The sequence below is a fragment of the Podarcis erhardii genome, assembly GCF_964252035.2.
Source record: "Podarcis erhardii genome assembly, chromosome: 7".
NCBI lineage: Eukaryota > Metazoa > Chordata > Lepidosauria > Squamata > Lacertidae > Podarcis > Podarcis erhardii.
The window spans coordinates 90,994,578-91,135,354 of NC_138511.1; the positions used below are offsets into that span (position 1 = coordinate 90,994,578).

The 140,777-nt window shown below is 49.1% G+C and overlaps 5 protein-coding genes across 13 annotated transcripts; 2 read left to right on the plus strand and 3 right to left on the minus strand.

Moving 5' to 3' along the window:
* Positions 1-12,609: 12,609 nt before the first annotated feature.
* Positions 12,610-47,107, minus strand: GMFG (glia maturation factor gamma). Of its 7 annotated transcripts, none has more exons than XM_081869828.1 (8): positions 46,963-47,106; positions 45,355-45,449; positions 35,709-35,805; positions 33,322-33,371; positions 24,621-24,672; positions 22,217-22,297; positions 14,751-14,824; positions 12,610-12,903 (listed from the first exon to the last, which is right to left on the minus strand). In XM_081869828.1, the coding sequence occupies exons 2-8, from the start codon at positions 45,412-45,414 to the stop codon at positions 12,832-12,834; spliced, it is 486 nt and encodes a 161-aa protein (XP_081725954.1). In that variant the 5' UTR covers positions 45,415-45,449; positions 46,963-47,106; the 3' UTR covers positions 12,610-12,831. The 7 variants fall into 7 exon arrangements, with proteins under 7 accessions (XP_081725954.1, XP_081725955.1, XP_081725958.1 ...); XM_081869829.1 differs by lacking the exon at positions 46,963-47,106 and adding an exon at positions 46,479-46,606; XM_081869832.1 differs by lacking the exon at positions 46,963-47,106 and adding an exon at positions 39,969-40,146.
* Positions 47,108-47,491: 384 nt separating this feature from the next.
* SAMD4B (sterile alpha motif domain containing 4B) lies at positions 47,492-81,433 on the plus strand. 2 transcript variants are annotated; one of them, XM_081868962.1, is made up of 13 exons: positions 47,492-47,652; positions 57,923-58,382; positions 62,878-63,360; positions 65,213-65,455; positions 67,347-67,468; positions 68,346-68,432; positions 69,514-69,829; positions 71,628-71,713; positions 71,808-71,926; positions 77,250-77,448; positions 79,336-79,459; positions 80,248-80,331; positions 81,121-81,433. In XM_081868962.1, exons 2-13 carry the CDS (start codon positions 58,187-58,189, stop codon positions 81,147-81,149), a joined length of 2,088 nt encoding a protein of 695 aa, XP_081725088.1. In that variant the 5' UTR covers positions 47,492-47,652; positions 57,923-58,186; the 3' UTR covers positions 81,150-81,433. The 2 variants fall into 2 exon arrangements, with proteins under 2 accessions (XP_081725088.1, XP_081725089.1); XM_081868963.1 differs by having other exon boundaries at positions 47,494-47,652; positions 67,347-67,456.
* Positions 81,434-89,547: 8,114 nt separating this feature from the next.
* LOC309345821 (suppressor of cytokine signaling 5-like) lies at positions 89,548-95,075 on the minus strand. Of its 2 annotated transcripts, none has more exons than XM_081869235.1 (3): positions 94,792-95,075; positions 93,916-94,010; positions 89,548-91,346 (listed from the first exon to the last, which is right to left on the minus strand). In XM_081869235.1, the coding sequence occupies exons 2-3, from the start codon at positions 93,949-93,951 to the stop codon at positions 90,015-90,017; spliced, it is 1,368 nt and encodes a 455-aa protein (XP_081725361.1). In that variant the 5' UTR covers positions 93,952-94,010; positions 94,792-95,075; the 3' UTR covers positions 89,548-90,014. The 2 variants fall into 2 exon arrangements, with proteins under 2 accessions (XP_081725361.1, XP_081725362.1); XM_081869236.1 differs by lacking the exon at positions 94,792-95,075 and adding an exon at positions 94,483-94,761.
* A 2,275-nt stretch (positions 95,076-97,350) lies between these two features.
* On the minus strand, positions 97,351-116,528 carry PAF1 (PAF1 homolog, Paf1/RNA polymerase II complex component). The gene is made up of 14 exons (XM_081869139.1): positions 116,196-116,528; positions 114,416-114,445; positions 114,235-114,327; positions 113,112-113,233; positions 111,991-112,057; positions 110,784-110,885; positions 110,457-110,562; positions 109,680-109,748; positions 107,258-107,361; positions 106,364-106,480; positions 104,247-104,375; positions 102,783-102,888; positions 99,496-99,583; positions 97,351-98,196 (listed from the first exon to the last, which is right to left on the minus strand). The coding sequence occupies exons 1-14, from the start codon at positions 116,243-116,245 to the stop codon at positions 97,748-97,750; spliced, it is 1,632 nt and encodes a 543-aa protein (XP_081725265.1). The 5' UTR covers positions 116,246-116,528; the 3' UTR covers positions 97,351-97,747.
* A 152-nt stretch (positions 116,529-116,680) lies between these two features.
* On the plus strand, positions 116,681-126,192 carry MED29 (mediator complex subunit 29). Its single transcript, XM_081869751.1, has 4 exons — positions 116,681-116,953; positions 122,577-122,635; positions 122,730-122,814; positions 124,415-126,192. Exons 1-4 carry the CDS (start codon positions 116,696-116,698, stop codon positions 124,640-124,642), a joined length of 630 nt encoding a protein of 209 aa, XP_081725877.1. The 5' UTR covers positions 116,681-116,695; the 3' UTR covers positions 124,643-126,192.
* Positions 126,193-140,777: the final 14,585 nt, after the last annotated feature.

Here is a 140,777-nt window from a genome sequence, read left to right on the forward strand (position 1 = left end):
TGATGTTGGGAAAGATGGAGGGCACAAGGAGAAAGGGACGACAGAGGACAAGATGGTGGGACAGTGTTCTCGAAGCTACCAGCATGAGTTTGACCAAACTGCGGGAGGCAGTGGAAGACAGGAGTGCCTGGCATGCTCTGGTCCAGGGGGTCACGAAGAGGCAGACACGACTAAACGACTAAACAACAACAGGAACATGAGAGTATCACTAAACATTTTTTTAGAAAAAAAGCACTGTGTGTGTGTGCGCGCGCGCAATGCTTTTGGGGAATAAAGGTAAAAAGGTAAAGGACCCCTGGACGGTTAAGTCCCGTCAAAGGCGACTCTGGAGTTGCAGCGCTCATCTCTCTTTCAGGCCGAGGGAGCCGGCGTTTGTCCGCAGACAGCTTTCCAGGTCATGTGGCCAGCAGGACTAAGCTGCTACCGGTGCAACAGGACACCGTGACGGAAACCAGAGCGCACGGAAACACTGTTTACCTTCCCGCCGCAGCGGTACCTATTTATCTACTTGCACTGGTGTGCTTTCGAACTGCTAGGTTGGCAGGAGCTGACACAGAGCAACGGGAGCTCACTCCGTCGCGGGGATTCGAACCGCCGACCTTCCGATCAGAAGCCCAAGAGGCTCAGTGGTTTAGACCACATTGCCACCCACGTCCCTGGGGGGTGGGGAATACTGCTACGGGGAGCAGGAGAAAGCTGATTTATACAGATTTCATCTGGCAGGAGTCTTTTGCCTTAGCCCTGCTTGGATTGGAAATTGGGGCTGCAGTTTGTTCAGGGTGTTGGGGAACTGCAGCCCTGCGAGGGGTAAACTACATGTCCCAGGATTCCCCAGGGTGGAACCATGTGCTTTAAATGTATGGGAAAATGCATTCAGAAGTGTGGGGCAGAGCTGCAGTGGTTTAATACCCCCCCCCCAGGGTCCCTGTCTGCCCAACCAGCATGAAAAGAGGAGTGGTTTAGTCCCTGGCAAGAAGTCTTCTCCACTTTGGAGACAGACAGAATGCAAGTAGGTGACTCAGCCGCTGAGAATGGGCTCCTAAGGTCACTCTGGAGAAGGGGTGCAGGAAGAACACAGAGGTGGCCTTGTTCAGCACCCTCCAAAGCTAAGCAGTCAGGAATGCTTGGAAACACAAGGCATGCTTCAATTTCAAGAGAACGGTCATAAATTCACGGAAGGGGCCCCAAGGGTCATCCAGACCAGTGCAGGAATTACAGTTAAGGAACTCAGTGTGCAAGTTCTGTTCCGTGTGTGATGGCCTGGGACTCGGAACCAGAGGAGACTCAGTTTGTTGTTGTTGTTTTTTATAATAATATTTATTAAAATTTAAAAAAAAAAAAAGTTACAAAGATGAAAAAAGAAAAAGAAAACAAAAAATACAAAATACAGAAAAAGTAAAAAGAAGCAATTAAAAACATTTCAATCTTTCCATATCTTATCTTTCTTTTACTTATTTCCCTGACCTCCTCACACCTCCCTCTTTTGTATTCTAGTTCAATTGTTGTTTCAGCAGGTCCTTACCCTTTTTGCATTTATCTTGATACTTTATCGTAATATATTATAGCTTTGCATTTTTACATGTTAACAATCCATTTTTACATACCCCTTAACCACCTTATTGCTAAAACCGCTTAGCTTCGTTCCAACCTCCCTCTAACATTCCTTAATTTTAGTGTTTCTGTAAGTAGACTTTAAATTTCTTCCAATCTTCTTCTACCGACTCTCAGAGGAGACTCAGTTTGCACCAGATCCTTTGCCTCAGGCATCTTCTGAACCAAGTCTGGGGCCTGATCCTGAAGAGTCCCAGTCTGCACAGGTCCCCCTACAACAAGCACCAGCTGGGCCGAGTCAGGGGCCTGATTCTGCCCTGGCTCCAGATGCGGGGATGACCTCGTTGCCTCCAGCTGGGCCATCACTTACAGCTGCTCCACTACAGGTTGGGTCAGTTTCGGTAGCACATGGTTCAATTACGGCGCTTACTCCCACAGGAGGCTGTGATGGCCCCCATCCTAAATGGCTTTAAAAATCATCATCTGCCTGATCCAGCAACTCTTCGTCTGTTCTTATAGGACAGGGGTCAGCAAACCTTTTCAGCAGGGGGCCGGTCCACTGTCCCTCAGACCTTGTGGGGAGCCAGACTATATTTTGAAAAAGAAAATGAATGAATTCCTATGCCCCAAAAATAACCCAGAGATGCATTTTAAATAAAAGCACACATTCTACTCATGTCAAAACACCAGGCAGGCCCCACAAATAACCCAGAGATGCATTTTAAATAAAAGGACACATTCTACTCATGTAAAAACACGCTGATTCCCAGACCGTCCGTGGGCTGGATTGAGAAGGCGATTGGGCTGGATCCGGCCCCCAGGGCTTAGTTTGCCTACCCATGGCTTAACCCAGTGCCTGAGCCAAAGCCACTTACATCTGCAATCAATAAAGTTGTGGCCTAATCTGAACCCAAACAATCGTGGTCATGAGTGACCATTTAACGCTGGTGGGTGGGTCACGGCGCCCGGACATGCAATTTCACCCCCGCGCAAGTGAATCGGGGATGAATGCGCAATAAAGAGGCTGCCTGGAGGAGACACTGGACGTTAACCAATTCTTCTCTTCGATTCATAGAGTTGTAAGATTCCCCCTACGGTCATGTAGTCCGACCCCCTGTAATGCAGGAATAGCACCAAATTCCTTTTATCTGCGGCCTGGTGTGGTCGTCTCCTCCTGCCGCAATCGTTGTGCAGATGACTGTCTTGTTTGTAACGATGACGCTTGTGTTCCTATCAGCATCCGCCGCCACCCCCCATAAAAAACGTTTAGTTGTACGCCAGCTACCTTCACAGATGGAGAGGTGGGACCAGCTATCTTAATTGAATCACTCTCTCAGCCAGGCTTTGTTTTCACTGGGGATGAGGAACGAAGGGTTAAGCCCAACCGATTCACGGGAGAAGTGGATTCTGAACAAGGCAGGATTCCGGCTTGCTTGCCTTATTTGCATCCGTACATTCAGATCTCTTAATCTTCTGATTTGCAAAAGCAAGATTGCTTGCCTTCCCTCTCTCTCACACACACGCACTCACTCGCAGACAAATACATATATATCTAGCATTAATTCCACACCTCCACATCTTCAAGTGCGTGTGCATTCCCAGGCTTTGCAAAATCTCATTTTTCATGAATGCTTGTAAAATGCACAGGCCGGCGCTCTTCTCGAAGTGTGGGGTGCGTTGCAGGTGCTTAGGAATCTACCTGCACACACCTGAGTCCCTAGATTGGAAAAAATAAAAGCTGCAGTGCAGGTGCAACAGAAAACAAGCTTCCTTGGGACAGCCCTTTGGATATCTGACAAGGGCTATCCTGTCAGTCATGATGGGGCTCTGATATTAAAATGCAGAACTGCACATGCAGAACAGAGTCTTTCTTTCTTTTTTTCTTTCTTTCTTTCTTTCCAGCTGCAGTGCTAAGAACATAAGAGCCTACCGGATCAGGCCCACGGCCCATCTAGTCCAGTTGCAGATGACTCTGGGGTTGTGGCGCTCATTTCGCTTTATTGGCCAAGGGAGCCGGCGTACAGCTTCCGGGTCATGTGGCCAGCATGACTAAGCCGCTTCTGGCAAACCAGAGCAGCGCATGGAAATGCCATTTACTTTCCCGCCAGAGCGGTACCTATTTATCTACTTGCACTTGACATGCTTTTGAACTGCTAGGTGGTCAGGAGCAGGGACCGAGCTCACCCCGTCACGGGGATTCGAACCACCGACCTTCTGATTGGCAAGCCCTATGCTCAGTGGTTTAGACCACAGTGCCACCCGCATCCCAATAGAAGTGTAATCATAATATAAATTGATGATGATAATAATAATAATAATAATAATAATAATAATAATAATAATAATAGCAGCATTCCTTGTTCCATATCCTTCCAACAGGCCTGAGCAACGCTGACAGCTTTTCTTTTTCGAAAGGGATCTCTGGCACCCCTCCTCCTCCTCTAGGCATTAGCTCCTGCAGCTAGCAAAATAAATAAATAAATCACCCTTAATTCCCTTTTTTCCCTCCTCCACGTTGACAAACAGTACTCCTAATCAACAGAAAACCCAGCCCCTCTTCCCTGCAAAGCCATGGGCTGGGTAACCATGCCCCCTGCTGCCCGCAGGCCAGAACTGCAAGTCCCCGGTTCCCTTCTGCGGAGAGAGGCAGCTCTGTTTTCTGCCTGCCTTTGCTGGGAGGGAAGCTGAGGCCTGCTCTTTGAGATCTCTCCAAGGAGTCTTTGGCTCGGCTGGCTCCACACCGGCCAGCCTGAACTCTGCATTTGAAAGCTGCGGCGTATAACTCCTGGGCTCAAAGATCTGCGCCGCCTGCCGGTTTGCTACATAACCAAGTTCAAGGTATTACCATTAGTATATGAAACGCATAACCTGCGAAAATCCCTGACCCCAAAAATCTTCTTCTTCTTTGGCAATCCCTCGTAGCCAAGTAAGACCGTCTTCCATAAACATGCTTTTAACAGTGGGTCTGTAAGTGACTGTGGAGGCCAATTCTGGACCCACATGTCCTTCCACATTGGGGACATTGGTTTCTGGGCGGGAGTTGATCCTGGTGTGGATTTGCCAAGCGTGCCTTCCTCCTATAATAATAATAATAATAATAATTTATTATTTATACCCCGCCCATCTGGCTGGGCCTCCCCAGCCACTCTGGGCGGCTTCCAAAAGAATATTAAAATACTATGATACATCAAACATTAAAAGCATCCCTAAACAGGGCTGCCTTCAGATGTCTTCTAAAAGTCTGGTAGTTGTTGTTCTCTTTGACATCTGGTGGGAGGGCATTCCACAGGGAGGGCGCCACTACCGAGAAGGCCCTCTGCCTGGTTCCCTGTAACTTGACTTCTCGCAGTGAGGGAACCGCCAGAAGGCCCTCGGTGCTGGACCTCAGTGTCCGGGTAGAACGATGGGGGTGGAGACGCTCCTTCAGGTATACTGGACCGAGGCCGTTTAGGGCTTTAAAGGTCAGCACCAACACTTTGAATTGTGCTCGGAAACGTACTGGGAGCCAATGTAGGTCTTTCAAGACCGGTGTTATATGGTCTCGGCGGCCGCTCCCTGTCACCAGTCTGGCTGCTGCGTTCTGGATTAGTTGTAGTTTCCGGGTCACCTTCAAAGGTAGCCCCACGTAGAGTGCATTGCAGTAGTCCAAGCGGGAGATAACCAGAGCATGCACCACTCTGGCGAGGCAGTCCACAGGCAGATAGGGTCTCAGCCTGCGTACCAGATGGAGCTGGTACACAGCTGCCCTGGACACGGATTTAACTTGTGCCTCCATGGACAGCTGTGAGTCCAAAATGACTCCCAGGCTGCACACCTGGTCCTTCAGGGGCACAGGTACCGCATTCAGGACCAGGGAGTCCTCCACACCTGCCCGCCTCCTGTCCCCCAGAAACAGTACTTCTGTCTTGTCAGGATTCAATCTCAATCTGTTAGCCGCCATCCATCCTCCAACCGCCTCCAGACACTCACACAGGACTGTCACCGCCTTCACTGGTTCTGATTTGAAAGAGAGGTAGAGCTGGGTATCATCCGCATACTGATGAACACCCAGCCCAAACCCCCTGATGATCTCTCCCAGCGGCTGCATGTAGATGTTGAAAAGCATGGGGGAGAGGACAGAACCCTGAGGCACCCCACAAGTGAGAGCCCAGGGGTCTGAACACTCATCCCCCACCACCACTTTCTGAACACGGCCCAGGAGGAAGGAGCGGAACCACTGTATGACAGTGCCCCCAGCTCCCAGCCCCTCAAGACGGTCCAGAAGGATGTTATGGTCGATGGTATCAAACGCCGCTGAGAGATCCAGCAGAACCAGGAAACAGCTCTCACCTTTGTCCCTGGCCCGCCGGAGATCATCAACCAGTGCGACCAAGGCAGTTTCAGTCCCATGATGAGGCCTGAATCCCGACTGGAAGGGATCCAAATGGTCCGCTTCTTCCAGGCGTGCCTGGAGTTGTTCAGCAACCACTCGCTCAATCACCTTGCCCAAGAATGGAAGATTTGAGACTGGGCGATAGTTGGCCATCGTGGCCGCATCTAAAGATGGTTTTTTAAGAAGTGGTTTGATAACCGCCTCTTTCAGTGGGTCTGGGAAGGCTCCCTCACGGAGGGAAGCATTCACCACCCCACGAAGCCCATCACCCAGTCCTTCCCGGCTAGCTTTTATAAGCCAGGATGGGCAAGGATCAAGGAGACAGGTGGTTGGTTTCACTCGTCCAAGCAGCCTGTCCACATCCTCGGTGGTAACAGATTGGAATTGATCCCATGCAATTTGACTAGACAGGACTCTAGCACTCTCCCGCCCCGGCCCTGCTCCCACGGTGGCGTCTACCTCTTCCCGAATCTGAGCGACTTTATCTGCAAAAAACTTTGCAAAATCATTGCAGGAGATCATGTGGCCCGTACTGGGCCCCGATGTAGCAGGTGGTTCCGCTAAATTGCGGACCACCTGAAAAAGTCTCCTGCTGCTGTTTTCTGCAGATGCAATAGAGGCGGCGAAGAAAGTTTTCTTCGCCGTCGCTACCGCCACTTGGTAGGCTCGACATTGAGCTCTAACCTGTGTCCGGTCAGCTTCAGAATGAGTTATCCGCCACCGGCGCTCTAGCCGTCTCAACGATTGTTTCATTGCCCTCAGATCCGTGGAAAACCACGGGGCTCTCCGGGCTCCATGCAATCGGAGAGGGCGCTTCGGAGCCAAACAGTCAATAGCCCTGGTTAACTCCACATTCCAGCGGGCCACCAGGGAATCAACTGAAAGGCCATCAACATGGGATAAAGCATCCTAGCACGTTTCTCCCTTGTGTCCTGAGTTCGAGTGTCTTCAAAGCCCCTGACACCTTTGGGAATGGCACTCGCAGGCAAGTGTTTCCCAATTGTTGGTGTTTATGCTACATTTTTTTTAGATTTGCCTAGAGTGTCTTTAAACCTCTTTTGTTGACCACCAGCATTACGCTTTCCATTTTTAAGTCTGGAATAGAGTAGTTGCTTTGGAAGACAATCATCAGGCATCCGCACAACATGACCAGTCCAATGAAGTTGATGTTGAAGAATCATTGCTTCGGCACTGGTGAACTTTGCTTCTTCCAGTACACTGGCATTAGTTTGCCTGTCTTCCCTCTTTTCCAGGGAGTCTTCTCTTCTCATGAGGTGGCCAAAGTCTTGGAGCCTCAGCTTCACAATCTGTTCTTCCAGTGAGCACTCAGGGCTGATTTCCTTCAGAATGGGGAGGTTGGATCTTCTTGCAGTCCATGGGACTCTCAAGAGTCTCCTCCAGCACCAGAATTCAAAAGCATCCATTCTTTGGCGATCAGCCTTCTTGATGGTCCAGCTCTCACTTCCATACACCACTACTGGGAAAACCATGGCTTTAAATATACGGACCTTCGTTGTCAAGGTGATGTCTCTGTTTTAATATAAAAGTATGTTTAATTATTGTTGAAAATGATATGTTAAAAAAATGAATAAAAATTTATGTATATAAAGAAAAGAGAACAGGATGCTGGACCAGGTGGGCCTGATCCAGCGAGCTCTTCTGATGTTCCTAAGCAGGACCTGAGTGCAATAACACTCTCCCAACTTGTGATTCCCAGGAACTGGCGTTTCAGAAGCTTAAATGTTTCTGAGCATGGTCACCTTTGGTCATTCCCTCAGGCACTTGGGTTGCTGAGACTGATATACGCAGTCACCCCAGATTGCTGTCTCTATTGATGGATTGTATCTGCTCTCCCCATCATAGGTGCCAACTCCCTGGGGTCCTGGGTGCCTGAGCACCCACAAAATTCCCCATGAAGGGGCCGGGCACCCACAAATTTTGGTGCCAGTGCCATGCACGCTGCATGGCACCCACAGACCCGGGCACCCACAGTCGCGGTACCAAACTGGCACTCCTTCTCCCCGTTACTGCCTACTCAAAGAGTTTCAGAGGAAATTTCTACTGTATCCCACCCTGAAGGACAAATAACAATTAGAAAATATGTATTCCGAAGAGGTTAAAAATGTTCAGAAGCGTCATGTTGCCTGATGGTTGCCCCGTAAATCAAACATGCCCCCTCCTTTTGGCCCCACGGAGCAGCCATCCAATAACCCGACTGTCATCTTCGCGAGGGTATGAGGCTCATCAGATCTGCCGCTCTCCATGGTTCACATGGTTTGACATAAAGACTTCACAGGATATGACAGTGACTTGATCCAAGCTGACATTGCCAGGGATAAATTAATGGAAGAGTTCCTCGCAGGGTGGAGAGAAAAAAATGAGAAAGAAGGATTTTGGTGGACTTCCAAGGAATCTGGGTGTTGGAAGATGCAGGGCAGATAAAAGGAAGGACGTCCGCAAAGTTAAAGTCGCTCCCCCAGGAGGCAGTGATGGCCCCACAACTAGGATGAATTTAAAAGAGGGTTATTGGACAAATTCGTGGAGGAGAGAGCTATTGATGGCTTGTTGTTGTTTAGTCATTTAGTCGTGTCCGACTCTTCATGACCCCCTGGACCAGAGCACGCCAGGCACTCCTGTCTTCCACTGCCTCCCGCAGTTTGGTCAAACTCATGTTTGTAGCTTTGAGAACACTGTCCCACCATCTTGTCTTCTGTTGTCCCCTTCTCCTTGTGCCCTCCATCTTTCCCAACATCAGGGTCTTTTCCAGGGAGTCTTCTCTTCTCATGAGGTGGCCAAAGTCTTGGAGCCTCAGCTTCAGGATCTGTCCTTCCAGTGAGCACTCAGGGCTGATTTCCTTCAGAATGGAGAGGTCTGATCTTCTTGCAGTCCATGGGACTCTCAAGAGTCTCCTCCAGCACCATAATTCAAAAGCATCCATGGCTTGAACTATATGGACCTTTGTTGGCAAGGTGATGTCTCTGCTTTTTAAGATGCTGTCTAGGTTTGCCATCGCCTTTCTCCCAAGGAGCAGGCGTCTTTTAATTTCGTGACTGCTGTCACCATCTGCAGTGATCATGTAGCCCAAGAAAGTAAAGTTGATGGCTACTTGCTGCAATAGCTGTGCTCTGGCAGTAATGCTTCTGAATACCTGTTGCTGGAGACCACAAGAGGGGAGAGTTGCCCTTGCGCTCGGATCCTGTTTGCAGGTTTTCCACAGGCATCTGGTTGGCCACTGTGAGAACAGGATTCTGGACTAGACGGGCTAGTGCCCTGACCCCAGCAAGCTATTCGTACAACCTTCTTTTCATTTTCGTTCTCACTAAATTGGCAGCTGAGGTGCCAGGATTAGGGTCCAAATTGTCCCCAGGCCCTACAGCTCGTATACAGAATTGTGCGCAACATCGCCGACACTTCGTTTGATCAAACTTATCCTCGTTGATATTTAACCCTTGAGGGTAACATCACCGACACTCTGTTTGATCCAGCTTACCTTTCTTGATATCTACAGGAGCCTGGCTAAAGGAACATTTAAAGACCATATCTTCCTTTTGGACACAATTTGAATGAGTCTTCTGTTTGTGGCTTCTGTAGTAGATCTTGTACATAGCTCTCTCAATTTTTGGATTATTAATATAAGATTTAGAACGTAGAATGGTTTTTTTAGTGTTTTGTGTGCCGCTTATGTGCTGCTTACTTTATTCTGGTCCATAGCTGTCAACCTTCCCTTTTTTTGGAGGGAAATTCCCTTATTCCAGCGCCGTTTCCCGCTGCTATCCCGGATTGTTAGATATCCCGTAGACTGTCCCCAGGACAGGTGAGTCTGCTGATCCCTTATTTTCAAGGCTGCTGATCCCTTATTTTCAAATCTGAAAGTTGACAGCTATGTACTGGTCGTATACAGAATCCGGCATTGTCGTGGGCAGTTGCACAGGTCCTTCTGGCACTCCCAGCTTTTAGCAACCCAAATGGCTTTCAGAAGCTGTGCTCCACACCTCCCAGGTCCAGAAACTTGCTTCTTTCCCTTGGGCGAAGGCGATGCCGCTTGTGAACAGTGTGCAAACATCCAGACCCGGTTTCCTGGAGCGAGTCGTCGTCGGCTCAGGTCCTCACCCAACGGCTGATCAGCCAGACCGCAGATCAATGTTAAGTAATGTTACTTACACACGATCATACCCCCCTTTCTCCTCTTCCATCCTTTTGTCCTTCGAAGAGCAAACCGCTCAGCAGAAACCACTACCCATGGCAGGCTGCTTAATCGCCTTCCAGATTAATTTGGCTGGTAGACGGAGGGAAGCTCATTCCATCTATATAAACGAAGCAATAATTACCCCCGATCTCTGGAGGATATGAATCCCTCGGGGAGGCTATCGCTCTCCAGGGGGTGATATATCTCTGAAATGCAGTATTTTCCTGCCGGGGACAATCCGTCTCCCATCTTTTGGGGGTAGTAATAGCACTACAGTGGTTTAATATCTCTCACCAGTCTAATATTTCTCCTTAAAACCTTTCTCCTTCGACTCATTTTCTTTGCTGTTTTCCCTTCTCCCTCCGCCCAGCTCCTCTCCTCATTTCCAGGAGAAGCTGACCTGGTCCCCGCGTGCATCCTCAGTGCAGTGGTCAATGAGATGTCCCTCAGAAGCTTTTGAGCAGTGCACGGTTCCTTATTGAAGGGGAATGTGTGTCTAAACTTAGCCATCAAGGTTAATAGGCATTGGGAGACCTCGGCACCTCTATGAATAGGCCTAATCTAGGCTTGTTGCCACAGCCACATCTTGCAGCGATGAATTCCCTGAATTAATGGCGCATGAAATAAAAGAAGTGTTTTCCTTTTTATTTGCCGTATCAGCTATCAGCTTCACGGCACGGCTGGAAGGTGTCGCCAAGATGCTGAGCAGGCGGAAGGTGCGGGGAGCAGGATGAGACCCGGGACTGGAGGCGATGGGGAAGTCCTGCGAGACTAAGAAAGAGGGAAGGAGGCAAGAAGAGAGAGCCAGAAGGAGCAGGCTCAGGCAGAATGGATGGCTGCCCAGCCAAGTCTAACCAAGAAGAAGTTATTGGAAATAGCACCTTTAGGGGCCCAGAACAGCTGGGGAGGTGACTTTGGAGAGGGCAGGATCATGCAGGGCAGAAAGGCTTTCACACACCCCTCCACACAGCCCTGATCCAGATCAGATGGTCCAAGCAGCTGCTTTTTCCGGTGGTGGGGAGGAATTGGACAGCTCCAAGCATGCTTTTTAAAAAGGTATTTTTAAAATGTAGTTCTTCTTTCAGTTGCCTTTTTCTGGACCTACTTTGGGTTATCAGATCTTGCAGTTTGGGTGAATTAGATTGGAATGATTGCTTACAGTTTCTGGAGTTCAAAGGCTTTATTCATGCAGGAACTATTTACCAGAATGAGTGGAGATGATAAAAAGAAAATAGCAGACGTCTTCTCCGGAGAGAACAGCAAACATAATGGCTCCTGTTTTAGGGTTGGAGCTAGCTTAGATAGAGAGGTTACAAGCAAGAGCTGGCTAGATTACTAGACAAAATCATGCCCTCTGGTGGTTTAAAGTAGCACATGAATTCACTACAAAGTCAAGAGAAGGAAATGTATTTGCTTCTTTCCAGCACTTTGGCCATGCACTCACCTAATTTAGCCGCTGTGAGAACAATCACACAACACAAACTGATATGTGTAGGATCATTTCATTACACAGCTTCTAAAAAGCACCTTCTATCTTACCTCTGCACTGGGCAGAAAATACGTCAAGTAAGACAGAGATTTGGGTGGGTGGCGATAAGGTGGTGCTTTAGTGCTATAGGAACTGCTTTGATGCTTCTGTGACAATGTGGCAAGCCTGTGGTGAAATCCCCTCAGCAGGTGTGCAGTTTCTGCCGCCACAGCCTTTCTGCAATTTGAAAAGCTGCACTTGTGAAAGCCATCCATCTCCCCAGCTATTTGAGATGTGAGACCTCATATTGAAAGCCTGGCGACCCCTGATATAATAGAACTTGACAGGAAACATCTGACTGTCCCACCTGGCACCCATCTGATGGACAGAAGGCGCCACCAGGTGGCGAAAGGTTGCACTGTGCTGGGGGAGAAACGCAAGCAATGCATTTAAAGTGCATTTGAGGCACATGGCTCTGCCCCAAAGGATCCTGGGAAGCATAGTTTATTAAGAGTGCTGTCAACTTCAGTTCTAAGGGGTGAGCTGGGATTCTTTAGGGGAAGCCATGACTGTTATAAATGTGCTTTAATGTGTGGTGTGCACATGACCAAAACGAGATAAACCTGTCAGTATTTTGTGGGAGGCATTCAGCTGCATACCAAAAATTTAGGTATGTGCAATAGATTAAAGTGCTCTGTTGCTTGAGCCAGTGTTTTTTGTTTTTTTTTAAATGCACTAAAAGTGTAAGCTGAATCACTGGTTAACAGGAAAACATATAACTTCCACACATGCAAGTACGGATGCAACCAAGACAAATGCTCATTGTTGTATAACCTCCCTGCGAGCAAATCAGAACAAATGCTCAACCGAAAACCAGGCATTGGGTAAGCTTTGTGCAAGCAAATCAGCATCAATGCTCAATGATCCTGGAGGAGGCCCAAGGGTAGCTAGCGGCCAGATGTCCCTCCCTAGAAGATCACAAGTCAAGCATAAAGAACACAGGCTCAGCGCAATGCAAAAAGAAAAGAAGAATTAGGTCCAATCGCTTTATTTCATTTTAATTCCTCTGCAGGGGGAAGCCAGTGGCTCTGGTCATGGAGACAATAGGTCAGCTACATTTCCCTATATTCCACATACACCCACGGTGCAGTGGTATCTCTAGGGTGAAATGGGGGGGGGCGCGAGTGAGATTACAGGGCTTGCTATGAGTGGGGAGTTTACTGAAGGTCCAGCCCTCCAGGAATACCCTACCAATCAGCGGAAAAAGGCCAGGCGCTCTTTCAGCCATTGCTCCGTCAGGTCGTCTGTGGACCGAATCTCAAAGACCTGGGGGGAAACAGAGCAGCAGTCAGGTGGAGAAGGCGGTCTGCCTAGGCTGAGAATGTGGCCAAGCATCCCTCCCTGCCTTTCCCAGGTAGCCAAGGAGCTGGCTGGGGCAGAGTAGGGACATAATTCTACCTTACACCCAGTCCGACCATTGGTCTCAGTAATGTCAATGCTGAGTAACAGCGGCTTCCAGGCTTCAGGCAGAGGTCTCCTCCCAGTCCTACTCAGATAAGCTGGGAACTGAACCTGGGGCTGGGATTTCTGCATTGGGGGGTTGGACTAGATGACCCCTTCTAGCTCTACAATTCTATGTTTCTATGACTTCTGCATGCAAAGCAGGTGCCCTACTACTGAGCTAAGGTGAGGATTTTATTATTTAATATATTGCACATTTTGAAAGACGTGGCGGTCTATCTTTCCTTGGCTTCAAGGGTTGGTCTAGATCAGGGATCAGCAACCTTTTTCAGCCGTGGACCAGCCCACCGTCCCTCAGACCATGTGGGGGGCCAGACTATATTTTGGGGAAAAAATAATGAATGAATTCCTATGCCCCACAAATAACCCAGAGATGCACAGGGAGTGGCCACCAAGACCACATAACACTGGGTTTGAAAGACCTACATTGGCTCCCAGGACTTTTCTGAGCACAATTCAAAGCCTTGGTGCTGACCTTTAAAGCCCTGAACAACTTTGGTCCAGTAGACCTGAAGGAGCGTCTCCACCCCCATCGTTCTGCCCGGACACTGAGGTCCAGCTCCGATGGCCTTCTGGCGGTTCCCTCATTGTGAGAAGCCAAGTTACAGGGAACGAGGCAGAGGGCCTTCTCGGTAGTGGCACCCACCCTGTGGAACACCCTCCCATCAGATGTCAAGGAAATAAGCAGCTATCTTATTTTTAAAAGACATCTGAAGGCAGCCCTGCTTAGGGAAGTTTTTAATATTTAATGCTGCATTGTTTTTAACACTCGATTGGGAGCCGCCCAGAGTGGCTGGGGAAACTCAGCCAGATGGGCGGGGTATTTATTATTATTATTATTATTATTATTATTATTATTATGCATTTTAAATAAAAGCACACATTCTACTCAGGTAAAATACGCTCATTCCCGGACCGTCCGTGGGCCGGATGGAGAAGACGATTGGGCTGCATCCGACCCCCGGGCCCTAGGTTGCCTACCCCTGGTCTAGAAACTGAACCCCGGTTCGGGCACCCAAAACAAGAATCCCCCGCTGCCCAAGACCAAAAAGCCACATATAGGGATGGGGAAAGGGGGAGAGGAAGATGTAAGCGAGAAAGCACAGTTGCCTCATCCTCTTCCACTTCTCCAGGGGGTTTAAGGTTACATGCACGTTCTCCGGGTTGCTCCAGGCAACCAGGCTGCTCTCTAGAATCCCAAGAGGCTGGGGAGGGGGTTGTTTCTGGCAGGAAGAGAAGCCAAAAACAATGCCAAGACGATCAGGGCCAAAACCATAGCTGTCAACTTACAGATTTGAAAATAAGGGACCAGCAGCCTCGAAAATAAGGGATCAGCAGCCAAAATAAGGGATCAACAATTACTTTTATAAAATACATATTTTGTTGTGTGCAAATGGCTTTAGATACCTATTAGGTCCATAAATTACCATATAGCATATTCAACACAAAAAAGCAGCAACAATTTGTTGTTGACAAAGGTCAGCTGGATATAGAAAGGGCCCCATTACCTTCAGTAGCTTATTTAAGGGACATCATCAATAAGGGACAGCAGCGGGACATGGCGCTGGGATAAGGGACTGTCCCACCAAATAAGGGACGTTTGACAGCTATGGACAAAACCCGAGGTAAGGAGTGCGCCTGGAATACAGTACCTTGGTGAGCTCAGCTGCCTGCACCAGTCTGTTTTTGCTCCCGGCATACATCATCTGCTGCTCCGGCTTGCACCCTGCGAGGGGAAAGGAGAAGGCAGCTCTTTTAGTTGCAATGACTGTTCATTATCTCGTTCACAATGGGCGCTGTGATCCACAGCGGGTCAGGGAGTTAAGGACTGGCTGAGGTGGAGAGAGGCGGACTTCCCCAAGGCCACAAAACAAGTTCCTGCTACGGCGACGTTGGGATTTGAACCCAAGGCATGCAGGTGCTGAAGGGCACTGCCTTATCTCTTTGCGACAGAAGTGGGATTTGTTGGGTTTTTCCACCGGTAGGGTGGGGGGAAACCTAGCAAATGACTGGCGTTCAATCATTCAAATGACTTGTTTTTATAGCACTTTGGAATGTTCAAAGACATTGGCCGCGATCACACTGTACATTTGAAGCATCATTATACAACTTTAAACAGAGATGACTTCCCCCAGAGAATTTCTGAGAGCTGTAGGTTTTTTTTGAGGGTGCTGAGAGGAGCCCCCTGTTGCCCTCCCAGGACTGCAGTTCTGTTCCCTGCGAAAGGGGTTAAGTATTAAACCGCTCTGGGAAGGGAATCAGGATCTCCTCACAACTCTCTGTGCCAATGGTTTTGCAATATGGCATGATTTTATTTCAAAATGAAGAAGCCCATGGCCATATGGTCCATCCTGTTTGTTCCAAGGTGTGGACTTGCGAAAGTACCATATTTTTCGCTCTATAAGACGCATCAGACCACAAGACACACCTAGTTTTTGGAGGAGGAAAACAAGAAAAAAAATATTCTGAATCTCAGAAGCCAGAACAGCAAGAGGGATCGTTGCGCAGCGAAAGCAGCAATCCCTCTTGCTGTTCTGGCTTCTGGGATAGCTGCACAGCCTGCATTCGCTCCATAAGATGCACACACATTTCCCCTTACTTTTTAGGAGGGAAAAAGTGAGTCTTATAGAGCAAAAAATACGGTATGTTTAGATAGATGGATTCTCTTTATCTTTGTGTTCCTCCTGGACTACAACAAACTAGGAAGCAAGGGAATCTATGATCATAGAACCAGAGTTGGAAAGGACCATGAGCGTGATGTAGTCCGACCCCCCGCAACGCAGGAATCTTTTGCCCAATATGGACTCGAGCCCACGACTGAGCTATCCCTTCGTTCTTTCATTCCTTTAATTTTTCATTTTGCAAACCTGTATGCAAATTCCCACTCACATGGGAAATATAGCCATTGCTTCATCTCCTCCTGCTGAACCTCATGTTACAGAGCTGTTCTGCCTGGCCTTTGGTTTGGACTCAGTCTGACCCTTATGTTTCCCTCCCCTTATGGTTTTGATCTATGGGCTACTTTTAAAATGAGGCTGCCTTTTAAATTGCATTTTAACCTGTATTTTAAATTGGTTTCCCCACCCCCTGTTATGTTTTTACTCAGATGGTGACAGCAGTCACAAAATTAAAAGATGCCTGCTTCTTGGGAGAAAAGCAATGACAAACCTAAACAGCATCTTAAAAAGCAGAGACATCACCTTGCCGACAAAGGTCCGTATAGTTAAAGCTATGGTTTTCCCAGTAGGGATGTATGGAAGTGAGAGCTGGACCATAAAGAAGGCTGATGGCCGAAGAATGGATGCTTTTGAATTATGGTGCTGGAGGAGACTCTTGAGAGTCCCATGGACTGCAAGAAGACCAAACCTCTCCATTTTGAAGGAAATCAGCCCTGAGTGCTCACTGGAAGGACAGATCCTGAAGCTGAGGCTCCAAGACTTTGGCCGCCTCATGAGAAGAGAAGACTCCCTGGAAAAGACCCTGATGTTGGGAAAGATGGAGGGCACAAGGAGAAGGGGGCGGCAGAGGACAAGATGGTGGGACAGTGTTCGCGAAGCTACCAGCATGAGTTTGACCAAACTGCGGGAGGCAGTGGAAGACAGGAGTGCCTGGAGTGCTCTGGTCCAGGGGGTCACGAAGAGTCGGACACGACTAAACAACAACAGCTTGTTTTTACTGTAATTTTACTGGTGTTAGCTGCCCTGAGCCCAGCTCTAGCTGTGGAGGGCGGGGTATAAATAAAATTATTATTATTATTATTATTATTATTATGCTTTCCCCCCAAGGTTTCCTATTGTTTCTGTGCAAAAGTTTCCCCTTTTTGTCCTTACAAATTTTAATAACAACTTTTATTAAAAATGCTTGGTGTGAACATGGCCATTATCACAGTAATGCCAGTTATAATTGCTTCCCCCAACCTGGCCCCATTCAGAACCTTTTGGGTTACAACGCCCATAAGCTTGGCTGTTGTTACGGGGAGGCCCAGGGCCCTGAAACCTGGCCCTTTGGTGCTGCACCAACTCAGAATCGAACCTGAAATATACTCAGAGTCGCAAAGTGATTTCATGCTCTTTATTCAGCTCATAGTGGTGAGGAGGAATGAATGAATGTCCCCTCAAAGTATCTGCTTTATATACATTATTTACACAATGGGCTGCACATGATTGGCTAATTCCAGGATTCTACTGTAGGCCAATCAGGTTGTGGATTCACTTCTATCTGGAGCATGATTGGGTGGTTCCTGCTAACCAATCATACTGCTGCATTGTTCTAGGACCAATCAGACTGCTGCATTCTGAATCCTATTGTTCTAGGACCAATCAGACTGCTGCCTTTTGGAGCCTATTGTTCTAGGACCAATCAGACTGCTGCAGTTTGGATCCTATTCAACTCAGTACATAACACCCCTCCCCTCTAAGTTCCAGTCCTGCCCGGAAGGTCGCATTCATAGTCCTCAAGGTACGCCGGTGGCCTACGTGTGCGTTGCGGCCTGGGGTGTTCCCTGGTCCGGGGTTCAGGTTCTGGCTTGTGTTCCAAGGATGGGGCTGTTTGGTCTGGCGCAACCGGCTCGCTCAGTCGTGGTTCTGGTTCCGGTGTCCTTTCGGCCTCGCGGGTCCTCTCTGTATTTACTGATTCTGCCTCTCCTGCTTGCCCCTGCTGCTCTATGGGCCTCACTGCCCCACTGTTCCCTTGGGACTCCTCTGACCTGTCCTCCTCCTCCTGGTTTTCTCCCGGGAATCGTCGCCGTATCTGGTCGCAGTGGCGGCGCCAGCATTGCCCCCCATCTGTTAGCACCTCGTACGACACGGGGCCCGTGACCCTGGTGACTGTGGCAGGTACCCATGCAGGGCCTGCCCCAAAATTCTTTGCGTACACTGGGTCCTGGGCCTCGAAGGTCCGGGGGTTCCTGCCTTCCCCCACCACTACCTCATCCTGAGCTCTATCGGGGTGAAGGCGGTCCAATCTGATTGCAAGGCGCCGACCCATTAGTAGTTCAGCGGGGCTCCGGCCAGTCGTTGAGCTGGGGGTGCTGTGCTGTGCTAGAAGGAATGTGGCAAGGCGGTACTCCCAATCCCCTTGCGTCATGCGGCGAAGGGTGTCCTTGGTGGTCCGCACCATGCGTTCTGCTTGGCCATTGGTGGCAGGGTGGAATGGTGCCGAACGGATGTGGCGGATGGCGTTCTGCACTGTGAAGGTTTGAAATTCTCCTGATGTAAATGCAGTCCCGTTGTCTGAGACGAGAGTGTCAGGGAGCCCGTGGGTTGCAAACAGCCTGCGTAGTACCCGGATGGCTGCGGACGTAGAAGTGGACGGTACCAGTGCGACTTCCAGCCATTTGGTGTAGGAGTCCACCACTATGAAGAATGTTTTCCCCTGAAAGGGGCCAGCGAAGTCCACATGCAGGCGTGACCATGGTGCTCGGGCGGACTCCCAGGACTGGACTGGGGCCCTTGGGGGATCTGGGCGGGATTCCTGGCAGGCCTGGCAGTGTTTGACCCAGGCCTCTATCTCTCCGTCGATCCCCGGCCACCACACATAACTCCTGGCAAGGGCCTTCATTCTTACTACCCCTGGGTGTGTCTCGTGTAGGGCTGTGAGGACCCTTTTGCGGAGGGGCTGGGGAACAACGACCCTGCTTCCCCATAACAGGCACCCCTTGTGGGCTGACAGTTCATGTTTGCGGGTTGTGTAGCCGGCGAATTCTGGCCCGGGGCTGCGGCTGGGCCATCCCCTCCACACCCAGTCCAGGACCCGGGAGATGACCCTATCTTTCTTGGAATGGTGTGCAACTTCTTGTGCCTGAATGGGGCGGTCAGGAAGCAGCTCCAGGCTCATAACCTCTTGTGCAGGTGCTGGGTCGGGGCCTGTTTCCGGTAGTGGTAGCCTGCTGAGGGCGTCTGCATGGCCCATCGCCTTTCCAGGGCGGTGAATCAGTGCATACTGGTAGCTGGCAAGGAAAATTGACCACCTGAGGACGCGAGGAGACAGCACTTGGGGGGTCTGCTTTTCGGGGGCAAACAAGCCAAGCAACGGCTTGTGGTCAGTCACCACGGTGAAGGGCCGCCCGTACAAGAAATCATGGAATTTTTTTACTCCCTTCACGATTGCCAGACCCTCCTTGTCGATTTGCGAGTAGTTCCGCTCGGTTTCGTTGAGTGTCTGGGAAAAGTATGCTACCGGTACCTCTCTTCCATCCGGGAGTTGGTGTCCCAGGACAGCGCCGATGCCATAGGGCGAGGCGTCGCATGCTAGCACCACCGGCAGCCTCTCGTCGAAGTGTGCCAAGACCGAGTTTGAGACAAGCAAGTCCTTGACTGCCTGGAATGCGGCCTCCTGGCGCTGGCCCCACACCCAAGGGGCCCGCTTGTCCAGGAGTCTGTGTAGGGGCTCCGCTACCGCCGCCTTGTGGGGAAGGAAGGAATGGTAAAAGTTCAATAATCCCAAGAAGGCCTGAAGTTCAGTCTTGTTCTTGGGCGCTGGGGCATCACAAATGGCCCGTACCTTGTCCCCAGTCGGGTGAACCCCTTCTGCATCCACCATAAATCCCAGAAAGTCCACTTGAGGCACTCCTAGTAGACATTTTTCCCGCTTCACCTTGAGGCCCGCCATCTGGAAACGGTGCAGAACAGTGCGGAGGCGGTCCTCAAACTCCTCTGGTGTGGGCCCGGCAATCAACACATCATCAAAGAAGGGGGTGACACCAGGAATCCCTTTAAGGAGAGAGTCCATTAGATTCTGGAATATGCCTGGTGCCACGCTGACCCCGAATTGCAGCCGCTTTACCCTGAACGCTCCTCTGTGCGTCACAATCGTCTGTGCCTCTGCTGTGGCCTCATCTACTGGCAGCTGTTGATATGCTTGGGCCAAGTCCAGCTTGCCAAAAATTTTCGACCCAGCCAGGGTGGCAAGGACATGGCTGACCACTGGCACTGGGTATGCATGGGCCATGAGGGCCTTGTTTATGGTACATTTGTAGTCTGCGCAGATGCGGACCGAACCATTAGGCTTGACGGGTGTGACGATTGGGGTTTCCCAGGGGGCATTAGGCACCGGCTCCAGCACTCCTTGCTCCACGAGTCGGTCCAATTCCTCGTCTATACGGGGTTTCAGGGCGAATGGGACCCGGCGGGCCTTGAGCCTGACTGGTCGTACTGCGGGGTCAAGCTGTAGAGCAATGGGGGGGCCCGTATACTGTCCCAATTTCCCATCGAAAACCCCCGGAAACTCCTTGCATATGGCGTCCACGTCCACTTGTAAGCTCATGTGGTTCACCCCGGTGATGGCTAGTCCCAGTGGTCCAAACCATGCCAACCCCAGTAAGCTAATGTAGGGGCCCTTGACCACAAGCAAGTCCAGTTGCCGCGTCCGCCCTCGGTATTGCACCCTGAAGGTCCCCACCCCCATTGTGGGGACCTTACGTTTCTGGAAGTCCCGGAGGGTGAATGGGGCCGGCCTGAGTTTGGGACCCCCAGTAGGACACAGTTTCCTTAAGGTCCTTGCCGAGATTATGGATAGAGTTGAACCTGTGTCAAGCTCCATGCGGCATGGGGCCCCCTCTATCTGTACCTCTACATAAATTTTCTCTACGTTGGGGTGGGGCAACTGGTATACCTGGAAGTCTGTGAGCTCCGTCGAGTTGCCTTGGTGCGTTGGGCCCCGGGACCTGGGGCTCTTGGATTGGTCATCTGATGCCTGGCTTCGGGTGGGCCGAGCCCGACACACCCGGGCGATGTGTCCCAATTTTCTGCACTGCCTGCACTCTGCGTTGCGGAAACGGCAGGTCCTCCTCTCGTGACTTTCTCCACAGCTTGCGCAGTTCCCTCCTTCTCGTCGAGGCAGCTGTGGTATGTGGGCTGCTTGAGTGCGCTGCTGTACTCGGTGCACCTCCTCCCTGTCGGATCCCGAGTCGTTGGTGAGGTCTTCGTGGTGGACCCTCGGTTGGGACGGCTGGCTCAGCCGTGCCTCTTGCGTCGACCTCTCAGCAGCTTCCGTTGCCAGGGCCTCCTCCAGAGCGACCTGGAACGTTAGGTTCTTCTTAGCGTAGAGGCGTCGTTGCAGCTTCTCATCCTTCAGGCCACCGACGAGGCGGTCACGAAGCATGTTCTCCAGCTCTGAGAAGTTGCAGAACCGGGCAGCTTGGCGGAGAGAGGTCACAAACCCAGTTATGGTTTCCCCAGGGGCTTGCCGCTTTGCGTAGAAGGCATTTCGACGAGCCACCACTGAGGGCTGTGGCGAAAAGTGCCCCTTCAGCTGTTCCATTATTGTTTTGTATGGAACAGTAGCGACGTCTTCAGGCGCAAGGAGAGCCCGGGCGATTTCAAATGTCTCCTCTCCGCAGACGCTGAAGAATATTGCCCTCTTCTTGGCGTCTTCTTCATCGGTGACCCCTTTGGCTTCTAGGAGGAAGGTGAAACGGGAGGCGTACGCTTCCCAGTCTCCAGATGCTGGGTTGAATGGCGAGAAGCTGCTGTCAGTTGCCATTCTGAGTTCCTTGTGTCCCGGAGCTGAAGCCTGGATACACGGTGCGAGGCAGCGGTGCGGCAGGTGGCGGTGCTGCGGTGCTGTGTGTGGCCGTCAGCTCAGCGGGATCCCATCCTCGTCGCCAGTGAAATATACTCAGAGTCGCAAAGTGATTTCATGCTCTTTATTCAGCTCATAGTGGTGAGGAGGAATGAATGAATGTCCCCTCAAAGTATCTGCTTTATATACATTATTTACACAATGGGCTGCACATGATTGGCTAATTCCAGGATTCTACTGTAGGCCAATCAGGTTGTGGATTCACTTCTATCTGGAGCATGATTGGGTGGTTCCTGCTAACCAATCATACTGCTGCATTGTTCTAGGACCAATCAGACTGCTGCATTCTGAATCCTATTGTTCTAGGACCAATCAGACTGCTGCCTTTTGGAGCCTATTGTTCTAGGACCAATCAGACTGCTGCAGTTTGGATCCTATTCAACTCAGTACATAACAGAACCCTACAGGCCTCTCCCCACCCCACCGCCCTCAGCGCTTCACATTTGTTCTCGACATACACCAAGCTCAACTCTTTGGACAGGAAGCCGAGAATCCCACCCCTTGGTCACCCTCAGTTGAGGAAGTCACTGGTTCTCACCAACTGGACTGGAGAAGATGAAGCAGAGAGGGTATGAGACCCGGCCATCATCGTGGACGTATTTATAGCTGTAAACTACAAATGTAAACACACACAGGCACAGTCAAGGAAGCAACTGGGCATCTCGTGGCAAGGTAGACATTGGGGGGGGGGGGAAGGAACTGGACCAGCTTGTCTCCAACTGGCAAAGGGGTGGAAAAGAGCTTCTTCTGTGAGGACACCTTAGGCTCTGGAACTCCCTGGATGCGGAAATCCACAAATCTCATTCCCCAGTGTCCCTCCCTTCTTTTCTCTCTCTCTCCTTTTCATCCAGTGCTTTATCAACTGCACTGGCTCCCGGTGGAGTACAGGGTCAGGTTGAAGGTGCTGGTTTTGACCTTTAAAGCCCTATGCAGCCTAGGACCCATGTACCTACAGGAACGCCTCTCCTGGTCTGCCCCGCGGAAGACCTTAAGGTCCACAAATGACAACATTTTGGAGGTCCCAAGTCGCAAGGCGGTTAGATTGGTCTCAACTAGGGCCAGGGCCTTTTCAGTACTGGCCCCGACTTGGTGGAACGCTCTGTCACAAGAGACCAGGGCCCTGCGGGACTTGACATCTTTCCGCAGGGCCTGCAAGACAGAGCTGTTCCGTCTGGCCTTTGGTTTGGACTTGGTCTGACCCTTATGTTTCCCTCCCCTTATGATCTTGATTTATCAGCTACTTTTAAAATGAGGCTGCATTTTAAATTGCATTTTAACCTGCATTTTAAATTGTCCCCCCCCCCATCATGTTTTTTACTGTGATTTTACTGGTGTTAGCTGCCCTGAGCCCGGCTCTGGCCGGGGAGGGCAGGGTATAAATAAAATTTATTGCTATTATTATTATTATTATTATTATTATTATTATTATTATTATTACAGTGGTGCCCCGCAAGACGAACGCCTCGCAAGACGGAAAACCCACTAGACGAAAGGGTTTTCCGTTTTGGAGGCGCTTCGCAAAACCAATTTCCCTATGGGCTTGCTTCGCAAGACGAAAAAATCCGCTGATAAGCCGCCTCTCAGCTGATCGCTAAAAGCCGCTAGACCGCTAATAGCACTAATCCGCTAAGCTGTTAATGGGCTTGCTTCGCAAGACGAAAAAATCTTGCGAGTTCCCGCGGGTTTTTTCGCTCCCCCCCCTTTCCTAAGCCGCTAAGCTGCTTATCAGCTGTTCCGCTGATAAGCCGCCTCTCAGCTGATCGCTAAAAGCCGCTAGACCGCTAATAGCACTAATCCGCTAAGCTGTCAATGGGCTTGCTTTGCAAGACGAAAAAACCGCTAGACGAAGAGAATCGCGGAACGGATTAATTTCGTCTTGCGAGGCAACACTGTATTATTATTATTATTATTATTATTATTATTATTATTTTCCCAGTAGGCACTGGGCTACTTCCTGTCCTAAGAATGCAGCATAAGGACATAAGAAGAGCCCGCAGGATCAGGCCAATGACCCATCTAACCCAGCACCCTGTTCTCAATGTGGTCACCCGTGGGAATCCAGGGAGCAGAACTCTCCCCTCCTGTGGATCCCAGCATTGCTGCCTCTGACTCTGGTGGCAGAGTAGAGCCAGAGTAGAGTCACAGTTAGTAACTGTTGACAGCCCAGTCATAAAAGGTTTGTGTCCACACCATGTGTGAAAAGGGGCCCAGGTCACCCAGGACTGGCCTTATTAGTCCAAAAGCATCTTTGGTTCCTGCTCCAGTTGCATGTGAATTATATCACGCAACCGCATTGGGAATTCCGTGTTCTGGTCACCTCGTCTCAAAATGGGTATTATGCCTTTGAATGCGAAAGGAATTGCAGTTGTCCCCCATCCCATCCAGGGGATGCGGGTGGCGCTGTGGGTGAAACCACAGAGCCTAGGACGAGCTGATCAGAAAGTCGGTGGTTCGAATCCCCGCGACAGGGTGAGCTCCCGTTGCTCGGTCCCTGCTCCTGCCAACCTAACAGTTCGAAAGCATGTCAAAGTGCAAGTAGATAAATAGGTACCACTCCGGCGGGAAGGTAAGCGGTGTTTCCGTGCGCTGCTCTGGTTCGCCAGAAGCGGCTTAGTCATGCTGGTCACATGACCCGGAAGCTGTACGCCGGCTCCCTCAGCCAATAAAGCAAGATGAGCGCCGCAACCCCAGAGTCGGTCACGACTGGACCTAATGGTCAGGGGTCCCTTTACCTTTACCTTTTACCCATCCCATCCATCACAGAATCTTCTGGCAGAAAATTCTATAAACTAACTAGGCTTCCGCTTCCCTGGTCCCGAAATCCATTGGAAACCCTTTCTCTGGCCACCTCCTCAAAACTATAGCTGAGCATGGAAGTGTGTATGGGCCGAATCAGGTTGTCCCCTCCCCTCTCACAAACACACTCAAACAACTCTTAGGATATCGAGGCTGGCGTTCTGGCAGTTCGCTTCTCAGCTCCTCTGGAGAGATGTCCTAAAGAAGATCACAAAAATCAGGCATCAGTTTTGTAGACAAGGGTCTTCCCAAGCGGAGTAGCTGCGTAGGAAGGGATGAGATCCCACCCTCACCCCCCCGCACAACCATTCACTTTTTCAAAAACTGTGGCTGTTTGCAATTTGGAAAATGATGGGCAAATTGAATAGTGTAGGACAAGTGAGTAACAGGAAGGAAAATGAACCACCCTCCAGACCTGTTGTAGAGGCACACGAGGAAGGGCCTCAGATGATGATTGCAGGGTCCAGGGTTGGTTCACATAAGGAAAGGCAGTTCTTGAAGTACTGTGGTCCTGAGTTGTTTAAGACCTTATAGCAGGGTCGGCAAGGTTTGCCTTGCCTGGGCCTGTTCACTCCAGTGGAGACCCATCTGTGGGCCGGATTGCATGTGTGTGTGAGCGCGCATGCCTGTGATTTCCAGTGTTTGCGCAGACATGATTTCCGGTGTCTGTGTCCCCGCAGACGCGATTTCTGGCGCTGCGGAAGCAAGTCCCTGCACTGCACTGCGCAGGTTTAGCGCAGCACACAGGGACTCGCTGAGTGGGCAGCTCGGTTTGGGGGCGGCTTGTGGGCCAGTTAAACGACCCCGGGGGCCGCTTGTGACCCATGGGCCTTAGGTTGCCTACCCCTGCCTTATAGGTCAAAACCAACACTTTGAATCGGGCCCAGAAACTAATCAGCAGCCAATGCAGTCGGAGTCAGGATCGGTGTGATGTGCTCAGTCCACCTTGCCCCAGTGAGCAACCAGGATGCCAAATTCTGTGCTAGCTAAAGTTTCTGAACTCTTAAGAAGCAGCCCCACATATAATGCATTGCAGTAATCTAACCTAGAAGACAGACAACAGAAGTGGAGCATAGACAACAGATAAGGGCGCAGATGGGCCACCAGCTGAAGCTGATGGTGTCAGCATTGCCCTTGAGCCAGTGTCACCAACTGGACTCATGCACTTCAACCCCGACTGGGCTAGGCGAGCTGGGTAGCACTTCCAGAGACCACCTTCTGCACAGGAACAGGTCAAAGTGCTGTGGACTCACAGCTTAGAGTTGTGAGCACCGGATTCACTTCCACAATATAGTCGTCGCACAGCAGAGTATAGCAGAGTCTGGCAGTGTATAAATGACTCGGAGAGCAGCTCTGTAGAATATCTTCTTTTATTCTATAACTACAACTATAATACAAAACTATATACAGAGCTAAATAGGACTAAGCATAAATGAATGCTGCACTGAGTGTCTGCAGCTGCTCTTAGCAGCAACCTTATCTCTACACACAATCTCTAACAGTCTCTCTCTCTCTCTCCGACACACTGACTGACTGACTTGGTGCTGGAGCTGAATAAGTAGAAAGCAGAACACTGCTCCTCCTCTCTGGAGAATCAGCAGACTCGTCAGGAGATTCTTGGATATGGGAGGGGTGAAATCTCCTCAGATGGAAGGCGCTCCACACCACTGAGGCCACCTGAGCCTCAAGTAACAGCAAGGGATCCAGAAGGACCCACAAGCTACATACCCACTCCTTCAGAGGAGATCACTTTATCCTATATGTGCCCACTTGAGCTCATTGATCCATGCAGGAGTGCCAGCTTGGCCCAGGACTGTGGGTGCCTGGGGCCGTGGGTGCCATGTAGCGTGCATGGCCCTGGCACCAAACTTTGTGGGTGCCCGGCCCCTTCATGGGGAATTTGTGAGTGCTGGGGCACTCGGGGCCCCAGGGAGTTGGCACCTATGGATCCAAGGAACTGGCACTGTTACAAGTGTCAGATAATACACATTCTGCACTTCTAATACATTGATATTTTAGTGTGGTACCCACACTTTGGAAACTCCCTGCCTGTCATCACCAGGCAGGTGCCTTCACTGTACCCATTTGGGCACCTGCCAAAACAGGTGCCAAACAATTAAACATTTTTGTTTCATAGAATCCTAGAGTTGGAAGAGACCACAAGGGCCATCGAGTCCAACCCCCTGCCAAGCAGGAAACACCATCAGAGCACTCCTGACCTATGGTTGTCAAGCCTCTGCTTAAAGACCTCCAAAGAAGGAGACTCCACCACACTCCTTGGCAGCAAATTCCACTGTCAAACAGCTCTTACTGTCAGGAAGTTCTTCCTAATGTTTAGGTGGAATCTTCTTTCTTGTAGTTTGGAGCCATTGCTCCGTGTCCGCTTCTCTGGAGCAGCAGAAAACAACCTTTCTCCCTCCTCTATGTGACATCCTTTTATATATTTGAACATGGCTATCATATCACCCCTTAACCTCCTCTTCTCCAGGCTAAACATGCCCAGCTCCCTTAGCCGTTCCTCATAAGGCATCGTTTCCAGGCCTTGGACCATTTTGGTTGCCCTCCTCTGGACATGTTCCAGTTTGTCAGTGTCCTTCTTGAACTGTGGTGCCCAGAACCGGACACAGTACTCCAGGTGAGGTCTGACCAGAGCAGAATACAGTGGCACAATTACTTCCCTTGATCTAGATGCTATACTCCTATTGATGCAGCCCAGAATTGCACTGGCCTTTTTTAGCTGCCGCGTCACACTGTTGGCTCATGTCAAGTTTGTGGTCAAGCAAGCCTACCTTGCCAACAAAGGTCCGTATAGTTCAAGATATGGTTTTCCCAGTAGTGATGTATGGAAGTGAGAGCTGGACCATAAAGAAGGCTGATTGCCGAAGAACGGATGCTTTTGAATTCTGGTGCTGGAGGAGACTCCTGAGAGTCCCATGGACTGCAAGAAAATCAAACCTCTCCATTCTGAAGGAAATCAGCCCTGAGTGCTCACTGGAAGGACAAATCCTGAAGCTGAGGCTCCAAGACTTTGGCCACCTCATGAGAAAAGAAGACTCCCTGGAGAAGACCCTGATGTTGGGAAAGATGGAGGGCAGAAGGAGAAGGGGACAGCAGAGGGCGAGATGGTGGGACAGTGTTCTCGAAGTTACCAGCATGAGTTTGACCCAACTGCGGGAGGCAGTGGAAGACAGGAGTGCCTGGCGTGCTCTGGTCCAGGGGGTTACGAAGAGGCGGACACAACTAAACGACTAAACAACAACAAGCCATCAATAGCTCTCTCCTCCACGAATTTGTCCAATAACCCTCTTTTGAATTCATCCTAGTTGTGTTTAAGCAAGCCTACCATGCCAACAAAGGTCCGTATAGTTCAAGATATGGTTTCCCCAGTAGTGATGTATGGAAGTTAGAGCTGGACCATAAAGAAGGCTGATTGCCGAAGAACGGATGCTTTTGAATTATGGTGCTGGAGGAGACTCTTGAGAGTCCCATGGACTGCAAGAAGATCAAACCTATCCATTCTGAAGGAAATCAGCCCTGAGTGCTCCCTGGAAGGACAGATCCTGAAGCTGAGGCTCCAAGACTTTGGCCACCTCATGAGAAGAGAAGACTCCCTGGAAAAGACCCTGATGCTGGGAAAGATGGAGGGCACAAGGAGAAGGGGACGACGGAGGACGAGATGGTGGGACAGTGTTCTGGAAGCTACCAGCATGAGTTTGACCCAACTGCGGGGGGCAGTGGAAAACAGGAGTACCTAGCGTGCTCTAGTCCATGGGGTCACGAAGAGTTGGACACGACTAAACGACAACAAAATCCAGATACAGAACGTTGGCGTTTGTTTCAATCCGGCTTTTAGCTTATTGTTGATTTCAATTCTGTTTGGAATGGTTCAAATTGTTGTTTTTTAAATATTTATTACTGGTAATTTTATTGTTTTATTCTTTCTGTCAGCGCCTCTTTGAGGTTTCATTAAAATCAAGTGGTATATAAACCCTTGGGAAACAATAAGACACTTAAGGATAAATAAATAGGGCTTAGGGATTGATGTATTATTTTGATGTACATTGGTACCTCGGGTTACATATGCTTCAGGTTACAGACGCTTCAGGTTACAGACTCTGCTAACCCAGAAATAGTACCTCAGGTTAAGAACTTTGTTTCAGGATGAGAACAGAAATCGTGCTCCGGCAGCGCGGCAGCAGCAGGAGGCCCCATTAGCTAAAGTGGTGCTTCAGGTTAAGAACAGTTTCAGGTTAAGAATGGACCTCCAGAACGAATTAAGTACTTAACCCAAGGTACCACTATATTTTTAATCTCTGTTGGAAGCCATCCAGAGTGGCTGGGGAAAGTCAGCCAGATGGGCGGGATACAAATAAATTATTATTATTATTATTATTATTATTATTATTATTATTATTATTATTATTATTATTAGAGTATGACCACCTCCCTCACTGAAGACCTTGCTTCCCACTGCCTTTTCATCTCTGCTGCTAAAGGGAGGAAGGGCTCACAAGTTCTTTTCTTCTGAATTAGCCCATTATCTAATCCTCTTTGCTGCAGCCAAGCAGGCACCACAAGCCCTGTAATGAACTGGCAAAGGAGCAGAATTAAGCAGAGCTTGCTGCCACATACGTACAAACAAGATGGCTGGAAGAATCGACAGCCTTCCTGTTTAAGACTGCTGTGTCCTTTGATGCCGCCGAGTCTTGGGCACCTTGTACCAATGGGAAGAAATTGAAGCAGGTGGCACAAGGGGGAGACTGGAAGTCCGCTTGTTAAAGGTGCAGAAGCTGGCCCTCCTTCACCAGCCTATGCATGCACACTCAGAAATCCCATTGAATTCAATTTATTTCCAGATAAATGCATATAGCAGGGATGGGGAAATCTGTGGCCCTCCAGATGTTGCAGGACTACATCTCCCACCATTCTTCACCCCAAGCCGTGCTAACTGGGGCTGGTAGGCATTGAAGTCCAGCACCTTCTAGAGAGCAACGGGTTCCACACTCCTGGTGTGTGAGATTGCAGACTTCAGTACTCAAGAGCAGCAAGAGGGAGGGCAAGGTGGATGTAAACGAGGCCTCCTCAAAGCTGAAAAGCTAAGGGTAAAGTCACTTGTTGGCGGCCTGTGGATTGAGCCTTATTCATCCTTATTTGTTCACACCAAGGGTGCGGGAAGGTTAAGTGAAGTTGGCTATTTATTGAGTGTTCGTTCTGATTTGTTTGTGGGGCAAGTATAGCTGCACCAAGCAATTGTTATCCCATGCAATTCTCTTTAACTTTCCTTATCGCAAAAAGTCTGGTTTGGGGGCCGAGGGGGAGGGAGGGAGTTTGCTGTGCAATGGTGCCAAGTCAACTGTAATTAAGCACCCTGGTTTTGTCATGACGTCCAGGGGAATCTTACCCATAGAGGCTAGTGGCGTGGGGTGCCGGGGCACCAAGTTCTGGAGGGCACCAGGGAAAGAGGCGGAGGCTGGACGCGGCGCCTCCCAGCACCAGCTCACCGCCCTTGCCCACCTCCGCCATGCCGCGCCGAAGCAGCGCCACACTGGAGCCTCCGTCTGCCGTGGCCACCGTGGCATGAAGCTGCCAGCTGAGCCAGGAGGCACTGCGTCCAGCCTCTGCCTCTTCTCCACCAGAAAAGCCGCCCTCCAGCCGCTGTCCGCTTCCTCCAGCCCTGCCTGCAGCGCTGTCTTCCCTAAAAAATTCTGGGAAACACTGGGGGGGGGGGGGCGCCAGAGGGAGCTTTGTACCACGCGCATTTAAGGTCGGGGCAGCCCTAGCTCGCCCCTTTCTTTCCTTACAGCTGCTGCGGTTTTCCCACCCACCCGCCCTCTGGGTTGGCATTCGGACTTTGCTATGGGCTTCGGCTGGTTGCCACAAGGGGCCTGGTAGGAGTTTTTCCATTTGGCTAATTGGCTGTATTTTAAAAGCCACTTGGTTTTTTCGCCTACGATATGCTTAAAACGGTCACTGGATCCTACCCCAAAACAGTGACCATCTGGAAGCGCTGCCAGATGACGCCAGCAGGCACAAGAACTAAGTGATGTGAACTGAGAAGGGAGCACTAATTGACATTTGGACAAACTCACCCTCCAGTCCATTGTTTTCAGCAAGCTGTGGCTCTAGGATCCCCTAACAAGCTGACTCTGTTTAGAAGCTTCCATTCCCAGGCTAGGACCATCCTGGGTTATTTCAGAGGAATGTTATTATGCATCAGTTCCTTTCTTGGAAAGTGTGCGCAGCTGGGCTTCCATTTTGACAAGCAAAACTTGCCCGTCGTTTCATATTTTAAGAAATGGGAAGAGATCTTCCCTTGAAACCCCCACCGCTATTTTTCCTGCTTCCCTAAAACACAGCGGAGTGGATATTCCGCGCTGCCATTTGATTAACATTTCGCTAACGCGTGTGAGGGTTCTTGCATAACGTGTTGAATTAAATATGAAAGCAAATGACGCCATCAGCACATCGCTCCCCTGAGATATTAAACTTGATCTGAAATTCAATTTGCTTTTAACCCAGCCTCGTAATTTGTAATGTACCGACAAAATTCATGTCAAGAATGCAGGAAGGTGGAATGGAGGAGCTGATGCAATTTCTTTGGGGAACAGGAGATGTCTCTCCATGTTAGATTCCAGGCAGTTGCTGGAAGAGTTGGGAATTCAGTTGCTGTCACAGGCTGAAGTGAAGTGAAGTGAAAAGTAAGTGTGTGCACACACATGTATGTTTGAGAGAACCAGTTGATTACAGTTCCACTCTCCTGCAATATAAAAAAGCAGGTTTCTGCTTCTGCACTGTCTTTGTTTAGTGTTCAACACCCCTGTTTTCCACCTCCTCCCAACAACAAGCCTCTGATTGGGCGGAGTAGCTTGTTCAAGCTTTACATTTGTCTGTAGTGGAGACAATTACGCTTTTCTCCAGAAAAAAAAACCCACTCTGCAATGCCTTCACTTTATAGTCACAACAAAGTCTGCAGCTCAATCACTTGCTGGCTTTGTAGGGGGGAAAATATGCTGCTTTTATACAGCGTGCGAACACTGCAGGTAAACGATTAGACAAGTGTTGCGATGAAATCTGAAGCCTCCTCCCCACAGTCAGAATCTAACTGATCGCCACACCTGGTAGCTAGGGAGAACTTTCCTCAGTTCAGGTAAGCCTGCGTGTGACCTCAGAGGGTTGCTTACCTTTCCCTACACTGTGTGGTTGGGCGTCACATATATGAGTCACCTGGAGCCATTTGCTCTGGTCTGTGCAGCAGAACACCTGCCATGGGGGTGTAACACACCAGCCTTCCTCAACCCGGTGCCTTCCAGATGTTTTGGACCACAACTCCCATCAGTCTCAGTCAGCACACTGAAGTCCAATATGTTTGGAATCTGGAAGGCTGGGGAATTTGCACCAGGCTGCAAGTTGTGCGTGTGCGCGCACGCATATATACCATATTGGCCTGAATATAAGCTGCACTTTCCCCCCAAATTCTGACCATGAAAAGTTAAAGTGCAGCTTATATTCGCCACAAAGGGACGCGGGTGGCGCTGTGGGTTAAACCACAGAGCCTAGGACTTGCCAATCAGAAGGTCAGCAGTTTGAATCCCCGCGATGGGATGAGCTCCTGTTGCTCGGTCCCTGCTCCTGCCCACCTAGCACTTTGAAAGCATGTCAAGTGCAAGTAGATAAATAGGTACCACTCTGGTGGGAAGGTAAACGGCGTTTCCGTGCGCTGCTCTGGTACGCCAGAAGCGGCTTAGTCATGCTGGCCACATGACCCGGAAGCTGTACGGCGGCTCCCTCGGCCAATAAAGGGAGATGAGTGCCACAACCCCAGAGTCGGTCACGACTGGACCTAATGGTCAGGGGTCCCTTTACCTTTACCTATATTCGCCACATTACAGTATGTAGCCAGGAGTGCGGGGCAAACAGCACCAGGAGCGTGGGGAAGTGGCGCCATCTTCCCCCCCAAGGCCAGGAAGAGAGAGAGCGAGGAAGGGGAAAGGCTATCAGAAACGTAGTGCAGCTCTCTCACCCATGTAGCAAGGAGCAGTGACGAATGGAGTGGCTTATATTTGGAGGGTTTTTTCTTCCCCCATCCCCTTCAATTTTAAAGATGCAGCTTATATTCAGGCCAATACGGTATAAAAACACCTTTGTGTTGCTTCAGCCTGAAGCCTATCAGCCTTCTTTTGCAGCCTCTGAATTCGAATGAGGGGTACTTTTTAAAACTTGACCTGAATCAGGGTGCTTAAAAAAAATAAAAGCAGGAGGAATGATTCTCATTTTAAATAGAAAAAAGAAGTGGAAAGGTTTTTGTCATGTACTGAGTTGAATAGGATCCAAACTGCAGCAGTCTGATTGGTCCTAGAACAATAGGATCAGTGGCGTAGCGTGGGTTGTCAGCACCCGGGGCAAGGCAAGTAATTTGTGCCCCCTAACCCGTGGATTTGCGCCCCCTAACCCGTGGATTTGCCCTACCCCAGAAGTTGCGCCCGGTGCGGCCGGCCCCCCCTGCACCCCCCACGCTACACCACTGAATAGGATCCAAATTGCAGCAGTCTGATTGGTCCTAGAACAATAGGATCCAAATTGCAGCAGTCTGATTGGTCCTAGAACAATGCAGCAATATGATTGGTTGGCAGGAACCACCCAATCATGCTCCAGATATAAGTGAATCCACAACCTGATTGGCTTACAGTAGAATTCCAGAATTAGCCAATTTACACAGCCCATTGTGTAAATATTGTATATAAAGCAGATACTTTGAGGGGACATTCATTCATTCCTCCTCACCACTATGAGCTGAATAAAGAGCATGAAATCACTTTGCAACTCTGAGTATATTTCAGTTTTACATACCTGGAATTCTTCCTCCAGCACCACCAGTTGCCTGTCTTTGTCCACCTTCACTGAGGAGAGAGGAGACAAAAACCTTGTAATGGGATTTCACCTCCATTCTTAGAAAGATCTGCTCTGCATGTGGAAGTTCCCTGGAGAACCACTGCCAGTCACTGTAGAAAATACTGAGCTAGATGGACATAAGAGAAGCCAGCTGGATCAGGCCAAGGACCCATCTAGTCACACTGGCCAAGCCAGATTCACATTATGGAAAACCCGCAAGCAGGATTCAAGCATAAGAGCCCTCTCCCCTCCCCTCCTGTGGTTTCCAGGAATTGGGGGGATTCAGGAGCATTGCTGCAGGCAGCTAGAGGCAGAGAGCAGCCACCTTGGATAATAGCCACATACAGCATTCTCCTCCATGAATTTGTCCAATCCTCTTTTAAAGCCATCTACATTGGTGGCCAGGGTGGTGCTGTGGTCTAAACCCCTGAGCCTCTTGGGCTTGCCGATCGGAAGGTCAGCAGTTCGAAACCCTGTGACAGGTGAGCTCCCGTTGCTCGGTCCCTGCTCCTGCCAACTTAGCAGTTCGAAAGCATGTCAAAGTGCAAGTAGATAAAAAGGTACCGCTCCGGCGGGAAGGTAAACGGCATTTCCGTGTGCTGCTCTGGTTCGCCAGAAGCGGCTTAGTCATGCTGGCTACATGACCCGGAAGCTGTACGCCGGCTCCCTTGGCCAGTAAAGTGAGATGAGCGCCGCAACCCCGGAGTCGTCTGCGACTGCACCTAATGGTCAGGGGTCCTTTTACCTTTACCTTTAAAGGGTATTTAGGGACACGGGTGGCGCTGTGGTCTAAACCACATAACCTAGGGCTTGCAAATTGGAAGGTTGGCGGTTCGAATCCCCACGACGGGGTGAGCTCCTGTTGCTCAGTCCCCGCTCCTGCCAACCTAGCAGTTCAAAAGCACGTCAAAGTGCGAGTAGATAAATAGGTACCACTCCAGCAGGAAAATAAACAGCGTTTCCGTGCACTGCTCTGGTTCACCAGAAGCGGCTTAGCCATGCTGGCTACATGACCTGGAAGCTGTACGCTAGTTCCCTTGGCCAGTAAAGCGCCGCAACCCCAGAGTCGTCTACAACTGGACTTAACTGTCAGGGGTCCTTTACCTTTTTTAGATTGGTGGCCATCAGCGCCGACTCTGGGAGGGAGTTGCACCGTTTAACTATATGCTGCATGAAGGAAGAAGGACTTTCTCTCATCTGTCTTGAAATTTGTCCAATGGCCTGACTCCGTATAAGGCAGCCTCCGATATCCCTATGTTCCCGTGATACTGATGGGTTTTTGCTGTTGCTGCTTAGTGAAAAGTCGTTTGTTTTTCTCCAGCTTCCAGAGGCCATAGGTTAGACTGTTTTGTGCCTTGAGTCTGTTCTGCATTATAGCACTGATCTTTTGTGGTTTCGTTATTGATATTTTAATTGTGTACCGTGAATTTTTAATGGTTTTGTTTTATTTGTTGGTATGGAAACTGCTTTGAGGTCACTTGGGTGATTTAAAGCATGATACAAGAGCACTAAATAAATAAATACATCAAAGCCAAGCCCAGGCTCCCTCGCCTTCACAAATTACCTTGCAGGGCAGGTGGGGGGAGTTGTGAGCCAGAGAACTGCTGGTGAGACTGAAATGGCCCTTAAGTCAGTGGCCTAATAGTATGCAGAAGGACTACAGCCAACAGCTCGGTTCACACCCCCTTCTAGTTTATCAGTGACACCTGATTAACCGCAGTTAAGAATTGCCTATGCAGCTGCCAAGAGAAGTTCCATCAGCATCAAAGCCACTTTAATACAAGGTGCACAGATCCCCAGCACATTTCAAGCTGGTATGCCTCAGGCTTCTCAGGTTAGAAAAGGCAAACACCGCATTGTCAGAGAACTGCGTTCATTTCTATTTTCTTTTTTAAAGCATTCCCTGACGAAGCACAAAGGTTTGAAATGCACCAGTATTTAGGTACCACCTTGTACTAAGCTATTTACAATGCCTGCTTAGGAGCCTGCCATTGTCACTTGTGAGATGTGGGGCAACCCATCTGCTTTGCACTGAGTGGGGAAGAGCTGTAGCTCAGTAATAGGGCATCTGATGTATGCAGAAGATCCCAATTCTTATTCATTTATTTATTTTGGAGTATTTATACTCCGCCAATTGCATTTCCAAGTAGAGCTGGAAGAGAACACTGCCAGAAAGCCAGATGAGCCATTGTCACTCAGTTTAGACAGCTGTCAACTAGCTGACCATGCTAGGTGGTCTGATTCCATGTTCCTGTGTTCCTATGGCAGGGGTGCCAAGACACAATACCATAGCCCCCAATCTTAGGGAAAAAATAGGGAGGTGGCATGTGGGATAGTAAACTCACTTATTATGGCCGCATTGTTAGTCTCCTTCCGGAACCGGAACTTCTTCAGTTTCTCCTTCAGATCTGGGTCCACGTCACACACAACCAGAGAATCTGACTGCAATGGAAAAAGCAATGTGGGTTTTCTCCTCCAATCAAGCAGGCCATTCTCCTTGTTATTTCCTTGCCCTGATGACCATGGCATAGTCTCATGTCCTTTAGAACTAATTGTGGGAAATTGCAAGCAAACTTAACTATGCATGACTGCTAATCAGTGAATGAAGGGGTTAAGGCAGTAGAGCTGCATTTCCTAGACTCATTTTGGTCATGCCCCCCTCTTCTCTGATGAGGAAGGCAGTGAAGCCTTCTCTTTTTTTTTTTTTAAATAATTTTTATTGATTTTACAACATAAACAAAAAACAAATAAACATAACACGACTTCCCCAAACCTCCCCTTCCCTGCATCCAAATTTTAAAAATTTTTAGCAATTCTTCATCCCATTTTTATATTTAATTCTCTTTAAAAAAATTCTATTTTATAAATTTCAATTTATAGCTGTAATTCTTTGTATCCAATCCCTTGACATCTTAACATTCCGAAATTTTACAACAATTTTTAAGATAGATTTTAAATTTTTTCCAGTCCTCCTCCACTGTCTCTTTCTTCTGGTCACGAATTCTGCCGGTCCCATGTTTGTGGAGACAACTCCATTCATATCACCCATCATTATAATTTTAAAGTCCAAAAAATCCATTAAAGTCTCATGCAACTTCTTGAAGAATTCAGCCTTCCCCTCATTTGGTGCATATACTCCAACAATCAAAATCTTTTCTCCATGAATTTGAATTTCCACTGCCAGGTATCTTCCTTGGTCATCCTTAAAGATCAGTTTTGGTTCAAATTTTTCCTTGACATAGATCACAACTCCTCTTTTCTTAACTCTATCTGATGAAATAAATTCTTGTCCTAATCTCTTATTTGTTAAAAGTTTTCTATGTGTCCTGGCAATGTGAGTTTCTTGTAGACAGATTACATCTAGATGTTCCTTCTTTAATAGATGGAATACTTGACCCCTTTTTCGAGGGTGGTTCAAACCATTACAATTCCAGCTGAAGAGTTGCAGAGACATTTTTGTTACTGGGTAGCTCTTCCACCGACTGCACCAAGTTGTTGTTCCTCCTCGGTCGGTGCTCGGTTCAGTCCAAATGATAGATTTGAAATGTCCGGTACTTCCCCCTCACTAACAGTTCCTTTCTGAAGATCCTCTTGATTTCTTTCCAAAAAGAGTTCTTTATCCTGGTTTGTTTTTATTTTAATTTTCTTCCCTTTAAAGTTAAAGGACAACCCTTGTGGAAATTCCCACCTGAATGGGATATTATTCTGTTTAAGTAGATCAACTAATTCTTTAAATTGAGATCTAACCTCCAAAAAGTATTTAGGAATATCCTTGAAAATCTGGATCTGAGAATTTTTAATGACCAAGGCCTTCTGGAAATGTAGGTTCAGTATTTTGTCTCTTTGTTCCTTTGATCCCAAGGTAATTAAACAGTCTCTTGGCTTCTTCCCTTGCTTCCTGCCAATCCGAAAGGCTGAGGTTATCACAAATTCATCTTCTTCTCCATCTAACTCATCATTCCAAAAATCTTGAAATTTATCTGTGAGGAATTCCCCAAGCTTGTCCTCTTCCTCTTCTGGAACCAGTCTTAATTTCAGGTTCTTGCTTTTCCTTTCCAGTTCTAGTAGGGCTAATGCTGTATCATGTTCATGTACTTTTTTTGCAATAGGCGCAAACTTTCCTTTGGTTTCTTCGGCAGTAGACCTAGCACTCTCAGCTATTCTCCTTGTTTCCGTAGACTCTTGAACCAAACGGTTTATAGAATCTGTATTAGATGAGATTGTTGTTGTGTTCAGGTCTAGTCTTGTTGTCAGCTCCGTCAGTTTCTTAGAGTTCTCTGTAGACTGTTTAGTAAGTTCTGCAGATTGCTTGGTGAGTACTTCTAATGACTGATTTATTTTGAGCAGAGCCTGTGTCATTGACTCCATTGATGCTGCTGTTATTTTTTCTTGTGCAGCTGCTGCTCCTGATAAAGAACCTCTTTTTTGAGCTTGTTTTTGAGCCTGCTTTGTTTTACTTCTTGTTGAAATTTCTTCTGGCGGGTTGCTCATAACTCAAGGTCATTCACACAGGAAAGTTGCAAGTGGAAAATCCCGCTGGATACACCGTAATACAACTGAAGCCCTCTAGAGGAGGCAATTGTAACCATCCAAAGGCACCCACAACAAAGAAACAGAAAGTCCAAAGGCAAAAGTCCCACTAAGAGTCTTTAATTTGTAGCACTTTACTGTTAAAATTGTAATCCACCAAAGTCCCGTTAATATGTTTCAAATAAGTCTTATTTTGTAACCACTGTCTTTTGACAGCTCACTTGACAGTTCCCTTTTCAGGCGATCGCTGCTCCGGCAGCCTGACCAGAAGTGTCAGCAGCAGAGGTTTTTTATTCCTTATCCCTTTCTTTTGCAGGTTAAATTAATTCTGTTTCCTCCCCCCCTTCTCCTGCACTACAGGGGGGAGATCCTTTCGATGTCTGGTTTAATAAGAGTTAAAAGGAAAGTCCGTTTAATCACAGCTCAGTCTTTCATTGCTCCGTTAATCATGCAGATCCGGGAGGCTGACTTCCTTAATTTTTGCCTTCCCGTTTTCAGCCGAATCTTCTAGATTTTTAAGTCCCGTTTTTAATTTTGCATTCTTACTCACGGGTATTGTTGTTGCCAATCTTTAGTTTCAGAAAGGAATCGGCGCTCTCCGTTAATGGCGACGCGGCTTCACTCCGTAAGCTGGGTAGCGATCCTCAGCACCGCGCTCACCCCGATGCCGCTCCGGAGCCTTTAAAAAGGCTCTTTCACGATGCCGGGGGGGCGCAAAGGTGCCCACCGAATCTCCTTGCTCACAGGCTTCAGCGCCTGTGATTTTAGGGGTCCCCCGCTTGCCGTAGCGGGTAAGACCCGAACTTACGGAGCAGTCCTGCCTCGGAGCTCGAGGCTAGGACCGCCATCAAACGCTGGCGCCGACCGGAAGTCCGGCAGTGAAGCCTTCTCTTCCTGTTCATTTCTCACCCTCTCTGCACGATGTAACTGAGCAAGGAAGACGTGTGTAAGGAAGCTCCAAGCTTAGAGCACATGTCTGAAGCTATCTTTCTGTATTTTCCACCCAAGAGTATTCTGCCTGTGTCTTTCCTGCTGCTGCTTAGATAAATGCACGAACCTGATCTTTGTAATGTTTTGTTAGTAAAGCATTTTAAACTTACTTAACAGTGTGGTCGGTTCATTGCAAGAGAGGCAGAAAGAGGGAAGCAGTTTGCAAAGGGACTAAATGACTTATGCAAAAAGTTTAACAGCCTACAGTCCTAACACTTCACAGTGCTGCTTAACTGTGTGAGTTTAAGCATTGCTACTGAGGGCTCTCTCTGCTGGAGAGAGGCACCCAGCTGATTCTTTTGTTATTTACCCCCCACATTTGTGTCATAGGGATTCATATTTTCTTCCCATACTTATTCTGTGTCGGTTGGTTTGGATTACTCCACTTTCCCAGCTCCCTCTGCAAAACACTTGCTTAACAGCACTTGCAAAACACAGTTTGGCGCCACAGTAGATAAACCTCTGGGTCTCTATTAGGATGCTTTCCAAGCCAAAGCTCTCTGCAAGACCTTGCAACCTGTCCACCCATATCTCAGCTCACTTCTTAACAAACAAGGTCTCTTATAACAGAAAACTATCCCAAGCAGAAACTTGTCCCAACTCTTCTCAAACACTTTGAGAGAAGGTCTTGCCCTTCGGCAGCTCTTCCCATTGCTGAAGGGGTCCTATAAGGCTCAGCACCTTTTCTCATAATCCGCAATCTATATTTTTTGCTGTTGTTTTAAGTGTGTTCGTTCTTCTATCAAACGCCACATCAGAAGGTCCCTTCATTTTGAAAGGTTGATCTGCCACTCAGGCTTGCACACACCACACAGGAAGCTCATATCTGCCAACTGTCAAGATGTGGCTTCCAAGCCACAACAAAAACTTCAAGGACGGAGGCAGAATTTTGGAGCAAGAAAAGGCTAGAAACACTATATTTTGGACATCTTATTTGCATAATAACGAGGAGGAAGGGCTGAATGGCAAGGAAAGAGGTCAGATTTTCGACAAGCAAACTTTCAAAGCAGCTCAACACAAGTATGGCGCAGAATCTACCCACTACCCACTTTTTCCAACCCACGTTAAGAATTGTTTCAGCTAACCATTCTGCCGTAGGTCTCTCCAGCCTTATCTCCGTGTCAGCTGAAATGCTGCAGCTCTGGGTTCAGCCGCTGGCCCTTCTGACAGGATGTGCAGATCTCTGTGCTCTTGCTTTAGTTAGGACACACTCTGCTCAACATCAGCACTTGCGAAACACCGCCAGGCACACACTCTTGACAGCTGCAGAGGAAAGACCGCTGGGGCGGAAGTCATTGCTGGTGGTAGGGAGGAGTCCAGAGAGAAGTTAAAGGTTTCCATTCGCAGTTACGAAAGGGGAAGCCACAGGCAGAGGACAAGAAAGATCCTAGAGGGTTCAGGATCAGACTCAAAGCAGGCTGGGCCTTTCAAGAGAAGGACAGACACAAGCAGAAAGTAGGCGTGAACAGGGGGATTCAGTTACCAGCCTAATAACATCCAAAGATGACTGAGTGATCAAGCATTGGTAAGGTAAAGGGACCCCTGACCATTAGGTCCAGTCGTGACCGACTCTGGGGTTGCGGCGCTCGTCTCGCTTTACTGACCGAGGGATCATTAACATCTTTATGCGCCCCCTCGCCCAGCTTGTCCGGAGTTTTGGGCTGGGTTGCCATCAGTATGCTGATGACACCCAACTCTATCTGTTGATGGATGGCCATCCTGACTCGGCCCCAGACACACTGACCAGATGTTTGGAAGCTGTGGCTGGATGGTTACGTGGGAGCCGGTTGAAGTTAAATCCTTCGAAGACAGAGGTCCTCTGGCTGGGGCGGGACGATATGGGATTGAGGGGGCAACTCCCATCTCTTGCGGGGGTGCAATTAGTGCCAGCACCGTCCGTTAAGAGTTTGGGTGTAATCTTCGATACCTCCCTCTCCATGGAGGCACAGATTGCAGCTATAACAAAGGCGGCATTTTTTCATCTCCGCCAAACTAAGCAGTTGGCTCCTTACCTCTCTCGCCCTGACCTAGCCACTGTGATCCACGCGACGGTCACCTCCAGACTGGATTATTGTAACTCGCTCTACGTGGGGCTGCCCTTGAGACTGACCCAGAAACTCCAGCGGGTGCAGAATGCCGCGGCGAGACTCCTTATGGGGTCTTCGCTGCGAGATCACATTCATCCGGTGCTATACCAGCTGCACTGGCTCCCGGTGGAGTACAGGATCAGGTTTAAGGTGCTGGTTTTAACCTTTAAAGCCCTATACGGCCTAGGACCCTCATACCTACGGGACCGCCTCTCCTGGTATGCCCCACAGAGAAACCTACGGTCTGCAAATAATAACATCCTCAAGGTCCCAGGCCTCAGAGAGGTTAGGCTGGCCTCAACTAGAGCCAGGGCCTTCTCGGCTGCGGCTCCAATCTGGTGGAACGCTCTGTCACAAGAGACTAGGGCCCTGCGGGACCTGACATTTTTCCACATGGCCTGCAAGACAGAGTTGTTCCACCAGGCCTTTGGTCAGGGCGCAGCCTGACTCCCTCCTCTGGCAACCTGCACAGAATTCTGCTTAATCGGTTGCCATTAATTTGATTTTAATTAATTTTTATAATGAAATATTTTTAGAATGTGTGATTATTTGATTGTTTGATTATTTGATTATTGTTAGCCGCCCTGAGCCCGGCTTCGGCTGGGGAGGGCGGGATATAAATAAAATTTATTATTATTATTATTATTATTATTATCCGGCGTACAGCTTCCGGGTCATGTGGCCAGCATGACTAAGCCGCTTCTGACGAACCAGAGCAGCGCACGGAAACGCCGTTTACCTTTCCGCCAGAGCGGTACCTATTTATCTACTTACCCTTTGACGTGCTTTTGAACTGCTAGGTTGGCAGGAGCAGGGACCGAGCAACGGGAGCTCACCCCGTCGCAGGGATTCGAATCGCCGACCTTCTGATTGGCAAGTCCTAGGCTCTGTGGTTTAGACCACAGCGCCACCCGCATCCCTTTTGGTACCAACACCCAATTGTACATAGGTGATGACTTCTCTCCATGTAACTGGCACTGAGATTACTGAAAAGTGATGGTTGCTAATCACATTTCACCTTCACCTACAGTTCTCGAACTGTGGTGGAGTGACTACTTCTTGAATAAGAGAGACACACCAATCTTGATGAATCTACCAGCGCATGGCACCAGAAACAGAATTGGAAGGGGAACAAAGAGTCATCTAGTCTAACCGCCTGCAATGCAGGGATCTTAACTAAAGCATCCATGATAGATGACCATCCAACCTCTGCTTAGAAACCTCCAAGGAAGGAGAGCCCACAACCTTCCGCGGGAAACCGTTCCACTGTCAATTTGAAGCCATTGATTCGAGTCCTACCCTCCAGAGCAGGAGAAAACAAGCTTGTTCCCTCTTCCATGTGACAGCTCTTTGACAGATATTTGAAGATGGCTATCATATCTGCTCTCAGCCTTCTCTTTCCCAGGCTAAACATACCTAGCTCTTTCAACCGTTCCTCATAAGGCTTGTTTTCCAGACCCTTAATCATCTTTGTTGCTCTCCTTTGCACACGTTCCTGTTATCAACATCCTTCTTAAATTGTGGTGCACAGAACTGGACACAGTAATCCAGATGCGTTCTGACCAAGGCAGAACAAGAGTGATACTATGACTTCGCTTGATCTGAACACTAGATTTCCGTTTATCTAGAATTGCATTAGCTTTTTTGCTGCTGCATCACACTGTTAACTCTGTTCCATCAGTGCTCCCAGCTATGTACGTGACACCACAGATTTTCTGAGGAAAATACAATCTTTAAATAATCTTCCCAACAATACTATACTAGCTACTATGGATGTGGAATCTCTGTATACCAACATCCCACACAACGATGGTTTACAAGCTATAAGGAATACCATTTCAGATAAAACCACAGCGGACTTTGCTACCAAACTCTGCCAATTTGTCCTTACCCACAACAACTTCAAATTCGGTGATGACCTGTTCCTTCAGATCAGCGGCACAGCAATGGGCACCCGCATGGCCCCACAGTATGCCAACATCTTCATGGCGGATTTAGAACAACGTTTCCTAAACTCCTACCCACTCAAACCTCTCTTGTACCCGCGATACATTGATGATATTTTTATCATCTGGACACATGGTCAACAGACCCTGGACACCTTCCACCAGAAATTCAATGATTTTCACCCCACCATCAACCTAACAATGAATCAATCTATGCAAGAAATACATTTTTTGGACACTACTATAAAAATACAGGATGGGCGCATAGACACCACCTTATACCGTAAACCAACTGACCGACAAACATATCTACATGCCTCTAGCTACCATCCCAAACATACCAAACAGTCCATTGTATATAGCCAGGCACTACGTTACAGCCGCATCTGCTCCAATTCTACAGACAGAGACTCTCACCTAAGAGATCTACAGCAAACCTTTTTAGAACTAAAATACCCAGCAGATGAAGTTAGACAACAGATCAACAGAGCCAGACTGATACCCAGAGAGAACTTGCTGCAAGACAGACCCAAAAAAGAAAATAACAGAACACCTCTAGTCATCACATACAGCTCCCAAGTTAAAACAGTACAACGCATCATCAGAGATCTACAACCTCTCCTGGACAATGACAGTTCTCTTTCTCAAGCTCTGGGAGGAAGACCTTTCATTGCCTCCAGACAGCCCCCCAATCTTAAACAACTCCTAACCCACAATAATACTATAACCAGACTTAACACGGACACTGGCACCAGAGCCTGCAATAAACCCAGATGCCAACTTTGCTGCCACATACACCCGGACAACACCATTACTGGCCCCAACAACATCACACATACCATCTCGGGACTATTTAATTGCTCATCGTCTAACATTGTGTATGCCATAAAATGCCAACAGTGTCCTTCAGCTCTCTATATTGGACAAACAGGCCAGACCTTACGCCAAAGAATAAACGGACATAAATCCGACATCAGGAACCACAAGACAGAAAAACCAGTAGGAGAACACTTCAATCTCCCAGGACATTCTATACAAGATCTCAAAGTAGCTGTTCTATTACAAAGGAATTTCAGAAATAGACTGGAAAGAGAAGCTGCTGAATTGCAACTTATCACCAAACTTAAAACTATGGAGAGACCTGGTTTGAACAAAGACATTGGATTCTTATCTCATTATACATGACAAAGCCATTTTTCACCTTCTCACCCCTTGCTTTTTCCTGTCAGACCTATTGCAGTCGTTAAGAGTCGTCAACAGGCTCATCGCAGCTATCTGCCAATCACCCATTCCCACCACCCTTCTGAGTAATACCCCTCCCCACCTTCTCACTATATAGAAAGGTCCGGTGACTTCTGTTTCAGTGTATCTGAAGAAGTGTGCATGCACACGAAAGCTCATACCTAGAACTAACTCAGTTGGTCTTTAAGGTGCTACTGGAAGGAATTTTTTTATTTTGTTTTGACCATGGCAGACCAACACGGCTACCTATCTGTAACTGGAACTGTTAACTCTGGTTAAGCTTGTAGTCTACTAAGACCACTAGAGCCCCTCAATTCCTTCATCCATCCATTTATAAAGATGTTGAAAATCAAGAGGCCTAGGACAGTACCCTGCAACACTTGTCACTCCTTTCCAGGAAGACAAGAAATCATTGGTGAGAACTCTTTGGGTTCACTCAGTCAACCAGCTACTATTCCACCTAACAATAAAATCACCTAGACCATATTTTACTAGCTTCTCTGCAAGAATATAATGGGAGACATTGCGGAAAACCTTTCTGAAATCAAGATACATTACACCCACTGCATTCCCCTGATCTACTAAGCTTGTAACACTATATATATATATATGTAAAAAGAAATAAGATTACTGTGGTGCGACTTGTTTTTGTGAAACCCGTGCTAGCTCTTAGTCATCACAGCATCTTTTTCTAAGTGCTCACAGACTGATTGTTTGGTTTTTCTGTGCTAGGACCCCCTCCTTCTGTAATCCTCATAGAACTCTCGCCCAGTGGTTGCCATTAATTTGATTCTGAATTGATTTTAGAATGAACTGATTTTAGAATGTATTTCAATTAATTGACTGTGATTTTATGTAAACTGTGCTATTTTTACTGTTGTTAGCCGCTCTGAGCCCGGCTTTGGCTGGGAAGGGCGGGATATAAATAAAAAAATATTATTATTATTATTATTATTATTATTATTCCTGGTATTGATGTTAAGTTGATGTGTCTGTAGTTGCCTGGGTCTCCCCCCCACACACACACTTTTAGAAGATGGAAACAACATTTGCCCACAAATTGTTCAAGAATTCTCAAAGATTATAGACAGAAGCTATGAGATGACATTTGCAAGCTCCTTTGGTATCCTTGGAAGCAGTTCATCTGGCCCTGGAGATCTGAATTCTATCAAATAAGCTAGGTGTTCCCTTAATACCTCTTGGACTGTTGAGCAGTTCCTCCTCTCTGTCACCCAATAGAAAATTTCCATCTTCATGCAGAGGACCTACTACTTCCATGGTCTTCCTCTTGCTTCAGACACAGCCGGGGGGGTGGGGGGGTGGAAACAACAATGTTCTTATTATTTTTAACCTCTTTTGCAAGCCTGGGCTCATTCTGAGCTTTAGTCCACCTGTTATACTCTCAGGGTGCACCATGGCTGCTAAATAATCGACTTCCATTGGAAACACCCTTGAACTGGGTCCTTTCCCACTTCTTAGGTCACAGAATCATAAAATAGCAGAATTGGAAGGGACCCCGACGGTCATCCAGTCCAACCCCCTGAAATGTAGGAATCTCAACTGGTAATTTCGTTGTCCCCGAGAGGGGGCAATGACAATAAAGATATTATTATTATTATCATTATTATTATTATTATTATTATTATTATTATTATTATTATTATTAACATGGCAGATGGCCAGCCAGAGTGGCTGGGGAACTCCAGCCAGATGGGTCGGCTATAAATAATAAAATTATTATTATTATTATTATTATTATTATTATTATTATTATTATTGTCCAGCCTTTGCTTAAAAAACTCCAAGGAAGGAGAAATGTCAAACAGGGCATTTTTTAGATCCTTGGCAAAGAGAATTGTGGGGTTTCTTTACAAATCCCTCTTTGCTCATTGTGGACGTAGAAACATAGATTTCTATTTTTATTTCCTTTTATTTCAGATTGTGTTTTTATTGCATTCCAAAATATGAACAAACACAGGAAAGGGGAAAGTACAAGCGTCTCAGGCATATAAAAGCTGAAGCAAATGAAAGATATTAGGATCTAAGAGCTCATGCGAAAAATAAATACTGTATATAAAATCAATTTTCAATATTAGGAGCATAGCCGTGAACTAATATCAGGCAAGCCGTAATAGACTTTTCCATTAACGTTGACGTGTTTTGCCTTATTGTATTTTTAAATTTCTGTTACAGGATATGGACTGTGGGAAATAAAATGAAATAAAACCCTATCCGGTCTATACTTGACAAACTGTGCCGTAAACTGGGGGTTAATTCACTTTCATGTGCTTCATTCTTTGTATATACAATAAAACCATACCATATATCATAGAAATTATCACATTTCTTTCATTGTTGTTTTTTGGCCCTTGGGACATTTTTTAATTTGTGTGATTTTTCCATTTAAGGCCGTTTGCCAAACTGTGATGAAGTTTGTGGGGTAAAGTTACGATTCTTCAAGGGAACAAACTCTTGATCTGACAAAATGCCTAGTTTTTACTCATTATTTTAACGGCGAAATGCATTTTATTCTGTTTCATGCGTTTTATGCAATACATATAAACTTGTATTCATTTACAAACTATGCCGTCAGCCTACTTGTGGAAAATTTTCCCATTTCTGGTTATGACTGGATATATGAACAGGTTTTATTCCCTTTGAGGGCAACGGCCAGTTTAAGTTTCTTCTTTATTTTCTGGAGAAGTAAAAGAACGAATAAATATATGTCGGGTAACATTTGGCCTCTCAGAACCCAAAACTATTATTTCATTTATTTTTTCAATATATAAATGGAACACATGCACGGGCACGTAGTGCTTGATACACTATTGTTCGGAATATGGGTCGAAATATATTGTTTATCGGATATCGATATTTGTGAGGGGCAGTTTAAATTCCTCAGAAAATTAAAAGCGAGGGAATGTCGTTGCCTGAGGAGACGCTTTGGGCGGGAAAAGAGAGCGCAGGGGGCGGAGCGTTACCTCGGAGGCCACGCCTCCGTCCCCACCCCACCGCCCCTTCCCGCCAGCTCATTGGCGGCTCGGGAGCACAAAGCCCGCCTTCCCCCGCCGCTGATTGGCGGCGGAAAAAACCGTGGGGTGGGGCTGATCTCTCTCCCTCCCTCGGATTAAGGGGTTGGAAAGCTCCGCTCTCCTATTGGAGGAGGTGGGAGTTCACGCTCCCCGCCCGACAACTCTGTGAGGAAGCCGCTGACTGGCTGGGGCGGCTGCCCGTCGGGCAGCCCTAGCCAATGGAGAGGCGAGGGAGGTGGGGAGGAGGTGACGTAGCGGGGCGACGGCGCCGCGGACTGGAGCGGGGCGGAGGGCGGGTCCCGGCGCGGGCGCGCTGACGTCGCCGTGCGTTGTGACGTCGCGCGCCGCCCTCTGGAGTGTGTGGTATCTGGCGCTGTGCGTGTGTTTGCGTGTTTGCGCCGGCCCTGCCTGCCCGCCTCCCTCTGCCTCTCCCCGGAGGGGCCGCCGCGGGCCGCCGAGACGGTGAGTGAGGCGCCGGGGAGCGGCGGGGACGGCGGAGGGGGAGCGGGCCCTGAGGGGGAGCCGCGGGCCTCGCCCCCTCCCCCACCCCCTCCCCGCCCTGAGGGGCCCCTCCCCCTCCCCAGTGGTCCTCAGGAGCTGGAGGAGGAGGCCCCGCCCCTAGGGGGAGGGGCTGGGCAGCGGACACGCCCCTTCCCTAGCCCCCCCCCAAACCCCACCAGTATAAAGATGTGGAAATAGACACACTTTAGGGGGGGGGCTAGGAGGGGCCTCCTTCTCACACCCCAGTCCCTGCTCCCCATCACCCCCACCCGCCCCTTCCCAAGTTTAAGGTATAAATCCTTTGCCCCCCCACACACATATGTGCAAATTTGGTGGGGGGGGTGAGGGTACTGAGCCCCAGTTTTCCCTTGCCCACCCCATCACATTCCAGCTCCCCATCACCCCCACCTGCCCCTTTCCCAGTTTTATAAATCCTCCTCCCCTTTGCCCCCACATATGTGTAGATTTGGTGGGGGGGTGAGGGTACTGAGCCCCTGTTTTCCCTCCCCCCCCCACTTGCCCACCCCATCATATTCCAGCTCCCCACCCACCCCTTTCCCAGTTTAAGGTATAAATCCTCCTCCCCTTTGCCCCCACATATGTGTAGATTTGGTGGGGGAGTGAGGGTACTGAGCCCCTGTTTTCCCTCGTCCCCACTTGCCCATCCCATCACATTCCAGCTCCCCATCACCCCCACCCATCCCTTTTCGAGTTTAAGGTGTTAAATCCCCTTCTCTTTGCCCCAACAAATAGAAGTATCCATGTGCAAATTTGGTGGGGGTACTGAGCCCCAGTTTCTCCTCCTCCTCACTTGCCCACCTCATCACATTCCAGCCCCATCAGCCCCACCCCCTCCTTTCCCAGTTTAAGGTGTTAAATCCCCTTCTCTTTGCCCCCACATACAGAGGTATTCATGTGCAAATATGGGGGGGGGAGTACTGAGCCCGTTTTCCCTCCGCCCCACTTGCCCACCTCATCACATTCCAGCCCCAGCTCCCCATCACCCCCACCCACCCCTTTCCCAAATTAAGGTGTTGAAGCCTCTTCTATTCGCCACTCCCATTATAGAGATATGCATGTATTTGATGATATATACGCACTTTGGGGGGCCTAAGCCCCTGTTCTCCCTCCTTGCATCTCACCCACCCCTCACATTCCAGCTCCTGTTGCACACCCTTTTCATCACTTTCCCAAATTTAATATATTTACGGTAATTTATTTAATACTCTTAATATATTTAATACTCTTCTCTCCCCCCACCCCAGTTTTAAAGCTGGGTTTAAGAGAAGGTTGGACATATCTGGGTGGAGGTGGGGATCATAGAATTGTTGAGTTGGAAGGGTCATCTTGTCCAACTCCCACAGTGCAGTAATCCGTTGCCCAATGTGGGGCTCAAACCCATGGCCTTGAAATTAAGAGTCCCATGTTGTACCAACTGAGGTATTTCAGCACCCAAGGACCTGTGATGTGTAAGCGGAACCTCCTGTGCTCAGGGTTCAGTGCACTTCAACAGACCAGATCCTGAAGATTGGCAGTGTTGGGCTGGTGATGTTGCTTTCAGGCCCTGTTTCTTGAGGGATGCTGGGCTGGGTGTGCCTTTGCTCTGATCTAGCCGTGTTCTTGTGCTTTCTCCTCCATTGTTTGTATTCCATCTCTTAGGACTCCTCCACCTTCAATCCCTAAGGTGAGTTCTGGAGTCATAGAAATTGGAGGGAGGACCTTGACGGGCTCCTCGCTTAGTGCTTAAAATCTAGCGCTAGAGCATCTCTCAACAGCTGGCTGTCATTTCCATCTCTCTCGATCTCAATTTGTGGTATCCATTCTTAGCTTTGCCCCAGCCCCAATACTGGGTGTTTTGTTTTAGGTGAGACTGAACACCCTCCTTCCTTCCTAACCTAGATCATCCATCCTTTTCTCCCCACCCCATCCCATCGTCCACTTTTTGACCAGAAGTCAACATTCCCCTCTTTAAATCTAGGCATTTCCCTCACACACATTTCCCTCCCCAAAGCCCAGGAGTTGTTATTTGCCCCTTGCACTTAAAATCCCTTCTTTCTACAGTAAGTAACATTTAAGGCTCCCTCGCTTGGTTTGGGCATTAACTATTAATCCAGTTATCCAGCCAATGATACGCTTATCTAGTGCTTTACCTCTCTCCTGGCCCAGGAACTTTCCACATTCAGCATGCCTCCTCCCCACCTCCAGAGGCAGCTTCCCTTGTCTTCTCTCATCTGGAACACAACTTGGAAGGATCCTGAAGTGCCTTTCATCATTTTCTCCTCTCCTCGCCACTCCTTAGACCAAATGGGCACATCATAATGAAGCAGCTGCGCCCATTGTTCACCTAAGGGTCTTATTGGGAAATTTCTTCCCAGGTCAGTTTGTTTCCTGAGAGTTTTGAAAGGCTTCTCCAAGAGAGCCGGAACATTCTTATCCCTAGGCACAAGTTTAAACTGTTGCAGCAAAATGTGTGTTCAGACTGCTTCCCGATGATCCCAGTCCAAAAGCTTGTGTTCTCCCTCCCCTTCAATAGATGAAAACTCATTGGTTGCTTTTATGACACCTGTAAGGTGGTTGGGAAGACGTGTACCGTATAGAAATCCCAGTTTTCCTCTGGGCATTTAGATAAATGGATGCTCTGACTTAGGCTGAATGGTGACCCTTCAACTCCTCAGAGGGGACAACGTGTGCTATTGGTGCAGAACTTGAGCATCTCTCTGCAAGAATCGAACACATTGGGAGTGGGATTTGGCAGGCTTATTGGTACCTTGTGGTAGTTGCACATTTAGCTCTTCCTGGTCACATGACCCTGGTGGGCTTGGTGTAATTTTCTGGTACACTTTCAGTTTGAGTCTTGTGCTTTCTGAATTTCAAGGCTCAACGTACTGGGGCTTCCTCCCATCTTTCTTTTCAGCCATTTGTTCTGAATGGTTTCTAAGAGAGCTTTCTATTTGTGTTGCTAAATCAATAAACTACAATGCTGGTCTCTCTGTATAGAAGTGGAAAGCTGTTTTGCCCTGCCTGAAGGAGATAAACTGATGGCAACACCTGAGGTGTGAAATATTAACTCCTGAAATAACCGCTTAACTTCTCTCCAACACATTTTGCTGTTTCCTTTGTATACCTTGGGATCACTGGTGGAAAGGGTTTGTGTATGGAAGAAAGTCTCTCTCTCTCTTTTTGTACTGTACTGTAATTGTCCTTTTTAGAACATTTATTTTCGGGTCTTCAAGTTAATATTGCAAAGAGGAAACTTTAATGACTGGTATGACCAGGCCAAAGTTTCCCAAACTTTTGGTGATGGGTGCACTTTTTTTTCTTGATTGAAAATTGTAGGCATCCTTCTTTCTTTCACACATGTTACAAGTAAACCTTTCGAGGAGCCTTGTCTGCAATTGTGGGAGTCACTGGTGACAGTACAAACTATTAACACCAAGCATGATATATACTGGCAACCCTGTTGTCAAAAGTTTCTTGCCTTATTGGTTGGTTGAAGTTTGTGGTTCCATCCTTTGTGTTTTTCCCTCAGGCTTCCTATCTTGCATTTAACAATCTGTAACCAGATTTGTCAGGACAAGAGATAAGAAGGCTGAGATTCTGCCATTCTTCTGCCTGCCTAGAAACTGCAACCAGAGAGCAAAAGCAGATTAAGAAACTTGGAAGGAGAGATCATCTGTTAATATAATGCTCTATATCACTAGTAATGTGGTCCCAAATTCTGTGTCCACGACAGCTGTGAATGTGTAAGGGCCTGTCAAAAGGCTTTATTTGGGGGAAAGCTTATCTGACTCGAAATATATTTCGTGATGCGCCGCTGTTGTGTGTCCTTAGATTATAAAATGACCCATAAGTCTCATTCTGAACTGTCTATTGGAAACTTGTTCTGGACCCTGTTTTAAGGTGGGTGTGTCTCTTACCTGACTTGCAAGAGGACCCAACTAGTGCAAAGGGAGTAAACTTTGCACTTCACAATTAGTTGGGTTTTTAACTTCTGGGAGTTTTGCAAGAAGGGTGTTGGAAATTGGGGTGAGTGCATGAGACGACGTAGGCGCTGAGGGCCACCATCCAGTTTGTCGTTCCATGAGCTGCTTTGCAGGCTTCATTACATGACAGGCTGGGATTGGCAAGTTTGTTTATCTTCTGGGCTTTCCATTCACTTGTCCTTCCTCTGCACACTTCAGCTGCGAAGCCGTTTGCTTGCATGCGCTACCATAGAGAGTAATTGGCTTGTGTGTGTATATCAGTATTGGGCTAGGCTCGGGCAAAGCTTTTTTGGTTACCAGGGCACTGGTAAGTTTGTGGGGAGGATACCCCAGAGTTCTTTATAAATTTGCACAATGGCTAATTGTTTAAATTTATTGTTTTATGTATTATAGATTATGTATTGCTGTATACCGCTTTGATATTTTTCTTTACATGATAAAGTGGTATATAAATACTTTAATAAAAAAAACCAGACTTTGCTTCCTAAAGCACAGGTAGGTAGGTAATAATTTAATAGTGATAATTCTATTATTTGCATGTTGCCCACCTGACTGGCTTGCCCCATCCGCTCTGGAAATCACCTGGAAAGGGTCACGTGAACAAATAAAGGCTTGTCCACACTTTTGCTTGAACCATATTTTGATCATATTGTGTACCGATTAATTCCTCTGGGTCCAAGAGCTTTCCCCGTTGTTCCACGGCTGTGCCTTGCGAAAGTTCAGTCTTACCTGCTGAATTGAAGCTTGGCTAAGCAGAATTGCTTTTTTGGGACTTTCCACGGGTCTGACAAGTCAAGCAAGAGTGTGGATGAGCCCTAATTCAGGGTGAACCTTACTGCTCTGTTTTTGTGTGGGCTCCTTTCTGGCTGAGCAATATGTGAAAACTAAAGCTAGCCAAACTACGGATAGTAAAGCAGGGAGAGTCACCAAGGCTTCAGAGATTCTCCCTTCCCAGGCCAGTGTTCTTTCTTCCTAATGAGCCGTTCACCTTCACTGCTTTATTCTTTAGCACAGTTTTGGTCAGCTAGAAGTGTGCCAATACAGACCTGACTCTTCCTCTCAAGTCCCACCTGTTGCTGTGATCAAGAGCTGTAGTGTCACTGGCCTCTCATGCACGAAATGGTGCAAAACATCCTCCTGAGCCCTGAAACCTCATTTTGAATTGGTTCTTTTGCATTCTGGTTTAAAAGTCCATTTTGTAGCTCTTGGCAGCCCTGTCCCCACATTTTGATTGCTCAACCGTGAGAACCTGGGACGTGCTGGCCTTTTAAGATACCTGGATGTTTCAGGATCAGGGGCAGGTAGCCACAGGCCGCATAGACTGCATCCCACTGCCTCCGTTCAATGGGTTGCCAATTTGTTGGGGTAGCAGACTTCAGTTTCCGCATTACCCCTTTGGGGTTCAGAGAGAAAAGCTCCCCCTCCCCCCGGATTCTTTGTGAAGAACATTTGTGCTGCGTAGCTAGGTCACTAGGATGGGGCTTATAATGTTCAGAGTTCTAGCCCCAGATTCCTTATGCAGCTGAAATATCTTACAAACCAAAGGCAAACTCCTATTACAGGCAGCGACCATTTTGTGTGGGGTGGGGGTGTCTGTCCCTAGTCCCCATTATGCCCTGTTCTGCCCTCTTCCATGTCCAAAAGTACCTGTGCTTTGGCAATCGTGCATCAATTGGACGTGCCACCTGTAGCTAGTACAGTGGTGCCTCACAAGAGGAAATTAATCTGTTCCGTGAGGCTCTTCGTATAGCGTTTTTTTCGTCTTGCGAAGCAAGCCCATTGACAGCTTAGCGGATTAGCACGTTTAGCGGCTTTTAGCGGATCAGCTGATAAGCGGCTTATCAGCTGATAAGCGGCTTAGCGGCTTAGGAAAGGGGGGGAGGGGGAAAAACCCGCAGGAACTCGCAAGACATTTCGTCTTGTGAAGCAAGCCCATAGGGAAATTCGTTTTGCGAAGCGCCTCCAAAACGGAAAACCCTTTCGTCTAGCGGGTTTTCCGTCTTGCGAGGCGTTCGTCTTGCGGGGCACCACTGTATCAAAAGTTTTAGGCACAATTGCTCTACAGGAGTGGCTCCCAGTTGATGGTCCACAGACTCCAGGAGATCCATGCCACCACCCACATAGCAAAACCTACCATAGAGATGCCATCATTTTCGAAAGTAGGGGGCCCAAGGCTTGAATTTTGAAACCACAGGCGGTTGGTCCACAGTGCTTAGCTAATCTGGAACCACTGCTCTACAGGGTTGTGGTTCGGGGAGAAATTGGATGCCAAAGCTAGCCCCATGGCTACTAGTCACGATGGCTAATACAAATGACCTCCAGGACCAGGGGGAGAACATGCCTCTGAATGCCATTCGCTGGGAGTTGCAGATGAGAGTGTTGTTGCACCCAGGTCCTTCCCTTTGGAGTTCCTGGGTGGCCAGAACAGAATGTTGAACTAGAACTAGATAGACCTTTCAATCTGATCCACCAAAACCCCTCTTATGTTCTTTAAGCTTGGGGCTGTTGCCATCATGAGTTCAGAAACTTTGGGGGTTTCCGAATCCTGTCTGGTTTGCAAAGCCGGTCAGAGCCCTGGTTGAGTGTTGATAATGCTTTCCCACTTGGTGGACGGTGCCTGCAACAACAACAACAATTATTTTATTATTCATACCCCGCCCATCTGGCTGGGTTTCCCCAGCCACTCTGGGAGACTTACAGCACATAAAAAAATGTAGAACATATAGACGTTAAAAATTTTCCCGATACGAGATTGCCTTCAGATGTCTTCTAAAAGTCAGAAAGTTGTTTATTTCCTTGAGGGGAGGGTGTTCCACAGGGAGGGCGCCACTACCGAGAAGGCCTGGTTCCCTGTAACTTGGTTTCTCACAGCGAGGGAATCTTCAGAAGGCCCTTGGCGCTGGACCTCAGTGTCCAGGCAGAACAATGGAGGTGGAGACGCTCCTTCAGGTATACTGGACCAAGGCCGTTTAGGGCTTTAAAGGTCAGAATCAAGACTTTGAATTGTGCTCGGAAACGTACTGGGAGCCAATGTAGGTCTTTCAAGACCGGTCAAAGAGATGTCAAAGAGAAGAATAACTACCAAACTTTTAGAAGACATCTGAAGGCAGCCCTGTTTAGGGAAGTTTTTGATGTTTAATAGGTTATTGTATTTTGGTGTTCTGTTGGAAGCTGCCCAGAATGGCTGGGGAAACCCAGCCAGATGGGCTGGGTATGTATGTATGTATGTATGTATGTATGTATGTATGTATAAATAAACGCCCCTTCATTTGATGGCAACAGGATATGCCAGCTCTGAGGTGTCACAGCACAGAGAATACCTGTCTTGCTTCCTGACCAGCGTCCGGATGGCTCTGCCAGCTGTTGGCACAGCCGCTTGCCCAGCTTTGGGTCTCTAGTACCTGCAGACCCAAGCGGCTCCCTCCTCCACATTACGTAGCTGTGGGTGGCATTTGATGTGCCTCCTTCCTCCTCTGAAGGTATAATTAGGGCCAGCTGACTTGCTGCTCCTCCAGACTTCTCCTGGTGGCTTTTCTTGGGGACGGCATTTGCTTTGGTTGGCTCTAATTATAGTGTGCAGAGGATAGAGGGATCCAGACAGCCATTTCCTCAGTCTTTCTCTCTCTCTCTCTCTCTCTCTCTCTCTTTTAAAGACAGATGCTCTCTCTTTATATAAGGGCTTTAATAGAAACAGGCTTCTCTGTCGAAGAGTTCACAACTGTGCCCAGACGGTGGGGAAAGCTGTGCTGTGCTCACGGGTACAGCATTTTGTGTTCATGCCAGTTAGTTTTTTAGGAAATTCGTTGGATTTTTCTGCTTGTGCTTTTTATCATTCGAAAGGCAGGTAGTAAAATTATCCATAATTGGTTCTTTCCTCTGCACTGATAAGCAGGAGGAGTCTACTAACGGAGCTTTTATCCAGCAACACTGGCATTCTTTTGAATTCCCAGGCATTCGGTTATGTAATAGGTATGGGGTTTTTTGGCAGGGGGAGTTACATGTGTCTTTGAGGTAACTCATTCTTTTCATCTTGCTTTTGACTCCTTTCAAGGCCTTCAGGCCAAGTCACTTTCAGGTGCTGCTGTTTCTTGCCTCGGGTGTTCAAGTTGTATGGCTCCTGCAGTATCATCAAAGTATATACAGTCATACCTCGGGTTACAGACGCTTCAGGTTGCGTTTTTTCGGGTTACGGACCCGCTGAAACCCGGAAGTACTGGAACAGGTTACTTCCAGGTTTCGGCAGTTGTGCATGCGCAGAAGCGCTGAATCCTAGAATCCTAGAATCCTAGAGTTGGAAGAGACCCCAAGGGCCCTGGAGTCCAACCCCCTGCCAAGCAGGAAACACCATCAGAGCACTCCTGACATATGGTTGTCAAGCCTCTGCTTCAAGACCTCCAAAGAAGGAGACTCCACCACACTCCTTGGCAGCAAATTCCACCGTCGAACAGCTCTTACTGTCAGGAAGTTCTTCCTAACGTTTAGGTGGAATCTTCTTTCTGGTAGTTTGGATCCATTGCTCCGTGTCCGCTTCTCTGGAGCAGCAGAAAACAACCTTTCTCCCTCCTCTATGTGACATCCTTTTATATATTTGACCATGGCTATCATATAACCCCTTAACCTCCTCTTCTCCAGGCTAAACATGCCCAGCTCCCTTAGCCGTTCCTCATAAGGCATCGTTTCCAGGCCTTGGACCATTTTGGTTGCCCTCCTCTGGACACGTTCCAGTTTGTCAGTGTCCTTCTTGAACTGTGGTGCCCAGAACTGGACACAGTACTCCAGGTGAGGTCTGACCAGAGCAGAATACAGTGGCACTACAGTGGTGCCCCGCAAGACGAACGCCTCGCAAGACGGAAAACCCACTAGACGAAAGGGTTTTCTGTTTTTCGAGGTGCTTCGCTAAACGAATTTCTCTATGGGGTTGCCTCGCAAGACGAAAAAAATCTTGCAAGTTCCCGCGGGTTTTTTTCGCTTTTTTTCGCCCTTTCCCTAAGCGCTAAGCCGCTTATCAGCTGTTCCGCTGATAAGCCGCTTCTCAGCTGATCGCTAAAAGCCGCTAGACCGCTAATAGCGCTAATCCGCTAAGCTGTCAATGGGCTTGCTTCGCAAGACGAAAAAACCGCTAGACGAAGAGAATCGCGGAACGGATTAATTTCGTCTTGCGAGGCACCACTGTATTACTTCCCTTGATCTAGATGCTATACTCCTATTGATGCAGCCCAGAATTGCATTGGCTTTTTTAGCTGCCGCGTCACAGGCTGTGCCGAATTGCAACCCGCGCATGCGCAGACGCGCCGCTGCAGGTTGCGAACATGCATCCTGCACGGATCACGTTCACAACCTGAGCGTCCACTGTATACAGTACTTCACGTGAGCAAGAATGATGGGGGAGGGGGTCTCTGCTCTGAGGATCTTCGAGTTTAAACTTCTATGGTACAGGGGGAATGAAACGGAAGAGGCCTCATTTCTGTAGGATTAGTGTGCACAGGTGGTTGGGTGTGAGGGGCTGCTATTGTTTGGCTTCCCCTTGGTTGCCTTCAGAGCCAGCTGTGTATCCTTGGTCAGTGTCAGCCTTGACTTAACTGGTGTGCCAGTCCTGCTCAGAGGTCTCCAAAAGCTCTTCTCTGGGCAAGAGCAGTACAGGGGTGGGAAAACGCCCCAGTCAAACCGAAGCAAATGCTTTGTGATCGTGGCCTAGGTTGGCATTCCTGGATTAGAAGGGTGCAAGAAGCGATTCCAAACCCGTAATTCCTGCATCGCAGGGGGCTGGGCTAGATGACCCTTGGGATACCTTCCAACAGCACTTCTGTGAAAGGGGCTCCACACACTTGAGTTCGCCGTCGTCATCACTCTGCATTTTGTAGTTCAAAACGTTGAGCCTTGTATGAACTGTCCAAAGCAGTTGCCCCTGGACTCTACCTCCTAGAGACACCTCTGAATTTGAACTCTGGTCCACCAGACCCAGGCCGAACATTTCCTTGAGTCAGTATTTTTTATTTTTTATTTTTTAACCAACTACTATGCCAGCCTTCAATATAAATATTCTCAGGGAGCCTTTCACAATAATTAAAAAGCACCATTTTAAAAACAAATGCAAATGGGCCTGGGTGTTCCATTGTCACCACATTGTGCTGATAGACAGGAGTTTTTGAAAGCATGGGGTTCTGTTTGCCCAGCATAATTTTGTAGGGTACAGACAAATATGGAGGGATGCAAAGATCCTCATCCTTGACTCTCGTTCTGTCTTACAGGGGGGTTCTGAGACATCCTGCTGAAGTGGAATAATCCCCAAAGAACCCAAAGATCTTCGGAACAGCAAAGACTCCCTTTCCATGCCATTCTGCTTCTCTGCTAACGGGAAAGTCGGTGTTCTGGTTTGTGGCCTTCTGCCGAGCCTCCGGACTTGGGGTTGAAACCATGTGAGGGGTCCTTCCCCCCCTACCCCACCCCAAACCCTGGTGCTTCCTTGACCCCATTGTGGGTGAGTTGCCGCCGAACCCGAGGTGCCAGCCACCATGATGTTCCGGGACCAGGTGGGCATCCTTGCTGGCTGGTTCAAAGGTTGGAACGAATGTGAGCAGACGGTGGCCCTGCTGTCTCTCCTCAAGCGCATCTCTCGCACTCAAGCCCGCTTTCTGCAGCTGTGCCTGGAGCATTCGTTGGCAGATTGCACAGAGATCCACGTTCTGGAGTCAGAAGCCAACAGTGCAGGTAAGTCAGCTCTTTTCCCCCTCTGGAACTTAGGTCTAACGTCCTCACAGTCCGAATGGATTCAGACCATCTGCTTATGTCGCAGTATTGCCACGGGTCCTTAATTGGGTTGGGCACACTTTGGTCACTCACCTCCAAAAGGGTTTTGTAGAGTTGGGAAAGGTTCAGAAAAGGGCAACCAAAATGATTGAGGGGCAGAACGATGAAGAAGGGTGTTGCCAGCCAGATGGTGATGTTGCGCGCTAAACCAGGTGTCCAGGAATCTCTGCTTCCTCGCGAAAGGCAAGTTACCTGTCACAAAACACGCCTGGCTAATTTCGGACACTGATCACCTGGTATTCATGTGAGCACGGCTCCAGTTAGCTGTGGTGTCTCAGAGCTGCCATTTAGCAGATTCACAAAGAAGAGGTCCAATTCTTCAGAAAACTCCCCATGGCTAATGGCTGTTTTGAAGCAGCAAATTCCATAGATTAATTGTGTGTTGTGTTAAAAGTACTTCTGACAACCTATTGCCAGTTGTTTTTTATTGGGTGACTTGGCATTCTGATATTAAAGGAGGAGATAAAATTATGTATTCATTCCTTATTCATGAAGCTCTGTGATTCATCCCCTCGCGCCACTTCGCACACTGTGATAGATAGAAGACCTGCGTTTGCCCAGAGCATATGGTTTAGCTGCAGCTAATTCCGGCTCTGTGAGTGGGCCTCTCCGGTGCACATGTTTGCAAATGCACGTTCTCCCTGATTCACACTTTGCATTTAAGCGCTCGCCTAAAAATTGCAAATGGGTCAAGGAGCTCCCCCCGCCTCAGTTTACTCGTGACTGAACACTGAGGAAAAGTAGACCTCCTATAACTAATCTCGGATAATTTGCAGATTAGGAGTGCATAATGCATGCACTTTGGGGGTGATCATCCTGTGGCATCTGCCTCCTTTTGCCGAATGCCTGATAAGGACCAAGTGTCCTCACAAGTTCCGCTGGATCTTGCTAAGCTGTGAGAACTCCATGCCACTGAGTTAAGCTCCATTCCCCAAGCACACGCACCCCCTTCACCACCCCCACCCTTGTAACTAACACACACAAGCACCTCCCTTTTATCTGTGAGGCAAAATGCAACTCCTACAGCTCTCTAATAATAGTGTAGCCCAAGATTAAGGCAAAAGGGAGAAATGAGGTTGAATTCACCGAATCTCTTTCGGAGGCTGCTGACATAAAGCCAGGAGACAATTCGGAGCACCCTCAATCAACCTTCCCCCCGCCCCCCAAGATAAAACCCTCCAGATGCTTTGGACTACAACTCCCAGCAGCCCCAGCCAGGTGGCTGCTGGGAGCTGTAGTTGGAAACATTTGGAGGGCTTCAACTTGGGGAAGGTGGTCCTAAGAAGATTCTGCTTTTGTCTGCAGGAGAGCTTTCTCCCTCAAGTTCTGAAAACCTCAGAAGCCTTCTCGGAAGTAACCGAGAGCAAGGCTTTTACTGTAGCTGCTCCTTTTCTGTGGAACAGCATCTCTGTCTACACCAGGCATCCTCAAACTCAGCCCTCTAGATGTTTCGGGACTACAACTCCCAACAACTTCTCCATAGCCTGGAGAAGAGGAGGTTAAGGGGTGATATGATAGCCATGTTCAAATATATAAAAGGATGTCATATAGAGGAGGGAGAAAGGTTGTTTTCTGCTGCTCCAGAGAAGCGGACACGGAGCAATGGCTCCAAACTACAAGAAAGAAGATTCCACCTAAACATTAGGAAGAACTTCCTGACAGTAAGAGCTGTTTGACAGTGGAATTTGCTGCCCAGGAGTGTGGTGGAGTCTCCTTCTTTGGAGGTCTTGAAGCAGAGGCTTGACAACCATATGTCAGGAGTGCTCTGATGGTGTTTCCTGCTTGGCAGGGGGTTGGACTCGATGGCCCTTGTGGTCTCTTCCAACTCTAGGATTCTATGATCATCCCTAGCTAATAGGTCAGGGATGATGGGAATTGTAGTCCCAAAACATCTGGAGGGCCGAGTTTGGGGATGCCTGCTCTAGACACTCCAGAAACAATTGAAGGTGCTTTCGTTCAAATATAAGGATGTAAGATGAGCCTACAGGATCAGGCCAATGGCCTATCTAGTTCAGCATCCTGTTCTCACATTGGCCAACCAGATGGCCCATTGGGGAGCGCGCTGGCAGGACCCAAGCACTCTTTCCTCACCTGTGGCTTCCAGCATCACCTTCTGAAAAACACCACAGTAGTACTATGTACCGTATTTTTTGCTCTATAGGACGCACCCGACCATAGGACGCACCTTGTTTTAGAGGGGGAGAACAAGAAAAAATATTCTCCCCCTCTCTGCTCAGCGCCCCTTCAGCAAAGCGGCAGGAGAAACGGAGCCCCTTCCATTTCTCCTGCCGCTTGGCTGAAGGGGCGCTGCACAGCTTTCCCTCTAAGGAACCCAAAGCCTCCGGAGCGCAGTGTGAGTTCCCGCTGGGCTCCAGAGGCTTCAGGTGGTTATCCCTGAAGCCTGGAGAGCGAGAGGGGTTGGTGCGCACCGACGTCTCTCGCTCTCCAGGCTTCAACGAAAGCAACGCGTAGCCTCCGGAGCGCGGAGGGAGTGCTTCCTCTGTGCTTTGGAGGCTTTGCATTAAGGAGCCTGCATTCACTCCATAGGACGCACACACATTTCCCCTTAATTTTTGGAGGGGGAAAAGTGTGCCCTATAGAGCGAAACATACGGTAAATTGATTGATTCATTCGTTTTATTTGTATGCTTCCTTTCCACACACAAAAAATCGTGCTCAAAGCAGCTTACAACAAAGAAAAACGGGAATGCATTTCAAACAAACACTATGAAAACTTATTACAGGCAGCCACTTGTTTATGCACGTTCAGTATGATTGTGATTGTGTGTATTGTCCCGAACCCAGACGTGACCTGGAAACGTCATAAAGACGTCACTGAAAGGGAGGGTGCGGAACGGGGTTTTTGCAGGCTTTTTCAGTGGTCTTCAGTTATACACAATTTCACCGACGTGCTCGGTGCCTCGGAACATGACCCCTGCATAAACAGGGGGCTGCCTGTATTATTATGGTTTTCTTTATTAAATTTGTATACTACCCTTCTCAGGGCAGTTCACAACACAAAATTACAATAATAACCAATTTTACAATAGCACAGTGAAACCAAAATATAATAACTTTAAAAAAAAACCCACATTTCAGTACAGTGGTACCTCTGGATACGGACACCTTTGGTTGTGTATCCTTCAGGATATGAACACGGCTAAGCTGGAAGTATTTTTCCGGGTTTCGCCACGTGCGCATGTGCAGAAGCGCTCTACCCTGCGCATGTGCAGAAGCGGTCCCTCCGGTTGCGGAAACCTCGGGATCTGACCAGAGCTCCGGAACGGATCCTGTACCCAACCAGAGGTAGCACTGTACCTTAAATGTAACCGGAATGATTAAACAAAGTGCAGCATTCAATAGCAAAAAATAATAAGGGAGCTTCACAGTTTTTCCTTAGTCCTGAGCAACTGATGTTGCTCAGTGTCCTTCGCCCGCAGCTCTCTTAGTCTTAATTCCCCTCGTTTACTGACGCACACCCACCAAACCCGAAAGTCAGTTGCCTTGTTGTTTTCTTTTCATTCAGCAGCCTAACAGCCCACGGATAGAAGCTGTTCTTTACCCTGTTGGTGTGACTGATCATGCTTCTATATCTTCTTCCTGAGGGCAGGAGATAAAGAAAGCTAAAATCTGAATATAAAACCACAAAGTACATAATCAATTCATCTCTTGGAAATGATATATAATGAAATGAAAAGGATGTTTAAAGTAACCTTTGTTAAAAAGAAAAAACAAGCAGAAGCTTTTCTTCTGGGAATTATAGGGACAGAACTACCTAAAATGTATAGGAACTATAGAAACTTGCAGAAACTTATTCATGTATGCAACTACAGCGGCAAGAATGTTACTGGCCCCAAAATGGAAAGAAGCAGAAGTCCCAGGAAAGGAAGAATGGATACAATGGAAATATGCAGAAATAGCGAAAGTTACCCGAAAATCAAGATAACAGTTTTTTAATAAAAGAATGGAAATGGTTTATTGAATATTTACAGATAAAATAGAAACAGATAAAAACATTGACAGGGTCATTGTAGCAACCTGCAATTTTATAAGAGTATATATTTAAAGAAGAGGAATAAATGAGTAAATTAAGTTAATTTGGATATGCAGAAGATAATAAAAACAAGTTTAAGGAATCGCAGGAAGAGGGGGATGGAAGTCAAGTTTTGAAATGTCAAAATGAGTGAAATGTATAAAACTAGCAAAATGTATAAACTTGAAAAGTATAAATAAATAAAATGGAGCAAAGCACATAATCAAAATGAAAACAGCAATGACCCCCCCCCAACACATTTTAAGAGGGCATAGGATGTCAATCAAATCAACCGAAATCAGTCCATCTTCCCCAGCAGCACCAGCTATTCTCTTGACTTGCCCCTCTCTCTTACCCCCAACAGCTGTCATCAGTCAGTGGCACCAAGAGCCCAAGGACAAAGTAGTCTCCCTGCTCCTCTCCCACCTCCCTCTCCTCCAGCCTGGCAACACGGACGCCAAGTCCGAGTACATGAAGCTCTTGCAGAAGGTGCTGGCCTACTCCATTGAGAGCAACCTCTTCATCGAGGAGAGCCGGCAGCTCCTCTCCTACGCCCTCATCCACCCGGCCACCACGCTGGACGACCGCAACTCCCTGGCCCTGTGGCTCAACCACCTGGAGGAGCGCCTCTCTAGCGGCTACTCGGGCCAGAGCAGGGGGCGGCCCGACACGGCCTACCACTCGCGCCAGGGCTCGGACGAGTGGCAGGGCCCCGTGGACACGGGCCTCGGAGACCTGGGGCACGGCTGGCAGGAGAAGCCGCCGCGGGAAAATGGGCACATGGCCTTCCATTCCTCTGGATCCGTGCCGTCGGCCATCAACAGTATCGGGAGCAACGCAAACACAGGTGCGGAAGGCAGGGCGGAGGGGTGAGGAGGGTCTGTCTCCCTTTCTTGCAGGGAGGAGGGGATCCTCAAATAGGTTGGCCCTCTTGCTTGATCCCCTAGGTCCTTCTGCAAAAAAATTAACATCTAAAATTTATCTCTTGGTACAGTGGTGCCTCGCAAGACGAAAAGAATCCGTTCCGCGAGTCTCTTCGTCTTGCGGTTTTTTTGTCTTGCGAAGCAAGCCCATTAGCGGATTAGCGCTATTAGCAGCTTAGTGGATCAGCTGATAAGCGGCTTAGCGGATCAGCTGATAAGCGGCTTAGCGGATCAGCTGATTAGTGGCTTAGCGGATCAGCTGATAAGCGGCTTAGCGGCTTAGAAAAAGGGGAGAAAAAGGGGGGGGGAACCCCGCAGGAACTCGCAAGACATTTTCGTCTTGCGAAGCAAGCCCATAGGAAATTTGTTTTGTGAAGCGCCTCCAAAACGGAAAACCCTTTCGTCTAGCAGGTTTTCCGTCTTGCGAGGCGTTCGTCTTGCAGGGCACCACTGTACATAGAAAACCTTCCTAATTCACTAAGGTAGGTTCTTGCCCCACCGTAGCACTTCCCTCAGGAGCAGCCTTTCTGGGAGAATATCTCTGCTGCTCTAAAAGGTTGCCCCTGGAAGGAGTTAACCAATTCTGATTAGCTTAGTATTTCCCAATTTTTGGTGAAATGGCTTGGAAATAAACTGAGCTATCTGTCTCGAGCCAGAGGGAGCTCTCTCATCTCTGGGAGGAATCTGTCTGTTGATATCAAGAGCTGTGTGTCCTGCTTCCCTATCCTCATGCCAGAGCTAAGAAAACATTTCAGATTTGTAGGCACTGCAAAGGACTGTGCGAAACCTCTTTGGTCGGGTGATCCTTGAGGCCTAGTCAGCCAGTTGGGTTGTTCCAGTTCCTTGCTTGAATATTATTATTATTATTATTATTATTATTATTAGTCACTTGTTTTGCCATGTCAACTCAAAGCAACTTACCAGAAAAGAAAATACATTAAAATACTCTAAAGGCCATAGACAGTTAAAAACCAAAGGCCTGGTTAAAAAAGTAATGAATTTGCCTGGTGCCTGAATACATTGTTGTTGTTGTTGTTGTTGTTGTTGTTGTTGTTGTTGTTGTGAATACGTTGTTGTTGTTGTTGTTGTTGTTGTTGTTGTTGTTGTTGTTGTTGTTTCCCACCCATCTGGGTGGCTTTCAACAGATATGAAAACATATCTGTTTAATTTCTAAAACATCAAACCTTAAAAACTTCCCTATACAGGGCTGCCTTAAGATGTCTTTTGAAAGACGTATAGTTGTTTATCTCTGACATCTGAGAGGAGGGCATTGCACAGGGCGGCACCACTGCCGAAAAGGCCCTCTGCCTGGTTCCCCGTAACCTCACCTCAGTGTCCAGGCTGGATGATGGGGTGGAGACGCTCCTTCAGATATACAGGGCCGAAGCCGTTTAGGGCTTTAAAGGTCAGCACCAACACTTTGCATTGTGCTCAATATACATTGATGGTGCCCTGGGGAGAACATTCCACAAATGGGGAGCCAACACTGAGAAGATGTTGCCACTCTCTGAACCTCCGGTATAGTGGGCACATGAAGAAGGACCTCAGAAGACAAATTGGTGGTTCTTGGTGTATTCCTGCTCAAACTTCCTTCCGGTCAGGTTCACTGAATGAACCTACATTCTGGGTAGTACAGCCACCCGACAGGTTCGGAATTTGTAACACTTTCCTTTGTCCTGAAATCTCTCCTAAGCTGCTTAAGCCTTCCTGGTGATTTTGCGGCCCGAGTGTGGGGCCATTGTCGGCAGGTCCTAACCATCTCTTCCCTCCTTCCAGCTCTCCCCTGCCAAATCCACCCCAGCCCGCTGAAGCGCTCCATGTCCCTCATCCCCACCAGCCAGCAGGTCCCCAGCGAGTGGATGAGCGTGGACGAGATGGGAGCCCGGCCAGCCTTCATCCCCGGCGGGGAGCACGCTCCCCTCTCGCCCCAGAGCAGCGTGGCCTCATCAGGCAGCGAGCAGACGGAGGAGCAGTCTGGCAGCCGAAACACCTTCCAGGAGGAGGGGAGCGGCATGAAAGGTAGTTTGGGAGGGGGAGGGTGCGGCTGGACTCGACGGCCACTTTGGTGGACTGCGGTTCTGTCCTCCTGGGTCAGAGACCGGTCTCAAAGATGAATGCCGGTCCCCAAACCGCAGGAAACCCCGTTCTACTAAATCAGCTTGATTCGATTTAATATTTGTACAGTGGTACCTCTGGATGCGAACGGGATCTGTTTCGGAGCCCCGTTTGAATCCAGAAGCGAACGCAACCCACGTCTGCGAGTGCGTGGGTCGCAATTTGGCGCTTCCGCGCATGCGCGTGACGTCATTTTGACTCCATTACTTCCGGGTCACCACGGAGCGCAACCTGAAAAGCTACTTCAATTTGAGGTATGACTGTATTCCGCTTTTCCAACAGTAATGTTGAGCTCAAAGCGGCTCACAACAATCGCCGTAGCATTAAAAACATTGCAGCTGCTGTAATATCAAACACAGAAATAATAACAATAATAATTTATTATTTATACCCCGCCCATCTGGCTGAGTTTCCCCAGCCACTCTGGGCGGCTCCCAATCAAGTGTTAAAAACAGTACAGCGTTAAATATTAAAAACTTCCCTGAACAGGGCTGCCTTCAGATGTCTTTTAAAAATAAGATAGCTGCTTATTTCCTTGACATCTGATGGGGAGGGCTTTCCACAGGGCAGGTGCCACCACCGAGAAGGCTCTCTGCCTGGTTCCCTGTAACCTCACTTCTCGCAATGAGGGAGCCGCCAGAAGGCCCTCGGAGCTGGACCTCAGTGTCTCGGCTGGACAATGGGGTGGAGACGCTCCTTCAGGTATACAGGAAACATAGAAGTAGAGCCAAACCGGTAGAACATGAGACACTCAGGCTCGTGGGTTTGAGCCCCATGTTGGGCAAAGGACTCCTCCATTGCCGGGGGTTGGACTGGATGACCTTTGTGGTCCCTTCCAGCTCCAGAATTCAACAATTCTTACGAAATCATCAAAACAATGTAGTTATAGTAATTCAAAATATCGGAAAGACCTGCTGAGCACCAGCCCTGATAATGGAATTTGAGGATTCTGCAAAAGGAGTCCTCAGACGTGTATGTGTAGCTGTATCTTTGAGCAGTCCATTCCCCACCCCCCTCAAACTTTGTAAAATGGCACAAATGCTCATTCTCTTCAGTCCCTCTTGGCTTGCCATGTTCTCATGCCCAGGAGGCTCAGGAGGAATCACTTGCCTGGCCTGTACATTTGTGTGTGTGTGTGTGTGTGAGAGAGAGAGAGAGAGAGAGAGAGAGTTAAATACAAACACACCTCCTGCCTTTTCAGCCCCAGGTCGAGGCAGCTGAGTCTGCAGCAGTCAGAGACTTGATTGTCCCAATGGGAGTCGCAAACATATGCTTGGCCCCTCCTGTAGACCCTGTTACCTGGGAAACATCCTTTTGTTTAAAAGGCTCTGCTATGCCGATAGACATAGTCCTGACCAAGGGCGGTAAGAACACTCCCCATTCTGAGATGCCTCATTGCTGGGACAGTTCCCTGGCACTCAGTTTTTTACTACTCTTCGGCTGTGCTGGACAGCCTTCCCCAACTTGTTTCCCTTCAGGTGTCTCGTCATTCCTGACTATTGGCCACTCAGGGTGAGGCCGGTGGGAGACCAAAATGGAGACCAAGATGGCTTTCAGCACAAGAAAACACCCCCCGAAAGACCTTAAAATATTTTTAAAACATTTCAGTTTTCAATCAACATAAAACGACATGGTCTCTAAGTTTTATTAATACACATGGTTCAGGCAACTTCGCTTCTGTTGCGCCGCAAGGGCCTGACCCAATACAGTTTGCCTAGATTCCACACTCCATGACGTTGGCTCACTCACAAGGCTGTCCCCCAAAGGTGTCTTACCTCTCGACTGCTCTCCCCAGATGTCCCCTCGTGGTTGAAGAGTCTTCGCCTCCACAAATATGCAGCCCTCTTCTCCCAGATGACCTACGAAGAGATGATGACCCTCACAGAGCAACATCTGGAGTCGCAGGTACTGCACAAGGTGCTTAAACCAGAGTCCTGGGGGCAGCTGGGGGGCGACTGCTTTGCAAGTGGGGGGGGCCTGGGGAAAGAAAGCATGTCTAGAGTTGTTGGAAGACCTCTTCCCAGGGGCCCTTTGGGTTTCTGAGAAGCCATTATTATTATTAAAGGTAAAGATAAAGGGACCCCTGACCATTAGGTCCAGTCGTGACTGACTCTGGGGTTGCAGCGCTCATCTCGCTTTATTGGCCGAGGGAGCCAGTGTACAGCTTCTGGCTCATGTGGCCAGCATGACTAATCTGCTTCTGGCGAACCAGAGCAGCAAATGGAAATGCCGTTTACCTTCCCACCGGAGCGGTACCTATTTATCTACTTGCACTTTCGATGTGCTTTCAAACTGCTAGGTTGGCAGGAGCAGGGACCGAGCAACGGGAGCTCACCCCGTCACGGGGATTTGAACTGCCCACCTTCTGATCAGCAAGTCCTAGGCTCTGTGGTTTAACCTACAGCGCCACCCACGTCCATTATTATTATCATTATTATTATTATTACTACTACTACTACTATTATTTGTTAAATTTATATAACTTCCTATACCCACAGGTCTCAGGGCGGTTCACAACACTATCCGCATGCCTTTAAGCCTTTCCTTACAACTTTGAGGACTGCCACCCCCAAAGGAAATCTTAGAGGTGTAGGAGTTTTTTATGCAACATGACACTGTTATTCTCACACATGCTTAGAGCTTCTGTGACTGTTTTGTAAAGGCGGATATCGCTTGAGACCATCCATTCTTGGGGGGCTGCTGCGCATTTTCAAACACGCTTCTTCCTCCGTGGGCTGGGCGGGAGCTGCCTCTGCTGGTGGGTATTTCAGCTGTCCCTGTTTTCCCTGACCAGAACGTCACCAAAGGAGCGAGGCACAAAATCGCCTTGAGCATCCAGAAGCTGCGGGAGAGGCAGAGCGTCCTGAAGTCTCTGGAGAAGGTAAGAAAGCCAGTCAAAGGTGGAGACTTTGCTGCTGAGAGGCAGGGCTGGGCCTCCGAGGGTCTCGTAAGTTTAACTGTACCAGTAACTTACAGCTGATGCACATTTTAACCCGTGTGATTTCAACCACATCAGGTTGAAATCATGCAGATTTAAATGCATGGAAGGCGGAGACCTCAAAAGCTGTTTTTGCACAGGGTTTCCCCCTAATAGCTCTCTGGCTTGCTTGTGGTTATGGGGTGCTTCCAAGGGGGTGGTCCCATGTGTATGTGCCAGGACATAGCCCCCTCTTGGGTGCGGGTTTCCTGTATGAAATGGAACAGAATTGTCATTTTTTTGAGTATCCTGAAGCTGTGGGAAAGATAGGGTGTCTAAAATAGGAGCTAGGTGCGTCCAAAATCTGATTTAGAATAACAGTGTAACTAAATAATCATCATCACCATCATCAGTGTTTTTTACGGGGTACGCAGGGGTACACATACCCCTCAACATTTTGTGAATCTAAGTTTGGCCTCATTGAAGGGGCAGTATTTCAATATGAGCAGGAAAATGAGAGCACTCCTAAACATTTGTTTCAGAAAAAAGCACTAATAATAATTTGTATTTATAGATAGGTAGCCGTGTTGGTCTGCCATAGTCAAAACAAAATAAAAAAATTCCTTCCAGTAGCACCTTAAAGACCAACTAAGTTAGTTCTAGGTATGAGCTTTCGTGTGTATACCGGTAGGTCTCAGGGTCGTTCACAACATAAAGTTACAGTATATAAAGCACAAAATACACAATAAAAATTAGTCAAAGTACAAATTACATAATAAAAATAAGGAAAACAATAAAAAACAATTAACAAAATGAATGTATACACACTAATATGCTTCCCATCGAAAGTCCCTAAACAATACTCTAGTCCACAAGTACGAAAATCCAAATTAACTTCGACATAAGCTCATTTCCCTTAATGCTTCCAGCCGCTCCTCCTCCATTTCCCCCGCCAAGTCTTGAGCTGCGGAAGAATTCCCCTCTTCAAGTTCTCCTTTTCCTCTCCTCCTCCTCCTCCTCCTCCCTCTCTCACCCCCCTCCCCAGGACATCTTGGAAGGCGGGAACTTGTGGAACGCCCTCCAGGAGCTGCAGCAGATCATCATCACCCCCATCAAGGCCTTCCACGCCCTGCAGGCCTTGGCAGCGTCCAAGGAGAGCCAGCAGCAGCAGCAGCTGCCAGCAGAGCAGCGCGGAGCCACCAAGCTGTGTCTGGACAAGAGCGGCAACCCCTCCGAGGACAAGGACCCGGCCACCGACACCTTCCTGCCCCCGACAGGCTCCCCTTGCGACGGGGAGTCGGGGGCAGCGCCCATCGCCGAGGGGGACATTGCAGGGCAGTTCACCCGGGTGATGGGCAAAGGTGAGGGCTCCGGTTGGCCACCAGGTCTGAAGCGGTAGGATTCACGCCGCCTAGTGAACCCTCTTTACACCTCACAGTCCCTCTTAGGTTTAGGGTTGGTCTTTTGAAATGGCCGGGTCTCCGTGCTAACACTGCTTTAGTCCGTCGGCCTGCAGGACCTCTTGCCCCAGGGCCCCCAAAGTTAAAATGGACATGCAGACCACTCGGGTTTCCAAAGACCTATGCGATGGGTGGGTGATCTGAAACTTAGCAGCAGGGCTTCTTACCTCTCTTGCCCTGACCTAGCCACTGTGATCCATGCGACGGTCACCTCCAGACTAGATTATTGTAACTCACTCCATGTGGGGCTGCCCTTGAGACTGACCTAGAAACTTCAGCGGGTGCAGAATGCCGTGGCGAGATTCCTTACAGGGTCCTCGCCGTGGGATCACATTCATCCAGTGCTATACCAGCTGCACTGGCTCCCGGTGGAGTACAGGATCAGGTTTAAGGTGCTGGTTTTAACCTTTAAAGCCCTATGCAGCCTAGGACCCACATACCTACGGGACCGCCTCTCCTGGTATGCCCCGCGGAGGACCTTAAGGTCCACAAATGACAACATTTTGAAGGTCCCAAGTCGCAAGGCGGTTAGATTGGTCTCAACTAGGGCCAGGGCCTTTTCAGTACTGGCCCCGACTTGGTGGAACGCTCTGTCACAAGAGACTAGGGCCCTGCGGGACTTGACATCTTTCCGCAGGGCCTGCAAGACGGAGCTGTTCCGCCTGGCCTTTGGCCAAGGCACAGCCTCACCCCCCTCCTTTGGTAATCCTCACAGAATTCTAGCCCAATGGTTGCCATTAATTTGATTTGAACTGATTTTATAATGAATTGATTATAGAATGCTGTATTACTTTACTGTTGTTAGCCGCTCTGAGCCCGGCTTCGGCTGGGGAGGGCGGGATATAAATTTATTATTATTATTATTATTATTATTATTATTATTATTATTATTATTATTATTTGGATGCAGGAAGCTAACAGCAGTGAATGATAGAAAGAAATTGAAGAGGCGTATCTCCAAAGATGGATGTAAGACACTGTAAAATATAGAAGGGTTATGGTAGCTACGAGAAGAGGGTAAAATACTGTACTTTTCTGTGTATAATATGAAGTTTCCCCCCGAGAAAATCATGTCCAAAATTTGGGGTTGTCTTATACACGGGAAAGATGTCAAGTCCCGCAGGGCCCTAGTCTCTTGTGACAGAGCGTTCCACCACATCAGGGCCACGACCAAAAAAGCCCTGGCTCTGGTCGAGGCCAGTCTAATCTCCCTGGGGCCTGGGATCTTCAGGGTGTTATTATTTGCAGACCTTAAGGTCCTCCGTGGGACATACCAGGAGAGGCGGTCCCGTAGGTACGAGGGTCCTAGGCCTTATAGGGCTTTAAAGGTTAAAACCAGCACCTTAAACCTGATCCTGTACTCCACCAGGAGCCAGTGCAGCTGGTATAGCACCGGATAAATGTGACCCCATGGCAAGGACCCCGTAAGGAGTCTCGCCGCAGCATTCTGCACCTGCTGGAGTTTCTGGGTCAGTCTCAAGGGCAGCCCCACATAGAGTGAGTTACAGTAATCCAGTCTGGAGGTGACTGTCGCATGGATCACTGAACCTTTTTCTGACTGCAGTATCCTTTTTGAGGCGAGGCGGCCGCAGCCGCACACAGTTTTCCAGTTGTGGTTGCCCCGTAGATCTGTGTTGTTAACGGCGTTACGACAGCGACAGTTTTATTTTGAGTTCCTTTCTTCCACTTTCCCCTGCAGTGTGTACGCAGTTGCTGGTCTCCCGACCGGACGAGGAGAACATCACCAGCTATCTTCAGCTGATAGAGAAATGCCTGATGCACGAGGTAGGCGCTGGGCTTCCCGGAGAGGCTTAGGGCCCCATGTCCGCCCGCTCTGCCCATCCCAACTCACGCCTGCCCTCCTGTGCCCTCCCTCCAGGCTTTCACAGAGACGCAGAAGAAGAGGCTCCTGTCCTGGAAGCAGCAGGTGCTAAAGCTGCTCCGGACGTTTCCCAGGAAGGCCGTGCTGGACATGCAAGGCTACCGTCCGCAGAAAGGGTGAGTCTTGGCAGGAGCAAGGAGTTCGGGGGACAGGATTAGGCCAGCAGGGTCCTGGGTCAGGCAGGGCAGCCTCCTGCCACGGAGGCTTCTAAGACTGGAAGCTAGGGTTTTACGGGGCTGTTGTTGTTGTTATTGTTGTTGTTATTTAGTAAATTTGTATACCGCCCTATACCCGCAGGTCTCAGAGCGGTTCACAGTATTGTTCCTTGAGTTGAAGTCCTGACCGAATTTCATTCTAATTTGCACTCTACATAGTGACATTAGCTCTAATACTCCCAGGCCACTTTGTAGTACCTCCCTTAGTACAGGCAAACACCCCCCCCCCACTTACATGTGTTTGAATCATGCGTGACCGCATACATGCGCATTGCTACGAATTTGGAAGTGGCATTAAAGGGACGAAAATGTCTCCCCGAAGATGGCACAGAAACGGCTGTTGCTGTTGTTGTTGTTGTTGTTTAGTCATGTCTGACTCTTTGTGACCCTGCGGCCCAGAGCACGCTCGCTATCTATCTATCTATCTATCTATCTATCTATCTATCTATCTATTTATTTATTATTTCTACCCCAGCCAAGACCGGGCTCAGGGCGGCTAATAACCAATAATAAAAACTTCACTCCTGTCTTCCACTGCCTCCCGCAGTTTGGTCAAACTCATGCTGGTAGCTTCGAGAACACTGTCCCACCACCTTGTCCTCCATCGTCCCCTTCTCCTTGTGCCCTCCATCTTTCCCAACATCAGGGTCTTTTCCAGGGAGTCGAGTCTTCTCATGAGGTGGCCAAAGTCTTGGAGCCTCAGCTTCAGGATCTGTCCTTCCAGTGAGCACTCAGGGCTGATTTCCTTCAGAATGGAGAGGTTTGATCTTCTTGCAGTCCATGGGACTCTCAAGAGTCTCCTCCAGCACCAGAATTCCAAAGCATCTTTATTATTAATTCAAATCACCATAATTCAAAAGCATTGTTATTATCTTACTATTTATTAAATTTATTGGTGGCTCTTTCTTGCCAAAGGCAACGCAAAGCAGCTTGCAAGCAAACACTTCTGCTCAGAAGAGCAACACTTTCCTTTAGTGCCTTGCAAGCAGCTGAGGTACTAACTGCTATTACGACAAAACATACCTTTCTCTCGCTTGCTGATGAAAATAGAGCCACAACACTGTCAGAGCTGTCTTGGAAGCAGCTGCCTAAGTTCGGGAACGCTTAAAAGGGTTGGGGCATTGTTGCTTAATGAATTCTCTGAAACAATACAAATGACTTCCCACCTTGCCTGAAAAGGAGGGGCAACATCTCGTCAAATTATTCCTTTCATGCTTAAGGGAAACTGTCGTTGCTTAAGTCAGCATCCTATGAAAGCAATCCCCTATTGTGGAGTTGGTAATAATATGTAAATCTGAACTGCCTGGCTCTTTAACAGTTTTGATCAAAGCCATTGATCAGTTGACAACCCTATTGAAAACACAGGAGAGTGGTTTGTGTGGGCTTGCTTTCTGCTGCCTCCTGGGGCCTGCTCGTCTTTTGGGAGTGAGGTTTTCCTTTTGCGCGGGTTGTGTGTGTCTGGTCTGTGTGAGGAGTGGGGAAAATCATCATCATCATCATCATCATCATCATCATCATGAAATTAAAAGACACCTGCTCCTTGGGAGAAAGGCGATGGCAAACCTAGACAGCATCTTAAAAAGCAGAGACATCACCTTGCCAACAAAGGTCCGTATAGTTAAAGCCATGGTTTTCCCAGTAGTGATGTATGGAAGTAAGAGCTGGACCATAAAGAAGGCTGATCGACGAAGAATTGATGCTTTTGAATTATGGTGCTGGAGGAGACTCTTGAGAGTCCCATGGACTGCCAGAAGATCAAACGTATCCATTCTTAAGGAAATCAGCCCTGAGTGCTCACTGGAAGGACAGATCCTGAAGCTGAGGCTCCAATACTTTGGCCACCTCAGGAGAAGAGAAGACTCCCTGGAAAAGACCCTGATGTTGGGAAAGATGGAGGGCACAAGGAGAAGGGGATGACAGAGGACGAGATGGTGGGACAGTGTTCTCGAAGCTACAAACATGAGTCTGACCAAACTGCCGGAGGCAGTGGAAGACAGGAGGGCCTGGCGTGCTCTGGTCCAGGGGGTCACAAAGAGTCAGACACGACTAAACGACTAAACAAATAATAATAATAATAAAAAATGTTATTTATACCCCACCCTCCCCAGCTCAGGGCAGCTAACACAGGTAAAATTAAAGTACTGTAAAAACATAATAGGAAAAAAACCCCAATTTAAAATGCAGGTTAAAATGCAATTTAAAATGCTGCCTCATTTTAAAAGTAGCTCATAAATCAAAACCGTAAGGGGAGGGAAACAGAAGGGTCAGACTGAGTCCAAACCAAAGGAAGCCCTTGTGCCAGTGAGAAGACCTCGGGCACACCAGGCTCCCCCTTTTGAGAAGGTTTCCGTGTTTAAGTCAGACTCCAGCAGCAGAATGCCATTGCCCCTTCCCCATCAGGTGGTGTGGGCCCCTGAAATATGTTCAGCTCCATCCAGGTGAGACATAGTGACCATCATGCAGCTCCTGTGGGAGGGGGGCAGCCAGAGGGACAGCCAAGGTGGCTTCTTCAGGCCACACCGGTGCTTCTTCACACCCAACTATGGGAGCCTGATGAAGCAGAGGAGCAAAGAAAGCGGCCTTGTACTGAGTCAGGACAGATCCTGAAGCTGAGGCTCCAAGACTTTGGCCACCTCAGGAGAAGAGAAGACTCCCTGGAAAAGACCCTGATGTTGGGAAAGATGGAGGGCACAAGGAGAAGGGGACGACAGAGGACTAGATGGTTGGACACTGTTCTCGAAGCTACCAGCATGAGTTGGACCAAACTGCGGGAGGCAGTAGAAGACAGGAGTGCCTGGCGTGCTCTGGTGCAGGGGGTCACGAAGAGGCGGACACGACTAAACGACTAAACAACAACTGAGTCAGACCATTGGTCCATTGAACTCAGTATTGTCCTTACTGACTGGCAGTGGTTCTGCAGGGTTTCAGGCAAGGGAGTCTCTCCCAGTCTGTCTGGCCAGAGTGGTGCATGCTCTAGTTATCTCCCGCTTGGACTACTGCAATGCGCTCTACATGGGCCTACCTTTGAAGGTGACTCGGAAACTGCAACTAATCCAGAATGCGGCAGCTAGACTGGTGACTGGGATGCTGAGACCCCATAACACCGGTCTTGAAAGACCTACATTGGCTCCCAGTACGTTTCTGAGCACAATTCAAAGTGTTGGTGCTGACCTGTTAAACCTCTAAATGGCCTCAAAGACCCAGTATACCTGAAGGAGCGTCTCCATCTCCATCGTTCAGCCTCCCAGACGCTGAGGTCCAGCTCCAAGGACCTTCTAGCGGTTCCCTCATTGCGAGAAGTGAGGTTACAAGGAACCAGGCAGAGGGCCTTCTCAGTAGTGGCGCCCGCCCTGTGGAACACCCTCCCTTCAGATGTGAAGGAAATAAGCAGCTATCCTATCTTTAAAAGACGTCTGAAGGCAGCCCTGTTTAGGGAAGTTTTTAATGTTTGGTGTTTTATCGTGTTTTTAATATTCTGTTGGGAGCTGCCCAGAGTGGCTGGGGAGACCCAGCCAGATGGGCGGGGTATAAATAATAAATAATGAATTATTTTATTTTATTATTATCCCAGGCCTACCAGAAGAGGTTGCCAGGGATTGAACCCAAGTCCTTCTGCATGCAAGGCAGATGCTCTACCTCTGAGCTATGTCCCTTCCCCAGGGGGCCCAGGGCTGCTTTATACAGTGGTGCCCCACAAGACGAATGCCTCGCAAGACGGAAAACCCGCTAGACGAAAGGGTTTTCCGTTTTGGAGGCGCTTCGCAAAACGAATTTCCTATGGGCTTGCTTCGCAAGACAAAAATGTCTTGCGAGTTCCTGCGGGGGTTTTTTCCTCCCCCCCCCCTTTTTCTAAGCCGCTAAGCCGCTTATCCACTAAAAGCCGCTAATAGCGCTAATCCGCTAAGCCGTCAATGGGCTCGCTTCGCAAGACGAAAAAACCGCTAGGTGAAGAGACTCGCGGAACTGATTAATTTCGTCTTGCGAGGCACCACTGTACTACAGCAGTGGTTCTCAAAGTGGGTGGTACATCCATACATAAATTTCTTTGCCTTTCCTTAGACAAAACCGCGCTCAAGGCAGCTTACAGCATCAACAAGGTTTACATAATTGCAAACCTGGCAATAGCGCTCCTAAACCATAAACGAAACCTCAAAAAGTATACAACCAAATGAAACAATTTCCACGTAATTCGTAGTAAGGTTTGAAATACAGATACAAAAATAATAATATCAAAAACAGCAGCAAACTGGCTCCCCAATGAAAAACCAAACCCAAAAGAGTCTGTTCAGCAGCCTCAGCTTTTGTAGCTGGAGTCAGTCCGGGCCCTGCCATCTTAGGCCTGCAAGGCAGGGAGGCACTGGGGGTGCAAATGGCTATCAGATTTGAAGTTTTTAATCACTGGATCGGGTTCATCAGCTTTGTTGAATTACTTAAACTAAATGGTTTGAATCAGGTACAGTGGTACCTCGGTATTTCCAGTTATAGATAGGTAGCCGTGTTGGTCTGCCATAGTCAAAACAAAATAAAAAAATTCCTTCCAGTAGCACCTTAAAGACCAACTAAGTTAGTTCTAAGTATGAGCTTTCGTGTGCATGCAAACTTCTTCAGATACACAGAGTGTGCATGCACACGAAAGCTCATACCAAGAACTAACTTAGTTGGTCTTTAAGGTGCTACTGGAAGGAATTTTTTTATTTTGTTTTGACTAGTGGTACCTCGGGTTACATATGCTTCAGGTTACAGACTCCGCTAACCCAGAAATAGTACCTCGGGTTAAGAACTTTGCTTCAGGATGAGAACAGAAATCGCACGGCAGCAGCAGGAGGCCCCATTAGCTAAAGTGGTGCTTCAGGTTAAGAACAGTTTCAGGTTAAGAATGGACCTCCGGAACGAATTAAGTTCTTAACCCAAGGTACCACTGTATTGAATAAATGTGCAATTAATGGTTTGCTTTTTGAATTTTACTGTGTTGTTATCAGTGGGTCATGTGAACCGCTATTCTGAATGATGCACTTTCTAGAGTGGGGTAGGGGGCACTCGGGGTGATATTCTGGAACCAAGGGGGCTAGTGGCCAGAAAACATTTGGGGACCACTAGAACTAAGGTAACGGTGGCCAGCCTGTGGCCTGGGTTTGGGTCACAGCAGCCTTATTGTGAAATTCTACCTGTATTCCCAAATGACTTCTCTCTCTCCCCCCCCCCCCCCGCTTTGGTACGCTTCTAGATGGGCCTTTGGTTCCAATTCTCTCCCCATAGCTGGATCTGTGGGGGTGGGGGTGGCCCGCCGAGGACAGCGGCAGTTCCAGATGCCCCCCCGCGCCATTCCTCCCAGCCGCCTGGGGATCCTGAGCCCTGTGGGGATCGGCGGAGTCTCCCCACGGCATGCCCTCACCAGCCCGAACCTTGGGAGCCAAGGGCGGCAGGTAAGAAAGGGATGGGAGGGAGGGAGGGTTCCCTTTATAGCCCTGCGCTACGGTAACAGGAAGGGACGCAGTGGCGCTGTGAGTTAAACCACAGAGCCTAGGGCTTGCCGATCAGAAGGTTGGCGGTTCGAATCCCCGCAACGGGGTGAGCTCCCGTTGCTTGGTCCCTGCTCCTGCCAACCTAGCAGTTCGAAAGCATGTCAAAGTGCAAGTAGATAAATAGGTACCACTGCAGCGGGAAGGTAAACGGCGTTTCCGTGCGCTGCTCTGGTTCGCCAGAAGCGGCTTAGTCCTGCTGGTTACATACCCAGAAGCTGTACGCCGGCTCCCTTGGCCAATAAAGCGAGATGAGCGCCGCAACCCCAGAGTTGGCAACGACTGGGGCTAATGGTCAGGGGGCCCTTTACCTTTAAGGTAACAGGATCCCTTTGAAAGGCAGCCTGGCCACCTCTGCATTAACCCAAGAGGGCTCCTTCAGAAGGGGGCATTCTTAGCCACCTTACTTGTCCTACTTAAACTGAAGTGTTGGTGTGTTTTGAAAAGAGAGGATTTCTTACCAGGGACATGCAACGTGCTCTGTTGTGGAAATAATCTTACAGGGACATAAGCAGTGAGCAAAATGCGTGGAGTTGCTTTTTTCTGACAGCACCTTGCAAAAAAGATGTTTGTGGAAGGAAGGTCTCGACTGTGTTATACTCCGGTGCTACCCCAGGGGCTTGGCTGACAGCCTATCGCAGGGGTAGCCAGCCAAGTGCCCTCCAGGTATTTTGGACTACAGCTCGCCTCCTTCCTGTCTGTGGCCCCGCAGGCGGCAGCTGTAGCCCCAGACACCTAGAGGGCACCAGGCTGCGTTTTAGAGACGAGGGAGATGGAGCAGCCCCCGTATTAGCATCACTGCATATTCCATGCAGATGGCAGTTTCTAATAGTAGTAGTAGTAATAATAATAATAATAAATTATTTTATTTATACCCTGCTCTCCCCTGCCCTCAGGGCGGCTAACACCAGTAAAATTACAATGAAAACATAATGGGGGGGGGGACAAAAAAAATTAAAGTACAGGTTAAAAATACAATTTAAAATGCAGCCTCATTTTAATATTAGCCCATAGATCAAAACCCTAAGGGGAGGGAAACATAAGGGTCAGACTGAGTCCAAACCAAAGGCCAGGCGGAACAGCTCTGTCTTGCAGGCCCTGCGGAAAGATGTCAAGTCCCGCAGGGCCCTGGTCTCTTGTGAGAGAGCGTTCCACCAAGTCGGGGCCAGTACTGAAAAGGCCCTGGCCCTAGTTGAGACCAATCTAACCACCTTGCAACTTGGGATCTCCAAAATGTTGTCATTTGTGTACCTTAAGGTCCTCCGCGGGGCGTACCAGGAGAGGCGGTCCCTTAGGTACATGGGTCCTAGGCCGCATAGGGCTTTAAAGGTCAAAACCAGCACCTTGAACCTGACCCTGTACTCCACCGGGAGCCAGTGCAGTTGGTAAAGCACTGGGTGAATGAGATCCCGTGGCGAGGACCCTGTAAGGAACCTCGCCACGGCATTCTGCACCCGCTGGAGTTTCTGGGTCAGCTTCAAGGGCAGCCCCGCGTAGAGTGAGTTACAATAATCAATCCTGGAGGTGACCGTCACGTGGATCACTGTGGCCAGATCAGAAGAAGTGCCCAGCCGGGTCAGCACCCTGGTCTCACAGTGACCAGGCAGGTGCCCGAAACAGAAACCTGCAGGCGAGACTTATTTGGGACATGCCAGACTTCACCCCTCTCCCTCGGCTCCATGGCAGTAACTCACCTACTGGGAGGGGTGGTTTTTGGTGTTTGTGTGTGTGTGTGTTTTGTTTCTCCGGTTTGCCCCCCTGTTTAAATCAAATTCTCTTTTCCCCTCCAAGAACCTGTGGTTTGCCAACCCCGGGGGCAGCAACAGCATGCCGGGCCAGAGTCGCAGTTCTGTCCAGCGGACCCATTCGCTCCCCGTCCACACATCCCCCCAGGCCATCCTCATGTTCCCACAGGGTGAGTCAGCCAGATTCTTGCCTTCAGTGTCAGGAAAGGGGCATTTGCTTGGCCATTTGGTTCTTCTCAGAAAAATTTAGCCACAAACAAAACAGGCACAGCGCTGGAACGCAGGCAATGAGTGTGCCACTGGGCACATGCAGACTGCTTTTTCCTTGCTTCTGAGTAACTACCGGCGGCTCATAGAGCAGCTGCTGGAAGATCTCACTCCAGGACTTAAACTATGGGTAGGTTAAACTCAGGCCTGGGGGCCAGATCCAGCCCAATCGCCTTCTGAATCCAGCCTGCAGACGGTCCGGGAATCAGTGTGTTTTTACATGAGTAGAATGTGTGCTTTTATTTAAAATGCATCTCTGGGTTATTTGTGGGGCCTGCCTGGTGTTTTTACTTGAGTAGAATGTGTGCTTTTCTTTAAAATGCACCTGTGGGTTATTTACGGGGCAGGAATTCGTTCATTTTCTTTTTCAAAATAAAGTCCAGCCCCCTGCTGAAAAAGTTTGCTGACCCCTGACTTAAACCTTTGTGGAGGCAAGGGGGAGCACTGTCCTTGCCCACTGACTTTCCCACTGACCAAGCATACAAGACTGGATACCTGAGTCGGGGTCGAGCGTGAGACTCTTAATCACAGGGTTGTGGGTTCAAGCCCCGCGTTGGGCAAAAGAGCCCTGCGTTGCCGGGGGTTGGGCTAGATGACCCTCGCGGTCCCTTCCAGCTCTACGTCTCTTTGATTCTGTGAACCTGGGTCAGAATGGGCAGTGACCGCCTGCGATTTCGTTTCCCCCCTCCAGATTGCCAGCTCCCTGGAACAGACCTGGAGATCAACCCTACGCTGGAATCCCTGTGTCTCAGCATGACGGAGCACGCACTCGGCGGTGAGGGGCTTCTTTTATTTTCATTCATTTATTCACTGCATTTCTAGACCACCTTTTTCTCCAGCGACTTCAAGGCGGCTTACGCCTCATTCAATCCCCACAGCTACCCTATGGGGAAAGCTAGGCTGAGAGGCAGCGACTGGCCCCTAAGGTCACGGGGGGGGGGGGCGCTTCATAGCCAAGGGGGGCGGGATTTGAACGCTGGTCTCCCAGGCTCTGGTCCAATACTCTAACCGCTGCACCACACCAGCTCCTGTTTTTATTACATCCAGATTCCCACCTTTCCTTTTACATAGTTTGAGACAGTTAATATTAAAATATTTTAGAAATACTAAAAGCACAATAAAATTTATTAATAAAGCTTGTTGCATTGCAAAAAAAAAAAAAAAGCACAATAGAACCTCAAACATTAAAAATCTTCCCTAAACAGGGCTCCCTCCAGATGTCTTCTAAAAGTCAGATCGTTATTTATTTCCTTGACATCTGATGGGAGGGCGTTGCACAGGGACGGCGCCACCACCAAGAAGGCCCTCTGCCTAGTTCCCTGTAATTTCACTTCTTGTAGCAAGGGAACCAGCAGAAGGCCCTTGGAGCTAGACCTCAGTGTCCGGGTAGAACAATGGGGGTGGAGACGCTCCTTCAGGTATACTGGGCAATTGAGGCCATTTACACCTTTCTAGGTCAGCACCAACACTTTGAATTGTGCTCAGAAATTGGGAACCAATGTACTTTCCCATCTATTCCTCCACCTGCTATAATTCTGCGCTCTCTTTCTCTCTCTCTCTGCAGATGGCACCGACAAGACTTCCACCATTTGAAAGAAGCTGCATCTGCTGATGTTCCTGAGAAACTTTAGGGTGGCTGTTTATTTTTTTTCCCCCTTCCCCACCCCTTGTTTTTGTTTTTTGTTATAAGCCCCTCATCTCCCAGGGGTGTGTTTGCTGTGGGGGGGGGCGAACCCCTTCCCCCACGAAACCACCTCCAGCAGTTCCCAGCCGCCGGAAGGGAGACGGAGGGGGAGAAAAAGCTGTCACTACAATCTCACCGTCTTACTGTGTTCTAATATTTTTTTCCCCTACTTTTTATTATTATTATAACTTCAGCTATTGGTTTTTAATACGTCGACGTGCACAAGGGAGCAGGTGGGCAGGAGGCTCCTAGAAGTTTAACTGGCAGGAGGGCGGAGGAGGCTGAATTTGGGTCATGTCGCCCCCTTTCCCTTTGGGGTTTTTCTCGTTTTTTCTTTCCCTCATCTCCCTCACCCCCCTCCGACCGCCTCTCCTTCTTCCTCCTCCTCCTCCTCCTTCCTCTCCTCCTCTTGAAACAGACCAGCCAAGGTGATGAGACTGGTCCTCTCCTGCTACCTGGATTTGGGATGTTTTTGATGCCTGCCCCATCAGCGGCCAGGACACGGGAGGGGCATCGTGGGGTTACCTGGGCGAGCTGGTTTCCGTCTGAGCTAACCCAGCAGACAGCTTTCCGTACCTGGCATTGGAGAAGGAAGAGGAGGAGGAGGAGAAGGAAAATTCTTAGTGGGGAGGGAAGGAAGGCATTGGTGCTGCAGGTGACTGACACAGTTTTTTTAAGTGCCTCTAATACTCCCCCCACCCCTTTCCCGAGAGCAGGTGGAGAAGGGCGGGGGGCGGCGCAGCCCCACACCGGAGCGCTCAGCTTTGCAGGCTTGCCCCTGGTTCTTTTTATACATACATACATATAAATATATATATAGATATATAATTGAAACGATGTCCATATGCTACCTCTTAGGGCAGCCTTCCCCGGACCCAAGTGCCCTCTCCCGACCCGATGCGAGTTGTCGTCCGAAACGGGTCGAGGGGATGGTCTTTGGGGAACTGGGCAGGAGAGTAGCAGGTGGCAGTTGAGAAGAGACGTCTGCGCTGCCCCAACGCCACCCCTAGCTTGAGAGTGCCGTGGCCCTTTGGGCGCTGGGGTTTTGGACCCCTTCGTCCGCGGCCGCCTCTCGGGTGTGCAAGGCATTGGTTGCGGAGCTGGACCTAGTTTCGTTGAAGCAGTTCAAATGGGTTTGGGGGGTCAGCCGGCAGTTTTGTGGTTTAGGATCAAAGTTCTTTTCTGGGTTCAGCTGCTATGGGTTCCTTGTGTCCGGCGCAAGGTGAATTTTCTCTTCTCCCTCCCATAATTGCAAGGCGGGGGGGAACGTCCGAAGGCTGGTGGAAGAGGAGGAGCAGTTCTGTTGGCGGGTCTCGGAAGCTCGGCCGTTCATTTTCCTAACATTTGGGGGTGCACAGTGGTCTTGTCTGTCTTCCCTGAGACGGGTTTATGTGGGGGGCGGGGTGGAAAGATTGAGTGGGTCACAGCAAAAGCCATGGTGGGTCCCTGACCACTGGGGGGGGGACCACCGCCCCAAGTTCTGCGGCGGTTTTCTGGTGCTTACGAGTGACTGGCGGGACTCCTGGGTGCAGGCGGTTGGGTTCACGGTGCTGATGAATTTGCAGGAGCCAAGCCGAGATCCTCACCCCCACTGACCCGGGAGGCCATTGGCGGCTGAGGGATCTGAGAGATCCCCTCCGCCACCCCCTCCAACAGGGTTGGGGAGCAGAAAGACCTCCTGGGCAGGAATGCCAACGGGACCAGAAGGCTTCTCCTTTTTAACGCCAGGCGGGTAGACGGTTTCTCCATGCTGGCATTTACACAAAACACTACAGGGGGGCAAACGGCTGCGTCGGGACCCTCCGGACTTCCAAACCTCCCGCCCCCAGCCCTTTGGGGTCAGCGTTCTGCATCGAAACAGCTGCGGAACGGGGGGGGGGTGATTTCTGCCACCTTCAGAGGGGCTGAGACACTGGCTGTTCTTTTTTTAAAAATAAGAAAACGACTAATGGGAGGCCTTTCTGTGCAGGCGGAGGGTGAAACAGACATCCTAAGCGTTTTCAAGACCCCCGTCCACGCTTGGCGCTGGGGGGGGAGGGCTCTTCCAAGGTGCAGGATGCCCAAGGCAGCTTGTCAGATGCGGGGGGGGGGTCCTGCGGGAGGGTCGCCTTGCTAGTTTCCCTTGCGCCCCGACTTTGTTTGTGCGTGTGCATGCGAGTTGGGTGTGTGAGTGTGCCTTTTCCCCCCCAAAGCCACTGTTTTTCGCATGATGGGCAAAAAACCCCCCCAAACCCCTAACCCCTTTCCCCGTTCTCCAAAAGCTGACCTTGGCAGGCTCTTAGGTACAGAGGACCTTTCCATCGTTTTCCTCTTCCTCTCCCCTCTCTCGCCCTCCAAGACCTGTTTTAAATATTGGAAAAAAAGGCATTTCCCTCCCTACCCGCCCCCCCCCCCAAAATGTATACTGACCAGTAGCATACAGAAAAACCCAGAAGAGCAGACCTGAGAGAACTATTTCTTTAAAAAAAAAAACAAAAAAATTAGAGAGACAAGGTTCCTGTTTCAGATAGAAATGTTATTTTAGATACATTTTATTATGAATAACTTTTGTTATGACTATGGCTGGTAACCATGAATACGTTATTTAAAAAAAAAAAAAACACCACAAAATGTTTTACAAAAAAAAATATCCAAATTCTGACTTTAGATTGCTTTGTTGGACTCCTTTACCGCTTTTTTCCCTTCTTCCAGTTTTTTGCTTTGTAAAAGGCATACAGAATTTAAGTATTAGCCCTTTTTTTATTAACCTCTATGATAAAGCTGTGCTTATTTTGTATTAATTTCTTTTAAAACGTTTGGGTTTTTTATTTTTATTTGGGGGGGGTTGTGGGGAGGGTGGCGGGTTGACAGGTCGACATAGGGATGGGGGTGTGGGCACCTGAATTTCTTCTTATGGGTAGCAGGACTATCAAAGCCTTTTTCACCGACCGGGGGGGTGAAGGGTTAAAACCATTGCAGTTGAGTTCATGTCAAAAGGGGGGGGGGACCCAAGCACCATCTTGCACCCATGGAAGAGGCCGGGGTGGGGGTTGCTGGGCTACGCAGGCAAACACACCTTCCTCCTTAAAGACCCCTTGGGAGAACTTACGACCAAAGGCAACTCTCTTGAAGGCTTGCGGCCCTGATCCGCACAACTCCTATTTGTTCATAGTCAACAGACCTCGTGGGAATCGTAGGATTGGATAGGACTTCCTACCCCCTGTAAATTGGGAGATCTTCCTGCTGGGTTGCGCACCCTCTAGAACAGGGGTCAGCAAACTTTTTCAGCAGGGGGCCGGTCCACTGTCCCTCAGACCTTGTGAGGGGTCAGTCTATATTTTGAAAAAATAATAGTAATGAACGAATTCCTATGCCCCACAAATAACCCAGAGGTGCATTTTAAATAAAAGCGCATATTCTACTCATGTAAAAACACCAGGCGGGCCCCACAAATAACCCAGAGATTCATTTTCAATAAAAGCACACATTCTGCTCATGTAAAAACACCAGGCAGGCCCCACAAATAAACCCAGAGGTGCATTTTAAAAGCACACATTCTACTCATGTAAAAACACACTGATTCCCGGACCATCCGTGGGCCGGATTTAGAAGGGGATTGGGCTGGATCTGGCCCCCGGGCCTTAGGTTGCCTACCCATACTCTAGACAGCGGGTCTCAACCTGGGGGTCCCAGGATGTTGTTGGACTACAACTCCCATCACCCCTAGCTAGGAAGGCCAGAGCTCAGGGATGATGGGAGTTGTAGTCCAACAACGTCTGGGGACCCACAGGTTGAGAACCGCTGCTCTAGAAGGAAGACGGACTTGAGTGAACTGTCTGGGTTCCCCCCCTTGGTTCTTGACAGCCGTGTCTCCTCACAAGAGGGCAAAACCCAGTCAAAGGGATTCTTGGCTTTTCCTCCAGAAATTCTTTTGGTTTGAGCAGCAAATGCTGTTGCAATGAACCTTCTCGTTTGGTTGTTGGGGGTGGAGGGGCGAAGCGTCCTCAAACCCAGCAGCTATCTTGGTGGGATCAGGAACAAAACACCAGTCACAGAATTGCAGAGATCGACGGGGCCCCTAGAGTCATCCAGTCCACCCGCTGCAATGCAGGAATCAAATAATTCAGTCTCTGCCTTGAAAACCTCCAATGGAGGACAGTTCACTTTCCGAGAAGTGCGCTCCACTGCTAATAATAAAATAACATTTTATTTATATCCTGCCCTCCCCAGCCGAAGTCGGGCTCAGAGCAGCTAACAACAGTAAACATAACAGTTTATGTAAAATCACAATCAGTTAATTGAAATACCGTATTTTTTCCTCTATGACTCACTTTTTCCCTCCTAAAAAGTAAGGTGAAATGTGTGTGCGTCTTATGGAGCGAATGCAGGCTGCGCAGCTATCCCAGAAGCCAGAACAGCAAGAGGGATTGCTGCTTTCACTGCGCAGCGATCCCTCTTGCTGTTCTGGCTTCTGAGATTCAGGATATTTTTTTTCTTGTTTTCCTCCTCCAAAAACTAGGTGTGTCTTGTGGTCTGGTGTGTCTTAGAGAGTGAAAAATGCAGTACATTCTAAAATCAATTCATTCTAAAAATCAGTTCAGAATCAAATTAATGGTAACCATTGGGCTAGTCAGAATCTCCTTCCTTGCCACTTGAATCCACTGGTTTGGGTCCTCCCCTCTGGAGCAGAAGAGAACGAAACAGCTCTGTCAGTAGAGCATGAGAATCGTAACCTCTGGATTGTGGGTTCAAGCCCCAGATTCCTGCATTGCAGGGGTTGGACTGGATGACCCTCGTGGTCCCTTCTAACCCTGATTCTATCCTAACTTTGCTGCATGCGGCAAACCTTCAGATGCTTGGAGGTGGCGCTCGCATCCACACTCAGCCTTCTCCAGGCTCGCCCTCAACACTCGGGGGCAAAGGGTTCTTGGGTGCGCCTTTGATTCACCTGTGACAGCCGTGAGCCTGGCAGCTTCTGGGCTTCCTCCGGAACCGGGTGCAGCTTCAGAGCCCCACGGTAACCCATCTCTTCTCATCCTCCCCCTGTGACTTCACGGTGCCCTCAAACGCTTGCTTGCCCGGCGAGGTATTTTCATAGCCTGGCACAGACGCATGGGGCAGGAGGGGCACAGCTCAGCGCCGGAGCATCGGACCAGCTTGCAGAAGGATTCAGTCCACGACAGCGCCTCCCATTAAGAGTCAACAAGAGACTCCTGGCTTGAAATCCTACTGCCAATCAGCGTAGGCGGCACTGACCTGGCCAGTGCTCTGACTCAGTGTAAAGCGCAAGAGCCCATGCGCCAAACTCTGCGCACCAAGCCTGCTCTCTCCATCTCCTGCCATTGCTCCAAAGGCAGCCACTGTGCCGTCTGGCATGCTCCCCTGTTCTCCACCCCAGCACCCCTTTGTAAGCCCCTCAACCAATTCCCTTCCATGTCCCTTTGCCAGCCGCTTCCCCTCACCCAGATGTTTAGGACTGCAGCTGGTCTCTTCGGGTCTAAAACAGCTGCAGAGCAGGGCGTGTGTTGGTTCCAGCATTTCAAGTGCCTTTTCCCTGCAAGATGCTGTGTCCCAGCTTTGGCACAGTCTATGGAACTCCCTCCCACAGTGATGGGGACCAACTGGAACGACTTTAAATGAGAATTGGACAAAATCATAGAATCATAGAGTTGGAAGAGACCACCAGGGCCATCGAGTCCAACCGCCTGCCAAGCAGGAAACACCATCAGAGCACTCCTGACATATGGTTGTCAAGCCTCTGCTTAAAGACCTCCAAAGAAGGAGACTCCACCACACTCCTTGGCAGCAAATTCCACTGTCAAACAGCTCTTACTGTCAGGAAGTTCTTCCTAATGTTTAGGTGGAATCTTCTTTCTTGTAGTTTGGAGCCATTGCTCCATGTCCGCTTCTCTGGAGCAGCAGAAAACAACCTTTCTCCCTCCTCTATGTGACATCCTTTTATATATTTGAACATGGCTATCATATCACCCCTTAACCTCCTCTTCTCCAGGCTAAACATGCCCAGCTCCCTTAGCCGTTCCTCATAAGGCATCGTTTCCAGGCCTTGGACCATTTTGGTTGCCCTCTTCTGGACACGTTCCAGTTTGTCCGTGTCCTTCTTGAACTGTGGTGCCCAGAACTGGACACAGTACTCCAGGTGAGGTCTGACCGGAGCAGAATACAGTGGCACTATTACTTCCCTTGATCTAGAGGGCCATCAGGGGCTGCTAGCCAGGATAGCTCTGCCCTGCCTACGCAGTCTGAGGTGGCAATGCTTCTGAGTACCAGTCGCTGGAAACCACAGGAGGGGAGAGTTGCCCTAGTGCTCAGATTCTGCTTGCAGGTTTCCCAGCAGCAGCATCTGGTCACCCGCCGTGGGAACAGGGTGCCAGACTGCATAATAATAATAATTTTATTATTTGTACCCAGCCCATCTGGCTGGGTCTCGCCAGCCACTCTGGGCAGCTTTCAACAAAGATTAAAAATACATTAAAATGTCACACATTAAAAACTTCCCTAAACAGGGCTTCAGATTTCTTCTAAATGTCAGGTAGTTATCTCTTTGACATCTGGTGGGAGGGTGTTCCACAGAGCGGGCGCCACCACCGAGAAGGCCCTCTGCCTGGTTTCCTGTAACTTGGCTTCTCACAGCGAGGGAACTGCCAGAAGGCCCTCAGTGCTGGACCTCAGTGTCTGGGCAGAACGATGGGGGTGGAGACGCTCCTTCAGGTATACTGGACTGAGGCCGTTTAGGGCTTTCAGGGTCAGCACCAACCCTTTGAATTGTGCTTGGAAACTTCCAGGGAGCCAATGACGGGTGTTATGTGGTCTCAGTGGCTACTCCCAGTCACCAGTCTAGCTGCTGCATTCTGGATTAATTGGAGTTCCCGGGTCACCTTCAAAGGTAGCCCCACGTAGAGCGCAGTGCAGTAGTCCAAGCGGGAGATAACCAGAGCATGCACCACTCTGGCAAGACATTCCGCAGGCAGGGAGGGTCTCATCCTGCGTACCAGATGGAGCTGATAAACAGCTGCCTGGGACACAAAATGGACCTGTGCCTCCACGGACAGCTGTGAGTCCAGAATGACTCCCAGGCTGCGCATCTGGTCCTTCAGGGGCACAGTTGCCCCATTCAGGACCAGGGAGTCCCCACACCTGCCCGCCTCCTGTCCCCCAAGAACAGTACTTCTGTCTTGTCAGGATTCAACCTCAATCTGTTAGCCGCCATCCATCCTCCAACCGCCTCCAGACACTCACACAGGACCTTCACCGCCTTCACTGGTTCTGATTTTAAAGAGAGGTTGGATGGGCCGTTGACCTGATCCCGGCAACTTCTTACATTGTGCATTAACAAGCACCGGCTCTGTGTTTTCTGAGTGCATACGCCTCCTCGAGAGCCAGGGATCTGAGCCACCCGCATCTCCCTCCCTGCACTGTTCCCAGGATGTGATGCTAGGGAAGAGTCAATTGCAAGCAGGTGTAGACAAAAAAAGAAAGCTGTTTAATAAGACACACACACACACACAGTCAGATAGACAGACAGACAGTAGCAGGAGTCCTTTTCCGGCAGTAGAGAGGAGTGCAAGACCTAGATTTCACTCAACCTGCCCCTCCACCCAAAAAAATACCACCTGGGCAATCCATTCTTCTAAAAGCATCGCCACTCAGCTGATCCACATTGGCAGGAGGAAACGTCCAGTGGCAAATTGGCTGGATTTGCCAAAAGCTGCTGCCTTGGCTCTGCAAAGAAGACCTGAGAGCAGCGCCTCCAAATTCCTCAACCCCTCTGCCCCCCTTGCATTGGGGGCAAAAGCAGCAGCCCAGGATTCGGGCTTGTGGGGATGGATTAAAGACAAGTCAAGAGGAGGACTCTTGCCAAATAAAAGAGTCTCAGTCCATTCCCGTCCTGCGTGGAATTTGTTCGAAAGCCTGTCTTGGAAGAAGCAACTCGTGTTTCAAGTTTTGTGCTTTTTTTATTTATCCCCTGCCACCCACAACGGTCGGTCGCTGACTCAAAACCCACCCCACCTCACCCGGTTCCCATTCGGCAGTGGTGTGAGCTCGGGAAGAAGAGTGTGTGTAAGACAACTGGGTCACAGAACTGTAGATCCGGAAGGGACACCCGAGGGTCATCTAGCCCAACCCGCAGCGATGCAGGAACCACAGCTTCCCAGGGAAAGAGGAGGTGAGGGCACTCTGCGTGTGGCTGGAAGTTTCTCGAAAGGCAAAGGTCGCACCCAGAACCCAGTTAATGCACTTGACAGACACACAAACACTTGGTGGAGTAGGAAACGGCAAAGGGACTGACCCAAACTGGGGGCAGGGTGGGTGGGTGGGTGGGTGCTTGGCCCAGAACAGGCCGGGGGGGGGGGAGCAGGGGTCCTCCAGCTGCAGAACACCTGCTTTGCCTGCAGAAGGTTCGATCCCAAGCGGCACGTTTATGTCCAGCTCAGAGCGTCCCCTGCCCAAAACCCCGGCCAGCCACGGCTGCCAGTCAGTGTAGACTCTATAAGGCTGCTTCCAAGGTGCTGGCAGCGGCGCCACCCAAGTCCGGCTTCTCCACTCTTCTGCAGATACAAGAGCTGTCCTCCCCGTAGGTTCCCAGATCTCTCGAGAGCGAGGCACGCAATTTGGCCGCGGGAACGAAACCCGGTTCGTGGAGGAAGGCACCCACGCTCGCAACCCTGGAGCAGGATGGATTAAAACGTCCGCCAGGGGCAGAAGTATCAGAGTCAAACGGGCAGTGGTGGGAGAGAGAGAGAGAGAGCTAACCAGCTGGAAATGGGACTCCCCGGTCAGCTCCACCAGGCGTCCAGCCTCCGAACGCGCACCCTCTGTTTGTAGTGGTACTCCTTGAGATACGCCTTGAGGGTGCTGGGAATGGGCAGGCGGCCGATGCCGTCGTAGGTGGTACAGCAGGTGACGACAGCGCGGCAGAGGTGTTGCAGCCCAAAGGGGAAGGTCCGGTTGACCGGGACGGAGAGCAGCGGCTCGAAGAACATGCACACGCTGGGGTCCTTGTAGTGCTCCAGGAGCCCGGTCACGGTGGGCGCATGGAAGACGCTGGGGTCGTGCACGTCGAAGCTGAAGTTGTGGTTCCACTGCTCGATGCGGGCGTGCAGGGAGCGGCCGTAGCGGCGGAAGCTCACTGAGAACAAGTAGTCCTCCTGCGCCGAGTCGCGCAGCAGGAACGTCCCCTCGGGCTTCCCGTCCAGCAGAGCCTCCGCTTCGTAGCGGTCCATCACGCCCCAGTAGCAGGGCAGCTGCGTCAGCTGGAGCAAGTCAGGAACCAAGCAGTGGATGTAGTCGATCTGGGTGTGGATGCGCACGTCGGGCGGCAGCCCCACGGCGCAGGAAGAGGAGCCCGCGGCCACCTCCTCTTCCTCCTCCTCCTCGTCCTCCTCGTCCGCCGCCGCCAGTGCCGCCCACCCGGCGCCGGCCAGCTCGCTCATGCCATGCGCCAGCTTGGGCCCCAGCTTGTAGAGGGGGTTGTTGACCTGTGCCGTCACCTCAAAGGTGTGGATCAGGGCATCCGGGGGCGGCTCGACGCCTTGCTCGATGCTGATGCGCCGCCGCTCCCGCAGGCGGTCGTCCTCGTCGTCGGAGCGCGGCGGCGGCGCCGCCAGGGCCTCTTGCTCAGAGACGGGCGCCGTGTGCTGCTTGATGAGGTTCCAGGTGCGCGCAAGCTCCGAGCCGGGAGGGAAGGGGCAGGTGTCGAGCATCAGCTCCCGCAGGTGGATCTTGCGCTGTGCGGAGAGGTCCGGCGAGCGGGAGGCGCTCTTGAGAGGGAAGCACTGCCCCACAGCTGCCTGCAGCTTCTGGCGCAAGGAGCGGCCCACCGCTTTGCTGACGGGCTCTGGCGACCCCGAGGCTCTGTCTGCTTCTGCTTCCGGCGGCGAAAGGCTCTGCCTCTCCAGGGATCGGCTCGCTCGGGCTCTCCAGCGGCTGGCGGGACGGGCGCCAGGAGCCACATCTTGCTTGGCTTTCGGCCGGGCGCCACCCTCCTGTGACATGGCCCCACGGGGAGAGGAGCTAGAGGGAAGGAGCATCTCGCAGGCGCACAGAGAGGTGGACATGGATGCGCCGAGGGAAGCACATGGTGGCGGCGTCGGCGTGGGAAGGGGGACCTGGGCAAGGGAAGAAAGAGCCCGTGTTAGAAACTCAGGTAATATAAGCTAGGCAACCAATAATAATAATAATAATAATAATAATAATAATAATAATAATAATAGAGAGCCAGTGTGGTGTAGTGGTTAAGAGCGGTAGTCTCGTAATCTGGGGAACCGGGTTCACTTCCCCGCTCCTCCACCTGCAGCTGCTGGGTGACCTTGGGCCAGTCACACTTCTCTGAAGTCTCTCAGCCCCACTCACCTTACAGAGTGTTTGTTGTGGGGGAGGAAGGGAAAAGGAGATTGTTAGCTGCTTTGAGACTCCTTAAAGGGAGTGAAAGGCGGGATATCAAATCCAAACTCTAATAATAATAATAATAATAATAATAATAATAATAATAATAATAATAATTTATTTATTATTTATATCCTGCCCATCTGGCCGGGCTTCCCCAGCCACTCTGGGCGGCTTCCAACAAAATATTAAAATACCATAATGCATCAAACATCAAAAGCTTCCCTAAACAGGGCTGCCTTCAGATGTCTTCTAAAAGTCTGGTAGTTGTTCTTCTCTTTGACATCTGGTGAGAGGGCGTTCCACAAGGCAGGTGCCACCACCGAGAAGGCCCTCTGCCTGGTTCCCTGTAACCTTAAACCTAGGTTACAGTTGCCACAACACCACAAATGCCTATTCGCCAGCAGGTTGGACTAGATGACTCCCAAGATACCTTCCAACACTACAATTCTGTGATGTTGTGCTCTCAACTACACTGCTCGACTGTTGCTCACTCTTACAACAGTTCACATCTCCCAATAAAGAAGGAGAAACACACAATGGAACTGGAAATGGCATTAACTCTGGACTAAGGCAGAGGTTTGGTAATTGTGGAGAAACCTCCACGTAGTTGTAACTACTGAACCTGTGCCAGTAGTGATACATGCCTGGGGAATTTCCGACACTGGACAGGTCGTAAGGTCATCGGTGCCACACTAAATCAGCTAGGAACCCTATTGATTGATAGATTTGATTGACTAACCTCCACCATAAGGTCTTGGGGTACATTAAAAACTGCTGCGTTATGAATGATTTAAGACATGGGTACATTTCAAACTCATAACCAATATCTCTGTCTTTATCTACTTGGTAACACTTCGTATATTCCCCCTTACAAAACTTCTTGCAGTCCTACTAGCATAATTTGTTGGTTGCAATTGCTCTTCAGATAGTTCATATACTTCTTCCAATCTTCTGTAAATCTCTTGGTCCACAGGGTTTAATCCTGCACTGCCACTGTGAAAACAGGCTGCCGGACTAAATGGGGCCACTGGCTGGATCCTGCAGAGCTCTTGTTACAACGCTGGGAGTCCAGGTCCCATCAGGACCCAAAGCTAGCATGCCAACCAACTGAAAGGAGGCTGGTGTTGCTGCCTTAGCCCACAGCTGGAGTCCAGCTTCCCTTCACACATGCAAACCACAAGCTCACCTGTCTCTCTCTCTTCTGCCCCACATTTCGTTCCCCCTTCGCCAACTTCTCCGGCTCAAGCTTATTTCAACACTGCCCCCTCCCTGCTCCAAAGAGTCAGTATTGCATAGTGGGTGTGGGTATTCAAATGATGTTGGACTACAACGCCCATCATCCCCGACCGCTGGTCCTGCCAGCGAGGGATGATGGGAGTTGTAGTCCAAGACCAGATGGGGACCCACGTTTGAGAAACACGGGGCTAGAGCAGGCACAGGCAAACTCCGGCCCTCCAGATGTTTTGGAACTACAATTCCCATCACCCCTAGCTAACAGGACAGGGATGATGAGAATTGTAGTCTCGCAATGTCTGGAGGGCCAGAGTTTGCCTATGCCTGGGCTAGAGTATCTGAAGAAGTGTGCGTGCACATGAAAGTTTATACCCACAACAAACTTAGTTGGTCTCTAAGGTGCTACTGGACAATTTATTTATTTTGATGGAACTAGAGTATCGGACTAGGGATGCAGGTGGCGCTGTGGGTTAAACCACAGAGCCTGGGACTTGCCGATCAGAAGGTCGGTGGTTTGAATCCCTGCGACGGGGTGAGCTCCCATTGCTCGGTCCCTGCTCCTGCCAACCTAGCAGTTCGAAAGCACATCAAAGTGCAAGTAGATAAATAGGTACCACTCCGGCGGGAAGGTAAACGGTGTTTCCGCGCACTGCTCTGGTTCGCCAGAAGCGGCTTAGTCATGCTGGCCACATGACCCGGAAGCTGGACGCCGGCTCCCTCGGCCAGTAAAGCGAGATGAGCGCCGCAACCCCAGAGGAGTCCGCGACTGGACCTAACGGTCAGTGGTCCCTTTACCTTTAACTTTATGGTATCGGACGAGGGCCTGGGAGAGCCATGAAACTCACTGGCTGTGACTTTGGGCGCCAGCCGCTGCTTCTCAACCTCACCTAGCTCACAGGGTCGTCATTGTGGGATTAAATGAAGGAAGGGCAGAACCACGTACGATACCTCAGAGGAAAAGGTAGGGTATAAATGCAACAAAGAGACGAAATCCCTCTGCTGCCCATCGCAGCCCCCTACTCCCCATCAGACCATCCCAACTTGGGGTGAGCTTACGGTTGCAAATGGGGTTCCTTGCCCTGCTCGGCTCATCCATTAACCAGGTGTTGGAAGGGGGGCGAGGCGTCTCTCTCCTTCCTCACACGGAGCACCTGAGCAGGACAGAGAGACTGATTGGGAACAAAGAGACAGCAACAGGTGGAAGTGTCCCCACCTCCTCAATAATCCATTTACAGACCACCTTTCTGCCACATTGCTTACATTTTCTCCCCCTTTTGCCTTCACAAGAGGTTGCTTTCTAGGTCTGCTAGAAAAGGCAAATAACAGGAGAGGATAAAAGAACTCGGGTGCTGCCTTAGATATCATCAGAAGAGGAGAAAGACAATAATTTGACGCCTTTTCTTCCAAGGACCGCAAGGCAGCAAACGCGGTTCTCCCACTCATTTTATCCCCGCAAAGACCCTGCGAGGCGGCGACTGGTACTCAAAATCTTCCAGGGAGCTTCAGGGCCAAGTGGGAGATTTGAACCCTGGTTCCTCCGACGTCCTACCCAAAACTTCAACCTCCATGCCGCAGAACTCCTTTCTTTAGGGTACCTGAGTGAGGCTGGGGGAATCAGCTCACCTGTGGGCCTCTGGGCGTGTGCAGAGCGCCGGACCCTCTCCGCAGCTGGGATCGGCGTTTCAAATGCAGCAGCGAGGCTTGGCGCAGGGCGCCCCAGAGGCGCACCCCGAAACCCGGCGCACCTTCCTGCTCACACCCCGCATTCCTCATCTCCGCCTCACCGTGGCTCCATCCACCCAAGGGCCTCGCCCGTGGGAGGCACTCTGCACATGCTCAGAGCACCCAAAAGGGAACCCCCGCGCCTCCATCCACCTCCCAGGCCTCTCCAACGCGCCCTAGCGCACCGTGCGCTCTGCTGCGCGCCCCTACCGGCCGGCGACCCCGGAGGTCTCCTTCCTCTCCGAGGTTCTGGAGGCGCACGGCGAGCCCCGGAACCTCTCCGCCTCCCCAGGCCGCTGGATCTCCGGCTCCCCGGAAGCCCCGCGCGTCCAGGCGCGCTCGCCCTGCCCCGATCGAGACGCTTCCTGGGTGGCGTCCGGGAAGCGACGAGAGACGCGAAGGCAGCGAGAGCGCGCCGCCTGCCTGCCTGCCTGCCTGCCTGGCGCAGCGCCGCCACCTGCCGCCGGAGGAGACGCAGGAGAAACCTCGGGCGGGCACGCGCCTTGGAGAGCGCCCTCGCCCCGCCCAGGCAGCTCAGAAGGACCCAGGTGTCCGGGCTGGAAGGGGACCCTTTCGGTACGCAGAGCGGCTGGACCAATTCTTGCGCCATCATCTTGGGAAAGCCCGCTTTCTTTGACTGCCTTTCCAAGATGATGGCGCAAGAATTGGTCCAGCCGCTCTGCGTTCCAAAAGGGTCCCCCACCAGCCCGGACTCCTGGGTCCTTCTGGGCTGCCTGGGCGGGGCGAGAGCGCTCTCCAAGGCGCGTGCCCGTCCAAGGAGGGGGGGGGGACCCGATCCCCAGTTTGCTCCCCACACACCACCTTTTAAAATTCCTTCCTTCCTTCCTAACGCGCGCCACCTTTTCTTTCCACCAAGCGCAAAAGGCCGACGCGCCATAGCCTGGGGGTTCTTTGCGATGGCAGAGCGGGGCAGAGACTCAAAGAGGATAATACTGGAAATGAGACCACGCCCATGCGGGATTTATTTTTTAGTTTTATTTCATAGTATTCAAAAGCCCTCAAAGCGGTTTTGCAAAGAAGACGGACAAAATCGTCAGTGGGGAAAATTGAGAGAGATGCCTTGAACTCCAGCGTTGCCCTGCTGCGGGGGACAAGCAGCTCTTGAAATGACCAGGCTGCAACGTCAGGACTCCTTCCACGCAGACGGAAGGTGTAAATAGGTGAATCAACCAGATTTCTTAAAAGCTAGGAATGCCTCCGCCGTCAAAGGAACACAGCCATATTGACTTGAACCTGGAGCCAGAACGCCATCTGGTTCTCCTAGCCCCTTCCCGAAAGTCTTCCCCAAAATGCCAGGTTCTGAATATTCTTCAGCTGTTCCCAAAACATCTCCAGCTATTTGCAAAATATGCAATACAGAGCGGAGAAATTAGTTGCATTACGCTGCTTCCTCCTGTTCAGATTGTGCTCTACTAAAAAAACCCTAGATCAGTAGTTCTCAAATTTTTTCCCCCTCTGGGCCAAACTTTCAGAATAAAAATTTGCACCAGATTTCGGTTACATTGGAAAACTCATCTAGGGTTGCCCTCAGTATCACTTCCTGCTCTTGCTTTCAAGTTGAAAAGGTATATTCTGCAAAGGAAAAAAATATGTATTTTTATACCACGTAACATGAAAATGCTTAAATGTTTCCTTGATTATCCTTGAATCTTCCTGCCCCATTGCCATCCTCTCCTGCCCCACCCTTTGAGAACCCCTGCCCTAGATCATTTCCACAAGTGCTGCTACCAAGACACTTGCTAACCTGACTCTTCCGGCCCAAATGCAGAACTTCACACAGATTTCTGCTGAAGACACAAGTTTTGTTCTGGGTTCTCCAATCCTGCCTGAAGCATCTTGAATGCTGTCCCCGAGTCTTACCAGTTCTCCCTCTCTGATCGGTGCCATCGGGCAAGCTTGACAAGCAGCCCTCCCCTCCTTCATCCAAGTTTACAAAGCCCTGAACAACCTAGGTCCAGGGTGCCTCAGGGATTGCCCAAACCCTTATAGATCCCATCTCGATCACCGAGATCCACAGGAGTGTTGTTTGCATTCCCCAAGTTTGCGAGAGTCACTTGACAACAAGAAACGCTTTGGTGCTGTTGGCCCAGTCCTGTGGAACTCTCTGCCACCGGAGATTCGGCAGGTGCCTTCTGTGCCAACTGTTAAAACACCGGCTGAATTCCTTTCTATTCCTATGAAGGCAATTCAGGACAACCACCTTCCACAATGGTTTTCTGATGGTCTGCATTTAACTTTTTATGACTTTAGAACAGGCATCCCCAACCTTCGGCCCTCCAGATGTTTTGGGACTACAATTCCCATCATCCCTGACCACTGGTCCTGCTAGCTAGGGATCATGAGAGTTGTAGTCCCAACACGTCTGGAGGGCCGCAGGCTGGGGGATGCCTGCTTTAGAGGATGGTTTTATTGCTGCATCCCGATTTGATGAATTTTTACAAAAGAGCGGAAGGCAAATATTTTCCGAAATAGTGTGGTACCTCTGGTTGCGAATGGGATCCATTCCGGAGGCCCGTTCACAACCTGAACAGAACGCAGCGCGCATCTGCACGTGCACGGGTCATGATCTGCCGCTTCTGCGCATGCGGTGAAACCCGGAAATAACCAGTTCCGTTCCATCTGGGTCGCCGCAGGACGCAACCTGAAAACGCTCAACTTGAAGCAAGCGTAACATGAGGTATGGCTGTAAATAAGTACACTTGCCCCAACGATGTTGCAAGTGGCCCTGATTAATGAGAGAGTGGAGAATCAAGAAGCAAAAAACTTTATTTTGGGGTGGATGAAAGAGAGAGCTGCCGTGTGGCGCATTATGTACAGTGGGAAAGCAGGAAGAACAACACAAGAAGGGGAGCCAAAGAACCAAATGCGTGTGAGTCTGTGTCCCGCCGCACACCCCAAACGCCAGTCGTTCCTGCAGAAGGTTCGCGGCAAAGCGTTCACTGGCGGAGGCGGAAGATCGGCAGAAACGGGTGGCAGGGAGGCAGCCCTCCGATCCGCCTCTTTCGCCGGGAGGAAAGAAAATTCCCAGAATCCTCTGGGCTTAACTGGGACAAAGCAGCCAGCCAGCCAGCCAAGGTAAGTACCGTCCGTTCCCAGGTGTGCTCCTCGCAGGAGAGGGGTGAAGTTGACTTCCGAAAGGGCCTGCTCAGTCGCTGTCGCTGCCCTCCTCGCTGGACTCGGACGGGGCCTCGCTGGCGCTGACCTCCCCTTCCTCTTCCTCCTCCTCCTCGTGGTTGGAGTGGTCCTCGCTGCCGCTGTGGAGGGGGCTCTGGCTGCTGGCACGGTGCTGCTGGCGCCGGCCGCCCCCTTCCTCGTCATCCTCCTCGTCGTCGTCCTCGTCACTGCCACTCTCGCCTTCGTCGCGCTGGCCCCCCTCCTGCTCCGAGTCCTCATCCTCGTCGTCGTCGCTGCCGAAGATCTCCTCCTTGTCTCGGGCCGCCCGCTCGTCCTCCTCGCTCTCCTCGGCCGGAGCCCCCTCGCCTTCGCTGGCCTCCCGCTCGCTCTCGCTGGCCGAGCGCCCTTCCTCCTCCTCCTCGCCCTCCTCCGCCTCGCTGGCCTCCTTCTCGCTCTCGCTGCCTTTCTCCGGCTCCTCGTCTAGGGCGAGCGGGAAAGAGAGAGATGTGAGTACACGGAGGGCAGGGGAAAAACGGGGGAAAGCTTGGCTTTTCAGGGGGACCTATTGCGTTTCTTTCGAAGGGGCTCAAGGTGGCAGTACATGACTCTTCCCCCTCATTTAATTCCACAACAACAACCCTTTGAGGTAGGGGAAGGGCAGAGAGGCAGTGGCTACTCCCCCCCCCCCCGTGGGGGCCACAGGGTAAGCTTCACGGCCAACAGGGAAGATTTGAACCCTGCCCTCTCCTCGCCCAATGCTCTAGCTCAGCCTTTCTCAACCTGTGGGTCCCCAGATGTTGTTGAACTACAACTCCCATCACCCCTACCTAGCAAGGCCAGAGCTCAGGGATGATGGGAGTTGTAGTCCAACAACATCTGGGGACCCTAAAGCGGGAGGACGGGCCAGGGCCATCCGTTTATTATCTTTTAAATAGTTTTTTATTAAGTTTATTAAGTTGTACAGTTTTATATTCAACACACTCATTTTTATCACAAAAAGTATATATAAATCCCTATCCCCCTCACCCATGACTTCCCTCAGCTTCCTCTTCTGATTCCTTATTTACTTCTGCCTGTTTTATTCTACCTTAATCTCTTAATTTGATATTGTTACAATCTTACCGCTTTTGTGCCATACTTTTCCATATTACACCTTGCCCTTTATTATTTCCCCCTTATTAAATCTTGACTTTCAGGCTCGCTTTCTTAATTGTTAAGTGTTTACTCAAACCCTGCTAGTGAGTCCACTTCTTCACAATATTTCTGTAAAGACAACATACAGCGGATGCTCAGGTTACGAACGTGATCCGTTCAGGATGCACGTTTGCAACCCGCAGTGGCGCGTCTGCGCACGTGCGTTGTGATTTGGCGCCTCTGCACATGTACAAAGTGCGATTTAGCGCTTCTGCACATGCGCGACCGCCGAAACCCGGAAGTAACCGGTTCCGGTACTTCTGGGTTTTGGCGGTCCGTAACCCCCCCCCAAAAACACACCCTGGAGCATCTGTAACTCAAGGTATGACTGTATACGGTTCCCATCCCATTAAACAAAGAGGGTCACGATGGAAGGCAGGACCTCCCCCTTTAAGAAACATGGATGCCACTGCGCCAGCCAATGAGGCAACAGCGATGGAGCTGCTTTGGAGTGTTCCACCAGGTGCCAAAATGCAGGGGGAGTTCTTTAAAGCAGAGGCTGCAAATTTCGCAATGTGGCCGCCTGGCCACACAGGCATCTTCAGCAGCGAGCAGAGGGGGCACCAGGGAGAGAGGGGCACCTACCTGAGCCTTGGGCCTCTTTGCTCAGGTCCATCTCCTCCTCCTCCTCCTCTTCCGGCTCGTGGTTCTCCAGCTGGGCTTTGCGGGCTTCCTGCAGGGGACAGAGCTGTGAGTTAGGGGGCATTTGGGGAAGGAGAAACCGCCCCCAGCTGACTTCCAGCAACTCCACTGGCATTCCTGCCAGGGCTGGAGTCAGAGGCAGGTCAGAACAAAGAGGCAGGGGGCTTCCACCTAGGTTTCCTCCTCTCCCGGATGTTTCCCAAGCATTCTCAAGTTGCATCTGCACACCCTATCTCGCATGTTACAGTGGTGCCCCGCAAGACGAACGCCTCGCAAGACGGAAAACCCGCTAGACGAAAGGGTTTTCCGTTTTGGAGGCGCTTCGCAAAATGAATTTCCCTATGGGCTTGCTACGCAAAACGAAATGTCTTGCGAGTTCCTGCGGGTTTTTTTCCCTTTGGCCCCCCTTTTCCTAAGCCGCTAAGCTGCTTATCAGCTGATCCGCTAAAAGCCGCTAAACCGCTAATAGCGCTAATCCGCTAAGCCGTCAATGGGCTTGCTTCGCAAGACAAAAAAACCGCTATACGAAGAGCCTCACGGAACGGATTAATTTCGTCTTGCGAGGCACCACTGTATTGGGAGATCAGGGGAGAGGGAAACTTGTTGCAACAGCAGAGGGAGATATCCTGGATAATTCAGCAGCCTCTGGACCCCCTTCCTCTGCTTCAGCCCCCCCCCCGGCTGCTTCAGCCTCAGAGTCTGAGCTGCTCCCTGTCACAGGTTCCTCCTGCTCACTAAACCCCGTTGTCCTGTCTGTATCCAGCATCCCCTTCCAATCTCCCTCTGACCGCTCCATCAACCCCCGGGGTTCAGAGCCTCCCTCCTCTGGGATCTCCCTGGGGGTTCCCCGGCCGGTGCCTCCCACCACTCCTTGTCATCCAGTCAGTCTCCACCCCCATCGTTCAGCCCGGACACTGAGGTCCAGCACCGAGGGCCTTGTGGTGGTTCCCTCCCTGCAAGAAGTGAGGTTACAGGGAACCAGGCAGAGGGCCTTCTCGGTGGTGGCGCCCGCAATGTGGAACGCCCTCCCATCAGATATCAAGGAAAGAAACAACCACTGCATCTGACTTTTAGAAGACATCTGAAGGCAGCCCTGTTTAGGAAGTTTTTAAAGTTTGATTCCATTTTTAATACTCTATTGGGAGCCGCCCAGAGTGGCTGGGGAAACCCAGCCAGATGGGCGGGGTATAAATAATAAATTATTGTTATATTACTATTATGACACTTCCCCTGGTTCTGGGTTCACTTAGCCCAGGGGTCAGCAACCTAAGGCCCATGGGGGTCTTTTAACTGGCCCAGGAGCCGCCCCCAAACCAAGCCACCTGCTCGGCGAGTCCCCGCGCACTGCAGCAAACCGGCACAACATGGCGCAGGGACTTGTGTCAGCAGAAATTGCGTCTGCGCATAACACCGGAAATTGCATCTGTGCAGATGAAGACGCCAGAAATCGCACCTGCGCAGACACAGATGCCAGAAATCGCGCCTGCTCATGCGCACGCGCAATCTGGCTCTCAGAGGGATCTCCGCTGGAGTGAACCGGCCCGGGCGATTTAAACCTTGGCAACCCCTTACTTAGCCTAACCCGGCCAAGACCAGCCGAAGGGTCGAGCACTCTGCCCCCTCAACAGCGGCTGATGGGATACCCCTGAGAACCTATCTAGCAAGCATGGTGGGAAAAGCCCTGTTCTCTCCTGACCCTCCCCCCCCCCGGTATAGACTGCTTCGGAACATGGAGGCTCTACCGAACTGCCATGGCCAAAAGTGCTCTTGGAACTTAGGAACCCCAAAGGTACCAGTGAGCAGAGGCACCTTCCTTCCCAGGGGGAATTTCTCCTTTCCAGAGAATTTCAACCGGAAGAGAAGGCCTGGCCTTCAGAGATTGAGGTGCACCAGGCCCCAGGTGCCAAGGACCGAACTGGATTTCTGTATCCCTAGTGGTGGCCAATATAGTTAAAGCTATGGTTAAAGCTATGTATAGTTCAAGCTCTGGTTTTCCCAGTAGTGATGTATGGAAGTGAGAGCTGGACCATAAAAAAGGCTGATCGCCAAAGAATGGATGCTTTTGAATTCTGGTGCTGGAGGAGACTCTTGAGAGTCCCATGGACTGCAAGAAGATCCAGCCTCTCCATTCTGAAGGAAATCAGCCCTGAGTGCTCACTGGAAGGACAGATCCTGAAGCTGAGGCTCCAAGACTTTGGCCACATCATGAGAAGAGAAGACTCTCTGGAAAAGACCCTGATGTTGGGAAAGATGGAGGGCACAAGGAGAAGGGGACGACAGAGGACGAGATGGTGGGACAGTGTTCTCGAAGCTACCAGCATGAGTTTGACTAAACTGCGGGAGGCAGTGGAAGACAGGAGTGCCTGGCGTGCTCTGGTCCAGGGGGTCACGAAGAGGCGGACACGACTAAACGATGAAACAACAACAAGTGGTGGCTGATAGGCAGTGGTTTGCCTCTCCTCTCTCTAGGAATTGGTTCTAATTCCGTCAATGATCCTCGCTTCCATTAAGCATCCGGCCAGCTCCAATGGCCAGAGCGGGGCAGTGAGATGGGGTAGAAACTCGAAGGAACATTTTATCATATGTGGTGGGAATGTAAGAAAGTAAAAAACTTCTGGGAAATGATGCATAATGAGTTGAAAAAGATGTTGGAATATACATTTCTAAAAAAACCAGAAGCATTTCTACTTGGCGTTATAGGTAAGGATATTAATAGACAGGATGTAAAATTGTTTTTATATGCAACAAGAGTATTGTTAGCCCAGAAATGGAAGCAAGAAGAAATTCTGACGAAAGAAGAATGGCAGACAAAATTAATGGGCTACGCAGAATTGGATAAAATGACAAAAAGAATTCGAAACCTGCCTGACCAGAGATTTACAGAAGATTGGAAGAAATATACGAATTATTTGAAGAGCAACTGTAATCAACAAATTACGCTAGAAGTTTTGTAAGGAGAAATGTACGAAGTGTTACAAAGAAGAGAAAGGAGATATTAAATATGAGACCTAAGTGTAATAGTGAAAATAAGAAATGTAAATCAAATGAATAGATTGGAAAATTTTCAGATGTGATTGATGGAAGTAAAAAAAAATGTAAAAGTACGTTTAGTTATTGTTGAAAATGATTATGTTGAAAAACTAATAAAAAATTAAAAAAATAAGAAAATAGAGATGGGGTGGAAGCTGAGAGCCAGGATTCCTGGGTCCCCTGGGTCTCTCCAGCCTTACCTGGGCTTCCAGCTCCTTCTCGTTCATATCTCGGTGCTTCACCACCAGAACGGCGTTGGTTCCCGACTGCACCCCGGCCTTGGCTCGCCGCTTGCTCAGCCGGACTCTGCGATGGGGAGGGAGAGGTTAAGGAGGGAGCAGGGGCCCGACTCCCTCTGCGCATTCACACACGCCGTGGCAGCAGGATACAGCCCTCGAGTGTCGGTGCGCGTTGCACAAAATTGGGGGCGGCGAGGGGCTGGTTGCATGCCAGAACCGCCTGCGCTACTTAGCGGGGTCACGGTGGTGACCAGCAGAGGGAGCACAATGGGATATCTCTGGGGAGGCCCTTATTTCATAAATTCAAAGTATTGGAAGGGACCCCCAAAGGTCATCCAGCCCACCCCTGCCACGCAGGACTTACAGCTCAGATGCAACATGTGCTCATGTGCTGGAGGGAAAGGAGTAAGAAGAGGTTGCTGGATCAGGCCCATCTAGTCTCACAGTGGCCAAATACCCAAAAGTCTAGATAGACTGCCTCTGGACCTGGAGGTTCCATGAGATCCTAGTGTGCCATTATGGGAAAGCCGCAAGCAGGATTTGAGTACAGGAGCAACTCTCCCCTCCTGCCATTTCCAGAAACTGGCGTTCAGAAGCATTTACCGCCTCTGACCAGGGAGGCAGAGGCCCTATACGGCCTAGGACCCTCGTACCTACGGGACCGCCTCTCCTGGTACGTCCCATGGAGGACCTTATAGTCTTCAAATAAAAACATCTTGGAGGTCCCGGGCCACAGGGAGGTTAGGCTGGCCTCAACCAGAACCAGGGCTTTTTCGGCTGTGGTTCTGGTGGAACGCTCTGTCCCAAGAGACTAGGGCCCTGCGGAACTTGACATCTTTCTGCAGAGCCTGCAAGACAGAGCTGTTCCACCAGGCCTTTGGCCAGGGCACAGTCTGACCCCCTCCTTTGGTAATCCTCATAAAACTCTAGCCCAATGATTGCCATTAATTTGATTCTGAATTGATTTTAAAATGAATTGATTTTAGAATGCTGTGTTACTTTTATTGTTGTTAGCCGCTCTGAGCCCGGCTTCGGCTGGGGAGGGCGGGATAGAAATTTAAAAAATTATTATTATTATAGCTATCATGGCAAGTAGCCACTGATATCTTTCTCTTCCTTCATCATTTGTTTTTGTTTTGCTTTTGTCTTTGTTTTCGTTATCTATTTTGTGCTTCCCTTTTGCATTTTTACACCGCAAACTTTCATCTTCAGATTAAAGGCAGTATACAAAGGGAGCAAACAAGAAACAAGAAATACATAAATAAAAGTGCCTAATCCTGTTTGAAAGCCGTCTTCGTTGGTGGCCATCCCTGTCTCCTGTGGCAGGGAGTTCCACAGGTTAACCATGTGCTCAGTGGAGAAAGGAAAAGGCTGGGCGGCTCCCCCCCCCCCAAAAAAAGGCTTCACTTTCTCCCTCTGCCTCACCTGGTCTCCAGTTCGTTGTAATAGACTCCGTCACCCTCCCGGAAGATGAAGAAGTAGTTTTCCTCGTAGCCCTTGCTGGCTTTGTTCTTGACGTTCCAGTTGTATTCCCGGGCGATCTTGTACTCGTACCTGGAGGAGGAGGATAGAAAGAAAAGGGTGAGGGCTTTGGTGCAGCCCCATATTCATTCTGAGGTGTTCTCCTGTCCCCCTCCAATAATCCCATCGGCTGAGAGGGCAAACGGTTCTAGCCAGGCTCCTTCAAAATATAAGCACAGAACTGTCATCTGGTCCAACGCAGGAATCACAGCTGAATCCTCGAAGCATTGCCATCCAATCTCTTGTTTAAAAACCTCCAAGGAAGGAGAATCGGAGGCCGTTCTTCTGCTGAACAGCCCTTGCTGTCAGAAGGTCCTCCCCAAGGTTGGTGGTGTTATCGCTTTTAGTGTTCTTTGATTAGGCAGCAATCCTTGGATGTCAAAGTGATGGCAACACAAATTTACCGTATTTTTTGCTCTATAAGACTCACTTTTTCCCTCTTAAAAAGTAAGGGGGAATGTGTGTTCGTCTTATGGAGCGAATGCAGGCTGCGCAGCTATCCCAGAAGCCAGAACAGCAAGAGGGATCGCTGCTTTCGCTGCGCAGTGATCCCTCTTGCTGTTCTGGCTTCTGAGATTCAGAATATTTTTTTTCTTGTTTTCCTCCTCCAAAAACTAGGTGCGTCTTATGGTCTGGTGTAGAGAGAAAAATATGGTACATAGAAAAAGAGAATGATGAAATTGGCGCGGTTGCTTCTTCTAAGGGTCGGGTGAAATTGGTATCTGCACCGTCAAAGAGTTTTGCTGAAAGGTCTTGCCCCAAGACTCCACTTGTCGGAAGGACAGCAGACATAAATCCAGCAGCATTCCAGTCTGTCAGGGAGGTTCTAGGAAATTTGAATAGGCCTTTAACAACAACAAAGAGCAACTTCCCAAAAGGAAAAAAAAGTCTTCTATGAAAAAGGCTACTGAAACTGCAAACAGAGTTGAAAGCAGCAGCATGGTTACTGAAGACTATCCAGAAATGGAGAACCTCTTTTCCTATGATCCTTTAGACTTTGAGAGTTTTGAAGTTCCCGAAGACCACAGGCTGAGCCACACGCCCCTGACTGGAGTTCCTCTGATGGTACAGTGGTGCCCCGCAAGACGAATGCCTCGCAAGACGGAAAACCCGCTAGACGAAAGGGTTTTCCGTTTTGGAGGTGCTTCGCAAAACGAATTTCCTATGGGCTTGCTTTGCAAGACGAAAATGTCTTGCGAGTTCCTGCGGGGGTTTTTTCCTCCCCCCCCCCTTTTTCCCAAGCCGCTAAGCCGCTTATCAGCTGATCCGCTTAACAGCTGATCCGCTAAGCCGCTTAACAGCTGATCGGCTAAGCCGCTTATCAGCTGATCTGCTAAGCCCGCTAAGCCGCTAATAGCGCTAATCCGCTAATGGGCTTGCTTCGCAAGACGAAAAAAACGCAAGACGAAGAGACTCGCGGAACGGATTCTTTTCGTCTTGCGAGGCACCACTGTATTTGAAAATGCCTCTGACAGATTTGCAAGCACAATCTCTGTATCTGCAAAAGAGCCTTCCATTTCATGGGGCTATGATACCCTGCAGTCCACGCTAGACTTCCTGGCCACTTTGGATGAAATAATAATTGACCTTTTCCCCTCCCTTATAATATGTAAACAGGCTTATCTCTTTTTAAGATGACTTTTGAGCAAACATGTCCCTGCATGAAAAAGGTAGTGTGTCAGGGAGACGGCTTGGGCAGGAAACACGCCTGACATGCTGGTTTTCCAAGTGCGGGGATTTTTTTTAAAAAAAGTCTCCCTGTAATGTTTAGACAAAATAAAAAAATTCCTTCCAGTAGCACCTTAAAGACCAACTGAGTTAGTTCTAGGTATGAGCTTTCGTGTGCATGCACACGAAAGCTCATACCTAGAACTAACTCAGTTGGTCTTTAAGGTGCTACTGGAAGGAATTTTTTTATTTTGTTTTGACCATGGCAGACCAACACGGCTACCTATCTGTAACTGTAATGTTTAGCTTTCTTAACCAGACAACACGTGCGCCCTCCCAGTTGGCACACGTACACATCCTCGGGAGCGTAGTCCATCTCTTCGTCTTGGTCTCGTTTTCGTTTGCGCATCGTGTCGTCCACAGGGAGGAAGTAGGCCACAAACTGGTTCCCTTCCTCATCCATCATGCCCCTGGAATGGGGGGTGGGGGAGAGAGAGAGAGAGAGAGAGGAAGGAAGGAAGGTAGGTAGGTTATCTCTTGCATGGAATCCAGTAGCAAACCAGTTTGTCATGGAGAGACTGGAGTTTGGTGCGTAGCTGTCAACTTACAGATTTGAAAATAAGGGACCTGCAGCCTCGAAAATAAGGGATCAGCAGCCAAAATAAGGGATTTTCAGAGCACAGGTATGTTCAACTTCTGAGCCCCTCTGAGCCAAAGGCAGAAAGCCCAGCCAGCAGCCAAACGAAGCCTCAAGCGGTGGTTCCCACAGCGCAGCAACCCGGCAAAGGGGACGCAGCAAGGAAAACCACCGTCACCTCTCCGCTGGGAAGCGCTGAGCAAAGGCGAGTCCCCAGGCAACACGGCCGATTTGATTGGCACAAGGAATGCAAGCTCCACCCCCCAGTCGTTCTTAGACTCCTTATTGGGTGAGCAACGCAGCCAAGCAACACAGTTGGAGCCTCCCTCCTCCCTGGCCGGCAGGGAGGGAGGGAGAGGAGCTGCTTCCTTTGAAACCCGGGGAATTTAAGGGACATCATCAATAAGGGACAGCAGCAGGAGACGGCGCTGGGGTGAGGGACTTTCCCGCCAAATAAGGGACAGTTGACAGCTATGGTTTGGTGGCAGGACACCTGCCCAGCATGCAGAAGGCCTCAGGTTCAACCCTCAGGTTCAACCCTCAGCACAGCTTCTCAAAGTGAGGCTTGGAATAATTCCCGTCTCCCGTGAAGAGAGCTGCATTTCCTTACCTAATCATGGCCTGGGACATCATCTCGAGGGCGGCTGACCCACTGGTGTCCTTGGGTGCTGGGTCAGAGTCGAAGATGACCTGGGCGCAGGGGTTGATCCACATCTGGCAGAGGGCGGAAGAACAGCTTACGGCACCGCAAGAGCCCTCCAGAAATGGCACAGAGCTGGCAGGGCCTAGAAGTGCCTCATCCCCACGTCTCCAGGATATAGCTGTCAATGTTTCCCATTTTTTAAGGGAACTTCCCTTATTCCGAATAGGATTCCTCGCAAGAAAAGGGAAAAGTTGACAGCTATGCTCCAGGATTCGCCCCAAACGGGCCTGACTGTGCGGTCTGAGGAGAATAAATGAGGGGCTTCTGCGTGCAAAAACAGGGAGTGGGTGCGAGAACCAGGGGGGAGGGGCTCTGTGACTACTACTCCACCCCCTGAGTCTTACTCTCCTCTTAGGCAGAGAGGCCCGGATTAAGACCTTTATATCCCCAAAGCACTTAAAATATTTTGGTGCCCCCATATCTATCTAACCCCAAATATATGCAATTATAAACCACAAAATAAAATTTTATTTTTCGAAATGAGACAAAACCTACGGCAACATAGAAAATAATGCTCATTTTTGTATACAGTTCTACCTTGGTTGCCGAATGCCTTGGAATTCGTACGTTTCAGCTCCCGAATGATCGAAAACCAGAAGTGAGCATTCCGGTTTTCGAATGAGTTTCGGAAGCCGAACAAGACTCCCCGGACGCATTCTGTCCGAGAACCAAGGTACACCTGCACTTCCGCTTTATTTGTATTCAAAAAGTTTTCCCCTACTTTTTCCAAATGCAAAGTCTTTGATCAGATCCTCAAAACCAATCCTGCTTCTATACTTCATGGACATAAGGCATCCCTCCTGCCTTGTTGCATAGTTGTTCTTTTGGGATTTTTAATATACTTTGGCTGAGAAAAGGAACGCCCACCTGAGCAATTTGTGACCACTAAATGTTAAAAATCCGGCCATGGGAAATTTCTGTGGCTTCCCCCCTTCCCTTGATGCCCTAAATAAGTGCTTGTTTCGCTCGGTGGTTCATCCATCTTTGCCAAGAGCCCACCACCTCTCTAATCTCACTCTCCCTGCCTCCGGACCCTTCGCAAATGAACAGGAAAGGATGCTTTGCAGCCGAAAAACCATAGGAACAGAGTAGGTAGAGAGAGGCCTAGTGGCGAGAGCAGGGCTGCTGTATACAAAGCCCCAAACACCTTAGATCCAGCTGCCCCCATACATAGTTAAAGGATTGAGTCCTAAGTGCTGGCACTGCGGTCAAGAGTTAGGGGTATATGCACATATATAGAGAAATGCTTATCTCAGGAATCCTGGGGAATAGTAAAATAGAAAGGAAAGAGCAAGATTGGTATAAAATTATGATCTTAGCTGGCAGAATCCGAAACCAGGGAGAAGAGTCAGTAGAAGAAGATTGGAAGAAATTTAAAGACTATCTACAGAAACATTGTAAAATTAAGGAATGTTAGAAGGATGCTGGAATGAAGTTATGTGGTTTTAGCAGTAATGTTATAAAGGATTAAGTAAAAATGGATTGTCAACAGGTCAGAATGTAATTTACAATATATTAAGATAAATTATTAAGATTAAAACAAAGATGGAAAGGATTTGCTGAAATAACTAATTGAACTAGAATACAAAAAAGGGAGGTGTGAGGAGGTCAAGGAAACAAGCAAATGAAAGATAAGACATGGAAAGATTGACTTGTTTTTAATTGTTTTTATTTTTTGTATTTTGTATTTTCTGTTTTTCTTTTTCTCTTTTTTCTTTTTGTAATTTTTTGAAACTTCAATAAATATTATTTTTTAAAAAAAGGAATAAAGGCTCATTGAAGTGAAAAAAATAAAAAAATAAAATTATGATCTTAGCTGGTATGCTTGTTACTGCATCAGGATGGAAAGAAAAGGATAAATGGACAATGGAAAAATGGAATGACTATGTTTTTGAACATATACAATCTGATGTATTTGAAGAGGTAATGAGGGAAGAAACAAGGGATAACAAAGGTCAAAAGATTTTGAATAAATGGGCAAGTTATAGGAATTGGATAGCACGGGGGGGGGGGAGCCAACCCAAGCATCCAAATTAGAATGATTAATCTGTGCACATGGTTAAAGATTTGAAGAGAGAACAAGTTTTTTGGGGGGAGGGGTAAAGGGGAGGGAGGAAGGGAGGGGGAAAAATTAGGATAAATGAATAGGGACAAAAGAATATATACTGTTATGCATAACTAATAGGAGGATGATTTTTATGTATGTTAAAGTTAGATTTTTGACTGATTTTTTTTGTAAGTTATTCGATGTCCCTGGAGGAAAGAGTGATTATAAAGAATAATAATAATCAAAATAAAATAATCCAACTGTCCCTTCTTTCGATCTCACCTTGAAGTCAGGGAAGACAGGCATGACCTCCACCGGTGTCACCCGAGGCTTGCTGTAGTGCTGAGCGATCTGGAGGCAGAATTTGGAAGTGAGAAATGTGGGTGAGGCCAGCAGAGGCAAGGACACCAATAAGCTTCTCAGAACTGCGCCCCCAAATCCCCGAAAAGCATTGTCCTCCCAAAGGGACACAGTAAATATATTTATTTGCCGCTCACCTCTGCATTTCCTGGCCAGGTGGGCAGCTTCAAGCTCTGAGTATTGTGTTTTAATTAAAGGGACGCGGGTGGCGCTGTGGGTTAAACCACAGAGCCTAAGGCATGCCGATCAGAAGGTCGGCGGTTCAAATCCCCGCGACGGGGTGAGCTCCCGTTGCTCGGTCCCTGCTCCTGCCAACCTAGCAGTTTGAAAGCATGTCAAAGTGCAAGTAGATAAATAGGTACCACTCCAGCGGGAAGGTAAACGGCGTTTCCGTGCGCTGCTCTGGTTCACCAGAAGCGGCTTAGTCCTGCTGGCCACATGACGCGGAAGCTGTACGCCGGCTCCCTCAGCCAGTAAAGCGAGATGAGCGCCCCAACCCCAGAGTCTGCCACGACTGGACCTAATGGTCAGGGGTCCCTTTACCTTTACCTATTGTGTTTTAATACTTAACCCGCCCTGGAACCTCAGGGTGAGTCCATCAATCTGTCAATCATCATCATCATCCCCTTTACAAAAGTGCAACAATGAGAGGACAGCGGTTTCACTTCCCAAAAAATGGTACCACCCCAGGCAGCTCACCGACTTCTGAGCATCCTCAAAGGTCTTCTCGATGGCCGCAATCTGGCTATCTCTGTCCTTGTAGATCTCTTCCTCTGTGAACTGTTGCTTGACAGACACGCCAATCCTGATTGACAACCAGGAAAGAAATATGTATCAGAAAGGAGTCGTTTACCCAGGTAAAGGAAGACCACAGGGTCCTCAGGAGGAACTGTGGGAAACTGGCTGAAACAGATCCCTGGAGGCTTTGAAGGCCTGGTCCAGAAACTCAAAGATTTATCAGGTTCATCACTATTTTTTTTTATGTTGAAACAGCAGCTTTTAAAAATATGTTTAATTTCTACTCACTTAACCTCCGGCTTCTCGTTGGAGACGCCGTAGCGGTTGAACTCTGTGGAGATGTATTCGGTCTTCCTCATCCATGGCACCACCTTGGCATGCTGCTGGGATCTGCAAAGAGAAAGAGATTTTAATTTTTTTTAGGAAGAATCCCCGTCTCTTGTCTCCCTCCAGAGGCATTTCTGAGTACTGCAAGCCTCCAATTCCCACAGCCACGTTCCTAGCCCTCAAGATGGTCTGCCACACCTGTGAGAAAGACGTAGGAAGGAAAAGCTGCTGGGTTATCCTTGGCCACTCCTACTGGCAACAGAAATGTACAAGTTGCTTCATTTCACTGAGCTACTTCATAGGACTTCTTCAGTACTGGCCCCGACTTGGTGGTACGCTCTGTTACAAGAGACCAGGGCCCTGTGGGACTTGACATCTTTCTGCAGGGCCTGCAAGACAGAGCTGTTCTGCCTGGCCTTTGGTTTGGACTCAGTCTGACCCTTATGTTTCCCTCCCCTTATGGTTTTGATCTATGGGCTACTTTTAAAATGAGGCTGCATTTTAAATTGTATTTTAACCTGTATTTTAAATTGGTTTTCCCCCCATTATGTTTTTACTGTAATTTTACTGGTGTTAGCCACCCTGAGCCCAGCTCTGGCTGGGGAGGACGGGGTATAAATAATTTTTTTTTTATTATTATTATTATTATTATTATTATTATTATTATTATCAATGAAGAGCCCTCCTGCTGTGCAGCAGGTCAGTGCAACTGGCTGTTAACCAGAAGGTTGGTGGTTCAAGCCCACCCAGGGATGCCTGCGGCCAGAATTCCTGCATTGCAGGGGGTTGAGCTAGATGACCCCCAGGGGTCCCTTCCAACTCTAGAATTCTATGATTCTAAGAGTATTTTTCCCACCTAACATATACTGTATTTTTCGCTCCATAAGACGCGCTTTTTTCTTCCTAAAAAGTAAGGGGAAATGTCTGTGCGTCTTATGGAGCAAATGCGTGGTCCCTGGAGCCAAATTGCCCAGGGGAGAAAAGCAGATCATGCTCTTTCTTTTTTTTGAAAGAGGGAAGTGGGTGTTGAAACAAAGCCGCTGATGGGCAAGCAACCGGAAGCGAGATAAGGGACACAACAGAGAGCAGAAAAGGGTTTTCTCACAAGCGTCTGCAGTCGGAGGAGTGCTTTGGGGTTTAGAATCCCGGCCCAGGTGAAAAGCATTACCTCTTGGAACTGGTTGGTGCTTGGATCTCCTCCTCCAGCAACTTCTCGTCGGCGGGATCTAGAAGAACTGCAAGAAGCCAAAGAAGGTGCAGCAGTGGTTAGAGGCCGAAGGCTGTTGCCCCTTATTTACACACCTAGCCTGGTCTACCTATTTCAGCCAAATCTTGGGAATCCGCCTCTGGCCAGACTTCCTGGAGTTCTGATTGTCTTCAGCACATCCATGACAGCCTGATACAGTCACATTAAGATGTACCAATCGTAGACAATTAAAGTGGGCTTTTTTTGCCATGGACATCAACCCAGGCCTTGTGGGGAATTCCTTGCAGACAACCGCAGTGACTGGAGACAGTCAGCTCATGTAATGACCATAGGAGAAATGACCGCTGGGAGAAGCGAAGAGAGAAGAAACATCATGGTGCATCTGCAGTGGCTCAACTGGATGCCTTTGTCAGCCCCAGCTGCAACAAAACATGTCTCTCCCATATCGGTCTCTGCAGCCAAAGTAGGTGCTGTAGGTAACTCTTGAACTTCGGTTCGACTTCACTCCTCTATTGCCTCCCGAAACAGACAGATGGGCAACCACATTTAAAAATTGGCATCCTAATACACAACATATTTGTGTGTGACATCAAGCAGGTTGCGCAATGGGAATCCAAAATGTATCAGTCACATCTCCACAATTGGAACCCACAACTGCTGTGCACGGTTATTAAAAAGGTAAAGGACCCCTGGATGGTTAAGTCCAGTCAAAGGCGACTATTGGGTTGCGGTGCTCGTCTCGCTTTCAGAGGGAGCCAGCGTTTGTCCGCAGACAGCTTTCCGGGTCATGTGGCCAGCATGACTAAACCGCTTCTGGCGCAACTGTGACGGAAACCAAAGCGCACGGAAATGCCGATGATCTTCCCGCCAGAGCGGTACCTATTTATCTACTTGCACTGGTGAGCTTTCAAACTGCTAGGTTGGCAAGAGCAGGGACCGAGCAACGGGAGCTCACCCCCTCGCGGGGATTCGAACCGCCGACCTTCTGATCAGCAACCCCAAGAGGCTGTGTGGTTTAGACTACAGTGCCACCCACGTCCCGCACGGTTATTAAGATTTCCCGGTCCCGCGACTCCTCTCACCGTTGGGGTCGATGCGATATGTATCGGGGTTGATTAGATCTATGGTGACCCCCAGGTCGGGCTCAGTCAGGAGGTCATGTTTGTGCTGCTTCTCGAGAGAGGTGGCTTTGTACTGTACAAACCTGGAAGGTGACAGCAGCAAGAGGCAGGTCAAGCAGCGGAAAATGCATAAGCAGAATTTCAAAGGACGATAATTATTTCAAAATATACAAGCATTTTCCAATTTTGCATGGGTATGTCATAAAAAAATGCCTGCACCGTTCTCCAGCTAAAGGGCAGTTCTATTTATGAGTTTTAATCTGCAAAAATATGCCTCTGAACACTAATTTACAATACAATAATCTTTATTGTCATTGTCCCATACAGAACAATGAAACTGAAACAATCTACATCAGACATTCAGAAACCCACAAGCCTGCTATCCCAACTATCCCAGCCTGGTTGACCCCCTAAAAACTCTGATACTCCATAATTAAATATACTCCCATACAGACTACCTTACACTGCGTTTAAAATCAAAATCGCATTTGGGTAGAAACTGTTTCTCAGGCGGCTAGTCCTAGTCTTTATAACCCTGGACCTTCTTCCAGAAGGCAGAAGCTAAAAGAGATTAGTGGAGAGAATATGAACCGGCAATATGCGGTTTCCACAAATATAAACAGTCTTTAAATCTGCAACCCATTTTACTGGGGACACCTTTCAAAAATGCTGAATGGATCTTGCCTTTCCATGAATGATGCCTAAAGCAGCTATCTGTATACTAACAGAACATGGCAATACAAAAATGTGAGCAGATAAAACAGCACCAACTTAAAAGAGATTTTGTAAAATAAAATAAAAAACCATTTTACCAACTAATGACTGCCCATTCACTTTTGTTTCCTCTGTGTAACTTTTCACATAAGCATTGCACATCTTCTATGATCTATTTTTACATGCAAACTTAAGAGGTCATATCCATTCGACGCTTTGCAGCCTGATAACCTGCAGATATAACTCCACAATTAACTCGCCATGCACTGCAGAAAAGTCAGTCTGGTCTGTTTAAGACCCTGTGGAGCCACTGTGGATGTGCTAATGTGCAGAAAACGACAGCCTCACATCTGAGCCTCTCCTTGCTCACCTGTTCTGGTCAAATGGGTATGTGATGAACTTGGGGTCGAAGGGGATATCGGGGAGACTGTTGCAATACTTGACGCGACACACCACCCCTGACCTGCAAAAGGGAAAGGTGAGAAAGGGAGGTGAGACCACTTGCCACCCTCCAAGCAAGAGGAGAGGGATGGCGAGGGGGTGATCTTTACCTCTCAGGAAGCGTCCGGTGGGAGTTGGGCCTGAGGAAAAAGAGACAGAGAGATGGGGTTACTGATACTTTAGCACAGAGATGCCGGCACCTAATAAATGAGACTTGGTGGAACGGTTTAATCAGAATCTTCTTTTGAATTCATTGGTTCAGGCCCTGCCCACCCCCACCCCCCACAAGTTTGCACCACCTTCCAGGTGTCGGCCCTTAAGATACAGGTGAAACTCAAAAAATTAGAATATTGTGGAAAAGTTCATTTATTTCAGTTATTCAACTCAAAGGGTGAAACGAATATATGAGATACTCATGACATGCATTGCGAGATATGTCAAGCCTGTATTTGTTATAATTGTGATGATTATGGCATTGATGAAATCAATGAACTTTTCCACAATATTCTAATTTTTTCCGAGTTTCACCTGTGTTTGAAGATGGCCATAATATCTCCCCTCAGTCTCCTCTTTTCCAGGCTAAACCTCCTTCGACCATTCCTCATCAGGCTTGGTTTCTGGACCCTTGATCGTCTTGGTCGCCCCTCTCTGCCCACCTTTCAGCTTGTCCATATTATGAGAGGCATTATTCCTTACCTGTCTTCTCACCCCCAAGGTCCCAAGGCAGTTTTCAGCATCAAAACACAGTGTTAAATGCAGTTTTTGAGACGAATTAAAACAATATGAGAGGCACAAATACAAGATGGGTGACACCTGGCTTGAGAGCAGTTCATGTGAAAAGGATCTAGGAGTCTTGGTTGACCACAAACTTGACATGAGCCAACAGTGTGACGCGGCAGCTAAAAAAGCCAATGCAATTCTGGGCTGCATCAATAGGAGTATAGCATCTAGATCAGTGTTTCCCAACCTTGGGTCTCCAGCTGCTGTTGGACTACAATTCATTGGTCTTGCTAGCAAGGGATGATGGGAGTTGTAGTCCAAAAACAGCTGGAGACCCAAGGTTGGGAAACACTGATCTAGACCAAGCGAAGTAATAGTGCCACTGTATTCTGCTCTGGTCAGACCTCACCTGGAGTACTGTGTCCAGTTCTGGGCACCACAGTTCAAGAAGGACACTGACAAACTGGAACGTGTCCAGAGGAGGGCAACCAAAATGGTCCAAGGCCTGGAAACGATGCCTTATGAGGAACGGCTAAGGGAGCTGGGCATGTTTAGCCTGGAGAAGAGGAGGTTAAGGGGTGCTATGATAGCCATGTTCAAATATATAAAAGGATGTCACATAGAGGAGGGAGAAAGGTTGTTTTCTGCTGCTCCAGAGAAGCGGACATGGAGCAATGGCTCCAAACTACAAGAAAGAAGATTCCACCTAAACATTAGGAAGAACTTCCTGACAGTAAGAGCTGTTTGACAGTGGAATTTGCTGCCCAGGAGTGTGGTGGAGTCTCCTTCTTTGGAGGTCTTTAAGCAGAGGCTTGGCAACCATATGTCAGGAGTGCTCTGATGGTGTTTCCTGCTTGGCAGGGGGTTGGACTCGATGGCCCTTGGGGTCTCTTCCAACTCTTCTGGGATTCTAATAGGCGGGAGCCACCTGAGTACTATTGTTACTTCTGTCTGCTGCTTTCTTCCTCACTTTATTTCTCACTTTTTAAGGGAAGCGACTCCAAGGCGCCTGGCCGAGGGACCCAGGAGTCCGGGCTCAGCCCCTCCCCCTCTGCGGAGAACTCTTTGGGGGGCGGGGGGGGAGGGAGAAGGAGACCCCTCCCCGCTTCCCCCTCCCCTCTTCCCCAGGGGACCCAGGCGTCCGGGAGAGGGCAGTGACGTCACCCCTACCTGTGCCCGGGCTCTTCCCGCTGCGCCTGAGTCTGGATAGTTGGCGCCATCGCGAACCCGCCTCAGGAGCAACAGGCTACGCCAGTCAACGGGGAGGGGGCGGGGCTTAATAGCCCCCTCCCCTTTCCGCCGCGGAGCCCGATGGGAAATGTAGTTCGGGCTGCTACGTCAAGCCACTTCCGGCCAGAGGGGAAAACGTCGCAGGCAGCTTATGCGGGCGGGAAATCCATTCTTGCGCACCTACAGGTGTGAGGGGAACGGCCAGAGCGCGAAATAGCCGCCCTTCCCTCACACAGAAAGAAGCCGTCCCGAAAGGCATGTCGGGAAATGGAGTCCTGGCCGCAATGCACTGTGGGGCATACGGCTCCCGCTCGCCGCCGCCAATCAGGAGAGTTTCTCGCGCGCAATGCATGCCGGGATCCGCCCCTCCCGCGCCTGCGCCCCGCGCTGCATGCCGGGAGAGGTAGTCGAGAGGAGCGACGGCTGAGGGGGGAGTCAAGATGGCGGCGCCTCAGCAGCCGCCTCAAGCGCAGCCGGCGCAGCTGACGCTCCTGCAGGCGCAGGTGGGGCCTCCCTCGGGCGGCGGCGGCGCGGCGGCGGCAGGCGGGCACCCCGGCTCGGCGCAGGCCGCGGCCGGAGCGGCTTCTCTAACGGTCGGCCAGGCTCCCGGCGGGCTCCAGCCTCCCGCGCAGGCGCAGGACTTCGACCCCGTGCAGCGCTTTCGCCTCCTGCTGCCGCAGCTCAAGGAAAGCCTGCAGGTGAGGGGCGGGGCCAGGAGAAAGGGGCGGGGCGGCGGGGCCGTTTCCGGGGAGGCGGAGTTCGGGGAAGGGGCGGGGCAAAGCGGGGGCGGGGCTTAAGGTCTGTGCGTTGACTTACCTTTCCCGCCCTGACTTGGCCCCAGTGATCCATGCGACGGTCATCTCCAGGCTTGACTACTGTAATTCGCTCTACGCGGGGCTGCCCTTGAAGCTGGCCCAGAAACTCCAGCGGGTGCAGAATGCTGCAGCGAGGCTCCTCACGGGGTCTTCGCCATGGGAGCATATTCACCCAGTGCTTTTCCAGCTGCACTGGCTCCCGGTGGAGTACAGGGTCAGATTTAAGGTGCTGCTTTTGACCTTTCAAGCCCTTCACGGCCTAGGACCCTCGCACCTACGGGACCGCCTCTCCCGGTCTGCCCCACGGAGAGCCTCAAGGTCCATAAATAGAAACACCCTAGTGGTCCTGGGCCCTAAGGAAGTCAGATTAGCTTCAACCAGAGCCAGGGCCTTTTCAACACTGGCCCCGGCCTGGTGGAACGCTCTGCCTCATGAGACCAGGGCCCTGCTGCAGGATCTGATTTCTTTCCGCAGGGCCTGTAAGACAGAGTTGTTCTGCCTGGCCTTCGGCTTGGAATCAACTTGATTCCCTTCCCCTCTTTCTTTTTTTCCTTTCTCCTTTTCCTCCTGCGATGAGGCTACATTTTAATATTTTAATGTTCCATTATTTTAATGTTGTATTTTATTTTGTTTTTAAGTTTGTAATCATTCATCTTGTTTTTATTATTGCTTGTAAGCTGCTCTGAGCCTGGCCTTGGCTGGGGAGAGCGGGGTATAAATAAAGAAATATTATTATTATTATTATTACTTAGGTGGGTTTCTAGTCCCTAAGAGCGGGAACATGTGGTTTTTTTTTACTGTATTTATTTTATTTTGTCGGTGTATATACTACATTTTTTTAGATTTGCCTTGAGAGAGTCTTTAAACCTCTTTTGTTGACCACCAGCATTACGCTTTCCATTTTTAAGTTCGGAATAGAGCACCGTATTTTTTGCTCTATAAGATGCACTTTTTCTCTCCTAAAAAGTAAGGGGAAATGTGTGTGCGTCTTCTGGAGCGAATGCAGGCTGCGCAGCTATCCCAGAAGCCAGAACAGCAAGAGGGATTGCTGCTTTCACTGCGCAGTGATCCCTCTTGCTGTTCTGGCTTCTGGGATTCAGAATATTTTTTTTTTCTTGTTTTCCTCCTCCAAAAACTAGGTGCGTCTTGTGGTCTGGTGTGTCTTATAGAGCGAAAAATATGGTAGTTGCTTTGGAAGATGATCATTGGGCATCCGCACAACACGACCAGTCCAATGAAGTTGATGTTGAAGAATCATTGCTCCAACACTCGTGATCTTTGCTTCTTCCAGTACAGTGGTACCTCGGGTTAAGAACTTAATTCGTTCTGGAGGTCCGTTCTTAACCTGAAACTGTTCTTAACCTGAAGCACCACTTTAGCTAATGGGGCTTCCTGCTGCTGCTGCTGCTGCCGCACTGCCAGAGCACGATTTCTGTTCTCATCCTGAAGCAAAGTTCTTAACCCGAGGTACTATTTCTGGGTTAGCAGAGTCTGTAACCTGAAGCGTCTGTAACCCGAGGTACCACTGTACACTGCTATTAGTTTGCCTGTCTTCCCAAGTGATGTGTCAAATTTTTCGGAGACACCGTTGGTGGAAACTTAGGCTAGCCTGAGCGGGGCACTGACTGGCCCAAGGTCACTGCCGGTCATCTTCATTGCTTAGGGGGACCACTAGGGGGCGCATCGGAAGATGGCTGACAATAACATCTCTCCGACCCACACGAGGCAATTTGGAGGCTATGATGGGAGTAATTAGCCTCCCTACCCCCCCCCCCGATGGTGGGGGGGGGACTGCCTTGCCTGCTGTGCCCTATACCACCCCCAAATTTGTGGGGATGGGGGCACTAGGCACAAAGCCCTCCTGTGGGATTCTGGCGCTCCTGGACGCCGTCCCTGATCCGCACCACTAGCTGCAAGAACTTCAAAAGAAACAATTTGGATGAAGGAATGCACATATTTCAAGGAAGGAGGGGGAGTAAAGGCTGCTAACAGAAGAGATCTCTGATAAAACAAGACAAGAATAAAACATGAGAAGATACGCCAAGATACGGTATGGCAAATGACTGATGGGGGAGGGGGGAAAACTTTCCTTTCTTTCCTTATGTGATTAAACAAGAATCCCCTCCCCTCACGAGTCAGAAATGTCGTTTTAAGGACTTAAGCTGTGGATTTAAGGCTGTGTGGAGATAAACTTTCGAACCAAAGCATGTTTTAAGAAGAGCGTGGAATGTATAAGAGCTTTGGAATGATGCAGTTAAAAATGCCGCCGCCATATTGGGAAGTTCTGTCGGAGGTCTTGAGTCTGGGAGGAGAAAGAGAGAAATAGAGCTGTTTATACATTGTGGGTGAAACTCCTCAGAGGGACTTAAGAGCGACAGTTTTGCATGATGGAAAGAGCGATGTTATCTATGAAGGTGATGATATATGGAAACCATCCCAATTTGAGGATTGGAAGAACGGAAAAATTCACACAGGATTATTATTGGTGTTTATCGGCTTAAGGAGACTATCAGAAGAGATCATAAAGAAAAAAGAGAAAATATATGAACAAGATGTGATGTGGAAACAGCAAGACAAGACTGGATAGAATTATGAACTCTGTTTGGATTGATTTGGACTGATTTGGACATTAACGCAGTAGCAAGAAGATGATCAGGATCCCCCTTCAGATCTTGAAATATGGGTCCCCCCAACAAAATTTAAAATTCGGCTTTGTAATTCGGAATTTATGTGATGTGATTTAATTTGATTTGATTGGCCGGTTAATACAAAATATTTTTTTAAAAAAAGAGAAACCGCAGCTCTAACCCCTAGGCATCGCTCCCCTCTTGGGAACTGAGGCAAGCTCCTCCTGCCTCCCCTGCTCCGGTCTCTCTTCCACAGCCCTCCCTTCCCTTTCTGTTTCGCAAACGTGTGGTTTCGTTTTTTGCTTTGTTTTTCCCGGAAAGCCCTTTGCCGAGTCAGACTTTTTTATTTTTATCCCCGCGTTTTGAAACGACTCTTGACTCTTTCCGAAAGAATGAAGCGTCAGTCCTTGGCCCAAATATATGAATTGCTGAAGCGGTAACTTTTTTCCTCCCCTCCTTTGGTCTGTGTGGCGCGGGGGGCGAAGAGAGCCGGGGGAACAAAAAAACCAGGAGTCCCGTGGTGGGGAATGGATGCTTCACCGCCCCCAGGGCTCGTGTCCAAGGCTTCTGGTAAATGAATCAGCGTGGCAGGATGAGCCCCTAGGGGTTGGGTGAGGGCACCTTTATCCCTGTGTCAATATCCCTAGAACGAGAAACGGAAGGCTTGGACCCGGAGGCGTTGGCAGGCAGGTTTCCAGGATTGGGTGGTTTTGTGTGTGTTTTGTTTTGATACCTTTGAGCTTGCCCTCGCGTTTCCTGCCCATGCGAGGTCCTGGAAACGAAACCGCAGCTCTCGGAATCGCTGCTTGCTCCCAGCCAGCTATTTCTGACTCGCTGTGGCCTTGGGGTAGAATTTAATGTGCCCTGGGGCTCGGTTTCTGTGGAACATAATAGGAAGCTGCGTAATAATAAAAATATTTCCTTTTTTTAAAAAAAACTTTTTTATTTGGTTTTACAAATATAAATTTATAACCATACCAAATACACATCCGTATAAAGAGATTACAGTGGCACCTCGGGTTAAGAACTTAATTCATTCCGGAGGTCTGTTCTTAACCTGAAACTGTTCTGAAGCACCACTTTAGCTAATGGGGCCACACGATTTCTGTTCTCATCCTGAAGCAAAGTTCTTAACCTGAGGCACTATTTCTCGGTTAGCAGAGTCTGTAAACTGAAGCGTCTGTAACCTGAAGATTCAGAGTACAATCTCGAGACTTCCCCCATCCCCTCCATGGGTCCTTGTGTCAACATTTTCAACTGCATATTATTTCGTAATCTATATTTTATATCTATCCATATTGTCCATAGTATTTGTTACATTACGAGCAAGATTAAAACCCTGCTCGCATTTTCATCTGCTTACAGTGGTCTCCTAAATAAATTAGAAACTTTTCTCATTCTGTCTTGGAAGTTTTTCTCTTCTTGGTCCCTGAGCTTTTCGGACAGTTTTGCCATTTCAGCATAGTCTAACAGCTTGGTTTGCCATTCCTCTCTGGGCTAGTAGCATCCATGCTGCTGTTGTTGCATACATATAATAAAAAGATATCCAAAAGGAATAAGCAGGTGCCCAAATGAAAGGATTGGGGCTTGCCAAAAGGATTGGGCAGGGGTGTGGTCTTAATAGATTGCATGCTTAGCATGAACCTACACTGTGATGCAGCAGCGATAAAAAGGAAATGCAATTCTAGGCTGCATCAGAAGAAGCCTGTTGTTGTTGTTTAGTTGTTTAGTCGTTTAGTGGTGTACGACTCTTCGTGACCCCCTGGACCAGAGCATTCCTTCAGAATGGAGAGGTTGGATCTTCTTGCAGTCCATGGGACTCTCAAGAGTCTCCTCCAGCACCATAATTCAAAAGCATCAATTCTTTGGCGATCAGCCTTCTTTATGGTCCAGCACTCACTTCCATACATCACAACTGGGAAAACCAGAGCTTGAACAATACGGTCCTTTGTTGGCAAGGTGATGTCTCTGCTTTTTAAGATGCTGTCTAGGTTTGTCATTGCTCTTCTCCCAAGAAGCAGGCGTCTTTTAATTTCGTGACTGCTGTCACCATCTGCAGTGATCATGGAGGCCAAGAAAGTAAAATCTCTCACTGCCTCCATTTCTTCTTTTGCCAGGAGGTGATGGGCCCCAGTGGCCACGATCTTCGTTTTTTTGATGTTGAGCTTCAGACCATATTTTGCGCTCTCCTCTTTCACCCTCAATAAAAGGTTCAGATTAATGGGTGTCCTATTGTATTTTAATGTTGTGAACTGCCCTGAGATCTATGGATGAAGGGCAGTATACAGAAATAATAATAATAATAATAATAATAATAATAATAATAATAATAATGTCAACACACTCTGTTCTGCTCTTGTCAGACCCTACCTGGGAGTCCAGTGGTGCTGGTGAGAACCTGTGGCCCTCCAGATGTTGCTCCCATCCACCCATGCCATTGGCCACGCTGGGTGTTGGGGGTCCAGCCAAAATAGCCACTCTTTGTTCCAATAAACACCCTCTCAGGCTGCTGTCACAGAGCCACTGAGCAGTTGGCAAGGCCCACAGCCTTAATTCATTCCCAATTAGTGGTTTGGTTATCTAACCATCTTGTTTCCCAGCGTCACAGAGCCGCTGAGAAGTTGCCAGGCATACTGCCCTTTCAAGCCCAGATCAGGCGTTCTGTCTCGAAAACGTGCTAGTTTGCTTCATGCTAAAACCAAAACTTTGCACCGTTTTAAGAAATCACCAGCGTATGGTACGATGATATTTGCACACCTGGCCAGGCTCCAGAGGGGTGTGCGTGTGGGTCTTTGGTAGATGTGCCCTCTTCCTGCCACAGCTGTCTATCCCGATTTGTAAGCTGATGTACTGTACTCTTCTGCCTCTTCCGTTTGCAGAGCTTGATGAAAGTGGCTGCCCAGAACTTCATCCAGAACACCAACATCGACAGCGGACAGTGAGTTTTTGTCCCTACCCCCTTGCCCTGCTTCTTCCTCCCCTCACCCTCTCCCCTAAATGCAAATCAAAGATCGGCTTTCCTCTCCTTCCAGGAAAAGCAACGACGGACCCGTGCAGAGAGTGGACAAGAGCCTCGAGGAATTCTACGCCTTGTGTGACCAGCTGGAGTTATGCCTGGTGAGTGTCCCAAGAATGTCCCATATTGGCAGCAGGATCAGACCTTATGAAACACTCCCTCCTTTTTCTTTTGTACGGCACATCATTAATTGGCGAGATTCACCGCCGCAAGTTCATGCGCTCGGGAGCACTGGAAGACAAACAAAACAGGCACGTACAAAGCAAAGGCCAGGCAGTAAGAAATTAAATCCCAAATTCACAGCTGGGCAGCGTCGTCATTAGGAGCAACCCCAGTGCCGGAAAATAGCGAGCAGGCTTTCCAAGTCCTCCAGATCTCTTTCGTCAGGCAAAGAAGCAGCAGGGTTGGGAGTGGGGCGCAAAAATCCGGCTTTGGTGTTGTAGCCCGGAAGTCTGGATTTGGCTCCGGGATGGGAGACTGAATCCATCTCTGCTTGGTGCTGCAGGTTGTGACTTGGGTTTATTTATTTTGTGCAGTTCTGTACTGATGTAAATTCAGAGGTGCAAATAAACCCCACAATTGAGGTTACAAAACAGAGGAGCCGTACAGAGGTTGTGTTCTTCAAATAGACAGCAGATAAAACGAGCAAAAATAAGAGGAGCAAGAAACGTCATGAAGGCTCAGGAGAGTTTTGCATATCTGCATTGGGCACATAGGAAATAAGATCCCATAAGTGACGTAAGAGTGTTCTGGGGTCTCCATACCCTTAGAAACGCACAATGTGCGAGTTGCTTTCACTGCAGCAGGCCAGAGTCTACATATTCTTTTACCGCAACGCAAGGTTTTAAGTCCTGTAGTGCTTTCCATTTCTGGGCCAAAGCGAGACTCGTTGTAGCTATGTTAAGAAGTTTATTAGGTTGGAAAGCTGCTGTTTGATTGCCCCGCAAATTTAATTGCATTCCAGGGGGTTGGACTAGATGGCATTTGGGGGTCCTCCTAACGCTAAAACTCTCTGATTCAAAAGGGAAAGTTGTGGGGAGGCTTGAATGGGGAATGTGTTTACAGTGGACACTCAGGTTGTGAACGTGATCCGTGCGGGAGGCACGTTCGCAACCTGCAGTGCCGTGTCTGTGCACGAGCGGGTTGCGATTCAGTGCTTCTGCGCAAAGTGCAACTGCCAAAACTCGGAAGTAGCCCATTCCGATGGGTTTCGGCGTGTCCGTAACCTGAAAAAACACAACCTGAAGTGTCCCGAGGTATGACTGTATATATTTCTTCCAAAATGTCGGGGGGGGGGGCGGCATTCCCACCATAAGCGGGGAAATGTCTCCCTGCTCCTGCAGCCACACCGATATTCCTGTGGGGTATTTGACGCCATCTGAGATAGCTGCCCAGGAGTGTGATGCTCTTCTCCATTTTTTGAAAACTTAAAAGCCCAGCTTTCCCCCAGACCTTTTGCTCACAGTCTAAATGAAGCCCCCGGGTCCCTGGTTAGACAGAGAGACCGATCAGCTGCTATTATCCTTGAGTACTAAATGGGTCCTCTACCACTGGTAGCAAGTGCCAGGGACTAGCATCAAGGGAAAAGCTTTATTGCTTGGGTCACAGTTTCGGGGAGAAAGGATGCTGGAATACCCAGCCCAACCCGGCGAGGCCAAGTTCCTAACTCTCTCTCCTTCCGATCTTTCTCCCCTTCCTCAGCGCCTGGCCTACGAGTGCCTCTCCCAGAGCTTTGACAGCGCCAAGCACTCCCCGACCCTCGTGCCGACAGCCACCAAGCCAGACGCAGTCCAGGCGGAGAGCCTGCCCTACACCCAGTACCTCAGCATGATCAAGTCCCAGATCTCTTGCGCCAAAGACATCCACAACGCTCTCCTGGAGTGCTCCAACAAGATCACGGGAAAGGCCCCCTCCCAGGGCGTCCTTTAGGGCCGCTTGCAAGCTGTTCCTGCCGGACATTTTGGTTTGAACCGCTGGGTCAGAGTCAGTTCCCCGCATGACCAGAAGGAGGCAGTCCTGTCAACACAGACAGACAAGGAGCAGGGAGCCTCCTTGTCCTACCTCTTCGGATTCCTTCCTTCCTTTGCAAAGTCCTCCCAGTCTGCCCAGGTCTTCACCTGAGTCCTCTGTGCTGTTCAGGTTCCCGACAGAACCTTTCTCCATCTGGGTCCGTGTTGGTTTCCACAACTTCTAACCGAAACGCCCGGAGCTCAACTCAGATGCACAGAAACCTTTTCGCTTACAAACAGTTCTCTTGTCAGAAAAGGACGCTGTGGAAGTACGACAAATTAAAATTCTCCTGATCTGCAGGGCCTCGGAATCTGCGGGTCTTTTTTTGGAGCTGGCCAGTCAATATTTTTGCTCTTTTTTCTTTCTTTCGGGAGAGAGATGCTTGAGGACCACCCATAAGGAGCAAATCTGCAAGCCTAACCCCCCCCCCACAGTTCTGCAGGTTCCTTAGGCAAACCTTTCCGCCTGCCATTGCGGTGTCCTCTCCACAAAGAAACCTCCCTCCCAGAAAGGATCTGTGGGTCCCTTTTGATTTCCTCCTTTAAATCTCGCACCTTGACTTTTTTCTGGAAGACGGGCCTGTGCGAATGTGTGTGTAAGTTTGTAGATTGATCAAATGCATAATTCTGCAAAGGAGACATCCTGGAACCCTGTGCAGGCCCTCCGCCTGGGGATTTTCCTTTCCTAACGAATACAAAAGGAGAAATCTGACCCAGTAGTCTTAGTTCAACCTGTCTCTACCCTGCTGTCCATAATTGGGTGCCCTTGGCAGGATTAAGTTATTTCTCGCAGAAGAGACCCTGCAAGCATGTCTCTTCACACACCTCACACCATGAATCCGGGAGGGACTGCAATCTTGTTGGGTTTTCATTGCTGCATTCTCTCTGCTCACCATTTTATTTTTTTCTGCCCTGGGGGAGCGTGTTCTTTTCCATTTCTCGTTGGTTTTGCTCCCTGTTTTTGTGGAAAAAGGAGATTTTACCACCTGGCCTGTCCCCTGTTGGGGAAGACTTTCTCAGTTACTGTCTTTTGTTTTCTAGTGTGTGTCCTTTTATGATTATCAGGATAAAAAAAAGGCATTGGAGTTGGGTCCAGACTTCAGGCTGCAGTCCTTCACAGGTTTACCTGGGCGTCATTCCTGCTGGTTTCAGTGGGACTTCCTTCTGAGTTCACTCTTCTGCGCTAGCTGTCCTGCTTTGCAGCCCCACTGGCAGAAAAGGAGTAAGCTTGCCAGGATCAGCTTACATTCCATTGATTTCGGTGGGCCTACTCTAAGTAAGACTAGGTCCGGATCCAACCCATTAACCTTTTCAAAGAGCTTCGTTCTCTTCCACGCTGCCGGTCTTGGTGACCAAGGCAAGGCAGTTCTGTTACTTTGTACAGCAGCAAAGGATTCCTTTGTGATTTATTTCCCCAATCCATTTTGCTCCTAATAATAATAATAAAAGTGTTCATTTTGCTTCTCTTAATTCCCAGCTCAGTTGCTTTCGTTTAGATCAGAGCAGGGGAACCCGTGGAACTCTAGGCATTTCTCAACAAGGCTGAGAGCCAGTTTCTCGATGAGAACCAGCGTGGCATAGTGGTTAGAGCGTTGGGCTAGGACCTGGGAGACGGGGGTTCAAATCTCCACTTGGCCATGAAGCTATGACCCTGGACAATCGCTGCCTCTCAGCCTGACCTACCTCACAGGGTTATAGGGACAGATAAAACCTTATTCGCATTAGCCAATGACCATAGCAACAGTAAAACATTACAGTATACGCAGAAAAGGAAATTTGATATAAGAGCACAATTTAATGAATCAGCCGTCAGTTAGTGGCCCTTATTCTGATTGCCCCCGCTATGAACCCAGCGACCTTTGCTGTTATCTGCTCATTTTGATCTGATAGAAGAAAGGAGATTGTGGCAGTGGCTGAGCGCCCTGGGATGCTTAGTACGACTGGGGTGATGATCTTTGTAGATGATCTCAGGTCTTTGTAGAGAGCGCAAGACAGGAGGACACGTGCCGCTGTTTCGGTGCTACCGTCTCCACAGGGGCAAAGACGTTTCTCAGGCGGGATCTTTTGGAATCGACCCTCGAGTACCACAGATGGCTAAACATCCAGTCCTGCATGTGTAACAGCACGTCTGTATTTTGGGACAATAAGTTTGTGCAGATACGGGGCCAGAGAATCAAAATGGAGAGGTGGAAAATGAACAAACAAGAGTTGTGGGGATTACATGGGAGACAGGGAGAAGAACCACGGGTGCTGCGTTGTGCTCCTTGGGGGTTAGGTTGGGCTAGGAATGCAGTAAATAAACTACATCTGCCATGATCCCTGCGCAATCGCCATACTGACCTTGGCTAGTGGGTGTTGGAGTCGCCACGTTTGGAGGGCTGTGGGATCCGCATCCCTGGTTTAGAATGAAAGATCATCACAACACTGGGCCAGACCGGGGTATATGTGGTGTACTGGGTGTTAGGGGAGAAGAGTATATCTGGTGGGGACCATGTCTGCCTCCTCCTGGGGTAGTTTGTTCACTTTTGGTCCCCACCCTGCACTCAGACCTCACCTGCGGCTCCTGGAAGCTGCAACAGCATAGAATCATAGAATCATAGAGTTGGAAGAGACCCCAAGGGCCATCGAATCCAACCCCCTGCCAAGCAGGAAACACCATCAGAGCACTCCTGACATATGGTTGTCAAGCCTCTGCTTAAAGACCTCCAAAGAAGGAGACTCCACCACACTCCTTGGCAGCCAATTCCACTGTCAAACAGCTCTTACTGTCAGGAAGTTCTTCCTAATGTTTAGGTGGAATCTTCTTTCTTGTAGTTTGGATCCATTGCTCCGTGTCCGCTTCTCTGGAGCAGCAGAAAACAACCTTTCTCCCTCCTCTATGTGACATCCTTTTATATATTTGAACATGGCTATCATATCACCCCTTAACCTCCTCTTCTCCAGGCTAAACATGCCCAGCTCCCTTAGCCGTTCCTCATAAGGCATTGTTTCCAGGCCTTTGACCATTTTGGTTGCCCTCCTCTGGACACGTTCCAGTTTGTCAGTGTCCTTCTTGAACTGTGGTGCCCAGAACTGGACACAGTACTCCAGGTGAGGTCTGACCAGAGCAGAATACAGTGGCACTATTACTTCCCTTGATCTAGATGCTATACTCCTATTGATGCAGCCCACAATAGCTGTGCTCTGTCTACACAGCCTGATGCAGCAATGGTTCTGAATGCCAGTTGCTGGAAGTTGCAGGGCGGGAGAGGGCTCCTGTGTTCGAATCCTGCTTGCGGGTTTCCCAGGCCAGCCAATTGGCCATGGTCACTGGCCTTAGATGGGTCACTGGCCTGATCTGGCAGCAAGTCTCTTCTTATGGAACCTCCAGGTCCTGAGGCAGTCTATCTAGATCCCGAGGTTCTTAGGGGCGCTTGGCCACTGTGAGAATGCAGGATGCAGGACTCAGTGGGCCACTGGCCTGATCTAGAAGGCTCTTATGTCCTTATGGAACCTACAGGTCCAGAGGCAGTCTATCTGAACTTGTAGGTTCTTTGACAGGCATGGGCAAACCCGGCCCTCCAGACTACAATTCCCATCATTCCTGACCACTGGTCCTGTTAGCCAGGGTGGGGAGTTGTGGTCCCAAAACATCTGGAGGGCTGAGTTTGCCTGTGCCTGTTCTTTGAGGTATTTGGCCAAGGGGAGAGGTGGGAAGGCGAGTTCTAAGCCCCACATCCCTTATTACACATCAAGGTCACCTTTCTGTTCCCAAACCTCAACTTCTTTAGTCAAAACAAAAAATTCCTTCCAGTAGCACCTTAAAGACCAACTAAGTTCTAGGTATGAGCTTTCGTGTGCATGCACACTTCTTCAGATACGTGTGCATGCACACTTCTTCAGTATCTGAAGAAGTGTGCATGCACACGAAAGCTCATACCTAGAACTTAGTTGGTCTTTAAGGTGCTACTGGAAGGAATTTTTTGTTTTGACTATGGCAGACCAACACGGCTACCTATCTGTAACTCAACTTCTTTAGGTTCTCATGGAACCTCCAGGTCCAGAAGCAGTCTATCCGAACTTGTAAGCTCTTAGAGGTATTTGGCCATGGGGAGAATAATAATAAATTCTATTTACCGTATTTTTCACCCTATACTCCCGCCAGGCTTGCAAGGCTTGCGGACAGCTTCCTGAAGCCTGCATTCACCCCATAGGATACACACACATTTCCCCTTCATTTTTGGAGGGGAAAAACTGCGTCCTATAGGGTGAAAAATACAGTATACCCCGTCCTCCCCAACCAAGACCAGGCACAGGGTGGCTAACACCCGATATAAAAACAAATTGATTGAAATACAACTTAAAAACAAGATTAAAATACAACATTAAAACATTAAAATACAGCTTCATTTCAATGGAAACGCAAATCAAAAAGGTTTTGGGGGATGAAAATGTCAGTTCTTCACCAAGGCTAACTTTCCAGACTGGTCCTACGTAGGCCAGAAAAAAGCCAGGGAAGTCCCCAAATAGGAGTTCCATCAGAGGAGGAGAAAGGAAAAAGGAAAGAGGGGGAGGGGATCAAGTTGATTCCAAGTCAAAGGCCAGGCGGAACAACTCTGTCTTACAGGCTCTGGGAAAAGAAATCAGATCCTGCAGGGCCCTGGTCTCATGAGACAGAGCGTTCCATCAGGCTGGAGCCAGTGTTGAAAAGGCCCTGCTCTGGTTGAGGCTCATCTGGCTTCCGTAGGGACCTCTAGGGCGTTGCTATTTATGGACCTTAAGGTCCTCCGCGGGGCATACCAGGAGAGGCGGTCCCATAAGTACAAGGCCGTGAAGGGCTTTAAAGGTCAAAACCAGCACCTTAAACCTGACCCTGTACTCCACCGGGAGCCAGTGCAGCTGGAAAAGCACTGGGTGAATATGCTCCCATGGCAGAGACCCTGTAAGGAGCCTTGCCACGGCATTCTGCACCCGCTGGAGTTTCTGGGCCAGCTTCAAGGGCAGCCCCGCGTAGAGCGAATTACAGTAGTCAAGCCTGGAGGTGACCGTTGCATGGATCACTGTGGCCAGGCCGGGGCGGGAAAGGTAAGGGACCAACTGCTTGGTGCAAAAACGAGGGTGCAGTCTTTTCTGCTGTTCTCTGCTCTCACTGCCCCACCCAGTCCATCTTCGAGTTCCCCAGGAGGAAGGTTTTGCAATAGTTTTTTTCCAGGCAGGCAGGCAGAGCAAGAAGGGACGTTCAGTCCCAGGAGCTGTGGCCGGAAAAGCAGCTGTTGCATCACAACTGGACGATCCTTTCTCTCTCTATATATTTTTTTCAAGAAGGAAAGCCTCTTGCTGCTAAGAGACAAAATTGTCCAGCCTGCCAGCCGTCTCCTGGGTCCTTCCCCCTGGTTGCAGTGATGTCTCATTCCTCCACCCACCCACCTCACACCCTTCTGCACCACCAACACCCGTCTCTGGCAGCGGGTTGCAGAGGAAACCGCAAGGGAACAGCCTGTCCCCAAACGGCTCGGCTGCACCTCTTCAGGCTGCTTCCTGGCCTCCCCTTTCCGAGCGGGTTGGGCCCGCGAGCCAAAAGCGCCTGTGAGCTATTGGAAAAAGGCACCTCCTGCCAAGCCACAGGGCCAGAGCTGTGTCAGCAAGCTGGGAAAAGAGCCCGGTTTGGGCTTTCCGACGGCTCGTCCCCGAAACGGTGCCAAACGCAGCTTCCGAGATCGCCGGCCAAGTTGGCACGGGGGCAAAGGGGCCTGCCTAGATTAAAGCCTGCTGTCAGTCCACTCTGGGGCTGTTTGGGATCCACCGCTGTCGTTAAAAAGGCGGCTGTTCAGGAGGGCTTTTAAAGCCCTAGGACCTTTCTGGTATACCCCACGGAGGACCTTAACAATCTGCTAATAATAGGTGAAGGTAAAGGTAAAGGGACCCCTGACCGTTAGGTCCAGTCGTGGCCGACTCTGGGGTTGCGGCGCTCATCTCGCTTTACTGGCCGAGGGAGCCGGCATGCAGCTTCCAGGTCATGTGGCCAGCATGACTAAGCCGCTTCTGGCGAACCAGAGCAGCGCACGGAAATGCCGTTTACCTTCCCGCTGGAGTGGTACCTATTTATCTACTTGCACTTTGACTTGCTTTCGAACTGCTAGGTTGGCAGGAACAGGGACTGAGCAACAGGAGCTCACCCCGTTGTGGGGATTTGAACCGCCAATCTTCTGATCGGCAAGTCCTAGGCTCTATGGTTCAACCCGCAGCGCCACCCGTGTCCGCCACTCTGGGTAGCTTTCAGCATACAGTGGTACCTTGGGATACATACACTTCAGGTTACATACGCTTCCGGTTACAGACTCCGCTAACTCAGAAATAGTACCTCCGGTTAAGAACTTTGCTTCAGGATGAGAACAGAAATTGTGCAGTGGCAGCAGGAGGCCCCATTAGTAGTGCTTCAGGTTAAGAACAGTTTCAGGTTAAGAACGGACCTCTGGAACGAATTAAGTACTTAACCCGAGGTACCACTGTATATAAAACAGATAATCAAACATTAAGCTATCTTTTTTTTAAAAAAAAAAAACCTTCCCTCTACAGGGCTGCCTTCAGATGTCTTCTAAAGTTCGTATAGTTACTTATTTCCTTGGCTCGAGGAATCGTATAACTCCATACCCTCCAACATTTCTCCGATGACAATAGGGATGCTCTAAGAAAAAGCAGGTTCCAGGATGAAATCAGAAACCAGGGTGGTTTTTCTGTGAATCCAGGACTGTCCCTGGAAAATAGGGACACTTGGAGGGTCTGCGTCTTACGTGCAGTGATACGTTTTGTAAGTGAGCCCCGTGCAAATGCAGCAACGCCCTTGTGCAATGCACACTTGTGTTGTGCTGCACGTACAAGTTTAACCTTCAAAGCGTACGGTTCGTTCAGCATCGGCTTATCTTCTTGATATCCATCACCGGGACCTTAATAGTCTCAACGTGTACGAATATTGTCTGGTTTATGATTAACAGGAGAAGGAGGCCACGCATTCCTTTTATATCCCGTGCAAAGTTCAGTCCTAGTCTCTGACTGAGCAAGTCCTGAAGGATTCTGGGAAATAAAAGAGGCTTGATCGCCCCGAAGGATTCTGGGAAGTGAACCTGACACACCGTCCCGGTTGACCCAGAAACAGGCTGCTGTACCCTCTTGACCTGAAGGGGGCAGTGCTGAGCTGGCTGTCTTTCGTGTGTGTGTGTGTGTGTGTGTGTGTGTGTGAGACTTTGTGTGTCTTTGTGTTCTCAATGATCTTCCTTTGCATCTTGCGAGAGGTTCGGAGGAGATTCTCCTTTTCCTCACACATAAGTCTCCTTAACACTCCTCCCATCGCCAGCAGGGAACCTGCAGCTGGAGGCACTTGGAATAATACAATTTCTTTGGTTTCTTTTGAGCATCAATAACACACGCTCCTTTTCGGATATTCAGTTCCCAGAAAAGCGGCTCGTAAATCAGCTGCTTTTCTGCAAGGCTGAGCTCCCATTCTGTAGGGTGGGTTATGTGTTTATTTCTTCCAGTTATTTAGTCTGGGGACAAGCTCTCACAGTGCGAAGCCTGGAGAGAAATCTCTTTTAAGTTTGCATGGAGATATTTTTCTCTGTCGTTCACAATCCAGTGAGATCACGGTTAGCGGCCATCAATAGCGCTTTCATCCTCTGTTAATTGGTCTAATCCTATTTAAAAGCCCTTGCCAACAAAGGTCCGTATAGTTAAAGCTCTGGTTTTCCCAGTAGTGATGTATGGAAGTGAGAGCTGGACCATCAAGAAGGCTGATCGCCGAAGAATGGATGCTTTTGAATTCTGGTGCTGGAGGAGACTCTTGAGAGTCCCATGGACTGCAAGAAGATCAAACCTCTCCATTCTGAAGGAAATCAGCCCTGAGTGCTCACTGGAAGGACAGATCCTGAAACTGAGGCTCCAAGACTTTGGCCACCTCATGAGAAGAGAAGACTTCCTGGAAAAGACCCTGATGCTGGGAAAGATGGAAGGCACAAGGAGAAGGGGACAACAGAGGACAAGATGGCTGGACAGTGTTCTCGAAGCTGCCAGCATGAGTCTGACCAAACTGCGGGAGGCAGTGGAAGACAGAAGTGCCTGGCGTGCTCTGGTCCAGGGGGTCACGAAGAGTTGGACACGACTAAACAACTAAACAACAACAATTTAAAAGCCATTTATTTATTTACTTATTAAATTTATATACCGCTGTTCATCACCAGATCTGGGGGGGGGGGGGGGGACAAATACGCGCTTAAGACAGGATTTGTGAGCAAGAGACAATGGGAAGGCTTTCCCCGTTTCCTTCCTCCTTGCAGAGAAACATTTGAGGTCAATTTGGGAGAGTCCAAATGGTTTCAGGATTGTTCTCCTGTGGTTTACATACTTATGTATGTGTTTGCCTTGTAAATTTATGAATATTTAATTCATATATTTGACACCTTAAATTCTTATAACACATGTTTCATGTTATATTTATATTTTTATATCTGTTGGAAGCCACCCAGAGTGGCTGGGGCGACCCAGTCAGATGGGTGTGGTATTATTATTATTATTATTATTATTATTATTATTATTATTAGGACACCCCCATTTTCATCAGAGAAATGTTGGAGGGTATATAAATGGGGCCTTTTCCTTCCAGGTCAGCCTGTCTCAGACTGCAGGTTTGCTCTGAACCAGCAGAGTTCATCTTAGATTCATAGATATTAGACCAGGGGTAGGCAACCTAAGGCCCGGGGCTGGATGTGGCCCAGTTGCCTTCTAAATCCAGCCCTCCAACTGTCCAGGAATGGGACGCAGGTGGCACTGTGGGTTAAACCACAGAGCCTAGGACTTGCTGATCAGATGTTTTGAATCCCCGCAACGGGGTGAGCTCCCGTTGCTCGGTCCCTGCTCCTGCCAACCTAGCAGTTTGAAAGCATGTCAAAGTGCAAGTAGATAAATAGGATAAATAGGATAAATCTCCGGCGGGAAGGTAAACGGCGTTTCCATGCGCTGCTCTGGTTCGCCAGAAGCGGCTTAGTCCTGCTGGCCACATGAGCCGGAAGCTGTATGCTGGCTCCCTCGGCCAATAAAGCGAGATGAGCGCCGCAACCCCAGAGCCGGCCACGACTGGACCTAATGGTCAGGGGTCCTTTACCTTTAGGCAACCTAAGGCCCAGGGGCCAGATGCGGCACAATCACCTAAATCCGGCCCGCCAACTGTCCAGGAATCAGCGTGTTTTTACATGAGTAGAATGTGTCCTTTTATTTAACATGCATCTCTGGGTTATTTGTGGGGCGTAGGAATTTGTTCACCCCCCCAAAAAAAATATAGTCTGGCCCCCCACATGGTCTGAGGGACGGTGGACCAGCCCACAGCTGAAAAAGGTTGCTGACCCCTGTATTTGACTCTTGCCACAGCAAGCGTGCTTCACCTGCTGTCTTACTGCCTATATTTGCAGCCATTTGCAGCACAGGTCCCCTGGTAAGGTGGTGGAGGAGAGGGAAGCAATGTTCTTGCATGCAGAAGAACTCAAACCGCTTTTAACTCTGGAAATGGACCTCCATCCCTCAGTGAGGCTGTGCAGGTCCTGATTCCTCCTCCCTCTTCCCACGGTATTGCACTCATATAAAGGAAGGTGCACTCATATATAAAGGAAGGTGCAGCTAGAGGCAGCTGTGTCTACTCGCTAGTAACTCTGCATATGGGGCAAGCTTCTCCCCCATGGGTGATTTGCATGTTAGCCAGATGGAGCCTTTGGCACGGGTTCCAGTAAGTGCAGAGAGCGTTGCCCGTGGCATGGAAAGGGCACTAGGTTCTTTCTCTTTTGTATTTCCTGATTAAGAAAACCACACCGACTAATATGATCTGATTGCACGATGCGTCAGCGTGGGAGAGCCTGGGCCGAAATCACGTTCTCAAGGTGAACTCGGTGCCCCCGTTATGTAAGCGCCGCAGACGAAGACGGCGGCAATTAGCAGTTTAATAACATGCCATTAGCAATAATAATCCTCACGCTTAATAACATAATCTAGAGAGGGCTGTTTTCCAGAACTGGAGAGGCAGCTTTGGCCTAGGTGCGAGTTTCCCGCGGTGGTTAATTTAGACATCCTTTAAGTAGCAAAATACAAATCGTTTCCAAATGTGTGGGCCTGACATTTTGCCAGCTCCCCTCGTCCTGGAAAGACCGAGTGCTGGCTGTGGACATGCTCAGAGGCACTCTTGCCGTGTGCCTTTATGGCACCCGATGGCTAAATGAAGCCTGGCGATTCAGTGGCGTGCTGGAAACTCACGCCTGAATCTGTAGTCAGGAAAGGGAAGTGATAACCCAGCGTGAGAGTCGGGGCTTCGCGTTTGGTTGCTGTTTTCGGAAAGGCCTCTGTGGTTTGACACATGCAGGAAAGGGGTCAGGAGGAATCCTGGATGCTTCTCACAGCTCAGAAGACAGAGCGATGCCATAGCAAATGCAGCACATGCGAAACAGCCCGAAATCTCACACTGTGTGCTTGGCACCGCTCACCCCGGGGGACAGCTGTAATAATGACGATTGCGCCCCATTTGAGATTTCGACAGGGACGGGAAACCCCAAACACTTCCTACCCATAGCTGTCAACTTATATAGATTTGAAAATAAGGGACCAGCAGCCTTGAAAACAAGGGATCAGCAGCCAAAATAAGGGATTTTCCGGGCACAGGTATGTTCAACTTCTGAGCCCCTCCGAGCCAAAGGCAGAAAGCCCAGCCAGCAGCCCAACGAAGCCTCAAGCGGTGGTTCCCACAGCGCAGCAACCCAGCAAAGGGGATGCAGCAAAGAAAACCACCGTCACCTCTCCGCTGGGAAGCGCTGAGCAAAGGCGAGTCCCCAGGCAAGGCGGCTGATTTGATCGGCACAAGGCATGCAAGCTCCACCCCCCAGTCGTTCTGAGACTCCTTATTGGGTGAGCAACGCAGCCAAGCAACACAGTTGGAGCCTCCCTCCTCCCTGGCCGGCAGGGAGGGAGGGAGGGAGAGGAGCTGCTTCCTTTGAAACCCGGGAAATTTAAGGGACATCATCAATAAGGGACAGCAGCAGGACACGGCACTGGGATAAGGGAGTTCCCCGCCAAATAAGGGACGGTTGACAGCTATGTTCCTACCTATGATTTAGCATTCCTTTATTACATATACAAAACGGGGGCCATCATTTTCAAGACAACCCACCTTTGCGCCGTGACCCTGGCAAATCTGAAACCGGACTTGATGATCAAATAAGGTCATATTCTTTAGCTGGACTTCGTTGTTTTAACCCACGTGCAAATGTGCTCATTCTATGTGCCTGTTTTATGGTTTCGGTTTTTGTCTCTTAATTTTAATCCGTTGCCATAACTCTCCTTTTTTTATGCATGTCATAAAACAGAAATTTAAGAATCCCTGCAAAAATGTAAGAACGACAGAATGGTTTAAATTAGGCTCATAATTCCCTATCCTGGAAGAGCACAAATTAGAGCAAATTCACACCTTACCTTTGAAACACTATGGTACCATGTTAAGCAGTCATGGCTCCTCCCTAAGAATTCTGGGAACTGTAGTTCATTAAAGGTGATGAGGGCTGTTAAAAAGGTAAAGGGACCCCTGACCGTTAGGTCCAGTTGTGACCGTCTCTGGGGTTGTGGCGCTCATCTCGGCAAGTCCTAGGCTCTATGGTTTAACCCACAGTGCCACCCCTTACAGAACTACAGTTCCCAGAGTTCCCTGGGAAAATGGATTGATTGTTGAACAACCCTGGGAAATGCTCTGGGAGGGGCTTCCCATCAAAACCTTTAACAAACTACAGCTCCCATAATTCCTTGGGGAAAGCCAGACAGGCTTAAAGTGGTATCCTAGTGCTTAAAGTGTTTGGTGTGAATGCAACCAAAGCTTTCTCTGCCATTGATTATTTGGCCCAAGGCTTTGCTGAGGATCTTTAAAATTGCTCTCGAGTAGCTTTCCTTGATTCCTTCCTACACAGCCTCCCGAAACCAGAAGTTCCAATGGGTGCTTCCTAGTACACTCCATTTGTACCAGAATTTGCACTCAGACCCTTCTGTGTCTTACCTGTTCATTTATACCCCTCTCAGCCACCCACCACCCTTCAAAATAAATATGTGCCCCGGGCAGCTTTGGAGTCAATTTTGAGAAAAAGAATTTGATGGTGGGAAATGTTCTTTGCCATAGTATTTTGAAAGGGAAAATTCAATGTATGTATGTAAGAATATAGTATATATACTTAACAGGAATTGAAGAAGATATATGCGTATGTATGTGTAATTTTGAAAACGCAACAAAAATATTTAAAATAAAAATAAAACAACCAGTAACGAGATTCGGACTGCTTCTTCCACTTGGTGGATGGTCTAGCAAGCTACACTCTCACTAAAATCCAAAGGGGTGTTCTAAAAGCCAGAAGCCATTATTGACATCCATTGGCCTTGTTCTTTTCCTGCCAGGGCTGAGCTCTAGAACAGGGGTCAGCAAACTTGTCCAGCAGGGGGCTGGTCCACTGTCCCTCAGACCTTGTGGGGGGCCAGACTGGTATATTTTGAAAAGAAAAATGAACGAATTCCTATGCCTCACAAATAACCCAGAGATGCATTTTAAATAAAAGCACACATTCTACTCATGTCAAAACACACTGATTCCCGGCTCTTAGCTCTGGTGGGACTGTGAAACAAGTTGACTGCTACTTTTGGAATAACTACTTTTTGGATTACAAAATTAAAATAGGGGAGGGGGATTCTGGGGAATGGGCTAACTTGATGAAAGAAAACAAAGATTATTACCGTTTGGAATTTCCCGGAGACCCTCTCCTCAAGGAGAGAGGGAAGAAACTAGGAAAGAAACCAACAAGGGACAGGGAAGGGTGCAAGTATAAACGGGAACAAGAAAATCTGCAGAGGGGGCATAGAAGAGACCTGAGAGCCTCGGACATTAGAACACCAGACTGATGGACAGGATGTAATGGTTAGAATGGACTGACATAACCCGAAACCAGGAAGAAGGGACGTTGGATTTAATTAGAAGAGAATTTCTTTTTATATATTTTCTTTTTGGAATTAGTGTGATACTAATGAAATATCAGAATATGTTGGAAAGGAATTAATTGGCTTTAGTAGAAAGGTTTGAAGGAGGTATGCATAAATATGGTTTAAATTTTGAAATTTTATGGTTCTTAAGGTAAGATAAGGTTAAAGAAATCAACGGTAAATTGAATAACAGAATATAGTAAAAGTTGGAAAGGATATGTTGAGTTAACGGGGGGGGGCGGAAATAAGAGAGACAGATTGTTAAGACAAATTATTTAAATAAAAATTGTGAAGTATGGGAAGAATTTGCTGAAATAATGAATTAAGATAGAATACAAAAAGGGAGGTGTGAGGAGGTCCAAGAAATAAGTAAATGAAAGGATGTAATTTGGATTTGTATTTTTTTTCTTGCTATTCTTTTTTCTGTTCTTTGCTGTTTTGTTGTTGTATATTTGTATTTTTTTTTCCTTTTTGAAATTTTGAATAAATATCATTTTAAAAAAAAAACACACACACTGATTCCCGGACCGTCCGCTGGCCGGATTTAGAAGGTGATTGGGCCGGATCCGGCCCCTGGGCCTTAGTTTGCCTACCTGTGCAAGTGCCTTGAGCACCTAATTTGGGGAATTAGGTGCTGCTTCTGAGATGATTTGCGGAGGATATAGGGTGGGACCAAAGTGCTTGGCGATCTCCAGCTTGCGAAAAACAAACTCGGTGCTTTCTGCACAAACTCGGTGCTTTCTGCACACACTGGCAGAGGCACACCCCTGCTTCCCAGGCCTGACGTCTCTGCGCTTATGAGTCACCCGCAAGCACACCCTCATCCTGTTCTCAGCACATTCCAGGTTCAGTTTTTGCTTTGTTTGGTTCTTTAGAGCAGCTGGGATGAGTCAACCCCTCCTTTCCACCCCTCCACAAGCACAAAGACAGCGGTCGCAAATACACACACACACACACCGGCGAGCCACGGTCTCAGCAGGAACGTGAGTTGCTGGTGTCGAATACGCTCTGTGCACAGGGTTTGACGCACCTTGGGCTGCAGAAACCCAGGCCTCGCCACAGCACCCCCATTGGGGTGGGGCGCGGTTCAGGCGACCCAGAGGGCACCAGGTTGGCGAAGGTTGCCATAGACGTGTCCACTGAGAGCACATCGCTCTGCCCCCATGGAGCTTGCAATCTTACGGCAGACCATTATTGCTGCTTTAATAAAATAATAATACAGTGGCGCCTCGCAAGACGAAAAGAATCCGTTCCACGATTCTCTTTGTCTAGCGGTTTTTTCGTCTTGCGAAGCAAGCCCATTGACGGATTAGCGGATTAGCGCTATTAGCGGCTTAGCGGCTTTTAGCGGCTTTTAGCGGCTTATCGGCTTAGCGGATAAGCGGCTTAGCGGCTTAGAAAAAGGGGGGGGGGAAGGGGAAAAAACCCCGCAGGAACTCGCAAGACATTTTCGTCTTGCGAAGCAAGCCCATAGGAAATTCATTTTGGGAAGCACCTCCAAAACGGAAAACTCTTTCGTCTAGCGAGTTTTCCGTCTTGCGAGGCATTCATCTTGCGGGGCACCACTGTAATAATAATAATAATAATAATAATAATTTATTATTTGTACCCATCTGGCTGAGTTTCCCCCAGCCACTCTGGGCAGCTTCCAACAAAGATTAAAAATACATTAAAATGTCACACATTAAAAAATTCCCTGAACAGGACTGCCTTCAGATGCCTTCTAAATGTCAGGTAGTTGTTTATCTCTTTGACATCTGGTGGGAGGGCGTTCCACAGGGCGGGCGCCACCACCGAGAAGGCCCTCTGCCTGGTTCCCTGTAACTTGGCTTCTCGCAGGGAGGGAACCGCCAGAAGGCCCTCAGAGCTGGACCTCAGCATCCAGGCAGAATTGTGTGTGTGTTAAGATATGCTGCGTTCCGCTGCTCCAGAGGGCAGGACCCGAATCAGTGGCTTCAAACAACAAGAAGGGAGATTCCCAACTAAACCTGGGAGTTATTCTGGACTCACCGCTGTCCATGGAGGTGCAGGTCCATTCTGTGTCCAGGGCAGCTGTCTACCAGCTCCACCTGGTACGCAGGATGAGACCCTCCCTGCCCACAGACTGTCTCGCCAGAGTGGTGCATGCTCTGGTTATCTCTCGCTTGCACTACTGCAATGCGCTCTACGTGGGGCTACCTTTGAAGGTGACCCGGAAACTACAACTAATCCAGAATGCAGCAGGTAGACTGGTGACTGGGAGCGACCGCCGAGACCACATAACACTGGTCCTAAAAGACCTACATTGGCTCTCAGTAGTTTCTGAGCACAATTCAAAGCGTTGGTGCTGACCTTTAAATCCCTGTCAATCACCTCTATTTCCTGACACCTTTGAAGTGCCAGTTTGCATTTCTTAGTGCAGAAAGTATTGATCTGATGTGTAGAAGTCTTTCCTATTCTGATTAATTAAAGAGGGTTCTGGAAGCTACCTGAAGCTTCTCTCTGTGAGAGAAAAAAGCAGAAAGTTCATGATTGTTTGGGTCAGCAAACTTTTTCAGCAGGGGGCCGGTCCACTGTCCCTCGGACTTTGTGGGGGGCCAGACTATATTTTGAAAAAAATAATAATGAACGAATTCCTATTGCCCCACAAATAACCCAGAGATGCATTTTAAATAAAAGGACACATTCTACTCATGTAAAAACACTCTGATCCATGGGCCGGATTTAGAAGGCAATTGGGCCGGATCTGGCCCCCTGGCCTTAGTTTGCCTACCCATAGGTTGTACCTTCCGGGAAGTTGAGTACAGTTGGTTTAAACTGGTTCTGTTATCTCTTCTGCAAGTCATGCTGACTATAATAGTAGGGCCAGAAGGAGCCTGAGTCTCCCTCTCTTTCGCTTTCTATATCTCTTTTGTTTTGGTGTTCTGTATATGGTGTTAAAGTTCTAGACTTTTTATTATAAGTAATTGTAACTGGCTGACTGACCGAACCCAAAGGGTGCTCATCAATGGTTCCTCTTCATCCTGGAGAAGAGTGACTAGTGGGGTGCCACAGGGTTCTGT

Bases quoted from the DNA above. Each gene is read 5' to 3' on its own strand.
- GMFG (XM_081869828.1), bottom strand. From the start codon at position 45,414: ATGAAGATGGAAATTTTCTATTGGGTGACAGAGAGGAGGAACTGCTCA. The intron at 22,298-24,620 runs ATCCTAAGAGTT...GTGTGTTTACAT, and splicing joins GCCAGAACGCCAGCCTCGAT to TTGTAGTTTACAGCTATAAA. The intron at 14,825-22,216 runs GTGAGAACCAGT...TTCCCCTCGCAG, and splicing joins CATCTTCTCCAGTCCAGTTG to GGTGCAAGCCGGAGCAGCAG.
- SAMD4B (XM_081868962.1), top strand. From the start codon at position 58,187: ATGATGTTCCGGGACCAGGTGGGCATCCTTGCTGGCTGGTTCAAAGGT. The intron at 58,383-62,877 runs GTAAGTCAGCTC...TACCCCCAACAG, and splicing joins GTCAGAAGCCAACAGTGCAG to CTGTCATCAGTCAGTGGCAC. The intron at 65,456-67,346 runs GTAGTTTGGGAG...TGCTCTCCCCAG, and splicing joins GGAGGGGAGCGGCATGAAAG to ATGTCCCCTCGTGGTTGAAG.
- LOC309345821 (XM_081869235.1), bottom strand. From the start codon at position 93,951: ATGAGCCGAGCAGGGCAAGGAACCCCATTTGCAACC. The intron at 91,347-93,915 runs GTAAGCTCACCC...TCCCTTGCCCAG, and splicing joins AAGGAACCCCATTTGCAACC to GTCCCCCTTCCCACGCCGAC.
- PAF1 (XM_081869139.1), bottom strand. From the start codon at position 116,245: ATGGCGCCAACTATCCAGACTCAGGCGCAGCGGGAAGAGCCCGGGCAC. The intron at 110,563-110,783 runs GTGAGTAGAAAT...GTTGTCAATCAG, and splicing joins AACGAGAAGCCGGAGGTTAA to GATTGGCGTGTCTGTCAAGC. The intron at 107,362-109,679 runs GTGAGATCGAAA...GCCCTCTGCCAG, and splicing joins CTGTCTTCCCTGACTTCAAG to ATGTGGATCAACCCCTGCGC.
- MED29 (XM_081869751.1), top strand. From the start codon at position 116,696: ATGGCGGCGCCTCAGCAGCCGCCTCAAGCGCAGCCGGCGCAGCTGACG. The intron at 116,954-122,576 runs GTGAGGGGCGGG...TTCCGTTTGCAG, and splicing joins AGCTCAAGGAAAGCCTGCAG to AGCTTGATGAAAGTGGCTGC. The intron at 122,636-122,729 runs GTGAGTTTTTGT...CTCTCCTTCCAG, and splicing joins ACCAACATCGACAGCGGACA to GAAAAGCAACGACGGACCCG.